The sequence below is a fragment of the Glycine soja genome, chromosome 12 (assembly GCF_004193775.1).
Source record: "Glycine soja cultivar W05 chromosome 12, ASM419377v2, whole genome shotgun sequence".
NCBI lineage: Eukaryota > Viridiplantae > Streptophyta > Magnoliopsida > Fabales > Fabaceae > Glycine > Glycine soja.
Genome location: NC_041013.1, coordinates 4731372 through 4872298, shown reverse-complemented (window position 1 = coordinate 4872298; position 140927 = coordinate 4731372). Strand labels below are relative to the sequence as shown.

Genomic DNA, 140927 nt, shown 5'->3' with positions numbered 1-140927 from the left:
AATAAACGTAGACTTTTGCGAGTGCTTTCATAAAACCGCGGGACCACAAAAGTAAAATAAAAATGAATTTTGAAGCGTGTAACACTAATACTTGTACTAGTATTATTCAACGGAAGCATTAAATGCAAACAGTTGAAGTGGGAATTTTGAATTTTCCAGATAAAAATGGAATCGTCCGAATTTTCGTATCTTATGGCTTCTATTCACTTGCTGTCAAATAGATATTCCGTATATTTACTTGGTCAGAGTTTGGTAAGACGACAAGCAAGATGGAACAAGAGTCTAGATTGTAAATTTTGAAATTTGGCTGAGCAATTTTATTTTTATTTATAGCCAGAGGAAAATCAGGAGCATGAGTTACTTGCTTCATAATGTTGAAAGGCAAAATTAATTAATTTGGAGTTTGGTGACAGTAAAAAGAAGGAACTCAGGAATGCATTAAACTAAAGAGAATTCTACTGTCACAGTCACAAACAGCCATTCCTTGTTTGGTAGCTGTTGTCTTTGGCATCCCCATTTTGAATTCTCTCTCTTAAAAACACAATTCCCTCGCTCTTCAAAATCCATCTCAACAAAACCTCTTTATTTTTTCTCATTCTCATTACTCTCTCTTTGCAGAGAAGAGAGAAATGTCGGTGAGTTCCAGCTCCAGGGGAAGAATAACGACGGAGCTTCAAGTCCCCAAGAAATGGACAGAGAGAGAAACAAGTCCTGAGAGAACCAAGGTTTGGGCCGAGCCCAAGCCCAAGCCCAAAACGCCCAGAAAAGTTTCCGTCGTTTACTACCTCTCCCGAAACGGCCAACTCGAGCACCCTCACTTCATGGAGGTTCCTCTCTCTTCGCCTCACGGACTCTACCTCAAAGACGTTATCAACCGCTTGAACGCTCTCCGAGGGAAGGGCATGGCCACCTTGTACTCCTGGTCCGCTAAACGGTACCGTTTTCTGTTCTCTTTTTATTTTCCACTAGTTCAAATTCTTTCTCTCTTTTTTTTTCTTGTTTCATTGATATTTGTGGCGATACAGGAGCTACAAAAACGGCTTCGTTTGGCATGACTTGTCGGAGAACGATTTCATCTACCCGACGACGCAAGGGCAAGACTACATTCTCAAAGGATCGGAAATTGTGGAGCACAATGTTACCGGCGCCGGCGCGAGGGTTAACAAATCGGAGGAAGAATCCGATTCGCCGGTGGTGATCACGAGGCGGCGGAACCAGTCGTGGAGCTCAATCGATATGAACGAGTACCGAGTTTACAAGTCCGAATCGTTCGGTGACTCGGCTGGGAGAATCGGCGCCGACGCGGCGACTCAGACGGAGGAGAAGCGGAAGCGGAGGAGGGCGGGGAGGGAGGGAGAAGCGGTGGAGATTCAAGAGAAGAACGATGGAATTGAAGCGGGAATGGAGGGAGAGAGGGTCGCGCACGTGACTTGTGATGATGATAATAATAACCACACTACGGAGCTGAGTAGGGAGGAGATCTCGCCTCCACCGTCGGATTCGAGCCCCGAGACGCTGGAGACGCTGATGAGGGCGGATGGACGGCTCGGATTACGGTCTTCGGAATCCGAGAAGGAGAATCTGACGGTGGAGAGCTGTCCTAGTGGGAGGACGAGAGCTTCGTCTGTTTTGTTGCAATTGTTATCGTGCGGTGCGGTGTCGTTTAAGGAGTGTGGGGCCAACGCGGTGAAGGATCAAGGGTTCTCGTTGGTTGGGCACTACAAGTCCAGGATGCCCCGCGGAGCAGGGAATCATTCGGGAAACGAAACGGGGACATCGATGGAAATTCCAGATTTGAGCAGGGTGAGGTTGGAAGACAAAGAATATTTTAGTGGGAGCTTGATAGAAACCAAGAAAGTGGAAACCCCTGCTTTGAAGAGGTCATCTTCTTACAATGCAGATAGGTATGTTACGCATGTGCTTTCAAATTTAGTGAATTAGACAGACATTTTTTCATGCTGCTACAAGATTATTGGTAATGGATAATCCTGGTTAATGAATATTTAACAGCTGATATTAAAAGAATTGAGTTAAAATTATTTATTTGATCTAATAACATAGTATTTGACAATTTCTGCATCTATTCATAGATTTTTTTTATATAGCCATTGTTTTGGGGTGACTTTTATAAATTCCATGCTCCTGCGTGTACCTAGTAATTAGCAACGTTGGAGAATGTGGACATTGACATTCGTCCTGTTTCTGCTCCATAGGCTGAATAAAAAATGTGGTTAAGCATGTGTGAATGCTTCTAGGACGTTGAAAGCATCTTGAGATTGAAGACATAAAAAATGTTATTCGAGTTGAACAAGTAGGTCATATTTTGTTATTCGAGTTGAAGACAAAAAGTATTTTGCACACTATTTTGTAGGTTATTATATTCTGTACCTAATTTCTTTCCCATTTCATTTTTTTTTTATCATATCATTTATTTATATTTATTAGTTTTTTTTCTGTTTCCCTCATTCTTCTGCCCATACACTTAAAATTTGGGGGATACATTTAACATTTTTTCATATTATACTACTACAGTTTCCGTATAAAGTGTTATGCATGTCATTAGTCTTTTTTAGTTGTATTAAGTAGGTATTCAGAGATGGATCTAATGGACCTAATAGAGAACATTAGAAGTTATTTCAAAAATTCTGAACTAAACTACATATCTTACGGTTTCAAATTTTTGTATATCTTATGCATTATTGTCAGATCAGGGTAGGGTTCCCACTTCCTCGGTCTCCGGATGTTGTCCATTCTGCTAGTTCATCATGTAGTCTCCTATTTATTTCTAGGTGAAAATGAAAGCCTAAGTAGTCATGCTTAAACTTTTGCAAGATATTGCTCCAACTCCAATTTTCATTTGATTTTTTTTTTTGTTTATGATCTGCTCGTTAATTGGATGTGAAAATTGTACAATTTATAAAAATGGGTAGCTAGCAGCTTGTTACAATTGGTTTTGCACCGTCACATAAGATGCTGATACTTGACAGTGGCGTGTCTGTCCAGTTCCATCTTGTTGTACTCAGTATGTATTGCGAATTAATTATACTTCTTAAATTTTAGTAAATGATGCATGTATTCATACCCGTCATTTTGTTTTGGCCCCATTTAGAATTTGTCAGCTTCTGTATGTGGGGTCTAATTTAAAGCATCCAAAGAGTTAATCATTCGTTTTTCATAAATTAACTTGCCAGTTTGCCACCTATAATTATACTGGTAGTACGAAATTAGCGACAACTGGGGTGCATCGGGGTAAAAAAAAAAAAAAAGAGGAGGAATTTCTGTTGGGCGCTTGGGGTAATGAGTACATCAAATATTATATGCTCTGTTTTGATTGCAGGCTACTGTTTATTATTATCGTTTTAGGTATGTACTGGAAATTAGGTATGTTATTAAATAGCATAATAATAATTGTTATTAATTGTATAACAATTTTTTTAATGATCGGACAAAATGTCATTAGATGGCATGATTAAAGATTGCCTTTATGATTATGACAGTGACTTTATCAATTATGTGGTTTGGTCTAAAGTTTGGGTTTGTCTATTGTCTCTTCTCCTTGCAGTGGTTCCCGGTTGCAAATAGTGGAGCATGAAGGAGAAGCTGTGCGGGCAAAGTGCATACCTCGGAAGTCTAAGACACTACCAACAAAAAAAGAAGAGGGTGCTTCCATGCATATTGTTGTCAGTAGCCAACATGGGAGCAAAAGATTCGACACACAACAATAAACTGATGATACTTTGAATGAATATAAAGCGAAAGGAAACCTTGTGAATGGAGGTTTGTAGGCTGATAGTGGAGAAGAGGGCAAAAGCTTAGAGATGTGAGGTTAGAACGAGAAGTGTGGAAGAATGTATAAATATAGGGAAGCAGATAGGATCTGTACTAATCAAGTAAGTACAGTATAGTGATCTAGAGCTTTGCAATTTGCATGTCACGGCATAGTGGGCAGATACGTCGAGGGAACGTTACCTATGGAAAGAAAGTAACTACTAGTTTGTAGCCCTTGTCCATTTTGATGTTTAGGTTTTGGCCTAAAGTCAGTACATGTAAGGGTGATCTGATATCTGTTTCCATTACTTGCTCTTGTTAAAAATCTCATCACGTGAGTAGTATTTAAAAAATCTATAAAATTCAGGAAAGAATATTTAAACCAAGAAAAGACGAGGGAAAGCGAGTCAAATTAAGATCTTGGTTTAGTTTGATTGAAAAACTTTTATTTTCCCTTCCTTTATTTGGTTTCTAAGGAGAATTTTTTACACAAAAACTGTACACAACATAGCTTTTGATGAGTCGTGTAAGAAGAGGAATTTTTTCTTCCCTTGTCCCACTGCTCTTTTACTCCCTGAAAGCATCCATGATTCGTCCATATAATGATTAGTCACTATGTCTTTGTTATAAGAACAGCATGAAAAGCAACGATCTCCACAAAATCACGTCTTGAAATTGTTCCTATATCTGTTTAAAATCCTTAATTACTAATCTAAATCAACTAATTTAAACTACATGACCATTGCTAATAGGCTCAAAATTTGATGTTCACAACAATACATGTTAAAGTTTAGTTTAACTTATGATGCCATCCGAAAACAATGCTCCTCAATCCAAAAAGAGCACAAAATTAGGTATATAAGCCAATGTCATGTCATTTTTGATATGGTTCTTTTCACAGAAAAAACAGATAGACATAGAGAAGAAAAGCAGTAGAAAAGTGAAGATTGAAGAAGATGACGAACCTGGACAAAATAGCTGCAAAGAAGTGAGACTAGAAGGGTGTGATAGTGTAACAAAAGAGATGTGTACTCGGTACACGTGAAGAAACTCTGAAGGCAAAGGTTAGTTTCAAATTCAAAATAAGGAAAAAAGGTCTCTTTTCTTTCTTTCAATTTTTGAAGTAATTTAAATTAAAATGGAAAATAAGAAATCTTAATCCATCTTATTTTTTCTTTCTTTATTTTAAAACTAAATAAGGTAAAATTTTAAAAGAAATCTAAAAATCTTTTCTTTTCATTTTTTTCAACCAAATACACTAAAAAAAAGAAAAAAAGAGAAAAATGTTTAAGTAATAATACACGAACATTTTTTTTTAATTTTAATATTATATCAATCCCTCTTATTTATCTTTATCTCTTTTCCTATTATATAAGAAATTCTAACAATCTATATTTTTTTTCTTATTTTTATATTTGTTTCTAGATGTTAGATAGGATAATGAAATTTCCCTCAAACATTTTTCAAAATGTTTTATTAGAAAGGTTAAGCACTGTCTCTTTGCACATAAAAAATAAAGTTCAATTTGTCGCAGCCTTTTCCCGTGTTAATCCTTTGACTTTGAAAGAACGATGGGATACGTGAGCACTGGACAGACTCTACCGCGGCTTTGCCCGTTTAAACTTAAAAGCACGTCTGTGACTTGGATCGAAATTTTCAGTGGGTCCTTGAGAGCATCATTTGATTATGGAATATGGAGTACACTCATTCCTGGGTGGATGTAGAGAAGAGAGGTGAAAAGAAAAGGAAAAAAAAATACTAAATATGGTAAAAAGAAAGAAAAATAAGAAAAAAGAGATGTAAAAAAAAAGTAAATATTTGAAAAATAATAATCTTGATTATTTGATAAAAATATGTAACAAAATTAGGATTTCTTTTGGTCCTTTTTTTGAATATAAGATTATTGGACAATGAAAAGTTGCTAGACTAGTTTTTATCTCCAAGGTACCAAAATCTGCCGACTTAACCCGGCCATTACAAGAAATGCAATTCAAGTGATATATCAGAAGTATAGATATAATCGATCATTATGTGACAAATAAAATTTAAAGTTTTAAAATTGGCAAGTGATTTGGATCACCATGTGGACAGTGTTTTTAGAAAGTAAATAAGCTAGTCCTAACAAAATTTGTCGAGTAAAACTATGAATAGCTAGTTCATCAAATTGTCCAAATTGTTAAATAAACCATGATCGTTATCGAAACGAAAGGATTATTGAGTTGAGTCCCACAAAAATTTCGCTCGGTCAAAAAGGAAAGAAAACAATTTACCCGCCGCATCTATTGCTTAGCAATTTCTCTAGATTTGGCATCATATTAAAAGAGAGTTACCTCTTTAATAGCACACACATCTCACGACTTTCTTTAAACGTGACATAACATTTTAACCAAACAAATTATAAGATGCATACAAAATGGATTTAAAAATAGAAGATAGATATCTTCATAACAGAATAAAGAACTTTTGGTGTAAAGAACTTACTTATTAAAGACGCATAAACATCTCCACTGGGCCTCTGCCAAACAAATTTCCTTTTTAACAACGTGATCGATGGCTTATTGGATTATGTGGTGTTGGTGGACTTGTTGAGTTTGAATGAGATAAAGCCACCATTCGAATCCGTTGTAATCCCTAACACACATCGAGCTTAGAAAACCATGACGAATGTCCTAATTCATCCAACAACTTGTCCATCGTGGGCATCGGAAAGCGGTCTTTGACTGCGATGGCATTTAGGGTTCTATAATCAACACAACAATGCTAGTTTCCATTCCTTTCTTTTATAAGGAGTACCGGAGATGAGAAAGGATTGTGGCTTAGTTGGATACGATCGGCGTCGAGCATCGTCGCCACCTATTTCTCTAGCTCTACCTTCTGGTAATAAGGGTATTTGTATGGTTTGACGTTCACCGGAGGTGAGTTGGGTAGTAGGTGAACATGATGGGTGATAGCATGAATGGGTAGGAGCTGGTGCGGTTTTGCGAAGGTGTCGAGAATAGAGAGGATGACTGGTGGTGTATTCAAAAGTGTTGTGGGTGGTGGGGTGGAAGAAGGTTTGGTTGGGTCAGGAATGGGTGTTAAGTGGTACAAAGCGGATATGCTTTGTGTTTGCGCGAAATGTTTAAGTTGTTGGGCTGAGACATGTGTTGGAGAAATAGGCACATCGGCATAGAGCACAACGAGCTAGCCAAAATAAGAAAATGTCATCTATAACATAGAGTAATATGTGGTAATTGGGCCTAACAATTTCAGCTATTGCACTCCCAGGACAATATCAGCACCACTGAGAGGCAGACGATAAAGGTCAAGGACGAAGGTGTGGCCCTACAACTTAAGAGGTACGCTGAGGGAGGTGGTATCGCACCCCAGGGTGCTACCATTACCCACAATGACTTGAAGGGCTTGTGTTGGTGTTGAACAAAGATTGAGGAAACGAGTGACGCGTGATTGGATGAAGTTGTGGGTGCTCCCACTGTCAATCAAGATAACCATTCGATGATGGGCGATGGAGTCGTAGAGACGAAATGTATTTAGAGTCGAGGTCCCTGGGAGGGCGTGGAGACTTATATGTGGAGGGGAGTCTGGGTCTAGGTCAATAAGGGGGAGAGGCTCGAGAGGAGGACTGGCTAGTAACGGGTCTAGGGTTGAAGGATCCGCGTTCGGCTTGACAATAATGAGGTAGAGGCGTGGTTAGCAACGGTGGCCGATGATCCACTTCTCATCGCAGTGGTAGCATAGCCCTTTATCTATGCATAGGGCCATGTCTTTAGAAGATAATCTCTTAAAGGGTAGTTTGGGTGTCGAAGGACCCGCTGGTAATGGCGGCGGAACCGGAGAGTTTCAAGGTGGTGTCTGAGGTCGAAAACCACGACAGTGGTCATTTAATTTGTCTTCTTAGAGTTTGGCTAACGTGGCAGCTTAAGGATGCAAAAAAGGCTACAAAGCCTGGACCTTGCGATGCAATTTTGAGAGGAGACTGAACACGAAGCAGGTTAGTAGGAATGGGGTAGCGAGGCCTACGACCCGATTTGCGAGGCATTCAATTTCAGTGAGATGGTAATTCACCATGCCTCTCTATTGCAACTTAAACAAGGCGCCCTGTGGACCATCGTAGAAAGACGGGGCAAAACGAGACTCCAATGCCTAGAGCATCGCCGACCACGAGGTAAGAAACCCATTCCGAGGCATCCACTAATACTATATTAACGTTGGGCCCTCCATGTAGAAGGACGCCATCATAAGCCATTTGTGGTATGGGATCGCCTGGTAATCAAAAACTTAGGATATCTTAAATATCCACCCCATGGGGTCTTGTCCATCGAATCTCGGTACCTCTAATTTCATGTGAGGACGAGAATGTGGTGGTTGGATGGGTGTGTTGGGTGATTTCAACGAGGAAGGTGTGGTGGTGAAGGTTGCAAAGTGTACAAGGATGGAATCAATTTTAGAGTTGAGGGTGGATTGGGCTTGGGAAAGGGTGGCTTGTGTCTGGGCAAGGTTGGTGTGGCTCTGGGTAAGGCTGGTGACCGCCTCCTCTAGGCGGTCAATGGTGGTTTGACGCGTGCTATGCTCAGGCATGGTTGACAACAGGTCGGACTAGTTGTTAGGACTATCGACTAAGTTGCAGAAAGATAAAGAATTAATAAAGAGTTTGATAAAGGTAATCACTAGCCTTTTCTCTTATTTCATTCACTATTGATAGAAGGATTATGCTTACTACATCAATAACATAATTACTATAATCTGTTGTAACAAAAATGGAATTTGGAAATAACATAATTGGTGGGGGAAGTGCTCTGCATCATGGTTGTTCCCTCAAGTGCCTACATGAAGTCGTTATAACAGGTGGGCATCTTAACGGTCCTCGTTGGTCTGCTACTAGTGGCTAAGTTAGTGTTGTTATCACACTGCGAGGGAGAGAAAGAGAGAGAGAGAGAGGAATGGGAATCACAAGGGTGGAGTTTGTTTTTTTGAACAAAGGTGAGTGAATGGAAACGTTGGGTAAAATTTATGCCAAAATGATGCTTAATGCTTTCATGCTACAACGAAATTTTTCTTTGAACTTTCCATGTAAGTAAAATTGTAATAGTGTGTCTGTGTACTTGGAATTATAATGTCCTCCATTTAACTGAGCTCTCCTCATTTAGTATATTGTAATTCGTACAAGACTTATGAATTCATAATCCATAAGATGATCCATACAGGGTTTAAATTTGTGACTTTTATGTTATTAGCACGACGCTCTAACCAACTGAGCTAATAGGCCAATTATGTTATAAAACAATTAATGTCGCTATATTTAATACTAAAATTTCTAATGTATATTTAATGCACAAGTAAATTTACATAATAAATTTTGTGACAGTTAATTTTGATCTAATAATTAATTTTTTTACATATATAAATTTTTATGAAACCTATGATTTTTATTTAAGTTTTATGTTTTTGGCCTTATTACAATTAATTTTAATCTAATAATGTATTTTTTACATATATAAATTTTAAATAAAAATCATAAGTTTCATAAAAATTTATATATGTAAAAAAATTAATTTTTAGATTAAAATTAATTGTCATAAAATTTATTATATAAATTTATATGTGTATTAAATATACATTAGAAATTTTAGTGTTGAATATAACAATATTAATTATTTTATAACATAATTGACTTATTAGCTTAATTAGTTAAAGTGTCTTGCTAACAATTTGAAAGTTAGAGGTTTGAATCTTCCATGGGCCTTTAATTTTAAATTAATTTATACAACATTTTTTAAAAAAATTTTAAAAAAACTGTAATCCAAACATATGGCCAATCCGTATGAATATATGAATTAATGGATTACAAGTAAGCCTCTCACGGATTATGTATCTGTAAACTAATTATGAATCCATAACTACAGATTATGAATCCATTTATTAGTAGGGGTAATTTTAAAAAAAGCAAAAAAATGTTGGGTGTGTAAGAAAAATGACAGGTGCACAAAGAAATTCCTGTGAATGGATTGAAGCACATCGAATTATGTGTTATTGGCCTGCATCCAAGAGGTTAAGTACCTGCTAGGATATACTCTTACCTGTATATAAAGGCATTGCAGGAAGTCTCCTAAGTCCTAACAACGGCATGAAGCTACTTAAAGATTCAGTTCCTTAAAATGGTGTTTAACGGCAAATATAAATATGATTTAATTTTAATTGTACTTTTAGTCTTTTTATTATCTCCAATTCACATATTTGGTCCTTTTACTTTCTCATTTTATGAATTTGATTGCCATAATTTTGGTTCATATCTTCATTTAATATCTAATATTTGAACTTAATAATATTCAAACTTAACGTCCAAAATTATTAAATGTATAATTTATTAAGTTTACACAAATTTTATATTAATAAGATAATATATATGAAAAGTCACTTTTGTCAAAGAGTAAAATCAAATGATATCAAATTTTAATAAAATAATACATTTAATTTGATTTTTGTTATATCTTTTTTTATAAAAAATTTCACGTGACTTATAATATTGAATATTTATACTAAAATTTAATAATAGATACATTTCCACACTCAATGAAATATATATAAATACTCATGTGTGCTATGTGACACCTTAAAAGAGAAAGAGAGAGAAGTATAAATATGATGGAAAGAAAGAAATAAAGAGCAAACAAAAGTATCAACCCCATTTTAGAACTTGTGGGTCTCTAAATATAAATACTTTATTAATTATTTAAAGGAAGTTAAATAATATAAAAAAATGAGTGTAAGTGTGATTATACTTTATACGTATGGTAGAGAATTGATTTGTGCATAATTAGAGGCACAAATTGATGTAATTAAAATCTTGTATTTCTAGGAAACAATGTACTAATATAAAAACTGTGTGAATATCAATAGTTATTTAATTAATTTGGGACGTAATTTCCTTTCCCCTGACGGTGGCTTGTAGTTTCAGTTGGAACTTGGAGTCTTCAACAGAGAGACAGAGTCCATGCATACGCGGCCACGCAATCTATTCTTTCTTAGCTATTGATACTGCACGAAAACTCATGAAGAGAGGCAGAGATAAGGAGAGTGAGGTGGGCATGGCTAATTGTTTGATGTTACTGACCAAAGTTGGTGAAACTGAAACCCCATCAAGAGAGAGGGTTCTAAGTTGTGGTGATTTTAGGTGCAAGACATGTAACAGGAAATTCCATTCGTTTCAAGCACTTGGGGGCCACCGAGCCAGCCACAAGAAGCTAAAACTCATGGCTTCAAACCTTTCGTGTTCGATGGCACAAAAAAAGCACCAGTGCCCCATTTGTGGGCTTGAGTTTGGGATTGGACAAGCCCTCGGAGGGCACATGAGAAAACATAGATCAGCTTCCTTAAATGAAGGTTTGATAACTCACGATCATGCTGTGCCAACATCTAATGGTGCTGAAAGGCTTCGTTTGTGCTTGGACTCGAACTTGGGACCGTACGAGAATGATCTCAACCTCATTTTAAGGACACCTGTTTTAAATTTGTTCATTTGATCGATTGGAGTGTTTTTAGGGCGAACTGTTGTTGGAAATATTTTAACTATTTTTTTGGTTACTTAATTACTTTGCCGTGATTTTAGTTTACTGACTTACGCGTGACTCTATACTCTATAGGGTTCTATGTATATTCATGGTGCTATTGGAAAATTTTGCTGACTACCGTTAAGCAAAGCATATTAAGCATACTGTCATGGTTCTTTTCAGGAACATGTTCTGAAAAGCAACTTTCAATATGAATGAAGGATTCAGTTACTGTTAGTTGAGGGTAGTTGTAGTTGATTGCATTTGTCATGGTAGAGATACCATTAACTGTATCAGAAGCTATTGTTGTATATATATAGCACAATCCTCCACTGTATTAGTTAATCCAATCAAATAGATCTCAGCATCCAATCTCTGATAGTCTCATTCGATCCGTTCCACTCACATTTGTGTAATTATCATCCTAATAAACACAATTTTAGATCAAAACAAACAATAATTTTAAATTTTGTTCGATAATTTTAAAATCACGCATTTTTTATAATTGGAGGATCAATTTTATTCATTAGAAAATATAAAAACCAAAATCAAATTTAATAAAAAATACAAAGAATAAAAATATTTTCTTTAAATTTTGGAATTCATAAAGTATTATCAATTTGGAAAATAAAATTCTGTAGATTTACATATTGTGAAATATATGTTTCGGAAATTAAATTTTTAAGCGAGGTATTTTTGAAGAAAAATAAATAAATGATTGCGGAAATAAATAAATAAAAACAAATGCAATTGCCCACACTTATCTTTGTCTATCCATCTTTTCTTCGTTTTTTTTTTTTCCTACTCGAATACTTATCTTTGTGCACACGCATGGAAACGTCGGAGTCTGTGCACATCGGAGTGCTTGTTCGCATTAGTACGTCGGAGTCGAAGTCAGATTTGACGAAGCCTCCGTTCGACGAAGAACTTTGATGCTCCCTCTTCCTCTCTCACTACCGTCACCGTCGTTCCTAGATATCTCGTTTTCTATTTCCAATGTCGAAGTTGTTTTGTCACTGTCGATTTGTGCCGTTGTCGCAACCAGTCATCTTCCCAAACAAAGGTTCTTCTTCTTCTTACGAACGTGCTTCTATTCCAACTTCGAAGTTCAAATGTGCGTTTTATGTTGTGTGTTGTTTTTTTTTGCGTTTGTGAATGATTTCTCTTTCTCTTATTCAACTTTGTGTGTGTAGGATGGTCATCTACTTTCCTCGGAGGAACGAAAAGAAGAATTGTTTGGATTGCTAGAGACTAGAAAACAAGAAAGTAAAACAAACGTATTTTTTGAATCTTCAAAATTTGAAATTGAAAATTGTTTTCAGAAAATAAAAATAGACTCCCTTGTTTATTCAAAATTTTCACTTTTTTAATTTTAATATCATTTCTCTTCTCTTTCCATGATAAACTAAACATTGTGAGAATAAATTTTAACATTTTTCTTCTTAGATTTATATCTATTTTTCTCAAATCAAATACTCCAAAAATTCATTTTATTTTTCCCCTTAATTCTCTCGTCTTTATTTTCAATTACTTTCCTCCTTTCCCATTTCCCCAATACATCTTAAACTTTCTCCCCGTGCTGTCTCTCTTGCACCTCACCAATTACATGTCGTGGAAGTTAGTCCACCTGAGCAACGGTCCAGATTTATTTTCTACGACACACGTGTGCGCCATCGAATAACCCAACCACGAGTTATGCTCAAATATAGGTTCATTCTATCTTATATCCCTCGGATTAGAAAAGATCCAGTGCTCCTCACACACCCTACCATATCATATGAATCGGCACTCTCTTTGAAAACTGTTATGCGTTCACCGGCGTCGGAAAGGTCGTCCGGTTCGGGTTCCGGCCATCGCTAAGGGCACGGATCGTAAAATCTTCTCGAAGCTTCTATGCTATTACTCAGTAGGTGTTCAATCGCTTGTTCACAATTCCCGAGCTCGATTAGTGGCACTTGCTGAATTTTATTCTATTTCAGTTTCTGTGATTTTTTTTTTAAATTCCTTTGATTGATACGTATTGTCGTAATTATCATTATTTGAAAGTATAATATCAATGAACTGTGAACATTCACTCATTCTTATATATTTATTTATTTTATTCTCTTTGGTCACTTGCTGTGTTTGCATTTTCCTTCGTTGTTGAGGTTGAATTATGTTTGTGAACAGTGTTGAGAGGGTTATTCTCTCGTTGCAGGAGTTATTAGGCACCATTTTTACCACTTGAAGTCAGTCAGCAACAATTTTTCTGTGGATTTTTCAGGAATATTTTCACCTGCAAAAGTTGAAGCAAATGGTATTTATAATCGTTAACTTTCACTGGATTAATTAGATTGTGCCTTGACTGCTCTCTTGCTTTTCACTTAAGTTTTGTGTTGTACGTTTTGTTCTTTTGTAAGGGCTGAATCCCTCTCCCAAGTAGTCAAGTTCACGTTGGATTGTAATGTAGCACAGTGCTGAGTTTGTTTGTTTCTTATTGGAAATTGGAATTAAGGAGCTAATCATGCTTTTAATTTTTTTCTTTGGGAATTGGGGGTAGTGTTGACACTCGAGGGTCTGTAAAGTTTACACAAATGACATTGGGCACATCAGACGAAAAAGTGAGGATTCTATTTGTCGACAAGAAAATACTATGATATATGTACATGTATAACAAACTATGGATTTAGAATCAAATCCCTTGATTTTCTCATCAATAGTTGAGATCCTTCACCTTTTCTTTTAAAGTGGACCCTCACGTTAGGAAAGTCAAATTCATATTGTGAAGTATATGACAGCCTTCATGTAAGTAGATGTAAACATAAATGATGAACCACTGGCACTGGTATATTAGGGCCATATTGGCAACTAACTTGCATAAGGACTTATAGGAAAATAGCCTATGACAAACGTTCTTATGCCAAAAGCTTCTTCTAAATGAGCTAGTTGGAAAGCATGAATTTCTTAATTAGTTAGGAAGCTCAAACTTGTAGGATAAATCATAGTAGGTTTTCTTTTTATTTGCTTTATTATAGACTTGGTGTCAGTCCATGAGATGTCCAGCAAATTGCAATATACCTGGTTGTGTAACACAATCTCTTGAATTTGAGTTGGACTTAACTCAATTCCAAAAGTTAGCTCATGAGATGAGAATTGTCCAAGCCTTTGTAAGCTCTACTTTAGCCATATCTATAGTCAATGTGGGATCTCAACATAATCAATCTTTAGGTGCATCCATGGTTTATCTTTTCAAAAAATTTTAACCTTCTATGCCTTCCGTAAGCCTATTTCCTTTGGCAGACATCATTGAATTTTCATCTTGTTCTCCAGCATGAACCATCATGCAAAATAGCAGTTCATCCACACTCGGGTGAACAAATGAAGCTCTATAAAAAACAATACAACAACAACAACAACAACGCCTTATCCCACTAGGTGGGGTCGGCTTCTATAAAAAACAATCACATTGAAAATCACTAAATTGATTAAATATAATTAATACCTCCCCTCTTGTTTATATAGAATATTAGAATGTGACTATCCTCCTCTATCCTGTATCATTTTGAGTGAGTGAAATAAAAAAAGAGAATTCTTTTAAAGATGTACAGTTATATGTGAACCATAGTTGAAGTTTTTATTTACTTTTTTCTGCAGTCTTTGCAAAACAAGGGATTTTGGATGGTAAAGGGTTCTGGACAAATTAATGACAGAGAGACAATATTTGATAATCCTACCAAAGTTGAACCAAAACGACCTCATCAATGGTTTGTTGACGCTGCTGAAGTAGATTTTTTTCCAAACAAGAAACAAGCTGTAGAAGATGCAGATGAAAAATCTAGTCCTGGATTTTCAAATGTAAATATTCCTCCCTGGGAGAACAATCCCAATTTTCATTCGGTCCCAAACCAATTTATTGGCCGATTATTTGGGTCTGAAACCAGGCCTGTCAATTTCACTGAGAAGAATACTTCATATGTTTTGGCTGATGATTCTAATGTGAGATCAAAGATGATCACCAATCAATATGGAGATGATGCATCTTTTGGTTTGTCTATATCTCATTCTATTGAAGATTCTGAAGCATGTGTAAATTTTGGTGGAATAAAAAAAGTCAAAGTAAATCAGGTAAAGGAAGATGATATACAGGCTCTGGAGGGACATAATTTTGGTAGGCCAAATAATGGTAATCTACATCAGGCCTATAACAGGGAAGTTGAGACAAGGTCTGCATCAATAGGGCAAGCCTTTGACAGGGATGGTGATGCTTCTTTAATGGGACTTACCTACAGCAAAGGGGATGCACATGTCAGATCATTTAGTGCCCCCTTTGTCAAAGGTGATGACTCAATTGTATCAATTAGTGAGTCCTATAATAAAGAGGACACAAATATAATTTCTTTTGGTGGGTTCCCAGATGAAAGGGATATTATCTCTGTGGGTAGGCCTGCTGCAGAGTATGATCAATTATATAATCAATCTTCAGTTCATGGGTCAACAACAGCCCACGAGAAAGAGTTGGATGTGTCAAGTTCTGATGCAGTTGCAAGTACACTTCAGGTAGCAAAAGTTAAGTCTGAAACTGTATCCAAGAATAAACAAGAGCTCAAAACAGCAAAGAATGAAGCTCCAAACAGCTTCCCTTCTAATGTCAGAAGCTTGATATCTACTGGTATTCTTGATGGAGTTCCTGTAAAGTATATCTCAGTGTCACGAGAGGTAAATTTTGGTCTTTGTTGTCTGTTACTTTTGTTTGAAACGTTGTTTAATAAGCTATACTCATATTCCTGCATGGATGAAGGAACTTCGTGGAATTATAAAAGGCTCTGGCTATCTTTGTGGGTGCCAATCATGCAACTATACAAAGGTAATCCACTGGTGTACACCCTGACCAAACCTTAATTTAGGTTTTTCTGTTTCTTAAAATCTGTGATAGGTTACTCATTGACTGATTGATAGTTTACATTATCAGGTTCTGAATGCTTACGAGTTTGAGAGACATGCTGGCTGCAAAACAAAACATCCAAACAATCATATTTATTTTGAGAATGGGAAGACTATTTATCAAATAGTACAGGAATTGAGGAGTACCCCCGAAAGTTTGTTGTTTGATACAATTCAAACAGTTTTTGGTGCACCAATTCATCAAAAAGCATTTCGCAACTGGAAAGGTAATGGAAACCTTCTGTCCACTGTACACGCAAACACATTTACGTTTGTTTGGTATGTCACTTATCCAAATTTTTTTATCTCCTGTCAACTTTATCCAGAATCATTTCAAGCAGCAACACGGGAGCTTCAACGCATTTATGGAAAGGAAGAACTTAACCTATAAGTCCCAACCCTTTGTGAAAACGTAACTTAGGATAGATTCTAGTGTGCATAGTAAGATATGTCAGTTTTTACCATTTTTCCTGTGTCTTTATACGGCTCCGCAACCTTTAGTAATGTGCACCTTTGGATGCCTTGCTTAAAATATTCGAAGCTTTATAAGTTAGCTTATGTACAAATCAGTACAAGGTGCTTTGGTGGACAGAATTATCTATTACATTATCGATAAAGCTTATGTTCTTGTGTAATCAAACGAGCAAGACTTCTAGACTTGTTAATTTGTGGGCACTCTACTAAACTCGTGAGTCGTCAAGTGTCATGTAATGTTTTTTATTTATCTCCAAATATACAAGATAAATCCAAGTAAATCTAATAGTTCCTCTTAGGTTGGCGGTGGATTCTAGAAAGGAAGGTGGGCAAATAATGGTGGATATTGCTATTGGCACTCCCACTTGGTGCCTTTTAGTTGTATTCCCAAATTGTTCCTTGGATGGAAACACAACAAAAATGTGTTTTTGTTACGTAAATGGAGGTTAAAAAATAAAACAAAGCAAAATTATAATTTTGTTGTACATGTGTGTAACAGAATTATGTTTCTGTTGTGTTTTGTTTTTTCACTCACATTTATGCAATGGAAAAACAAAATACAACAAAAATACGTTTTTGTTACACACTTGGAAATTTACCAAATAGAATTGTGTTTTCATTTTATTTTTTTTATACAAAACGGAAATGTAATTCCATTTTGGCCAAAGTTTCCCACTCCCTTCCCCTTCTCCTTCCTCTTTCCCTTCCCCTACACATAAAAACAACACAAACACTAAGATCTTTACGAGGTGGCATGAGGTGGTGTAGATCTCAATGGGGAGGATGATGCTGCGCGTGGCAGTTCTAGATCTGGGATGGTGGTGCGGTGCAACTTAGATATGTTTTTTATTTGGATTGGTGGTGTTGTGCAACTTAGATTTGGGCTAGGTGGGGGTCTCCACGAGGTGGAAGTAGTAGGGGAAGGTGGCACGATGGTTTTGGCTAATGCCGGAGGGGGTCATGCGGCGGTGCTGGAGGATGGGGATGGGGTGGTGAAGGATTTTGGTGAAGGGAAGCCTGAGGGGTGTAGGAATTTGACGAGTGGGCAAAATGGGAGTTTCACACAAGTTAGTAGTGCCATTAGCAAAGTTGGTAGTGACAATAGTAGTTACCATAATGTCTGTTTGGTTTGCGTTTCTATTTTTGGGTCCATTCCTTGAAGGCATTGAGGCCCAACGAAACAACAAAAGAAAAGGCTCAGTAAGTCTAAACCCAACAAATAGCACTAGGACAATAATTGAATGTCAAAAGTACAAGCAGCAATACTAAGGCAAAAGCTAATAGAAAAACCCTCCCTCTTCAAAACCAAATGCAAGTAAAACCCTTTCAATAAAAGGTCATTTCATTCTGTCATAAGCTTTGTTCATATCCAATTTGTTGTTGTTCCTCTTTCCCTTACCAAGTGCTTCCCTAAAGCATGAAAAAATTTATGAGCAATAATTATATCATTTCATATGAGCTTTCCACCCACAAAGGCACTCTAAAAAGGGGGGATAAGTTGCCCCATGTATGGTTTTAACTTTCAAGTTTTAACCTTGAAACAGTAGTTTATAGGTTTAATTTTATTAATATTCTCAAGGTCCAATGCAACTAAATTCTCATCAACCTCTGGAGGCAATTTAACAGCTCCACAAATCTCCCTTTTGGTAGCATTTCAGTTGTTATGATAGAAAACTTCTTTTAATCAATTACGTCCTGAAGCTTTCAACTAGACTAAATTATCTAGTGCCTTCTTTATCTTTAATTTTTACACTGGCATAGTTATGTTTGTGTTTTTTCATGAGTAAACTTTCTTGGGACAACTTGAAGACAGATCAATGTGATGGGCGCCCTCCAAGGAATACACTGTCTGAAAATTATCAAGAGTACAGCTTACTAGATTATGTTGACCTTCTTTCCAATAATTCCGAAGGTTGCTTTTGAATGTTGTGTGAACTGTGAACTGTGAAGGGTGGTGGTTGGGTTGCTGCAGCACAAATTTCTTCCAAGGAAGAAAACCAATACGTAATGATGAATATTCATGAAACCGTTTGTTGCGTGAAATAACGAGTTGTAGACGGACAATGTTGCAGACAATAACATGTAAGATTCTCTTAGCATTGCTACACACTCTAGCGCAAAGCAAGTCTCAAACACACAAAGTACTAGTAACACCTGATTTAATTTTGTCAAACTTTATGACATTTGATTCCTAAAATTACAAAAACTTCCCTCTTTAGTCCTATATTTAAAAACATTCCTTTCTAGTCTCTACACATTTTTTAATCTTTTAGTTTATAGACATATCATTTTAATCTCTCAATCCCTACGACGTGTATTAAAAAGATTAAAAATATATGTATAAAGGCTAAAAGAAAATATTTTTTAAGTACAAGCACTAAAAAGAAAAGCTTTTTATAACTATTGAGACCAAATGGATAATTAAAACCTATATTTTTATATCAGCTTTATGCAAAGTAATTAAATATGCAGGTTGTATTTATATTTCATCATATTGCCCATTCAGAACAAAATTTCAAAATGTGTACCGATCCAGCACAGGCCATCGCATTTATACAGTCAAAGGAAGAAAAGAAAGTCAACATTCAATGGATCTCACGTCTCCCAACCAAAGAAAGCGAGGGGCAGTTAGACATGCAATCACCACAATCACATTTAGTTTTGGATTTAATGTAACTTGTTAAAAAAGTCAGAGACACTACTTATCACACAAATTTATAAAGAATGACAAGGTTAAGCACAAAGTCAGCATCATGATCATTATACACGTAATTTCTTCTTTCTTCTTGTTCTTGTACAAGAATGTTGCCTCCAATTTGTAACATTTGTCCTCAACCACAACAAGCCGATTTTTGTGCAGCCTGTCCAGCCCCTCCTGACTGGTCTTGGTTGATTTTGATTGTTGATGGCTGCAACGAAAATATCACTGATATTCAACTTGAGGGAGAGATAAGAGAGCTTAGGGGAGAGGAAACTACTAACGCATTAAAGTATTGAAATTGGAACCATTTTTGTGGTGTGTGGTTGTAAGGAAGAGAAGGACAGAGAAATTAATAGATATGATAAATGACTGTGATGAAAAAATAAAGAGACAAATAGGAAGAAAAATAAGGTGGAAATGAGATAGAAGAGAAGTTGGGTATATGATAATAGTAATGCTTAAAATAAAAAGAGAGGAAGTTCAAATACCTCTGCCTTGGTGTCAGTGTCAGCCAGCCTTTGTTTTATATCTCTTGCTATTGAGAAGAAAACTTCCTCCACGTTTAGATTTGTCTTTGCACTCTGCAATAGTGTTTTTCATGAGCATAATAACATAAAAGTTCAGGGATTTCGATATTTTCCAAGTATATGCCACTTACAGTTTCAAAGAATTTGATCCCATACTCATCAGCCAGTGCTTGGCCCTTGGACGTAGGCACGGCCTTAAAAGAAAGCCAAAGGTATATTATAATCAGAAACATTTCAAACCTGACATGCATGTATGCATGCACACATAAGAGAGAGGAGGCTCCCGGATGTTACCACTTCAATTAATGGCATCAAATCAAAACTCAACCCCCTTTCAAACCTCCCCATCCCAGCAACAAAAACACGTTTCATTCACAGGCACTAATATAATTTCTCTAACATCCTCAATGATGAAAATCAACTATCAGTAAAACTTGCATAACAATGATGGAAGAACATTTGATGACAGTAATGGTTGGTTTTTTAAGCCCCTTTGATCTTATCTCTGCAACTCTGTTGTTCAAGTCAAATTTGTGTTTGAAAGATGTGAGGAAAAATATAAAAGTGAGTTTTCATGAAACGCAAACAAAGTTTGCTTACCCTTTTGCTTTCATCCATATCAGCTTTGTTCCCCACCAGTATTTTGTTAACATTGTCTGAAGCATGTTGCTCAATATTGCGAATCCAATTCCTGATATCTGAAATTAGTAGAAGCAGGATGAATATTCAAGATGGAAAAGCCTTCAAAGTTTGAAGAGTTGTGAAATGTGAACAGATTTGCAAATTTCAAAATTAAGCAATAGCTGGGAACTTCACTGTTAAATGATGCTTCATCTGTAACATCATAGACTAGCAATATGCCCATAGCACCACGGTAGTAAGCTGCCAAATAAGAAATTTTAGGAAAAGACATGTAGCACAAAAAACTTAAAATGACATACTCTCACTTGTGCATTTTTCTAAAAAACAATGAAAGATACAAGAATTCTAGGGTAACATGAATGAAACAATGGTAAAGTACAGATACGCCTGAAGTTTAACTCTTGACACATTAATACTACGGGTATGTTTAGGATAAACATTATATTACTCTACAACAGCAAAACAAAGCCTTATCCCACTGGGTAAGGTCGACCACATAGATCACACGATGTCATTCGACACAATTCAAAACTAGGAATATTATTTAGCCTAAGATCTCCCTTGAGGATTTCCTCCAATGTCTTCTTTGGTCTCCCTCACCTTTCACAGGATCAACATTTTATAACTCTCTTAATTTAAAAAAAAAAAAAAAAAAATTGCCCTCCCTTCCCTTCACCTCCAAAACCCAACTCTCCTAAAGGAATCTCCATAATATTCATCTAACATAAATTAAATATAGGCTCACTAGTTCTAGTATCTTTACATAAATAACAGTCAACAATTAACTTGAGTAAAAAATCTACATGGAAGTTGCTCCATGCCTCCCAAAAACTTTTTCAACTATAAGTTCTACAGGGTTTCAGTAGTATAATGGAAATAAAAAGCAAGGAGCAGGAGACTATTTTAGGCTTCAGCTGGGACATAACTTAGGGGATTCAAATTTTGCCATATCCTAAGTAGTTAGAATTATCTTCAAACTTGAACTGCATATTACCTATACATTACAGTCTAACATATCAGTCATCAGATCTGATACTGAATAACAATTATGATGTTTCTCACTGGTTACTTCCCATTTCTATCCTGCCACTCTTTTCTCTAGTTTTCTTTATGTTTATATTTTTCTCAGTACTATTTCTCCCTTGTTTTTTTACTATCTTTTAATCCTACATCAGGAAGTGCCACAAACCAGATGCCAACTGGTTAGCAACGAGTGCCCATGTGTCACATACAATGATACTAAAATCAATATAACAATACCTTTAAGAATCATAAATCTTACCAGTTGTAATTGTCCGAAACCGCTCCTGCCCTGCAGTATCCCAAATTTGGAGCTTGATCCGTTTGCCATCAAGCTCAATGGTTCTTATCTTAAAATCAATGCTACATCAGGAAGGTAGGCCTTGTGAAGTTAGAGAGAGAAACTGATGCAAACAAAATTCTGCAGAATTACTCCTAAATTGTAAAAACGTACCCTATAGTTGTGATGAAACTAGTGGTGAAAGAACCATCGGAGAAACGCAGAAGGAGGCAACTTTTCCCAACACCTGCAAAAAGACAAAACTTAAGAGGTTAACTTACAGCTATGTTTCAGACAAAAGCAACACAACTATTCCACTGTGATTACTATGTTGTCTATTAAATACTTCTAATCCATCCTGAGGCATCAACCAATGCCATAACTTTGAGATTAATTTAGATGAACTATTAGTGTAAAACCTTTTACACAATCAACTAATCAGAAATCATCGTTAATAATTTGATATAACTTTTAAGATGGTTATTCTTATCATACATAGTCATTTGTAATTGGATGGTAAAAATCCTTTACACCGTCAGTGCATACACTGTTTACTCTATTTTTTAAAGGGAAAAAGGAAATGAAGGTATCAACAACACAAGAACATCTGGTAGATGAAACTAGACGGCCTAAGTCGTATTTTGGCAAGCAAATACTTTGAATTAAACAAATGATAAATAGATCAAAGAGAAGGTTAATTTTAAACGATAACCATCTAGATCAGCTCGAATTTGCAATTCGACCTCTTGACACCAGAATTTGCGACACAACAACAGAAACAATGATTCAAACGCTGACTCGAACCAGATCATGAAAAGATCAAACCTTTCACGATTTTAAAAAAAAAAAACTAGATGTGCATTTGCCACGAACTCCAAACTCAACGATTCAAGATTAAAATAAAATAAAAATGACGAAATTACAAGAAGGGAACCCCCAGCGAAATCCATCATTTACCATTATATAGAAAAATAGCCCCAATCTTAAATCACATTTTCCCCTTGTTTTTACTTTTTTTAAAAAAAACATATTTTTTGCCAACAAAATAATTATTTAAACAAAAAAGAAAACTTTACCGCTGTCACCGATCAAGAGAAGCTTTATGAGATAATCGTAATCGGCACGAGCCCTTGCCGGTGGAGCAGCCATTAACCTTCAAGTTATGAGTTTGCGTTAAACGAAAGGGTGAATCTGATGGAAGAGTGCGTGAAAGATGGTGAGATCTGGGATCTGGTCCAGAGCTCAGAAGTGAAGGGAGATGGGAATTTCGGAGAGAAAAGAGCGGTGCTTATGTTTTGTTTGGTTTGATTGGAAAAAATAAAAATGATGAGAAGAGAAGAGAACAGTAAGAGTAGGAGACAATGTGGAGGTACTTTGAAGCTGCCCCCGACTATTGTGGGTGTGAGTCAGTGCCCCTCTCTCCACCAATGCTACAAAGGGATAGAAAATTATATTTATTACTACCTAAGCTTTAAAAGATTTCATTTAACCTAAATTTTTAAAAAAATCCATTTTAATTCTTTAAGTCCAATTAGATTGATGTTATTAGAATTGTAAATTTCTAACGATTTTTCTTTTTTACAAATAATAGCAATTTTAGCCGTGATTATATTTGTTGTTATTTTGATTTTATATATAAGAAACAAAAAGAAAAATTTTATTAGTCCTAATTATGAGAAGGATCTTATTAATTAATATTTTTAGGATATTGGTTAAAAAAAATTTAAAAAAATATTTATTGTGAAAATCATACGAAAGTGTGAAAATGATTATTGGCAACATAATTTTTCCCTTTTCATCAAAAACATTTTTAAGTTTTTTAAACATTTTTATACCAACATTTCCAATAGGAATTTCTTAACTGATTTTTTAAGTTTCTTGCTTTTTTTTTCTCATTAGATCAAATCTATGACAAGGAGAATTTCTTAAAATTAAAATATATATCTTCCACAATAAACTATTTATTGACAATAAAAAATAATATTTATTTGTCACATAATAACACCATAATTAAATTAAAGAGAAAAAAAATATACAAAGTTTGTTAAAATTTCTTAGAATTTCTTATTATTAAAGCAAAATGATGTATAGATCATGAGAAATAATATAATAATCACAAAAAATAACTTAAAAAATTCACTTAAAAATTTTCAAAAATACTCTAAGACACTAATTATTATTTATCTTTTAAAAAATATATAACTACTTTATTATTAAATTTTATTTTTATCTCTAATTAATTGTGAGGTCTAATTATATCAACAAAAATAAAATAGTTAAAAATTATCTTTTAATAAATAATCATCTCTTGAATCATTAATGAAATGAATATTTTAGGAATAAAACTAAAATGTATGACAGATTAACTCATCTAATTAGTTTTATTTGTCTATAATTAATTGTTTCCCTGTATTCTTCTTCGCTTTACACAAAAATCTGAACGCACTCCGGATTTGAGATTCCTTCCAGAGACTCGAAAAATCATAGCAACAAGATCATTATCAAACGATCGAGGATGAAAATCCGACAATTCCGAATCAAGCGTAACAAAGCCCTCTCAAACTAGAAATCCGAAAAAGCCACAATAACAATTGGGGCAAAATAGTGCAATCAAACTGACAAAGAACGATGGGATTTGTTGTTTTCATGAATAATCCAAGCAGACGAGCCAGGAAGCAAGAGCGCGTTCGGAATCGAAGCAAATCTCTTCGATCGGAGGCAACAGAAGCTTTGAGCGCGAATAACGAAGAGCCCATCCTACTTCAGTTCAGGGTGATGGCGAGGTTGGCTGGGGGTGGGGTGGGGTTTGTGACGGTGCTGGATGAAGTTATTTTTTTTTGTACAGGGTGGAGGAAGGTACGAAAAAGAAAGGATAATCGTTTTATTTTTTTTTATAATGATGATAAATACACTGATTATTAAAAAGTAAACAAATCTTTATTAATTTAATTTTATAAATTTGAATTAATAATTAATTTTTCTGTTAATTTAAATTGGTACTGTTTATTAAGGGTGTGAAAAAATCTAGTTTGTAAGTCAAACTGTTTCCGAAAAAAAGTTTAGTTAACTGAACTTCTTTTTCTTTCTTTCTTTTAATAAAAAAAAAAAAGCAATTTAAAAATCAATTTAGAACCGATTCGAAAAAATGATTTAAAACTCGTTGACAATAAATTCAGTTCAGAATTTTTCTAAAATCATATCAATTTTGAACCAATTAAACTAATTTAATTTGATCGCCCCTAAATAGCATGATGACCTAATATAAATGTGATTCCTATGCATTATGTGCCACTATAGTATAGCTTATGATGTGACACATAAAATAGTTAATTACATTTTCATCATCTTATTATTGTCATCTCTCAATTTTTTTAAATTGTGCAAATGTAGATTGATTATTACTTGCTTAGCAAATAAGTCATGGAGAGATATTATGTTACATTATGATGTGTTTTATTATGGGAAAACCTGAAACTTAGTTCTTACTTTTTTTAAATGGGAGAAAATTCAAATTCAACTTCACTCAAAATAAGTTTTTTACCATTAAATTCGAGATGGATCGGACACATACCCACATATTCAATTTTTTATTATCATGCCTAATGTGCATTGATAATAAGGTTTTCATCAATAAAACTTTCACATTGATGATAAAAACAAAATCACTCGCCTATGCAATACCAGTATGTTCTTTAGCAACTTGAAAACAAATGTACTATAAAATAGATATTCCAACATGCAGTTATACGAATTTTAATCTGTTATTCAGACAAACTTTTTAATGTACATGCTATATTACATGGTGGTAATCTAGATGAAAATCAAAATTATCACCTTGTTGTTTTCATATGTTCCCTTCTGCCCCTTACGGGCGTATTTAAATATTATAGTTTTGTCTTAATAAATAAATCCTTATAGTAATATTCGTTATATTATATATTAGTGTTTATACTTCTAACATATTTATAACTTCGAGCTTATGGTTAGAGACAAAGAGTGCCACCTCTACATAAAGAGTCAAATAAGTTAGTATGAAAATGAAGTTTAACTTTAATACAAGTTTCGAACCACAACGTGCTTTTAAAATAAGTGATTTTACGAAAGCAAATGTGCATTTATGTTAGGTTACAATTGTAAAAAAAAATTAATTAAAAGTGATTATTAACTTGTTTGTGTATGTCAAGTGGAGAAATGTTTTTTTATTCCAAAATCACCTAAAAAAACCTTATAAGCACTTATAAAGTAAACATGTTTGTTTAGTAAAAGTCACTTTTTTTTTTACATGCATCATATGCCCATTTTTTTAATTAAAAAAGACATTTAAATATGAATAATAGATAAATGAAAACTCCAAATATTATTTTTTTAGCCTAACAGCCATGTTATTACAATATTTTATTAATAAAATGTTTTCAAATTTTGGTGATTAGTAGTGGTTCTTCACATGAAGTTACACTAAAGTTTATTAATAACATTGCTATTATATTTTTATTTTAAAAATTACCTCATAGAAAAAAAACTCAATAAAATAAATAAATAAGACTAAAAAACATAAATGTTCATATTTACTAAAACTTACATATTCACTTATATGTTAGATAAGTACTCCAATAACTTGTAGAAACAACCAATAAAAATTAAAATGTCAAACTTATTTTAAAAAGTAAAGTCCTAAGAGAAACTAATGTTGCACTCGTCTTAACAATTGATCTTTGATAACATTTCTTTCATGTATTTAACATCTACTTGAGATAATTCTTGTCATTTTTCATGACAAGGTATATCATTGTGATCTCTACCATTAAAATTTTGTTATGTAGCTCATAACTTGAAATACATTTTCCTCATTCGAAGTTGCTCAAAAAACCTATTCTTATTTCTTTGTATTAATTCTTCATACCACTTGTGACCAGCGAGAATTGAAGTGGTTTTAGCTTATTTCATAAACATGTTTCAATGCATGATTTGTAACTAAGAATGCAGCTAAAATAGTAATGACATGCAGTGGAAACATATTAATATTATTATTTGACACTTCATTTTCCATGTCAGAGCTATACTCACTTTCATCTGAATTATCTTTCATCCTATAAATCAAAATATAAATCTAATCACTACTTAAAATAGGACTTTTAAAATATTTTCATTATGCAACAGATCTTAAAGTGACACCAATTTCATACATTAAAAGATCAAGTCTAAATATTCAACATGTCAAACATCAAATTACGACAAAGATAACAATTAAAACAACATAACATATATCAAAGTCACAATCTTAAGAGCCTCAACCATTAGGCCTAAGCATTAAACATCCTAACGACAAGCTCGAGGGATGTCTGTCTCAATAGAAGTGCTTAGTCAATCAAAGGTCATCTCACGATCATTGTCCATGAAGTATAAAATGCTACTTGGTTATCTTTGACCGTTAAGATTCTCATAGCCAAAAAATATAAATATGACCCCTTCATCAAGTTTGGAACATCATTCAATAATGACAAACACTTGTCATAACTATAAAGGTCTTCTAGTTTTAGTTTGGTAACAGTAGTATTAGAGACTCGATTCAACACATCGACAATATAATCAAAAGATCATTGAAGTTTATCTACTATCCCATATTTTTTTGTCTCTTTTTCCCACCCTTTTTCTCTTTGCATTCACATTTGAGGGACTGAGCATTACATTTGGTGGTTCTTCATTCACATGTTCATTATCACCTTGATGATTACCGGTCCCACCTTCATGAAATTAAGTTCCTCCATGCGTTGCATTATTCTCACCATCAACATTAGGTGTTTCATATGTCAATGGATCTTGATATGAAATTAAAATAGAAAATCCATTAGTTAATGTGCCCTTGAAACATTTTTCCAACAAATATAAGCATTCAGGTCCCTCGTGCTTCCATTTCAGGATATCTGGATCTTCCTATAGTCAAATATAAATAAATTAAAAAATAGAGAATCAAAACATAAATAAAAAAATTATTTGCATAGTATAATAAAAACATGAATATACCTTGCTTTTTGAAATCCACTATTCTTCATATGCTACGATGATATTTTTCTCATAATTCCAATCAAGACTACTGTCTTTTACAACCAACTTGGCAAAAGATTGAATTTTTTTTTTAGTAAATCTTATTTATTTTTTAATTGAATATTGTCATAAGCATATCTTATTCTTTTTTGGAATTGTTTCTCTATATTTTTCCATCCTTATTTACTAACATGAGTTCCTGGATTGTTTAGAGCATCTATCTCTTTGATACATATTCTCATGATTTCCTATCATCCTACTTATTAGAGTCATCTTTGGGTGTCATTCTAATATTTTAGATTATAAAAATATAATCACATGGGAATACCAAAACGTTAAATAATGTAGTATGTAAAAGGTAAAAAATATTAGGAAATGTTTAAATTTTATTGTCGAAAAAGTTATTTTTTCAAAGGAAAATTTAAAAGTCAGGTTACATCAATTGAGAATAAGAATACTTTTCTAATGAACTTCACCACATATAAAACGATTTTGCGGGTTTAAAATTATGTATAGCTTCATCGGCCTCTTCAAGATTAAGTTCCCCACCACCAACTGGAGTTAAACTTTTTTTAAATTAAAATTTCCCAACAAACAAGTGATTGCATGCTGCAAATATATCATCTCTATATTACTGAAAATTTACTACAACAGAAATTATTTCTCCTGGACTTTTGCAAATTTTGGATAATGTCTGTGTTAATAGTTAAATCTGCACTTATTCTTCTAAAAGAATAGATCATTATAATAATTGAATAATTTTCACTAAATAATTTAATTAATAAATAAATATTTTAAAATGAGATATATAATTCATTCTCGATCGTAGGCTCATGTTAATCAAACAAGCATGTTCATAATATTTAACTTATAAGATAATTGTCTAATATTTAATTAATGCATATAATAATAATAATTTCGATAAAAATATTCATTTTTAATTATAATAGTATCGTATAATGGTCTACAAGATATTTGGTAAGTAGATTTTATAATATTGTTTTTTATTTAAAGGTTTTTTTTATAATCAATTTGATTTCGATAGTAATTTTCTAAGTATTCAAAAGTAGAGCTTGAAATAGTAAAAATTTTAAAAAGAAAAAGGAGATTGGAAAAGTAAATGATGTAAAAAGACGTATAAAATGAAGAAACAAAAATTTGTGGAGTTAAATAATAATGATTCAATCAATCGAAAATTGATAATGAGAGATCTTATTTATAAACTTAACGGTCGAATTTTATGGTTTCCACACATATACAATAATATTCTAAATACCCAAATATAATGTTATTTGATATATTTGTGTAACTTTTTATATATGTTTCAATTGATATTTTGAATTTCGAAATAATTTTGCTTTTAGTCGTCTTTAAACTTCACACGTGCTTTGATAAAATTGTCAAAAACATCAATCTCTATCAAAATAAATTCATTTGATGACACATTCAACTTTTTTTATAATTGGTTCAACTGAAATTTGAGATGCACAATTTTATTTCTCTTCCAAATAAGTTTATCAAAATAAAACTATATATAAATTACATAATTTAGACAACTTTTATATAACAAAGATAACAGTCAGCAATAATTCAATCACGCTTATTCTAAATGGCATCAATTGCTTACGAGCTATGGACAATCCTTTATTAATTGACGGACTCGTGTTCATTTTATTTAAATTTGAGTCACAATTCGCTACTCAGTACCAGCAAAAACTACCAAAGTGCAGTTGGTGAATTCATAATGTTTATTAATTGGTAAACTCTCTCCTAAAAAAAATGGGGAACTCAAATCAAAATCCTAAGCAGGAATGTGTGGCCAATTACTTAAACTTCATCTGTGCATTCAATATGCAAATCAACAGATTCTTCAAAATTGACTTAAAAGTGAGTTTCACGATGCTTTATTAAACTAGCTTTTGGTATATTTAACCAACTTAAAAACTTATTTGATTAAACTAGACTTGTTTAATAAAGAAATTTATTTTTATAGATTATAATATTTTTGTATTTGAACTTAAAAATTCTTTTTTTCATTTTTATCTTAACTATATCATCGTTATTTTTTTTTTTGGAAAGGTAATGTTATTTTATATTCATCATAATTTAATCAAACAATCAACTAAGTTGTCTGTTAATTTTGCCAAACACTAATTTCAATTAATGCAACTAGCTAGTGTGTACCATGTGCCATTGGACACCAATCAATTGCTACCCATGAGTTCATGACCCCAGACATAACCTTTCCTATTTAACAAGGAAAACGAGAGGACCCATTTTTTGCCTTTTTCATTTTGTCATCTTTCTGTTTTTGAAGTTACGATTTAAGTAGCAAATTCAGTAACGAACGAATGACATCTCAAATCGCATAAAAATAATCATTTCACAGAGCGAAATCCAAGACAAAGACCATTATATTATACATATTTTTTTTCAAAGGAGAAAAAAACAGCAAACTAAAATCTTTAGGTACATCCACGTTCAAGAAAATAATTCTATTAATTATTCATAAAAAAGATGCCAAAAGCATATGTGAAAAAGAATGGGCCAGCAAGTTAATGCTCTAAGCATATGCTTGGAAGATCCTCTGTCTATGTCCCCACCCACATCCCCCATACCCAAAAGGAAAATACCTTCCCTTCCCCTTTATAATTTAGAAAACGTTCATTCTCTTGTTCTCTCTTTGAGCAATCATCTATTCATACTCTATAATTACCTAGCTAGGTGTGTTGTATTAATTGCAATTCAAGATGCTAATTCGGATGGCAATTGAGGCATTCAGCAACGAGGTTAGCGAGGGTGCAGACGAGGATGGTGACAACATACAAGTCGTGATCAACCAATGACAATTGCAAGTCTTTGGATATATGACTTGTTTGATCATTTGGGCAACTGAAGATCCTTTGGCAGTGACACCCTTTAGGAACGGGATGACATAGATATTGATCCTTGCTCCTTATACCTTTTATTTTCCGAAGAAAAAACGAGGTTGTTGTGATTTTGAAAATGTTAATTTCATCTTTGTATGCAGCTCCGTACGTGAAACGATACTACTAAGTTGTGGACTTATATGGTTTCTTACTAGAAATTTTAATTAAGCTTTTTTGTGTCCTATTCTGCAGCTTTCTGCAATGTTATCCTCATTTTTGCTGATTTGTTCTTTCTAAACTTTTCTTGTTATGACTTATGAGTTTTGATCTGTTCTGGCATTTAGAGAGCTACCCAGAATAAAGGTGATTAATTTGCGATATATGATCACATGTTCTATCTTATGTCCTCTTCGGTAATAACGTGTTGCGATGATACGTACGTGCCATTTGATTTTGTTATCGTATGTTCATCTTCGTATATACTTCGTACACTGTATAATCCCGTACTATATTCAGTAATTTAATGCGGAAATATGATGAAATATGGTCTATTGTATTGTATCTGCTATTGGTGGGTATGAAAAGGCAATGAACACTTGCATAAGAAAAGGGCAATCGTAACGTGCCAGCTTTTTTATATGTTATGTGTGTGAGCAGATAATTCTACCAAAACACTCCAATTCAAAAGATGGGAATTTTCGTTTTGATTTGGATTATAATTTATCTACTAAAAATTCAACCTGAGCTAACATTTTCCTAGGTTGAGTCTTTTTTTTTTTTTTCCTGGGCTTGAGAACTATAAAACACATTTGCAAAATCTAACTAAAGTTTTTCAATATAAACGATCATGATGAAAGTGAAATATCAGATCGGAAGCACAACTTCTTTAACTCTAGGGTCTGGTGCAGCTTTGTCATTTGTAGAACTCACGGATCAAATGCGGCTTAAAGACATCAATTTTCACGGTTTGTTTTGCTTTTATCGTGGCCTAGACCTCAAATGGCCCAAATATATTTGTATGCCAATTGTTATTTACACCATCTAACTTTTCTAATATACCTTTTTTGTATATATATATTTTCAAAAATATCATTTTTCTCTAAAGTACTTTCTAAAAATGTAAAAATTTTAACATTTTGGAAAACACTTTTCAGAAGTCAATTTTTAGAGAAAAAAAAAAATAGGACACCAAGTTACATTCAGTGGCAACATTTTCATTGTTTAGGATAGTCCATCACAAAGACGTAGTCGCAGAGAACTTGTGTGCTTGACTATGCTTCTTGATGTTGTAAATATTTTACTTATTAGATTTAATGTAAAATTTGTTCTCTTATTTTGTATAATTTATCAAATCGATTTTCTTATTTTTTAATTTATTATTTGAGTCTTCTTATATTTTAAAATCGACCATAAAATTGATTAATATTTTCTTAAAAAATGCTTAAAGAAAAATTAGAACCATAGTCTTTGAAATAAAAAACACACTCTTTTACCCCCCCCCCCCCCTCGTTACACTATAACCTTCTTGCTATGCTCACCCAATTCCCATTCAAACTACATCATCTTTAGATTGGTTTCTTCAAAAAGCCACTACATCCCATCATATAACACCATTCCTTAATGTTGTTGCTAGAAACTTATGTGACACCATTGAAACCTTAGCAAATAGCAACCAACTATGGTTGTCCCAAGGGGTTGTTCCTCTCACGCCACATTGGTCACCAATGTAGATGTGTTTCGTCGATTTATTCATCTTGTTGTTCTTCTTCCTCGAGCAACTAGACTTGCAACTTGTTAGTCTGAGAACTACCTGAATTGAAACCCTAGACAATCACAATTGATGGAGAAATAACTAGATGAATTGCATTTGCATCGATCGAGTTATTTTTCACCCGAAGCCACCTTAACCCGCCCATTGAGACCCCTAACTTTAGTTGTAATTCTAAGAACCGACCCTTAATCCTTGAGGGGATAGAATTGACATCTGTCAGTTTGGTATGATAGATGAACGAGAGAGTTAAGTTTGAAAATGATGAGTCCCACAAAAACAAATCTTGTCTCCCAATATTAAATGTACTTGTTTTATCCTTCTATTTTGCCATGTGTTGTTTTTTTTAAGTTTTAAATATCATACAACTTTTGAGGGTATTATGGTATTTTAATTGGTTTATTCAATTGTACTTCATCTATTCCTTTTAAACCAAACAAATAAACATCATACTTTGTTTATACTCTATTTCTCTTATTATCTTTCATCTATTTCTATCTACTATATTTCTCTCTTTAAAACTAAACACAACTTTATAAAATTAACAATTGCATATAATATGTATATATAATTATATAATTACATTATTAATAATTATAAAAATATACATAGCGGGACAGATACGAGGTCGAGTGGGGAGTGACATACTAACCCGTCTCCACTTTTCAAAGTAAAAAAAAAAAATATAAATCCAACCTGGGTCAAAGTGATTTTTTCCTGTCAAATTTGGAGAGTATCCACGAATTTAGTTTGGTTTAATTAATTTTAAGACAAAAAATCATTTAAACCAAACATAAAATAAAAATGCGGTTAGGTTTGATTCGATTTAAATATAACATTAAATCTGAACTAAGTCAATCTTTTGCGACTTGATTTGGTTCAATTTTGTATTTTTTTAATTCTATTATCATAATTTTAATCTATCAACTAAACTTATATAATAATTATATAGGCTATATAATTTTAAAAATAAATTTTATTTTAAATTTTATTTTAACATATTTTAGTTATAAACTATTATCTTTCCAGCTATTTAGTATTAATATAAAATAATATTACTAACTTATTTTAATATAATAATAATTTATACATCATTTAATATTTAATATTATTTTTTAACATATAAAAAAGTAAAATAAACACGTTGAATATAAAGTAAATGAAAAGTATTAAATTATTTAGTATTTATGATTAATTATCACTTAATATAATTATAATATGTGATTTGTTTCGTTTAGTTCTATTTTTTTTCATAAAAGTAAAAAATACACATTGATTTTTGGATTTGTGACTTTTGCAGTTTTTTATTTAAACAATTGAATTTGACGACTTATAAACCATTTGATTTGATTTTAAAAATCCTTAATTTTTATTGCCATGCCAAATGCCTAGAGAGCCTCTTGCACCATAAAGGTGTAATTTTTTTTAAAAAAAAATTCATAATGAGTATATTTTAAAAAAGTTATAAAAATAGATAAATTATACTTTGAAGTATAATTTTACTATGAAGAAATTATCCTTTAAAACACGATTTTGTTTTGAGAAAATTGTTACAATAAAATTGTTTATGCACATATAATTTTATTTATTTTTATTATTAAAATTTGAAATCACATGCTAAAATATGATTTGAACATGATTTATTTATTTATTTTAAATATCGTATTTTAACATACAATTTCATTAAAAAAAAAATAAAAAAATTGTATTTTAATAGGCAATTTCAATTCTCAGTGAAAAAAAGATTTTAAACAAATGAAAAGTATAGTAGTGTTTTGATATATGATAATTTCATTGTGAAATAACATATCAAAGTATGATTTATTTATTTTCGTAATTTAAAAAAAAATTCCCATTTTCATAATTAACCGTCTAGAGAGGATGGAGGGAGATGATGTCTATTTGGGCGCGCAAAGAAATCAGTGAAGAGAGGGATTTCAATTTTATGGAAAAAGAGAAAAAGCATCTTAACCGTCCATCTACAGGGTCGTCAATCGCCAGCTCATCAATCCGCACCTCATTCAACTTAATCTTAATCGGTCGTGACCGGCTATTTTCATTTACTTCGAAAATTGTAATTTGACAGATAAAGAAGACCCACGTCATCGATCCGCGCCAACCCCCCCCAGCCAATAAGAAACGAAAACGTTTCTCTATATTAATCATCGCTGCAATCCATTCTCATTCACAACTCCAATCCCTCTTCGCTTTAGCAAATTCCAATTCCCAATCCAAAACCCTAATTTCGTTCAAAGAACCAATTGTGATGGCACCAAAGGCAGAGAAGAAGCCAGCGGAGAAGAAGCCCGCGGAGGAGAAGAAGTCGACGGTGGGAGACAAGGCTCCGGCGGAGAAGAAGCCGAAGGCCGGAAAGAAGCTTCCTAAGGAGGGAGGAGCCGGCGGGGAAGGGGGGAAGAAGAAGAAGAGGAACAAGAAGAGCGTGGAGACATACAAGATATACATATTCAAGGTGCTGAAGCAGGTCCACCCTGACATTGGTATCTCAAGCAAGGCCATGGGAATCATGAACAGCTTCATCAACGACATCTTCGAGAAGCTTGCTCAGGAATCTTCCAGACTTGCCCGCTACAACAAGAAGCCCACCATCACTTCAAGGGAAATCCAGACCGCGGTCAGGCTTGTGCTGCCCGGTGAATTGGCCAAGCACGCCGTTTCTGAGGGTACCAAGGCCGTCACCAAGTTCACCAGCTCTTGAACTAACTATATCTTATCGATTTTCTCAGGCTCTTGTTTCTGTATCTATGGCTGTTAGGCCTATGCTTAGATTTGAATCAGTAGGTTTTTTGGGGGGTTTGGGGGTTAGCATTTGTAATTGAAGGAATGTTAGTGGTTGAGTTGTTTATGGAAGTGGTAGGATTCATTGATGATATAGGAATGCAGTAATTTTAGTATGGTTTGTGTGTTATACTTTCAACAATCTCTAATTTGGTGATCCGTTAATGCAATATTTGTTTTTGAATTGTTTCCTTGAATTTTCAATCAGGTTCGAGTAGCGCGTAATATGTTTTGAATTATCTGTTACTTTTATCATAGAGGAATATCACTCTAATGTATTAACTATACACCTTGAAATTGAAAGAAGTAAAAATGAGTCACTGACTTGTTAAATTTTGAGTTGTACTTTAAACATTGAGGGCGAGTAATGTTTGATATTTTTAATATTTACCGATGGTAGAGACCTACTGATGATTTTGAAAATGGAAATGGATTATAAATAGGAGATTCGCTTGTTATAAATTTTACGTTTTATTGGTTGGTTTGTCGAGACTTGATTTCTTTAAATGTATGATCTTTAGACACTTTTGATATTGGAATTTTTTTTAATCGTGAGTTTTATATTAAAAAAAATCCAATTAGGATGACATATTGCATTATCGTGGAATTGATTACTTTTTCTATGAATAGTTGAATTGAAAAAAGTGGAAGCAATTATTTGTTACTTTTTAATTTGGCAAAATTCATCCTCCACTTTATCTTTAATTATGAATTTGATTTCCTTATAATGTAATTCACAAATTTGATTCCACATTATATGAAGGCTTTCTTTATGCTGAATGTTGGGGAGTGTTAGTTTCGTTATTATGCCATCGTGAAGTTTCAAGTAATTTCTGATTTTTATTCGGTCTTTAGCGGGTCATGTTTAGTGCAGGGGGGTTCAATGTGCGCAATGTGCAGGCGGGTCATGTTTAGTGCAGGGGGGTGCTGTTTTTTATAGCAGTAATGATTCGTGTAAATTTTGAGGTATGGCGGTTACTGCTTGTGGCTGTCTATTTCTATTAATTATTGAAATGTTTTGCCTTCAAAAAAAATATGGAATTGGAAAATTTGAATATAATTCAAACACTATCCAAATACTTTATCACAAAATTTATAAGAAAATGTATAGGAAAATAAATCAAAAAAGCATGTACAAGCAATATTGATGTATTGTTTGGATCCCTTCAGCATTTTTTAGTAGAAATATTTGGTTGCTTTGTAATGATTAATCAGGCTTGAAATATTGTAGGATGATAGCGATAAGAAAGAACAACGGCCTCACACGATGCATGTTCGAAAAAAATCCTACTAGACACTGCACGTTATATCTTGATTTTGTTGATGGTAACATCTAAGAATTTTGAGCATATTGTGCTCTTTGAAGTTAATTGACAGGTTCAGATTTCAAAATATATTTGAAATATTTCAAAGACAAGTTCCGATTCTTAACTTGACAAAACAATTTCTTTTGGATGCAAAATGACCGTGAAAAATGTAAAAGGATTAAAATGAATGACTTTTGTAAAACAGAGATTAACCAAAAGATTTTCATTTTACAGGAGACTAGAGTTTATACAATTAGATAAGCTAAATTAAATGTAAAAAAATTAGTCTAAAACAGTGTACAGTACACGCAGTCTACCCCTTTTTTACAGTTAAATGCCTGCAAATAGGTTGCAAATCAGTTATGAATGTGCATTGCCAAGAAATCTCTGGCATTAAAGGTTGTGCGAAGAGATCTGGCCGATTAGTTCTGCGTTCCACTCACCTATCAATGAGAACGCTAAACAGATAAATAATCATTCTATTTTGCAATATCTGCAGATTCATTTTACAAGTTATCTACACTACTGCTATGATTATTACTTGAATAGCTAAATCCATTACTAAAAGTACATAATCCAGTCTAACATCTCTTTCTCACCCAAACATATTAGGCACCTCCATAAGGCTCCAGGACTCTTGTTAAATAGCTCTTATTAAGCTCAGTGCACTAGAGCACCTCAGATGGAGTTACTGTAAGACTATGTTTGCATCGATGAAAAAAGATTAATAGAATAGAATGGATTAAAATTAAATGGACCTTAATGGAATAAAACTTTCATTCCATTGTTTAGAGCAAAATTTCCATTTCATTGTCTAGGTAAGGAAAAGAATGGGAATAAATTGTTTTATAGCTATATTAGCCTTATTTTTAAAAATATGAACTGCAATATATAATTATGATGAAAAAGGATGTATGACTTATCAAAAAACATTCATTTTCGTTGTTAGAAAGACAAACGACACAATTGCATTAAAACATACACAAACGCCAATCCATTGTTAGAAGAACAGCAGAGTCACTTAAACATCTAACAGTACCAATCAAATTAACAAAAGGTAAAAGCATTTAACAGCACACTTCACTTTCCCCATTCATACCACAAATCGGATTTAATCATTGTATGAATTTCCTTTTAGCCCCTTTGTTCAGAACTATACAGAGGCACAAGGTATAGCCCCCTAAGATGTTAAAAACTAGATCTCCTGATGTATATACAAACAATCCAAATCAGCATTGTTAGTTGCAGAAAACCAGAAAAAGCTTTTAACATAAACATAATGTGTCTCGAAAAAAATCTCATTAAAAAAGGATCGTTGTCTGAGCTAAATATCCAGCTCCATTGATGTACATGACTTGTATAAGTCCAAAGATCGGTTAACTACACCGAAAACTTTCAAGGTGTGAATTCGTGAAACATAAATAAATGTTGTCCAATTACATTTTCCTTAATTCAAAGAATGCCCACATTGTGGCACATATAAGGTACATCAAATGAAGAATTGTCAAACCCTGTGATATCCTAAAGTCTGGATCTTTCATTCATTCCCATTAGAAGATAAAGAAAATACAGCAGGCAATAATGCTCATGAATTACATAGAATACGAGGAAGGGGGAAAATTACCTTGAGCGGTGCAGTGGATCGTCAACATTGAAATAGTGATGGAGCTCTCAGCTCTCAAAGTCATCCGACTGCTGCATTTTGTTTTGAGAGGGGTATTGAATGAGAGTAATTAGGGAGTAAGGATAGACAAGTAATTTTATAAAAAGTTACTCTTTGTTCCATATCACTCCTCCCAATTTGGAAGGGAAGAAAAATGAGATCCAGTATCTGAAACAATAAGGAACAAGATGCACTTATAACAACGTTAGATGAAATAGAGCAAACGTTGATGCCAAAAAAAAACCCACATAATTTTAAGACAATCATATATACAAGTGAATTCATATTAAACAAATTGGGAAAATAAAAAATAAATACTTGGCCATTCATTTCTTTGCGAGATGTGGTGGCAGTAGTTTCAGAAATGAACCGAACAAATCGATACCCCCTTGATTTCCCGGTCACGTGATCACATAGTACTTTAGCTGCAAACGGAAAAATAAAGAATTGGTTGCAACATAATTATATATATAACCAATTTGGGAAGCCAAAGTACGAGAAAAAGATCTTTGATTTTACCTTCAATGATTTCACCGTGTTGCCCAAAAGTATCTCTGAGAACCAGTTGATTGGCATTGTAGGAAAGCCCTTTGTTCCAAAACAAAACAGTTAAAATTTAAAATAGTAGACCAAATAACAAAACTCAAACTACAATTATTGTTAGTAATAAATATAATTAAAGGATAAATTTAAGAAGTTGGAGAAGACCTACGACAAATAACTTAGTTGTTGAATGGTGGCGCGTGCATAGAAATCGAGGTAAAGGGAAAATAAGAGCGCTGTGACTCACTAGTGCACTGATTACACGCATAACTGTGAACTTTCAATTGATACCCGAAACACAATAAAGCACTTTCAAATAAAATTGTTCTGAGCCATCCCATTCCCCACCGGTGACAACTTAAGAGTGAAACAGAGTACATTTAAATTTCCTTCTTGGACTTGGAGTAATTTACTGGTCGTACCATGTGTTAAGTTACTTCTAATCGGATCTGCAAGTGTATTCCAGCAGCTAAAATAGTTTCATCGGTTAAAAATTAAATTTCACAGTTTGTAAGTATGGTTAATTCATCAAGTTTTTCGTGTCCGAGTTCAAATGATTGTTAGTTCATCTTAAGGACTACAGTATTTTCCGCTTGAGGTTGAGACTCTAGTAAACTTTCTATTTTTTTTAGCACAAAGGAGTTGAGCCAGAAGGTTGAAGGGGTTGACACCCCAACTGTGTGCACACCAACCCCTACAACCCCAAAAGAAAAGTCATCCCAAAATGTCCTGTTCGTACCAGATAGCGGAATTAAAGTAATCAACATAAAAAAAAAATTATTCCATAAACGAACATGTTAGAGAATCTTAAATGCATTAATACTGAAACAGCCCACTCCATGTACCATACCAAGAATATACTAACTATATCAGCACCCCTACAACGTTCATGCACAATTACTGATCAAAATCCAAACATAAGTCTCCAGATACATAGAACAGATTTGTGTGTGCAACCAGAAACAAAATCCAAATAATAGTCGGTTCATGAGCTGGTGAACTTGGTGACGGCCTTGGTACCCTCAGAAACGGCGTGCTTGGCCAATTCACCGGGAAGCACAAGCCTGACCGCGGTCTGGATTTCCCTTGAAGTGATGGTGGGCTTCTTGTTGTAGCGGGCAAGTCTGGAAGATTCCTGAGCAAGCTTCTCGAAGATGTCGTTGATGAAGCTGTTCATGATTCCCATGGCCTTGCTTGAGATACCAATGTCAGGGTGGACCTGCTTCAGTACCTTGAATATGTATATCTTGTACGTCTCCACGCTCTTCTTGTTCCTCTTTTTCTTCTTCCCCCCTTCTCCGCCGGCTCCTCCCTCCTTCGGAAGCTTCTTTCCGGCCTTCGGCCTCTTCTCCGCCGGAGCCTTGTCTCCCACCGTCGACTTCTTCTCCTCCGCGGGCTTCTTCTCCGCTGGCTTCTTCTCTGCCTTAGGTGCCATCACTGATTCACTACTTGGTTCTTTGAAGGTATTAGGGTTTTAGATTGGGAATTCGAATGGCTAGAATGAAGAATGGGTGAAGTTGTTAATGAGAAATGTCTGTAGCCATGATTAATTAATATATAAAAGGGTTTTCGCGTTCTTATTGGTTCGGAGAGTTTCGCGCGGATCGATGACGTGGACCTTCCATTTTTTGTAGACTGAGATGCGGATTGATGACGTGACGTTTGAAGGACGGCTGAGATGTTTTTTCTCTTTTTCATCAAGATTGGAATTTTGAGTCTCTCGTCTTTTCACTTTTCAATGCGCGCCCAAATGGACATCTCCCTCCGCTTCATCAAGCGTGGTTCACTTCATCATTAGTTAGCGCTTGTTGTCCCAAATCCTGAGCTCCAAATCCATTAGTGGCACTTGGTAAAAAAATTATTTTTGTTTAGTTTCTTTGATTTTTTTTTTTTTTGTGAATAAGTTTGTTTGATACGTATCTTATGTGTGATAAAGGGGAAAGGAAACGATGCAGGAACAAAATTTTGAAATATAAATTGAGGGAAAAGTGAAAGGAAAAGAAATTTAAATTTATCTTTCTAGAAGTCAATTTTTTCTTTTTTCTTCTCACTTTCTCTTCAATTAAATAAAAGAAAAAACATCATTACATACTTATTCGTGTTTTCATTCCTTCCATTTTCATCTCCTCTCCAATCTTCTTTATTTGAATATATAATATTAATGAAATGCAATAATTCATTCATTTTTATTAATTTATTGGCTAAACTATCATTTTGATCTCCAAAAGTGTAATATATTGTCACTTAGATATAAGTATCAAAATGTCATTTAGATTTGTGAAAATCCAATTTGTTTGTCATTTTAATTCCTTCAATAAAAATCTTTTGCTAAAGTTGATATATATTCGTACATGACACATTATCTGTCTATGTCACAATTGACATTTTGATGCATATGGGGTAATTGACCATATGCACATGATATTTCAATCGGAAATCATGATAATTGTAAAATATGAGTTAATTTAATAGTAAATTTTAACTAGTAAATGAGTGTAATTTTTTTACTTTATTATTATTTTTAATAAAATAATAAATAAATTAACATTTTTGTTATTTTTTATCAACAAAAGTCAAGAGAAAGAAGAATTCAAGTACTTTGAAGGAAAATTGAGGCAAAAAGTGGAAAAAAAAACCTTGAAGAAAAATTGAAAAAGTGGACAGCTCGTTTAGCGCATCACTGAAGCTTATCGTGTGCCCGCGCTTAGTGCACAGAAAAGTCCACAATGAAATCTAAAGGTGCGCTTAACACGAATGTCCGCACTAAGCACGAAATCAGCGTGAAAATTAAGTTACTTGTGCCTATATAAGGAGGAGGAAGCAAAAGAGAAAAACACACCGAGTCTAAAAGCTATTCAAAACAGTTTCTATTGTCTCTTTTCTACTCTTCATCTCTATTATGTGGTTTGGTCATTCATGCATCTATTTTTAGGGATTATACATTGGGAAATGGTAATGTCTAAATAATTGGGAAATGACATCTCAACATTGCATTACTAGGGATAAAACGACTTTGTTGTACCTTTGCATACATATTTACACTTAATGTTGTTTATGATTCAATCTTATATCTTTACACTTAATGTTGTTTGTGATTCAATCTTTACAAAGGGATTTGGGAGAGAGAATACATAAATTAGGCTCTTCATCATGAGGGATCAAGGTTGAGCATGTTAGTAGATGTGTATGAAAATTGGAAAAACAGTTAATAGAGAAAAACATTAATATTGCATCAAGAGTAGTTAGACATGCTAGACCCTAATATTATCACATTCTAACTTCATCTTTTGCATTTACATTATTATTTATTTTTCTTGTTATCCTTTTCTTTTCCCTTTTACCCTCAAATTTTACACTTATAATTCCCTTTCTCTTCTACTTCTTCTCTTGCTTACAAATTGGGTATTTATCTACACAAGTACAAACAAAGTCTCTGTGAACTTGACACTCAATTTTTCATTTTAATATTTATTGCTTGTGATAAAAATTGGTAAACTTATCAATCTCTTAATAGACCAAAATGATAATAATTGAACTGTTATTTATCCTATACGTGTACATTGTCACTTGTTATTGTGTACTGAACTATCACGTGTCATCCACATGTGTACCTTCAACTAGCACATAGGCAAGTAGTGTGTCAGAGATAGTTACGAATATTAACTTTAACAATAAGACTAAAGTGATAGTCAAATTACACTTTCAAGGACCTAAAAGATAGTTTCATACTTTTATGGACTTAAGTAACCATGAATTACAATTTTGAGGACCAAAGCAACAGTATATCCTTAATTCATTTTATTTTTTTGGGCGCATGTTGTGTTTTTGGTATATGTATATGTTAATTGCTATTCATGAGTATTAAATGCATTAAAAGTAGGATAAAAAGTAACAATGTACCACTAATTTTATGGTTTCTTTTGTGAGATTTGTAAATAATTTTATTTTTGTGTGAATTTATACAATGAAAACTCCATTTGGATGACTAAAGTTGAACTTATTTGGATTTTTAGGCTAAGGAAGAGAAGATTTTGAAATGCTACTGAAGGACTCGCTCAGCGAGCCAGATTGGCTAAGCGAGATTCATCCACTTAACGAGAAGGCCAGTTCACTCAACGAGAGTGAAACCCAAGAGAATGTTGGGTCAGAGAGCAGCGTGCTTAGCGTGCAGCCAGCCCTCCTTGTGAGGGTTTTGTCTCTTCTCGCGCTTAGCGCGTTCAAGCCCGCTTAGCGCCCAGTCACTAATTGTCGCTCGGCGAGACATGCTCGTTGAGCGCGCTCTCGTAAGCTGAAAAACCCAAAAGTCTTTAAAAACTAAAAGAGGAGGGAAAATGGAGCGTCAAACAACATGGAAAGGAAGGAATATGGCACCAAGGTTGAAATTAGACATTTTTCTTCACATTTTCACTTCACCAGTCCATTCCCATCTTATTTTCATCCTTGTATCAAGCCCTCCTTGTTAATGGAGGGCTAAGCACTTCATTGTTGGGGAGTTTTTCCATTTAACACTCTTGATGTAAAAACTCTAACTATCTATTTAATATTATTACTAGTGTTCTCTGTTTCTATTTGTGTTTATTTTTCATATTTGTGGCTTGATCACCCATTTATATGTTTTATAAGGTTTTAAGTATTGAAAAATGCTTTTAGTCCTTAGAACTTGGTAGAGCAGCTAGAGGCCTGCATTTCTAAGAATAATGTGTAGTAATCTAGTAAATATTGCATCTTTTGCATGATGCAACTCGCTTAGAATGAATTTGTTGAGAAATCAAGAACAAAACTAGGAGGGCTAGGCTCTTTCATGTGAGGAATTACAGTTAGAGTAATTTAATGGTGCAAAGAAAATTAGAACAATATTAAATAGAGAAAATTTTCTTTAGTCACATCAAGAGAAAGTTCAGTAGAATATTCTCCAACACATTCATCTTGGTATTTGTTTTATTATACAATTTTGCGTCTGTCTTTGTCATGTGTTTTTAAGCTTAGAAAAAGTATTCCAGGAATTTGAAATATGAACGAGTTATTTCATTTTATTTCACTACAATTAAAATTGTTTACAAACTGAATATGCGTCATCAAAGTATAATAAATTTTTTGTGGACACGATACTCAGTCTTACTGTTTTAATTAATACTTGAATGAATTGGTGCACTTACCAATCGTACTAATAATATATCTATAATTTTCTTGTTTAACTTGAATTAGTTGAGTATATTATTATTGTCACTTTTTTTCTAACACTTTAACATAAATACCTTAACAAATTAAACATATTTACCATTAAAATTAAGGCTAGACATAGAATGGTTTTTTTTATATAAATCTAATTCATATTCAAGTCATATCCATTTAAATAGTATGGGTTTGAAATTTATATCCACTTAAATGGATATGAATCTTAATATATGATTTGGATTTTTATAATTGATTTGAAACTGATTTCAAACCACAAAAACCAACTTAGTTTAAAAACTGATTTTATGGTTTAGAACTACACTTGAGTTCAAAACACAATTTTAAGATCAATTTATGGTTTGAATTTATAATAGATCGTGTCCAAAACAGATCTTAGGTTAATTTTAGTAAGGGCATCATCGACCTGGTCTAAGTTAAAGCATATTCGATTTATGCTCAACTTGTTTGAGGTATTTTTCCATGTCAATTCCTATTGGGTGAGAATAAATTGGATATTTAAAAGTGTAATATAGATATCCAATTCATATCCCATTAAATGATTTGAATTTAAATTCCCAAAAAATGAATTTGGACATGAAACCAATCCAATCAAATGGATTTAAAGTGATTTTGATTGGTGTGGTTTGTCAACCAAGCATAGAGAAAGGAGTTCTGAATTGATTATTTTAAAAATTCTTTCTCAATTAAAAATCTTTTATAAAATTATATTAGGATTTAATGAGAATATTCATTAATCAATTCAAAAGATAGATGGTTGTTCTATTCAATCTATGATTGGTCCAAGTTACAAATATTAAATGGAAAACATGGTTAATCAACCGATATAACAAAATTATAGGTCTAATACTTTACAAAAAATCAAGCCATAAAAAGTTAAAGAGATAAAGGCACAAAGGTTTTATACTAGTTCAATCTTTAATATCTACATCCAGTTGCTCAAATAATCTTAGGGTGCATTTGATACATGTTATGATATAGGAAAACAAGAACATGTTAAATATATTAAACTTACATGACAACTTTTTATTGTGTGCATGGTTTGATGGACAATACAAATACTATAAATTTTAATAAAATATAATTTTTAATTTTAATTATTTTAAATATGCATTATTATTATATTAAAGCATCAAAAAACTCACATCATTTTCATAATCCTTCACCCATTTACTTTAATGTATTTTGAAATGGATGAATTCTAAAATATCACAAGTGTGATTCCCTATGCATCGTTGGGAGTGATTATTTAAAGGATGAGAACATTTTTTTATGGAAGTGTGAAGACCTTTCTTACACTATAAATCGGTATGGTTAACTCCACATTGAACATCTCATGCACAACAATGAACATCGCAAGTGACTATTCCATGCGTACAAGATGTTTTGTTTCCTTATTATTCATTATCGAATGTAAATCTTTATTGTATGGAGGATTCAAAAGTAAACTATGAAAATGAAGAAATTATCGCATAAGTGGAAGAAGGAAGACAATTACAAATATGCTATATAGATAAACAATACAAAGAGGTAAAGGTTAGAAGACTATATATTACAATGATTTTTAAATTGGTTCGATCACCCCAACGTAAATCCAATAGTCAAGTTTCAACTTGAGATTTTCCATTGAGTAAAGGACGTACATAGATAAGATTGATTATGTATATACCTTCGATAACTTGACTAGAACTCCCCTCTTTGAACTTTACACCTAACCATCGAGACAATAAATACAGAAATTGAATTGACTATGTTTGTAGTTTCGATAACCTCACAAAAATACCCTTCTTTAGACCCTAAACTTGTCCCATAGGGATCACACACCCAAATGAGTATGATAATGAAGATATAGGCTAATTATACTTGCTAGTCTCGTAATCAAACAAGGATCCCCTACTTTTTCTTAGATAGCCTTGAGTGGCAACTTGCTAACTATGGCTCTCTATAGCTAGCATAACAACTTAGCATTATCTTTTTCTTACTTTAGATACATATCCAGGATTCATGTTATTTGGCATTTGCATTCTCTATTATTCCAGACTTTGACACTATAACTTTTGTTGAGCTTTTATACTCTACGTCCAATGTAGGAGCATTGAGCTTTATGATGGAGGCACTTATTTATAGTGTGTGGGGAGTGAATTTGGACTTTTCAAATCAAAAGATATGTTAAGATTAAATTTATATAAGATATATTTCAAAATGGGAGACAAAAAAAGTAAGAAAGGACATAAACCCAAAACCCTCACTCCTTAAACCCTAGATCACCCATCTGTGTCCCCACCCAATGGCCCCAAACTCCACCACCACCATTGCAATAGATAGTGTATTATTTGTCGACAACGTTGAGCTCGTCAAAACCACTACCTCTCGATTGGAGTTAGTCCTAGTGGCCAATCCATCTGTGATTATTTTTTTATAATGATTTTAGTTAATATATTATTTAATATTTTTTCTCCTAATTTTACAATTTTAAATAGATTTTGACCTATTAGAGATAATGTGTTTAAAAAAATGTGTTAGAAAATATATTTTAAAGACTCCCATTTTTTTAATGTGCACAAATATTCATGAGCATCGGTAGATAATTACTAAAATAATATTAAAATATACTAAAAATACTTTAATTAGTATTTTATTTATTCATATAGTTTGTTTGTTTTAAAATAACATAGTTTAATATCCCATGATACCAATGAAAATAATTTAATTTAAAAACTAAATTTAATGAATCAATTAAATAGTTTTTTATTTAAAAAACCCACCAAAATAATATATTGCTAACATTTTTCATTAAAGGAACTTATTAATATTATCTTAATTTAAATATAAATTACTAAACATATTTAATAAAATCAAATTCGTTTGATTTCAAAGGTAAGCAGCGCAAGTAAATCCTAATGAATGGGAAGGACCCATATGGGCGCGCAACCAAAACTGAGAAGTGAAAAGGGGAAATTCTAGTTTTCAGGAAAAAAAAAGAAAATAATCTCAGCCGTTGATCAACATGGTTCTTAAATCGCCAGCTCATCAATCCGCTTCTCAGTCTAAAAAAATGGAAGGTCCACGTCATCGATCCGCGCGTAACTCCCCTCGCCAATAAAAACGCGAAAACCCTTACATATATTAATTAACCATCGCTTCAAACATTTCTCATTCACAACTTTACCCACTCTTCATTCTAGCAATTCGAATTCCCAATCCAAAACCCTAATACCTTCAAAGAACCTAGTAGTGAATCAGTGATGGCACCTAAGGCAGAGAAGAAGCCAGCGGAGAAGAAGCCGGTGGAGGAGAAGAAGTCGACGGTGGGAGACAAGGCTCCGGCGGAGAAGAAGCCGAAGGCCGGAAAGAAGCTTCCGAAGGAGGGAGGAGCCGGCGGAGAAGGGGGGAAGAAGAAAAAGAGGAACAAGAAGAGCGTGGAGACATACAAGATATACATATTCAAGGTTCTGAAGCAGGTCCACCCTGACATTGGTATCTCAAGCAAGGCCATGGGAATCATGAACAGCTTCATCAACGACATCTTCGAGAAGCTTGCTCAGGAATCTTCCAGACTTGCCCGCTACAACAAGAAGCCCACCATCACTTCAAGGGAGATCCAGACCGCGGTCAGGCTTGTGCTGCCCGGTGAACTGGCCAAGCACGCCGTTTCTGAGGGTACCAAGGCCGTCACCAAGTTCACCAGCTCTTGAACAAAATATCTTAACTTTGTTTACCTCGCTCTTGTTTTGCTTCATGTGTATCTGTTAGATCTAGCGACCCTATGTTTAGGTTTGAACTGGTAGCTTTTTGGTTTTTAATTTGTAAGTGAAGAATTAGGATTGGGTTGATCCTCTGTGTATGGAATTGGTAGAATTGATCATATAGGAGCAATTTGATAAATGGAATGGTTGTTTATGAACTCATGATTCTCTATCTTCGCTCTACTGTATATTTTTGTATGCCTTTCTTTCTCGATCATTATATGACGATGACCTTAGAAAAATTGTTCCCGGGTTTTTAATATGGGGTGTAATTTATTCTATAAATTGGCTGAATATAAAGAAAACAATTATAAAAACTGTAGCTGACGTGATATGATAATAATTATGAAGAAAATTGTTGAAGAGTTAATATGGTTATGAGGGTTTTTAGTGGTATTATTTGCTCGGTCCGTTTAATGATTCTTGATGAATTTGGTCTTTAGCTTAGGTCAAGTACTCTGGTTCTCACAGACCACATTTTGCAGAAGTGTAGAATTTGAAATGTAAGTGTAAAATGTGTGATTGAATTGTATGTCTATTTTTATAGAACGTCACATTAGAAAATGACTGAAAAGTGATCGCTGTTCATGACGATGCCCAATTGAAGGTTTTTATCCTGTTAACTTCATTTAAGATTTCACAGTATATTTGTTGATGCCTCAAGCTCTTTGGTATGATAATGCATCTTATTCATACTTCAATGGGCAACTGTAGAGTAATAACCTTCATTCGTTCTTGACGTTGTGTGAATTAAGAATATATTTGTGTTACGGTTCTCAGGCTATGAATGTGTATTTGCAAAAGGATATATATCCTTACCTGTACGTCAAAATTGCTTCAGAACGAGTGAATGACTGCTACGACAATTCAGATCTCAACCCAAACATTTGCCAAGTCATTGAGATTTCAAAAATCTTTTAATTGGTTCTTAATTTTGTAAAACACCAGTGAAAAAATATATAAAAAAATTTAAAGTGAATTACTAAAAATCAGATTGAGTGTTTAGATTTTTACTAAAATAAATATCTTATTTATACTTTTTTGTAAAAATAATTTAAGAACTTAATCTAAAGAATTCGGTCTAACTTATTACAGATCGAAGTCAGGATGTAAATTAGTTTGAATGTACTAGGAAATCTTTGAATGTAATTTAAAGAGAATTGATCTAATTAGTTTCACATTTTAGTCAATTATTAGTGAAAACAGAAAAATAATCATTCCATTTTCCAATATGTGCATATTCATGTAATGGTCAAATATAATAGAACTTTTAAGTTATCTGTTATAAAGAATATTTGTTGAATAACTAGTAATCCCATTATAAGTGTCAAGAAAATAAAATGGGAAACTAAAGATGAACTTTTGTTGCCAATATGTCACACTCATCTTTCTATTTCAAGTAACAATTTACGGAAAAAAAAAGAAAAGAAGAAACAAACAGAAAAACAGCTTGGTCCCAAATTATATATTGTCAATGATCTTATGATATGATATTAGTATTTCAAGGGCAAGGGATATGAGAACATCAATTCAAGCCATCCATCAAAACAAAATGAACCCTAAATTATATTTTGTTATTCATCGGATATTAGCATTTCAAGGTCAAGGAACATGAGAACAACAATTCAAGCCATCGAAACAAACTGAGACTATCTAGATCGCCATCAAATGAAAAAAGGTGCGTTGAATGGCTAAAATTAAAAGCCAAAACTATAGACTTCGAGTATCACAGTTAGAAAGTGAATATGTTGCAACCATGAACTGTTTTATGAATTGTTTGGCAGACTTAGTCGCTCGCCTTTGTGTGCATAACTCACCCGAATGCGTCTTCCATCCAGTATCTGTGAGATGATAAGGAACAAGGTCCACATATAATAATGTTGGGTGAAATAGAAGCTAAGTTTTTAGCCAGTAAATCTGCATATTTTTTAAAGACAGTGATATATAAAAGTAAATTCATATTAAATAAAAATGGGAACTAAAAAAATTAAAAACCTGGCCATTCATTTCTTTGCGAGCTGCAGCAGCTGTAGTTTCAGAAACGAACCGCACAAATCCATAACCTCTTGATTTCCCAGTCACATGATCACATATTACTTTAACTGCAAAAGAAAAAAAAAAATGAAATGGTTGCAACTGCAACATAGTTACATGACCAAATTGGGACTCAAAATAAGAGAAAAGGATCTTTGATTTTACCTTCAATGATTTCACCATGTTGCCCAAAGGCATCTCTCAGAATCGGTTCATTGGTATCATAGGAAAGCCCTGTATTGCAAAACAAAATGAAAAAACTAACAGTTAAAATTGAACATTCAAGATGAATTATCAAAACTCAAAAGGTGCAAAGTGCAATTATTATTAGTATTTTTTTAAAAAATAAAGGAGAAAAGAAAGAAGCTGGAGAAGACCTGTGACAAACAACTTGGTTGATGAATGATGACGCACACATAGAAATCTAGGTAAGTGGAAACGAAGAGCGCTGCCATTCACTAATGCACTGGTTATTTGCATAACTGTGAACTTTAAATTGATATCCGAAACACAATAAAGCATTTTCCGCAGGCTATGGGTGAAACCACAAGCCGTTTTCACATACATTTCTTCTAAGCCATTCCATTCCTGGTTCCCTACAATGACAGGCAAAACGACACACTCTCCAGCTAAAGAGTGAAAAGGAGGAACTACAAATCAATTCTCAGTTACTTCCAATCTGATCTGCAAGTATAATCCCAAAGCTAAACAAAATCTCCATTAAGAATCAATGTCTACAGTGAGTATGCTTAATTTGTCAATAGGATATACTACACCAACAAGGTTAGCAATTACACAGGGTTCCTCTACTTACTAGATTTGAGTAATTATACTTTCGACTGATTCACAATATTATGTTGTGTTCTGTATTGCATGAACCAACTTGATGGCAACAAAACGTTGATATAAAGTGCCAATTGCATACCATAATGCAAGTAGGCAATCAAGATCACACAACAGAGTAAAATATAACATTCACTTTATAAGCAATAATTCTCTTAACTGGTGAATAATAAATTGAGTGTAATAAGGGAAAGGTGTCACATGCTTGCAGCATGAAACAATCATAACATATCAATTAATTTGATAGAGAAAAAGAGATTATAGAGCAAGGTTTATGATCATTCTAACTGAAATAATTAGACTCAAGTATAATCCTTATAGCTGGTATTTGTTTACTCCATCTTAAATCACGTTAAAGCTACTAAGCTACCTTAGTGGCCTAGACATGTGTTTCCAGTAGCAAAGACCAGCACCTGAGACTAGCAATTCTAGTCAATACTAAAACACAAATGTTTGATGTAAAAACAATCAGACTTTAGACACTTATTTAGCTCCTTTCTATACTAATATTGTTATCAAGAAGAGTTTTATGTGTACTGGGCTATTAGATTACGTTCATGAGATCATTCCAGACATTAAGTACTAATCTAATCTCAAAGATTTCTCAAGAGTTTTACTGATACACCATATTTTAGGATTTAGGATTATTCTCCTAGCAAGTAACTGTTCCCCTGTTTAAGTATAAACTATAAAGGCTTACAATGAGGAATAATTGCTTTTAAAGAGTTCAACTCAGTTCTAGTTACTCATTCACCTCATTATGGTTCAGAGTCATACACAAATAAACTAAATGTAACTAAATTTTCAAACAGCAAAGCTCTTGAGAAGGTTTAATTCATGTGTGAGGGAAACTTGAATAGAACCCAGCATAACCCCACAGAAAAGTGAAATCAATCTCCATGCAAAAAATTTCGGAATAAAACAATTATGGGTTAAAGATTACCAATGAAGACTCAAATCCACTTCCTCCCCCAGTTGTAAGAAAAAAATCTAGAGCGATTCCTACTCCAAGCAATGCAACTCCAAGGTAAGAAATAGAACTGTTAAAATGGTTTTCTGCATTGAGAGAACATGGGTGGGAATTGGATGATTCACAGCATGCATGGAGATTGGGTAGATGAACAAAGCCCTCTTTTCCTCCGTGCAACAAAGGTGCTCGCAGTGAGCGGAGAAAAACTATTTGCTCCATGTTAATCGTACATGGGCCGCAGAATCCACAAACCCTTTATTTTCACAAATCACGTTTTTTTCTTTTCTCTCTTCACACCTTCGCTTTTTTTTTTTTTTGTCATTCTAAAATACTTAAAACTATAGATACCGTCAACGAAAGAAAAGAAAAAGAAATTCAGATAAATTTTTTAAATTAAAACAGTTTAAAAGCGTGTGATTCACACCAAATTTTAAAACTTTCCTTTAGGAAAAAAATGTTTGTATTAATCCTTTTACACAAACTTGATTCTCGTCCTTATACTTTTAAATTGATTAATTTAGTTCTTCAACTTTAAAAAACTATGAATTTAAATTGTCTTTCAACTTTGTGACAATTAAAAACTTCCATGTTAAGTTTAAACATGAAGAAATATTAAATTAAGATACTTTCAAAAGTTGAAGTACTAAATTCATCAATTTAAAAGTGCAGACCAAAACCAAGTTTCACCAAAAGTTTAAGAATTAAAGACTCATTTGTTTTTTTGTTTTGAATAAAACCCTTCCCTTTCCTTCCCCACTATGTGTGTGTTTGAAACCAATAAAAATGTCTAGAGTTAGTCAATTTTTTTTTATCAATAAATGTTAATGGTTCATTTTTTTTACTCAAACTTGATTAAAGCTTTAACCAACATGCTTGACACTTCTCCCATTATACGATTTAGAGGAACAAATGTGAGTCACTTTTGAAGCTACTTTTAGTAGTTTTTAGATTCAAAATTTAACAGGTCATAGACATCAAAACTTTTTTCTTTCATATTTATACTATCACACATATAATTTTTATCTTAGCCTTTTACATAGTACGTTTTTATCTTAGTCCAAATGTATGTTTTGATTAAAATTTGCAAACTTAAATTTACATATAGGTTATCTTTGAGAAAACTAGTTGGAAGCTAAAACTTAACTTATTAAGTTACAAATATTCAATAAAATTAATTATTGACGTGATTGAAAAGTGTAAAATGACAAAAAATAATATAATCATGATTTTTTTATAAAAGGATAACTAGGAAGTTGAATAAATATATTAAGGATAAAAATAGAAGAAAATATCAAAAACTAGAAGTTAACATTTTTTGAAATGCTATAAAATGTTACTTCAAGTAACATTAAAAAAAAAATAACGCTAGAAGCTCTATTGAAAAACTACTAAGAAAAACTTATTTATTGAACAATCAAACAAGTTTTTAAGTTAATAAAAAAAGTTATAAAATAACTAAAATATTTTACCAAACATAACTATTGAATTTGCAAAAATATCCCAATAGTTGCTTCTTTGAATTTGAGTTTTTGGACTAAATTTTAAATATTTGTTATCATTATAAAAGATTTTATCCTCAAACACACCCACATTTAATAAACATGTGTTATCATTCTCTTCTAAACAGATATTTTTGAACTCTTCTATTAAAAATCCAAATGCACCCGCATTTAATCAATATATATTAATATAAAAAGGCTTAAATATATTTAAAAATTTGAAAATAATTGCAAGATAATATATAATATGAAAATAAATCTTAATACATTCAATACTCTTTAGGACACACACATAGTTGTGAGATAATATATAGTATGAAAAGACTTAAATATATTATTCATCATTACAATTTAGCATTATTTTTGTTTTCATCCTTATAATTTTTTTTTGTTTAAGTTTTTGTAAAATATATTTTTTTTGTTTTTCGTCCTTAAAGCCCTTTGAATAATAAAAAATAAAAAAAAAATATTGTGAACAATGAAAAAAATATTATCTAAAGCATTTTAAGGACGAAAAATAAAAATATACATATTACAAGAACTAAAATGAATATCTATGACAGCATACTAAACTATGAAAAACTTATCAAAATTAAAAAATGACATCCTTAAGAATGATAATATGATAATATAGGAATGCAAATATTGCATGTGCAGGTTGATTCTCTTGCTATTGTCAATAGCATCAAGGGGGACTCAATGGGGTGTGTGATTGGACCAACTTGGTTCGTGCAGGGCAATTCTTTATTTTCAATTATTCACATCTTACAAGGAGACAAATCATTGTGTTGATGCTTTAGCTAATATGGCTTGTGAGATAGAGTTATATCTCATGAGGTTTGGTCATCCTCCAACCTAATTAGTTCCTCTGGTTAGCATGGATGTTAGGAGAATTGCTACCGCTGGTATAATTCCTTTGTAATCTTCTCTCTTTGGACTTTATAGTCCCTTTCAATACCAAAAAAACAGAATGATAATATTAAAAAATATATACCTATTTAGTATTTCTTGAGTGCTTACTTAAAGCTAGCCTAAACATTGATGTCTAAACTCGGTCCATGGTCAAGTACTCTTACATATGATATGTGCTTTATGACAATTAGAGGCTAAGACAAAAAATTACATCCCACAAAAGGATTTCTCTTCTGCGATAGGAGAAAACCAACCAACAATACTAGTTTAAACCTTTTGACATTTTGAAGGGTTACACATAAAAACACTCAGATGGACTAACTGTAGGACATCTTTTGCTGTAAAAAAAAAATAATAGCAGATCTTTTTGACGACTTTTGAGAATTTTCTCTAACCAGAATAATATCATATTTTAGTTTTGACAATTAGTGTTCAGTAATTTTTATTTCCTATAAGATAATTTTTTTTAAAAAAAAATAATTAAATTTTCTTTTCTTTCTATTTTATTTTTGAAAATAATTATTTTCTTTCTATTAACTACGATAATTATTCACTATCCATTATCCAATTTGTAAGATTTATACTTATCCCTTAAAAAAAAGTTATACTTACCGACCCCTCTCCATAAGAATGAATTCACGTCAACACTCAACAATACTCACAATATATATACTTATCCCTTAAAAATTATATAATATTTTTGAAAAAAATAATATATAATAAATTATATATTAATATAATTAGTTCGAAAACAATATTTAGTTAAAAATTATCTTATCTGGTGGTTACTTTGATATGTTATCTTATCTGGCTTAGATAGAAAAAAGATTTAAAAACTTTAAAGATCCAATCAGAGAGACCATTCTTCTCAATATCTTAGTATCTATAAGTTGTATATCAGTTTACAACTTAATCATTTATTTTAGAAAATTAAGATATTTAGTGCTTATATTTTAAAAACATGCAATTTTATTTTAAAATACAATCATTTAATTTTTATATTTTAAAAATTCATAATTTTAATTTAATATTTAATTTTTCTTATATTTTATGATTAAATAAATTATTTTTGATGATATGTTAAATAAATAGGTTAGATTTATGATTTAACTGAATAAAAGAAAGAAAAAAAAACAAGACGTAAATAAAATAATTAAATATCTCTATTTTAAAATAAAAATATCAAAATTATTGATTTTTTAAAATAAAAAAACTAAATATTTTAATTTTAAAATAGAAGAACAAATAGATAAAAAAAAAAAAACAGGTAAACAGGGAAAGCCTTAAATCTATCATATCACCAGCCACCCTTCTCCCGTATCTCACTTCCTCGACGAAACCCTAAGCTTCCCCTTTCTTTCACTCTCATCAGATCCTTTCGTCGTTGCGCGAAACCCTATCTCTGAACCAGCAAACATGTCTGCAGCCATGGATATGTCGCTCGACGACATAATCAAGAACAACAAAAAGTCTGGATCCGGAAGTTCACGTGGCCGGACCCGACCCTCCGGATCCGGACCTACTCGCCGGCTCCCCAACCGTGCCGCCAACCGCGCCGCACCTTATGCCACCGCTAAGGTACCTTTTACTTTCATCTATTTTTTAGTTTTTAATTTCGATGCGTTCGGTTTTCGATTTCTAACCCTAATTTTGCGTTGGATTTGGTTAATGATCTGTTTTAGGCGCCGGAGGCAACGTGGCAGCACGATTTATATGCAGATCAGCATGTGGCTGCGGCGGGGTACCCTGCTCAAGGTGGTCGTGCGGCTTCCATAGAAACTGGGACCAAGCTTTACATTTCAAACTTGGATTATGGTGTTTCCAATGATGATATTAAGGTAATAATCATCTCTTTGTTTTTCTTGTACTTTGCGTTTTGTTTTTTTATTTGGCATGACCTTGAATTTTCGCGCTGAATTTTAGTATGAGAGATGGCGGTGATATTTGAGAGTTTGTAAGAATTCCTTGTTCTGTATTGTTTGTTGCTAGTGTTTGCATAGTTTGGGAGAGGCCCCTTATTTTATTTTATTTACAAAGGAAGAAGGTACTTGAACAAATTATGTGAGGGATGCAACAGGTTACTGTTATGTGAACTGTGAAGTGTATGTTTGTGCAAGTATCTTTGTGATTTCGTGTATGTTGGGTTCTGCGGATTTTCACTTTGTATCTTTCAGAAGCTACTCCTTGTGAAAACAAACACACAATTAGTGTTGTCACCATATCAATTCAAGCTGGGATGCAGGCTACAGTGGGAGAGGGGATTAGGTCTCCCACCATGGGAAAGTTATTTAACACCTCTAGATGTATTGATTTTTAAATCAATGACCAAGATTTTTTCCTTTTTCTGTTCTACCTCTCTCTTTCCCTTTTTTTTTTTCTGGCTTCTTCATCGTCGTGCTGCCGCGACACTCCCCCTTCAACTCCTTCTTCCTCCATCTAGTTCCCCCTATTCTCGCACACACACAACACAGGATAGAGGATCTCAAACCAGCAACACCTTTTTCATTTGTACATCACCTTAACAAATAGAGATGAAATTAAAAAACAGAACAATATATGTGCTTGAGTGAGCCACAGTCTGGTCAGGTGTGCCCCCTTCACACCAAGCCCCTCTCAAGCACCACGCTTCCATAACTAGAGAATATCAGGACCAACGTAAGGAGAATCAATCATGAAAAGATAGAATATAACAGAGACCAGTAAAATTCTCAAGAATATAAGGATCAACTGTCTCCTCTTTCACCGCAGCGCTCTGCCGTCCGCTGCTAGGAGCGATTTTTGGCGGCGGTGCAACTCTTTGTTTTCTCTTATTTCCTTCTTCTCTCCTTCCTTTTGTACTAAACTCCTCTCCGGCCAGAGATTGTTGCGGCAGTGCCTCCACAAACATCCCCCCTATCACATGCATTGCAAGCACCACAAGAGATCACCCTCTGGCAGCATCTCTTCCGCTCCTGTTACGAGTAATGTCGCAGTTACCGCTGCAAGTTGCAGCGCCGCACTCCAACCCCACACCCTTTCTCTTTACCACAGCAGCCTCTGAAATTAGGGCTGGAAAGAGAATCAGGAAAAGGGGTAGAAAGGGAAAAAGCTAAAAAAATAAAAAGAAAATCCTGATCATAGATTTAATTATCAATATATCTAACAATGTTAAATAACTTTCTCATGGTGGGAGACCTATTCCACTCTCCTACCTTAGCCTGTATCTTCAAACTGGTTGCTCTTTATGCTTCTTATTACTTTTCCTCTGCTTGGGGCCTCATGCAGACACAATAATTGTTACTCATTTTGGAAAAAAAAGTCAAAAATATGTTCTTTGATGTGTTTGAGTAAACAATTTAATTAAGCACATATTTTTACCAATTTCCTAAGAGAGCTTCAGTTTATTTTTCCAAAACAAATATTTGTTTCCAAACATCTCAATTAGGACAAACTTTATTTTGAATAATATTTTCTTGTTTGATAATTTTTTAAAATGATAGATTAATATAAATTCGAAGTCCTAATCTTTTATAAACCTTATATAACTCTCTTAAGTTTAAAAATAATAAAACAATGTCCTCCCTTCCCTGTCCTTGCAATACCAACTCTCTAACAGTCCCTTAGGTATGCCTTTTGGTGCCTTTGACTACCTTGGTCTGCCTACATTCTACCCCAAAATCTAATATGCCTAGTTCTTTATTTTATTGAGAAAGAAAGCAAATATTTAATTGCAATAATATATTCTTCCAAAATAATAAAAAATGTGTTACACTCTTTTAGTTTTATGATCAAAGTTTGAAATTCAATTTTCTTACTATGCAGGAATTGTTTGCTGAAGTGGGTGACTTGAAACGGCATGCGGTTCATTATGACAGGAGTGGCAGATCAAAGGTATCTTATCTTATTGACATAATGTGGTCCTTCTGGTCAATTTGTTCTGTCTTGCAGTAGTTTAGAAAAACTCTTTTTAATAGGGTACAGCAGAAGTAGTATTTTCACGACGAGCTGATGCTGTATCTGCTGTAAAGAGATACAACAACGTTCAATTAGATGGGAAACCAATGAAGATTGAAATTGTGGGAACAAACATTTCCACACCTGGTGTAGCTCCTGCTCCTAACGGAGCTATTGGAAATTTTAATGGAGTTCCTCGAAGGTATGCACTTGCTTAATGACTCTGTTCTTTAATCATATGTTCTTATTTAATTTGATTTTTGGAGTCAGGAACCTCTCTTACATTCTATGGTTTAGATTTTTTCCCCTAGATTTGACTGGTGATTATGAATGTGTATATATCGCTCTATGGTTTGAAATTGAATTCATTTCAAATTTCACTAGAAAACTTAACGATTCTTGCTTTATGGTGTTTGCAATTAGTTTATGACTGTTACTAGTGTCCCTGTTGCTAGCAGTTTTCATTCTTTAAAATGGCTGAAAGCTTTTGGATATTTTTAATTGAGTTAATTACTTATTGTTCCTTTTACATATTGGAAGTATCTTAACTGTTTGATGCCCTACCATATGCTCGCTGTTGAGATAACTGTCTGTCCTTTCATTTTACTTTTGTAAAAGTGACCCTGAATAAGTGAATTGCCATTCTAGAGTTAATTTAAATCACTATCATTCTCTACGGATGCATGAAGGCTGCGTTTCTTTGTTTCCCATACAAGATTCCATATTTTGTTCTATCTTCTCTTCTGGATTTTGTGTTTAGCATTTTAATTTGAATCAATAACTATGTCATGAGATGGCATTTAATGTTTTATCAGAAATATTTTTTTGGTTGTGATGGTTTAGTTGGCTGTCTTTTTTTGCATTAAAGATGACCGTGTGTTGTTGAACTGGCTCAGTGGACAAGGAAGAGGTGGGGCATTAAGAAGGCCAGGAGGAAGAGGGCAAGGCATTCGAAGGGATCGGGGACGGGGAAGAGGTCGTGGTGGAGGAGGCCGTGGCGAAAAGGTATCTGCTGATGATCTTGATGCTGATTTGGAGAAGTATCATGCAGAGGCAATGCAATTGAACTGAAGGAATTGGCCATATTTTATTTTCTAGCTATTACATCTATGATTATTAGGAACTTGGTGATGGAACACCATGTGTTTATGTATCTTTTGCACTGGCCTACTTTTTAGGGAAAGGGAATGGATTTCCCAAGTTAAAACGTTTAGACTTGCCATATGGAGTTTGGGCTTATGTTGTCTATTATTGATTTTCCTTGGGTATGATATATGGATTACGAATCAGAAATCACCATGTAACATGAAGTCAAGCTTGCCTTCACTGGCATTAATTTGTTTTAACAAGTGGATTATGGAAGTGGGAACCATGATCACGTCTATCAATGTACAAAGAAATGTTTGGCTGCAAAATGTGGCAGGCTACAGAATTCACCCACAGCTGCTTTGTTGTTTTGGTTAAACCATACCAACACACTGGAATCTTCAAATAAGGTAGATTCCCTACCTCTTCTTTTAACACCCTCATCCCCGGAAAAGAGTCATGTGATCTCTGTTATTTTTATGACATTGTCATGTGCTAAACTAGTTTGATATAGTTTATTAAGGTTTGTTATCATGAGATGTTCGTACTTGTTTTAGGTGTGAACTTCTTTCCTGACTTTCTGGTAATTTTGGCTTATTATCTAGTGAGATGGAATCTATCATCTGTTCTATTTGACTTCATCGGCCGATTGCCCTGGTCAAGATACATGCCTACAGATGAAGATTGCACTCCTGGCTAAGGATGCTATAGGAGTTAGTATTTATTTTACATTTGCTGGTCATGCTCATTCATGTCCGGTTGTCTGTGCTTTGTGTATTTTACACCCGCTGTAACCCTGCTTTCCTTGTACTGAATCTGTGAGAAGTGTGTGTTCTTGCGGGTTAGCAGGTCCATTCTTTGAGGCCATCTTAGTTATTGGTTGGAACTGGCTGAGAGGACAGCTGATAGAAGTGCTTGCTTTAAGTCAGTGGCTTTTTAAGTTAACAGGCGTTGGTGAAACATGATACACATGCCCTCCCTAGCTATGGGAAAGAAAGGGTATTGTTAACTTCCTTTAAACCTAGCAACGTTTATCCTTTAGTAAGAGTTTGTTATTAACTGGGTAGCAGCAGTCCGAGAGCCAAAGAATATTTATGTCATTGGGGTTGGGGCAGCCGGGCGTTAATCCATCACGTAGTATAATATGCTCAGCTTGTTCTGTTTAACGTAGGTTGAAGTATAGCTGGACAAGTGAATTTTTGTGATGTCATCCCTTGCCGTGTTTTAAACTTGCTGAAACTGTGTTGTGGTAAATTAATGATTCTATAAATCCAAGTACTGCTGCAGTCAATACATTGATAATTAGAAGTTTTCTATTTTTGGATAAAGAAAAGAGATGCAAAATTAGAGATACCGGGAATAAAGGACGGGTTAATTGTGTCTAGTTAGTTTTTACTTTTAAGGTTTTAAAACATCGTTCCCCCGAATCTCATTTTTGATAATTGAGAAGAAAATATTTTTGCTTTAATGAAAAAATATATAAGTCAACATTTTTCCCCCTCCAGTTCATCTGAAAAACTAATCTAGAAATTGATCAAGTAAAAATATGATTAAAAATTATTTCTGTTAAGGATTCAATTTGAATTTATCCTAATGCTTTAATGTTAACTAAACACATAACCACTCTTCTGTCACAGTCAACACATTTGGATTTTTTTTCTTTTAAATTGTCAAAAAGGAATTATAAGAAAATATTAACAAATATTTGCATTTCATCCATCTTACTCTTCTCGATAAATTGCTGCAGTGCGCTACAGCTATGAAGTCTTTTGACCATAACTTGAACAGAATTATTACACTCCTAAATAAACTTACTGTTGCCATAGTCAACAAATATACATAGCCTTAGCAAGCAAGCTTGCTTGTACACAAATTTTCACTAAAGAAAAAGTAAAAAGGTCAAGGCTCTAAGAATTCACGACGGCTGGGAAGATATGATGCAGGTTCTGTACAGATATTAGGATCTATTGTGATTTTGGCTTGGCAATCTTATTCCGCGTAGAAAATATAAACCCCAGCACGGAGTAAAAAATAGCCTGAATGCAAGAAACCACGAAGTTCCAACAAGAGGAAGGCCAATACCACGGATAAAGCAACCTGAAGAACAAACTAATAAGATGCCGCGGGTAACGTCCCACCTGTATCATTGTATAACAATAACATCACTATCATTATTTATATAATAGTGGAACATTGCTTGTGTATGCATGTAGCTCACTCCCAAGAACTAAGGTCTTATTGTTCCATATGCTATATGCCTCGAAATAAAACATGAATTGTGAGGAATATACATGAACAGTTTGCCCTTTGAGAAATCAGTTGAATAACCAAAAGAAAAAATAATAGCAACATCTGTGTGCCAATTCCGCTATAAATCCCTTCATTAAAGAACTTTATTTTTCTCGGTCTATTGGTCGCCTAAACAATTTTGCACCATACTTTAATCATATAATATTGCTACCTATTCAACAAAACTTATAAGCTTTTAATTGAAGTGAAACACTTTAGTTAACGAGGTTCACTTTCTTGTTTATAGCTACCGTGAATTTATTCTGACAACAACAACTAAAACTAATCGGCCATGCATGGGGTAGAAAGAACGAAGCTCTTGAAATTTATGCTAATTTGGCCCAAGTACGAAATAATAATAAGAAGATAAAAACACTTACCGGAAAAAGTAAATCTAATGATTCCCTGGCTGCATGTCGAACGGCTCTAGTGGGATACATTGGACCACCAGGAGAAGTAAAGCTATACAAACAAGTTTTCAATCTCGTACTAGTAGTCATTCTCAATTCCATGCCTGTGCCGTTAACATAAACACAAGAATGGCATAGTTAAGTCATGAGATATTAATAGTCCCTGTCCAAATATTGCACCTGTATGGTTGATACAGTACCCTGAAGGATCTTAATTTCGGAAAGGTAATGAAGCAGCACTGGTTCCACCTTTAGCTTTTGAAGCTGATATGTGACAACAAAAAATTCAACACCATACGTTAAGGGTGGCATATTCAACTCTTCATACCAAACAGAGGATAAGACACTTAATTATGAAGAGGTAATTCAAATGTACCTGATCAGTGAGTTCAGTAACAAGTATATCTGCTGGACCGCCAACTAAGAAAGCAGTTGGGAAAGCAGGACATTGCTTCAAGAAGCCATCTATTTTGTCAGCTGCAAAGAAAATGTAATATTTTAAAAGCCTAGTACACCATCATTCATAGGTTAGTGCACTCCCCCAACAGTCTGTCTACCTTTGTTGTAAAATAGAATGAACCTTGAGAGCATAAGATATGTATCCCGCTGAGCCTGATAATACAATGAAAAGTAGACAATTTTAGAATGACATTACCAGAAAAAATAATGCCAAAAACTATATAGGGTTAATCTGACCTGGAAAGGAATTTTGTTCAATCGAGTGTGGTCTAATGCAACATCTTCCAAAAGGTACTGAACTCGAGGGAAACACAACGAATATGCAAAAGAATTGGGAAAAGGAAGCAATAATCACAACATTAGTTAGATTATCCATATCAGTGCAAATAAACATTAGATTCCTTCAAGGGACTTACCCGGAATAAAGACTGGAATCGCCTTGTATTTGTTTGAATGTCAATCCTGTACATGGTATCAAAAAAATATTATTGCAATATCATCCCAGATTGAATGAGTATGGTACCATGTCCACTGTAACACAGCAGATGTTCTAGCCCATGCAGACAAATGTTAATAACATTTGCCATTACTTTCTGTTATACTTTTTTATGAAGGGGATAGGTTTGAATGGATTGCTATGGAGTTGGCATAGCAAAAATCAGGTAAAGCAACAAATATTAATAAAATAATTTTTTAAAAGAAAAATAATGAAGAGCACCCATAAATATTCTTCTTCCCAATTAGAAGCCGAATAGAGCATGATAGGGAAGTTCATATGTTTTGTCCAGGCATGGTAATGAGTGTCAATATAATTGTAACAAGCTATGAAGCACAGACTCCAACACGGACACCGGGATACAACTAAGTAAAACACATAGGACACAGGGACACGTCATATATATTTTCAACATGACAAAAGTTTAAATTGATAATTAGGATTTATATATTCATCTTAAAATAAGTTGTTAAGCTTTATAATTTTCATATGATAATAAGCCTCACAAAAAAGGTAATGAGAGTCATCATATTCCACAATTCAAGAACTTTATCTCTTTACAAAAAGAATCTAAGAAAACAGAAGGCAGAAAGTTTTTAAGTGAAAGTTTTACCAAAATAGGTTAACTTTAACTTTTACAAAGGAAATTTGATTATTGTTACAATTTAATCTTTATGTTATTTTTAAAATTTTTTATGCAAAAAAGATGTGTCCGGGCCGTGTCGCTACCGTGTCCTAGCCTAAAAAAATAAAAAATAAAAAGTTGGACACTGCAAAAATGTTTCCGTCCTGTGCTGGTGTTGGAACTGTGTCGGACACCCTGACTCCTCCTTCAATCGCCATGTCCCAGCTTCATAGGTAACTAGTAAACACCAGACAATCCAAATCCAAGCTTGGCTTTTACTAATATAGACAATTAAGTAAAGTTTTCTTTTATAACAGCCTGTACTCATACCAGAAAACATTTGTGGCACCTTGAACCAGAGCAGATGAATACCGGAGAAGCACTTCTGGATTATCAAGATGAACTTCAAATAACTGCAAAAAGTTATGAAGTTATTGTGCAACACAGCAGGAAGTGTACATGGAAAATGTTTTATTGGCAAACTATATACTACAACTAGGATGCATGGAAGATATATGCATGTAATTCATCAAACTTATTAGAAATTTACAGGAACTTAAGTTTGCTTAGGAAATATGGACATTGACTCCTTACAGCAGAAGAATCCATCTGTAATCCTTATAAGGCAGAAGTGAAATAACAGAAAATGAAATTAAATAGCCTTAAATATGTTTTTGGTTCCTCAAATTTGGGCCACTTTTTGTTTTTGATCTCCAAAATTTAAATTTGCTTTTATTAGTCCCTTAATTTCAAAAAATATTCTTTTTAGTTCCTCTCAATAAATAAAAAAATCACAGATTGATTTTGGGCTGACTGGGATGTTTCTTTTTTTATGGAAATTTGTAAGCAGCCCACAAACAACACGGAATGAAAATTGGTGAAAGGAAAGAACCTCGGGGGTTGTGGAACTGTTGACGTTAGGAGCGAAGAACCTAGGGCTACTGCAGAGGTGTTCTTGAACTGGAACACCTTTTGCAATTTTCTGGAACCTTGGACTGTCAACACAGTAAGCATTATCGGTTTTGGAACCAAAAGATGAATAGCAAGGAGCGAAAAACAAAAAGTGTCTAGGAGAAGAGAATCGACAAACAGGAAAGACAAAGGAGGAAAAGGGAGGAACAAGGAATGGAGATGAATAATGAAGAACATGAGTGAACAGAGAAAGCAATGCTCCCAAAGGATGTGTGATGGATAAATTTCTTAACATTTTTCATGTTTTAAAGATTTTTTTATACAAGACATATGCTTAAAGTGCTAAAGTGCCAAGTCATATTGGAGGGTTGGTTGAGCGTGCAAATCATGTTTGGCATGTGTCTAAGCCAATAAAAAATAATTTTTAATTGGACACCTGGTGAACAATGTCTCTGTGCTTTATGTATGGACAAACCTTTACTTTGGATGACCATGTTAACCATAAATCACAGTGACAACAGTTTAAAAGAATGTCTGACTTGGCATTGATTTGCATTAATTATTAAGGGCATGGTGATCGTGAAAGAAACAATGATATCTGTGCACTTCAAATACTTACCTTTTTAATTGAATCTAAACTGGTAAAGCTACTTGAGTAACTCATTCTTTTTAAATTGCAAATGTTAAAATTCAAAACCAGTGACGAAAGACCATACAATCACACACATGAAAAACGTCATCAAGAAAGCAACAAGACAAAAGTACACACAAGCTCACATACCCATTTGTGAAACAGTAGGGCAAAGATATGTGAAGCAAATGATTGGCTCCAAAGTTGAACAATCCAGTCAAGGATAGGTTTTCTACTCTCAGACACTCGCACAAAATAATCAGCAAGCACATCATAGAAGCATAACGGACCATCATTAATATCCTCTGCGGGAGAAATGCCATCTTCTTCCTTGTTGACAATCACATCTGTTATTTGTAAAAAATAGAAAATGTGCACTTTGTAACTCTTGTTTGACAAATAAAGGATAATACACATACATCCTCCCCCTTCTAGGAAAGAAAAAAGAAGTTCCTGCACGTTATTAGATTCAATTCAAATATCCACATTTTAGTTGTGATTCTTGTGAACTCCATCCTCCTGTATTATACTCATTTGTTCAATAAAGTTCCCAATCACACGTGATGAAGAATATCCAGCATTCATAGAGCACCATAACATAACAGAGCAGCTAACTATGTTAGCAAGACATAATAATACTATTTTCTTAGCCACAGATATGCTAGTTTAACCTTGGATTAAAGCTTCATTTCATTCCAAAAGAATTATATATAAAGACAAAATTTAGATACAGTTCCATTGGAGCTTTTGGTGCTATTCTTCTATCAGAATTAGAGTTTTACTTCAGTAATCCATATTGACCTTTAATGCAAACAATTATTACGCAAATTACCGAGATGAAACTCCAATTCCAGCTGAAGAACGGTACCAAAAACATACAAAACTGCATCTAAGTTTTTTTTTTTTTTTTTTCTCTATATATAAACCGTGAGAAATGTAAGCAAGCAGGGCATACCACAAACATTTTAACTCCAATAGCATGCTCAAAGCACATGTTGCCACGTGAATCTCCGTACTCTATAATCAATCACAAGACTCACAGTAGCAACAGGACGAAACTCTTCAGATTGAATAACGCATTGATTTTAATTGCAAACTTACCTTTGGCTCGGTCATCGACTTCTAAAGCTATGTCCGCAAACAGCTCCTGCAACAAATTGCGCCTCTGCGAGGAATTAGCCAACGCCTGCACCGCATTCATCAAACGCAAGAACTAAATCAATTGCCCGTTCCACTTTTTGCTAAGAAAGGAGCGAGAAAATGGAAGAAGAAAACAAACCCGCTGAAGCTTCTTGTGGATCGCCTGAGAGAGCGCGTCGAGATACGCGGAGGTTCGGGGCGATGAATGAGGTTCGGACATTTCCGATCGGAATCCGAAGCAGAATGGGATGAAGCGAACAAAACCCTAGCGCCCTAATTTTTCCGATCCAGACGTGGCTTGGGCATTTTTCTAGCGACGGAAGGAATTAAATGTTGACGGAGAAAGGTTGGTTTGGTTTTGGTGTGTTAATTAACCGAACCGGAACGCAACCGCTTTTCTACGATCTTTGTTTTGAAAATGAAGTGTGTAGAAAGAAACGTGGAAAACAAGAAGGTTAGATAGAGTGTGGCAGGGGTTTGTTTTTTATGCAGAAACTAAAAAACTAAAATGCGTTTGTGTTTTACTGGAAAAGGAATCGTGGATGCGGCGGTGCGGTGTGTTTTTGGATAATGAAAACAATCTGAGGTGGTGGCGTGGAAATGTGGAATTCGTCTCATTTTTACTGACTCTATTATTATTGTTGAATTGTCGATTCAGCACTGACATGGTGAATCGTTACTAGTTACTACTTTTGTTTCTGGTGGAGCTGCGTTGATTCACGAGCACGGATCTTCTCTTTTCTTTTTCCTTAACTTTGATTGTATCCATTAAATCACTGGATTGAAATAAATCTCAATTGGCAAAATGCTAAACAAGTTTCGTTAGGCCAATAAAAAGATTTTAAAAAATATTGTTAAAACATTTTTTGTATATACTCATTGATTACCCAAACCTTGTGGAAGTTAAAGAATGATTGAAGAAAATAAATAAAATGCAGTAAAAAAGTTCTGATTTTAAACAAAAATAAATAAATTTGATTGAAAAGAATCTTTTTTATTATTGAAGAATGGGACAAAAGGATTGATCACTAAATTTTTTTTTTATTCTTTTTAGAAGATTGTGATTGGATCCATGTATGTTTGGTAAAAAGAAAGAAAAATATTCTTCTAACAAATATAAATTAAAAATATTGACAATGTTTAATTAAAAAGATGAAGTACTCATAATAAAAAATAAATTAAAAAGATAAAGTATTAGATAGATATAAAATGAGAATAATTTAATATGAGTGAGAAAATATTGATAATGTTTATTTGGAAGAGTATAGAAATTGAATTCTAATTAATATGTTTTTTTTTCCTGACAATAAGATATCTCCAAAAATGAAAGTCATGAGACTCTAAATAATTTTATTCTTTTTATAATATAAAAAAATCAAAATTTTTTTGAAATTTATAATGCCATAACAAATACAGAAGTAATTATTTTTCGTAAATATGAAAATATTTGTCAGAAAGGTTTTGCACTTTTAAATTCTTTAATAAGTGTCGGTATTCATTAATGAAATGAAACTTCAAATTAGAAGCCCCTATCCCACTTTCTCTTTTCATTGTGGTCCATTTATAAAACGCAGGTCAAACGCTAATAGTTGTATGAATAGTCTTTTATATTTTCCGTCCATAATCACCGCCCACAAATAACATGTTTAATACTACTGAAATAGTAAGCATGGCCATTAATAACATCAAAAGTCAGAACTTAATACCGCTGACATATAACAACCCAGTTTGATTTTAAATTTGTAATCAATCACGACTTTACAAGTGCACTTGAAGAAAAAAAAAAGAGTAATGATTTAGTATAACAAAAAACTTGAATATCAAATCACGACGTTTGATGAAAATCACATCACGAATATTAAAGAATGCAACCACTTAATTTTCTCTCGCAAGTTTGAAAAGAGAACCACGAAGCACGGAGTTTTATTTTTTCTATAGGAAAATTTTAACTCAGTAGTAATTTTACCGGCAAAATTTGCAAAGGCATGATTGCTGCAGTGCTTTGTGAAACAAGAGTACGATCTTGATTGAGGAAGCCAAAATACAGGTACCCCTACTTCCTAAGTATCATAATTATGAAAAGGAAAAATAGGAAAACTTAATAGAATAATCCATCCCACTTATTATCTGAATATTTTGACTAGATATAAAAGGAGCGAAAATAAGTTAATTTTTTTTGTCAAATCCAAGCCTCAAACGAAAATCCTCTTCCATAAGAGGAAGGCCATCTCGCAGCTTAACCTTTGGTTCCCAGCCAAGCAATTCCATTGCTTTTGTTATGATTGGTTTTCTCTGTCGCGGATCATCAGGAGTGTTCTCCACTACCTTTATCTCCACATCTGGATTAATAAGCTGCAAAACAAGAGTATGAATTAAACTATTTTCCGAGAAATCCATTAATATAGATGGTTTAATTATTCATTTGGTCTCTATACCTGCACAATCTTTATGTTTTAGTTTCTGTTTAGACTTAAAAATTACTCATTTTAGTCTCTACACATACAATTCTTAATACCTTTTAGTCTCTGTTGTCCAAAATTGTAGGAACTAAAACAGATTAAAAAGTGTAGGAGTAGGGATTAAAATCAGTTAAAATGTGTAGTAATTAAATCATATAGACGCCACGCAATAATTTCGTACTGTGCACACATTCAGTCTTCCCCATAAAAATAGCTCCCTCCCGGAGCGGTAGCAAAGTTTCAAATCACTGTTTACTACTCACAAGCTTAATTGAGTGAACGGTATTGAAAAGGATAAAAGCTTTGAACTAACCTCCTTCACTGTCTCAGCAAGTTCTAGCATTGTAAATTCACCTGAAAAAAGCAGGAGAGACTTCAGCAATTAAATGAAGGCAAAGAAATTAAAGATGTTTTCACAATTCAAAAAAGTTACGATACTCAAAAACGGGCCTTGCAATATAAATCTAACCTGGATTTCCAAGGTTGATTGGTCCAGTGTCGGATCCTTCCATGAGACGGATAAGTCCATCAACCTATCACAATCAAACATAATCAGCTTACCAAATACTAATAGTAACTCAATGAAACAAAGATGCAAATGAGAAATATACCAGATCAGAGACATAGCAGAAACTGCGAGTTTGTGTTCCTGGAGACTGGACTGTCAAGGGTTCACCACTGAAACACACCAAAGACTGTGAGAGAAATGATGGACAACTGATAAAGCATTCAAGCATCAATTTAGAAATGGGTAGACAGACAAAGAAGTCAGTTAGTGAACAAAATCAATGTACTGAAATAATTAAACCAATAGTTGATGCAAGTGAAGAGCATGCCCCATTGCATGCATCACGCATTCAACTAAATACCTGAATGTGGCAATCAAAAACCATCATTAACAGATCAAACAAGGCACGTAGAAATAACACTACAGTACAGCATATAAACTACAAACTGAAAAATGCTTTAATTACCGAATTGCTTGAGCAATGAAGTTGCTGACAACACGTCCATCATCAATATTCATGCGCGGCCCATATGTGTTAAAGATTCTTGCAACACGTATTTCTATGTTGAAAGAAATATAGAAAACTCAGTTAAATTACAGAGAAAAATTTCTACCAGCTATAACAAGGAGCAACAGACAACTATGAAGAAAAAAGAAGAGAAGAAATTACCTATTCCATGCTGCCTATGATAATCAAACATCAAAGTTTCAGCCACACGTTTCCCCTCATCATAGCAACTACGAACTCCTGTTAAAGATATATATAATCAAGTGTTTAGACCATAATACATTGTATTAAAAAAATTCTTTGCTTAAAAAAAAGTCAACCTTGCATTAAGGAGCTAATACTTATGAGACAAAAGAAAGGTCTCACACGCGCATGCATACTTCAATGCTTTTAGCCACCTTATAATACAAAAATTAAATAATAGTAGCTCTCTATGGTTTATACTGCACAGATATCTTTCACAATCATAACAGAAGATATAATTTCATTTAAGAAGCCCAAGAAACAGATTGAGACAAAGAGAAAAGCATATACCAATAGGGTTCACATTGCCCCAATAGCTTTCAGGTTGGGGATGCACAAGAGGATCCCCATATAACTCAGATGTTGATGTCAGTAAAATCCTGCCAATAAAATAAGAACTAAGACTAACAAGAAGAAAAAGAATAAAGACCAACTGATGATAGAAGCTGAAATTATCATTTTCCAAAGACAATTTACCAACCTTGCCCCAACTCGCTTGGCAAGCCCAAGCATGTTCAGTGTACCAATCACATTTGTCTTTATTGTCTGTAAAAATTATTTCCCAACATATTAGATAGTGTCTCAAGGATAAGCTGAAAAACAGAACTTTCAAGATATGACACATGACAGAAGTAGAATAAATATACTGCAGATTGCAGAAAGCCACAGAATGCATGGATTCTATATACTGCAATATAAAGTGGCCAATGACTATGCAATGAATGTTAAAAGAAAAACCTTTATCAGTTGAGAAAAATATGTTTGCATGCCAAGCAAAAGATAATGAAATATACACAAAACAAGACTCAAAACTATACCTTCACGGGATTATATTTGTAGAAAATAGGAGATGCAGGGCACGCAAGATGGTAGATCTGATCAACCTCAATCGTCAAAGGTTCAGTGACATCTACAAAGGGATCATGATGATAATGTGTATCAGTATCATCAATTTTCAGATATTTAAAAACCTTCTGAACACGATATACTATATACGCTAAGGTATAACTGTTAATGTTTCCAGAGAATCATACAGCCAGTTGATCAACATTGCAGTTGATTAAGAAACGGTTGAAACCTGAAATATCAAATACTTAAATTTGTGGTGTAACAACTGTAAAGCTTCTGCTGATAGAATGATCTTTCGCAGCCTATTAACTATAAATCAGTTTCCAACCTTAGACACTAGTGTTCACACATGCTACCAATTCCAAATGAGACAAAATATAATCTAACCTTCACTCTATCATATGCCCAACAATTTAATTTATAGATAGTTGACACGTTGAATAGTACGAAAAAATGGAGTATACCATGACGAATAAGCTCGAATCTTGGATGACCAATCCATTTTTTGAGGTTGTCCTTTGATCCAGTGAAGTAGTTATCAGCAACAATGACCTGATTAGAAGTTATGTTTTGTAAGCATAATAGAATCGTTGAAAAGAAAAACAAAACTACTCAAAAACACAATAAACTAATCAGCTGACCTCATTTTTTTCATTTTCCATCAATCTATCGACTAGGTGAGAACCAATGAATCCAGCTCCTCCCGTAATCAAAATTCTCATGTTAGACTATGGTCAAGAATGAAAGAAATGTTGGTTAAACAAGGCATCCAGAAAAAGTTATGTTATGCAGACTACGGGATTCTTTCAGACAAAATCCCTGTTTATAATCACACGACAAATTTCAATCAACAGTTGTAGGATGCATGTTTTCATACACAAAATTCTGAACCATAGGTACACAATAAAATAGAATAATAGATAAATGAAAGAAGAAAAAACTCAGTTTCACTCATCAGTAATAGTAAGAGGGATAACTTTGAACCCTTTTTTCTGTTATCACTCTCCTCCCTCCCTGGATATAACTCTGGCCTGTTAGTCATATTTTGCAGAGTAAGCTCTTAAGGTTTGATTTGTGATTGCATTCTATGTAAATAGTAAACTGTACTGATTTGCAGAGCTTAAGAACAAACTTAAACACAACAACAAAGTTCATCCATTATATTTATTTTGATCATATTATTTAATAAATAGTGTAAACAATATATAAACCATATTCTTATCCTATGCACCTGGTACATAGGATAGAAAAATCGAAAAGAACACCGTTGTATAAAGAAAATAAATTCTATCAAGCCAATTAACAATAAATTTTAATTGTGCGATCCAGATAACAGACGAGAACAACAATGTGGCAAGAAAATTGTTAATAATAATAAATAAATAAAAGACAATACACCTGAAAGAATTTGGAGAAACGCAAGGGAGATGGCAAGGGAGGTTGCTTCGGCGACAGTACATCAGAAGAATTCCCTGCCATTGCAAGGACCTCTGACGTTCAATTCCTGCACCAATTTCAAAGAGGTTAACCATTTTGCTCTCACAACGGATTGGATAATATTAACAGAATAACAAAATTTTCATAAACCAAACCAAGTGCCATCAAATCTATCAAATAAAAGGGCCAACTGGGGAGAAACAGAGTAAGAGAACAGGACCAACCCAATCCAAACCAAAAAAAAAAACCTACCCACTCTTCTAATCCAAATACACCAAATTACATAGATCCAAAACACAGAAGATTCTTCCATCAAATGCCAAATTTAGAAAAATGAAAATAAATGAAAACATTTACAGATTTAATTATCAGAAAAACAAAAAAAGAAGCCTTAAAACTCACGGAATGTTGAAGAACGTAAAATGAAAGCACCTAAGCAACGACGAGACTGATCGAAATCAAAATCACAACAAACAGAACATGCAAAGAAAAATAAAACCGTATATCTACGGAAGCAAATACGTACGATTGGAATTGAAGGTTAAGCAAAATCGGGAACTGGGGATGAGTAATGAAATAAGCAAGCAAGGGGATGTGATGTGAGTGCAATGCACTATTATGTATTTATAGCATAATGTTTTGGAGTTATAATAACCAGGGGAAGAGAGAGGCTGCCTCTCTGAATTTTTTAAATAATAATAAAAAATTGAAGTTAAAGTAAGTTATGTGATAAAAAAAAGAAAAATAGATAAATATATAAAGTAAATATAAAAAAATGTGTAGAAAATAAAGATTATGCAAACATTTTTCTAATTGTAATTCTCAAGTCATGTTCCCTTTGATAGTTATTTTGAGTTTGTTATCCTTTTTTAAACATTTATATCCAAAATTCACAAATTATAGAATTATACAATGGTGTTACTTTATTATAGAATTATATAATGGTGTTACTTTTTTTAGCGTTTGATAAATAAGAAATTTTTAGGACAATAAAAATAATTAATTAATCTTTTTATTTACTTTTTTTAGAAGAAAAAAAATTAAGGATGACATTATATTGAAGTCATTATAGGAACACATTAGCTTAAAGATATTAAAATTCATGTTTTTTTTTGTAATGGAATATTCATGTCTCAATGGCTTACCTAAATTCATTTTATAAACTTCCTTTAAGATGAAAAGTCATTTTAAACACCTTACAAAAATTTAATAAAACTATTTTCTAACATTATCAACTATTGATTAAATCATTTTTTCATAATTTGATGTTCCTGATGGGAATATAAAATTTAACCAAATACAAATCTAAAATTCAATTTCAATACTAATTTGTACAATTAAATACTATAAGCATCACATGATCAAATAAAAAAATAGAACAATATATATCACCATGTTCCTCACAATTATTTTCCTAACCTTTCCCATGGACTCATGATAATGCAAATTTCAAATCCCCCAACTACACATAAAAATGAGAGAAAGAAAATCAAATCAATAAAAAACAAAAGAAAATAATTTGTCAACGCAGCCCCACACATTGAAAATTATATACTCCCATGGTTTCTTTCCCTAAAGGCACAAAGATAAAACAAAATTAAAAAAAACAAAACTTAACATAAAATGATTAACATAAAATGTTCATAAAAACAAGCCTTTAAATCTTAACTAACATATTGGGTAGGTTTTTAAAATTTAAAAATGGATAGTTTTAATTAAAATATTGGTTTGCTAAATAATTAACAACAAAAAAATAGCAGTTTTCATTTGGCAGATTTTTAAAATTTTAAAAATAAGCAGTTTTAATTAATAAGTTGGTAGGTTTTAAAACTAACAAAATGAGCAGTTTTAATTAACAAATTTGTAGGTTTTTATAATTAGTTATCTTTGTTACTCTTTTTTATTTTTTTTCAAATGGGAAAAAAAAAAGTTCACCAAAAAAATAAAGAAAAGAAAGGGGAGAAAAATAATTAAAAGTAGTTATTGAAAAAAAAAACTAGTAAGCTGAAAGAAAATAACTTAAGGAGTTTAATAAAAACAAAAGTTTAAAAAATAATTAAGAATCCTTTCAATTTTAAAATATGTGCATTCCAAAATATTATCTACTGTAATGTCTTAAAAAAATAAGAATAAGGAGAGAGGTATACTAGTTAGCATAAACAATTCTGATGAATCTTGCAAAACACTTTATAAAATTTCAAGAAAATTTTCTCATCTTCACATATAAAAGGAAAAAAATGATGTATTGAAAAAAACTTTCAAAAAGCATGAATATTTTCATTCTAAAACCCAAAAGAAATATGTTTTGTATCCAAACTTATAAGCAACAAACTGTAATACCCAGGAAATAAAATAAATTTTTCTAAAAGCAAAAGATGATAAATAAACAAAAATATTTGCAACATCATGCATATATGAAAAAAAAAAATCAAACTGCAGATGCCAAGTAAAAAAAAAAAAACTAAGAAAGGGTGCAAATTATGGAATCATCATTTCTACACAATATAATTGAGAACCATCATGAAAGAGAATGATGGAATGTTGAAAACGAAGAAATAATGACAGAATGAATGAGAGATAAAAGTATAACATAATTAAAAAGAAAAAAATGATCAAGAGACAAAAACATTTTGGGAATTGAATAAAAAAATGTTTGGGAAATAATAAAAAAAAAGAATAAACATTACATCTGTAGTTTTGTAGTATCAATGTAAAAAAAGTGGACAAAATTTAAAATTTAGAAATAACCGTATAATTTCCTTGAATCTGTCTAATTTTTTTAATAATTAAAGACATAATTATCTGAAAAATATAGTAACAAAAAAACGGTTAATAAAAAAATATTTCCTTTATCTATTATTATAAATAAAGATAAAATAATCTAAAAGATCGAAAACCAAAATGTGATTCACACAAACACGCATACCATAGTGGAGAATTAATAAGAAGATGGATTTCCTCTGCTTGTTTGAGACGAAGCCGAGTATTTCCGATCTGGGAGAGCCACGTGTCCTCAGTAGAGTTGCATGGGCTCACGTGGAATTTTTGTTGGACAAGACAAAACCATCTAAATGAATCAAGTCAACTTTTGTTTCTCGTACCAGGTTGTTTGTTTCTGGATGGGTTTGGATTAATTTTTTTATTTAAAAATTATCTAATTCTATCCTTAAAAATATTGCTTTAATCTCGATTACTTTATTTATTTTTTGGTACATCTCCACTACTTTATTTATTTTAAGAAAATAATATGCAATTATAATGAAAAGATATATAATAAAAGTTGTACCGCCTTTAATGACTTTTATTGATTAAAGATTATAATATAAGATTATTTTTAATTACTAACATTTTTATAAAAAAATATTAAAATTGAATTTAGAGATAAAAATAAGAGAGAGTGAATGAAAAGAGATAAATGATTAAAGAAAATATAGTATACATAAATTTTTCGGCTATAATTGCAAGGATAAGTGTTAATATACATAAAATTATTTATGAGAATAAGTGTTTTTTTATGAAAGTATTTTATGGAAATAAGTAGATAGGATTTACTTTTTAAAATAAGTAGAAAATTACTTTTTTTTAAGGAAAAACAGTTTAAACAAACACATTAAGAAAATACAAAATTGTTTGTTTTAATAAAATAAATATTTTTTCAACAAATAAGTTTAAATAAATTGGCTAAATAAGTTGTTACATTTTAATAAAAATTGAAAATTATATAAAAAAATCTGATGATTATTTTGTAGGAATTTTTAAAAAAATCTGAAATATATATTCAAATTGAATTATTAACTAGCTCGGACATGATTGCTTCTACAGGACGATATCATGGTCTATACAAAATAAACTATTACAATTAAATTAAGAGATGAAAATAAAACTGCTAAAAAAATAGAAAGATAAAATTATTAATATTTAAAAATAGTTTTATCGTGTCATTTAAATTATTCGTTATAAAACTAGAATATAATTTATATACTCAAAAGAATAAAATATGTTTGAGTTCCATTAAAATTTCAAAATTTTATTTCCATTCATTTTTAGTATCTTTCGTTTTAAAATGTTTATTTTTTTAAGTTTACATATATTTTTTTCCCGAAATTTAGAATTTTTTTGCTTTACATTCTTAGCGAAATTATTTTCTTTGTTTTTAATTTTTATAAATTATGTTTATTTTTTTAATTCTCAAAAGTATTTTAAATAACGCTTTAATCAGGAAAAAAAAACATTACTTAGAATGTCATAAGAATAATGAGAAATAAAACAAATAAAATTTGTAAAGATTAAAAATAAAAATAAAAAATTTTCCTAGCACTAAAAGCAAAAAAAAAATACTGAAGACTAAAAAAAATATTTAAATCTTTTTTATGTGAATTAATGCACATCATCTCTATTAACATGGTGCGTTAAAATTAAAATTTTAAAAATTAAATTTAAATTAGAATCAATTAAGATTATAATAATCTTTAATTTCAATTTATCTAAAAAAGAAAGATATCTTTAATTTGATTCATCGCTATGTAAATTATGTACGCAAACAAAACATAGAGCCCCAGTCAAGCAAGATGAATGGTTGAATGTAGAGAAATGATACACATATAAGAAATCATAAAAAAAAAAAAAGGAGAAAGGGAAAAAAGTGAGAGGAGAGAGAAAATTTTGAAATATATAATATTTGATATAATAAAAAAAAGATAGACATAAAACAAAGATTGGAAGAATAGATCTCAATAAACAAGAAACACATTTTAAGTAGAACCTATTTGACATTCATATCAAAACATCATAACTTTGGGAAAAAAAATCATAACTTTATTTCTATAGGAGATCCAGACCTCCTCAAATCCAAAGATGAACCCACCCAACAATCTGCATTTGTATTCGGTACAGAGAAACACATTACGACACACCTACCCTGACATACAATGCGTAAACAAAGTTGAAAGAGAACTTTGTAACACCTTAGAGTTTTCAATAAAAATAACTTCAACTCATCTCAACAACAGCATTTCCCATAGAAGTTGGGTGGAGAAGCAATCCTCTACATAATTTTCAATATAAATCATCTTAACACTTAACAGATTCATCCCAGTTACTATCAAAATATTCATTATGATTATATGATATGAAGTGAAGGAGTAAAACAAGCTTAGTTGCTCTTGGGAACCCCAAGCCTCTGACGGAAATCCTCTTCCATAAGAGGAAGGCCATCACGCAACTTGACCTTTGGTTCCCATCCCAGCAATTCCTTTGCTTTTGTAATGTCTGGTTTTCTCTGACGAGGATCGTCAGGAGTGTTCTCAACCATATTTATCTCCACTTTTGGATTAATAAGCTGCAAAACCATACATAAAGCATTAGCTAACTTCAAAGTTTTTCACCAAAAGTTCCATTATTAATCCACAAGGTAAAAACACAGAATCCCTCATTACATCGTTAATTGCATATTGCAAAGCACATACAAAATCCCTCTCATGGAAACGTGTCCACAATTCATTATCAAAGAGTTCCTTTGTTCAAACTTTTGTTCAAAGCTTACAGTTAAAATATAACCAGACTAACACAGAAGGGAGATGTGGGGATTCTCCAAGAATTGAAATGGTTAGCAAGTTACAACTAACCTCTTTCACATTCTCAGCAAGTTCAATCATTGTAAATTCGCCTGAAATAATAAAGTATCAACACATATTAGTATTTGGCAGAAAAATCAGAGCTCAAATGATTCAGTTGTAATATAACCTGGGTTCCCAATGTTGATTGGACCAGTGTTTTCCCCTTCCATTAGACGTATAAGTCCATCAACCTAATAGATTTCAAGCATATATATGATCATAGTCAATCACACCTAGTACTTGAATCAAGATAACAACACTCAAAAGAGAAACAAGTATCGTATATACCATGTCAGAGACATAGCAAAAACTGCGAGTTTGAGTTCCTGGAACTTGGACAGTTAAGGGTTCACCACTGTAACACAAGATTTCATGTGAGAAGCAACAAATAAAGAGTCCAACATGAAATGGTAAAAAAGAAATTATGATTAACTAAATCAAGGTATTTAAATCAACCTAGCAAATAAACAGCAGGCTCAAAAAAAAAAAAAAAACAAGCACATAATTCATACAGGTATAAAGCTTGAGTTTCTTATTACTGCAGCAGTACTGCAATCAAAATAGTTATTTACTTGCTTACTGTACATCAATGTTTCTTGAGAGTTGAGATATATAAAGTCTTAAAAAATTATTTATCAGCATATCCATCTTGCCTATAACATTATAAAGTTAAAGGAATTACCGAATTGCTTGAGCGATGAAGTTACTGACAACACGCCCATCATCAATATTCATGCGTGGTCCATATGTGTTAAAGATTCTCGCAATGCGTATTTCTGAGAGAAAAAAAATGAAAATAAGCATCACATTGAGTTATTGCTTATTAGTTAACGGCAGTGCAAAACTTCTACTGTTTGTGCCCTCAACAATGAGATGTTGCCAAGGAGAAAAGATAAGGAATTACCGATTCCGTGCTGCCTATGATAATCAAACATCAAAGTTTCTGCAACACGCTTGCCCTCATCATAACAACTCCGAACTCCTGTGCACACATTTTTATGTTTAGGCTATTGATAAAAGCAACATATCAAGAGATCATGATAAAAGGACAGATAAGGTATATATTAAAGTCGATGATCATTGCAAATTCCTATAGGTTTGGAAATATATGATCGCCATGGATCTTATCAAAACATAATTCAAAGAGATCATATCTTGGCTGCTTTCAGATCATGCTCTTTAGCAAATGCATGTTCAAAATGACAAACCACTTTGCAGTGTGAAAATAAAACATTGAGGTTAACATTATGATGAGCTCAGCTAAATTAGCATTGTCCCCATTATGATGCCGTTGATACACAAGTTTGGATTGAGAATGAGATGTGTATGTACCAATAGGATTAACATTGCCCCAATAGCTTTCTGGTTGTGGATGCTCAAGAGGGTCCCCATATACTTCTGAAGTAGATGTAAGCAAAATCCTGTCAATCAAAATTACAACTTGTAAAATCAACAGATGGTAATGGTATAGGCTATCAACTTTTGTATTTCGAAAAAGAGAGATAACCTTGCTCCCACACGCTTAGCAAGACCAAGCATGTTCAGTGTTCCAATCACATTTGTCTTTATTGTCTGTAAAGGTTTTACTTTAACTGTTAGATAATTTCTCGAAATTCACTAGAGAGAATCAACTAATGAGTAGGTCATAAATACAATCTGAATTACTAGGCATACTAACAATTGGAAACACCATAACAATATATATGAAATTTTCATGTTAAATCTGCAATAGAAGGGGGAGGGGGGCAGTGGGAAGACCTAAAGCCACTTCTGTGCAAGAAATAAATCATGTAGACAGCTGACAGGATCATGGTAAATGACAGAAATATAAAGGTAGACTCTACGAACCCCCACCTTTACAGGGTTGTATTTGTAGAAAATTGGAGAAGCTGGGCATGCAAGATGATAGATTTGATCAACCTCAATCAACAATTGCTCTGTGACATCTGTTCAGGGAAAATAAAAGTATATGCATTTTAATTAAATTACAACGCATCTAAAAACACAGAAAAACTCTGCACATGATAGCATCATTCATGTCATGTTGAACAGCATGATGCAGCTGGCTGCTCTACATTGGTGATTGATTTAGAACAATTGAGAATAAACCATCAAATTAATCCCAGTCTGTGAATGATTGCAATGAAGAGATCAGTAAAATTATACCATGACGAATTAGCTCGAATCTTGGATGGCCAATCCATTTTTTAAGGTTGTCTTTAGATCCAGTGAAGAAGTTGTCAGCAACAATGACCTGATTAGACAAGCGTACTATCACATATTGTTCCAAAGTTTTATTGTACTTGTTGAATAACTAAAAAATTTAAAAACTAAGAACAGAAAGATATCAACCAAGCCAACCTCATTTTTTTCATTTTCCATCAATTTGTCAACTAGGTGAGAGCCAATAAATCCAGCTCCTCCAGTAACCAGAATTCTCATATTGGACTGTTGTCAGAGATGAAAGGAACATAGTAAAACCGAGAATTCACACAAGGAAAGGGAAAAAATGACCATGTAAAGGAAGACATCCTGACAAGAGCATTGTTCAGGTAAACAGTGTTCTCTCGATAATGACATGTAATATGACTTTCATGAACTTTTTTTTTGGTCAGCATGTTTTATGCACATAATCCCATATGACTTGAACTATGTTGTGCAAGAGAATATATAAAGTGAAATTAAGCAGTGAAAGGGGCAAATTATTTTAATTAACCAACTGGCAAAAAGAGCTGAAAAATAAAACATAAGAATGCAACCATAACATATATTTTGACAAGAGTGAGCATTGAAATAAAAACTAAAATGCTAACAGCTACAAGATCTAACCAGCACACAAGTTGAAATTAAGAGAGATCTGAATTTAAATACTACTCATGTTCCCTGCAAACATTAAATTTACTGAATTCCTATAACATTTTACACCTACAAAAAAAGTATATTGATTTCATAAATTGTTTCTACACCACAATTGGCCATACAAATAAAATATCACCATCAGTTCAGGCACATTAGAAATTAAAATAAGGATCCATTCATAAAAGCAAAAAGAGGAATCTGACAACTCATCTGCAAATAAACACAGTTTTATACTTTAACATGTCACAATCAACTTGTAACAAAAGTGAACTGGAGATATAAGGTGGATTAGATGGTTAAGAGAAAAGGAGAGTGGGAAAAAGTCGCCGGTTCAATCCCCTGTTAACAAAAACTAAACATTCCAACAACTAACATTTCCCCATAAAAATAAAAGTGAACTAACAAGAAATCCGCATAACAGGATCCAAGCAACAATTAGAATGAAAGAAAAGCATGAGAATGCTACGCGAGAGTTCACCTGAAAGAACTTGGAAAACCGCAAGGGAGATGGCATGGGAGGTTGCTTTGTTGCTCCATTAGAAGAATTCGTTGCCATAGTAAAAAAAACCACTGAAGCTCAAATCCTGAACCAATTCTCAAAGGGTCAAAATTTCTTACACACACATTAGTTACAAAATTCATAAAATCAAATCTAGTAATTAGTATCAGACACTTGAATAACATGCAGAAGAGAAAGAGAGTGAGAGAGCTAACAATGGACCTTATCGCAAACTTAAGCAAAGACACACAAATCTAAAACCCCAAATCACAGATCTGATCCAAAGGACCTACGATCAGAAAACAATTTATAGAAGAAAGAGGATCCAGTACTTAGAAACTCCCCACCAAACGCAAAATTAATTTTTATTTTTTTTAAATTACGACTTAATTCCTAACCAAAAAGAATCAATAATTTAATAATAAAAAAATGAATTTTGGGATCCTTCAAACTCACGGAAAGTTGAAGAGCATAATGAAAGGTCTTAAGCAATGGCGACGACACCAAAACAAAAGGGTGGCATCATACCAAACTTTGAAAAAGCAAACACCAAAAAAAAATCAAAATTTCTACTGAATAGTTAAATATCTGTTAGTTAGATAGAGAGAGAGAAAAAAATTGCATAGTGAAAGGATTAAGAAAACGTACATGCAGATGCAGTGGCTGAGGTTGATTTGATTAATTGTGTTTTTAAGATGAGTTGTGTGTGTCTGTCTCTGTCTCTGTAGTGTACTCTGTACAGCTACAAGGTGGTTGTGTTACTGTTTCTGTAGTTGCCAGAACTATGGGATAAGTCACAAGTCACAAGTGTTTTGCACACGGTCAGAAATTACCTGGCGTAACGCATTAAAAAAATTAATTAATGAATATATTTACAACTTTTTCTCCGTTTCGTTATAATTTTTATTTTAATGTTTTTTATACAAACGAGAAAAATTAAAATAAATAAGAGAAAATAATAATTTTTTAAATTAACCTTTTTATCTTTATAGTTGATATTATTAATATCATAAAAGATATATGTAAAAAATAATTAATATTATATTAAAAAATAAAAATAATAATTATTTTAAAATACATATTTTTTATCTGACAATTATAATAGAATGGAGTATTTATTTTTAAATTGTCTTTAATTTTCGTTATGACATTCATTATTATTTTCTCTCAGCGATGATGTAAAAATTAAATAGTATTAAAGATGTAATTAAAAGTGATACTACTAGATAATGTTATTTTGATTTTTTTAAGTGAACAAATGATGTTTTTTTTTTAAATATACTATAATATACTATTTTTAAAAAAAAAAGTGTTTTAGTAATTTTAATCCATGTTTTAGAATGCGAAAAAGGACAATTGTGGAGCCGAAACTTCACGCTGTACTTGAGCTAGAAGGCTACATAAATAAATGGTACGTAGAATTGAATAAAGTATCAATTGTTTTTTCTAAATTATTACTCTCTAATATAAGTAAAGTGCATATATAACCTCTTAAGTATTAAAAATCATATTAAACAGTCTCTCAAAAGTTTAAAAAGATTCTTCAAATTGATCTTTTACATTGATAAAATATATGATTTTTATTAAATTAATGGATATTTAATATTTCATGAACTATTTATATAATTTTATTACATTAAATACTACTATTTTAAAGAGAGCATAATATTTAAGAGACCAAATTAATGGTTCAATCTTATAGAATTCAAATCGCATTTTTTCCTTGGAAGTTGGAAGAGATTATCTTTCAAGAATATCAGCCTTTTTTTAATGTAAAGAAGAACATTTTAGGTTTCATAAATTCCATATATTATGTCCGACCGTAGGTAGTAGGGGTAGAAGTGGACAACGATCTCGCGACATTATGAGGGGATATTAATTTAATAGTCGAAATCATTAAAATTCTAAAATATTTTTTAAAATTAAAAAGTTTGAATTAACTGTTTTCTTTCCAACACTCTTATATAATTAGGGTATTTTTTTTGTTACATATAATTAGAGTATACCTCTCTTATTTAAACTTAGATGAGTAATTTTTGGAAAATTTATTTCATGGGTCATCTGCCGGGCTTAAGAAAAATTAGGAGTTTCATAGAATTTGACAATTATAAAGAGGTTAATTGAATTTACAGATTTTACCACTTATTTAATTTTGATTTTTGGATTTAAAGGAACTCTTTTTTTTTCTTCTCCATTTGTGTTCTACGTATTCTGTAATTAATTTGAATTTTGAAGTTTCTCCCGTGGTGTTGGTTTTAGGAAAACTAAAAGAGTTGTTAATCCAAGGGATTCAAACAGTGTGATTTAAACTTTTGAGTTTTTTTTTTTTTGACAGAGTGATTTAAACTTTGAGTTCTTATGTGCTTAATTGGTGTTTTGTATGCATTATCTTTCTCTTCAATTATAGAGTTTTTTTTTTATGCAACTCGGGATTGTGATTGACTTCATTTTAATTAGATTAAACTTCACCTTTTTAATTAAAATGATTGAAAATAAGATTAATTACTCTGAAATTGGTTGAAACTAAATTAATGTTAATTTTTTTATTAAAGGAAAATATCTCATAATCGAAAATCATGAGATTAATTCTAAAAAATGAAAATTATCAAAAGTAAATTTTATTTCTTCTAATAAAATCTTTTTTATACTACAACCAATTGATTTTCTATAAGTATGTTTAAAAAACTAATTCATATTTGATAATTTGACAGCACACACACAAAACGTTTAAATTAATTCATATTGATAATAGTATCATATATTACTTTAAATACAAAATATTTAATAGTTATTTCATATAGGATTAATACATTAATGCTTTCAGTATAATTAAAAAGGATATTAAGTAAAAATGTTTAAATTAACATATATGTTCGATTAAAATAAATTAAATTTAAGCGTTGATTATTATACTGTGTGGATTTTAAGAAATGATATACTTAGATCGAATTAATTGGAATAAAGTATATTATAAATTAATGTGTTTTTGTAGCTAGACTGTACTTGAAAGAACGGAAATTTAACCTAAGAGCAATGAAGTGTAAAATATAGCTAGCCTACACATCTGGGAGTTATATGGATGCACATCGTATCCAAATGACCCTCATGTTTCCATGACAATTCATCAAATCTCATTATTCTTGGGAGATTATGGAATGATGGTGATCAAGACTTGTGGCTGAATCGGTACAATATGTATTGTATAATAAAAAATAGTGTGATAAGAATTCATATAACAAATGTCTATTCTAAAATTTTATTTTAAATATAAGTATATAAAAATATTTTAAATCTCACAATAACTTAAAATAATAATTAAATATAATTGGGTATCAGATGAGCTGTCATCTGTGAAATAACCTAAAACTATTCTAAATATCTAAAGCCTATCACTTACATTTTAGTTACTTACTAAGTGAAAGTTCAAATTCAAAATATTACCATGCAATGAGTAATTTTACTATCTTTTTTTTTTTCAAAGTTAAAAACAATAAAAAGATTATTCTTTCTGCTTGTTTTATATTTTTGTAAAAAAATTAATGAAACCAATTCTATATTACTAAATGTGATTAAAATGTGCATTTAAATAATTTTAATTATAAAATTTATACTAAAACAGTTATTTTTATGTGTCTCATTAATTTTGATGTGAAATTAAATAAACTCTATATATTTGTTAACCAATACAAAAAAAATTAAGTTATTCAATTACAAAACACTTCATTAACAAACTTGACAAGTCATCAAATTCATACCAATTTAACTAACTAATTGTATCATGATATCATCAATTCAACTAGAAAATTAGTTGAGTCACATTAGATTCATATAACATTTATGATCTAAGAAATCACTAGTGTTGGTTATAGGGAATTGCTATTAGTCCCAACACCATTGTTTGTTTCTCTTGGCGTGGATGAAATTTATTTATTTTTCTCAAAAATATTATTTTCTCGGAATTATAGTATATTTGCATTTAAAATTTATAATAAAAACATAATTTCATTTTGCAGTGCAGGGGTGTGAAAAAATATAAAACAAAAACATGTTTTAATTTTAGATTTTGTATCTGAAAATATGTTTTCATTTTTTTTTGTACATACCCCATATATTACAATGAAAATACATTTACATTGTAGATTTTATATAAAACTCTCATATTACAATAAAAATGTATTTTTATTTTTGTATATCAACTGCATACAAAATATTTAATGAAAACATAATTTCATGTACAAAATCTAAAATGGATTCATATTTAAAAAAACACGACGGAATTGTGATAAACAATTCCATTGTAATAACATCTATACGGAATCAGGATTCCGTTGAACTAAAAAGACATGGGAGTGGTACCAATTATGAGAGAAAAGGAAAAAGAGTATTTTAGTCTTTTTGTGCATGTAGTATGGGACAATAGCAATGAGGACTGGACCAATATCAATTCCCTGGTTATATCACCAATTCTTTCATATCTGTTCATTTTTTATAGGAATGTTACTGGGTTTTTATTAAGAAAAAAAAAAACGTATTAATGTCCACCAAAAAATGCTAAGCTATATGAATAAGTTTGTTAGAATTACTGACTGAATTCTTAGTCTGATCTGAAAAATTTGTGGAATGACTAATTTAATAATAAAAAAATACTCAAGAGTTTATAACAATGGTAGAGCTATGCAATTTCTTTATTAAGAATTTTTTGAGGATTTATGGTGATAGCGAGGTCTCATGTGTCAATAAGCCAACCACCGATCTTTTATGCTCAATCAGGCTAAGAAATTATATACATAAATATAATAATATTAGAAAATAGCTTTTTTAATTTTTGTAATTCTCCAGTACCAAATTTTAATATAATGAATTTTCTTCGGTCTACGGTTTTTTCTGTTAAGGATTTTTTACATTAAAATTTTCATCCTTCTATTCCTTTTCTTTTAATGTTTGCATCATCATATAGTACATTGCTTATCAAGCATTCATTGTCCAATCTTTTGCTTAAAATAGCATTAGATCCTACCCGCAAGAGTATTTATAGTGTTTTCCTTTCATGTGTGTTTGTGTTTGATTTAGAAGAGAGTAACAAAGTAGATAAAAATAAAAGAGATAATTTTTTTTAAAAAATGATATATTCTGTTGTTTGATTTAAGAGAAAAAATAAGTGAAAAATAATATACTTTTTGTGTTAAAGAAAATCAACTTTTTTTTTCTTTCTAGAAAATGGATTTTTTTTGTCTAAAAATTGATTTTTTTTTTTTGGCAAAGAGATCGATTTTGCTGTAATTGAAAAAAAAATTAATAACTTTATTCTCTTTAAAATCGCACGGAATCAAGGTACTCACCCGATTTCGTCTTCGGTAACTTATTTCTCTTTTTTAAAACCAAACACAGCCTTGTAGAGGGTTAAAAAAGCAGAGAAATAACAAGCTACAACGTACGTGCATGAACTCCACGTGCAGGGTTGATGTGAATTGCCACGTACATGAAATTTGACAAACTCCACTCCAACCTACGAGGCTCAGAGAATAAAGCTAAGAGTGAGAGGGTGCGAAAGTGAAGAAAGATAGATCCAGATATCAATGGCGACGAATCACGAACCGGTTTTAGGGTACGTTGTGCTTTACGTCAAAGACGTAGCCGAGTCGGTGGCTTTCTATGCCAAAGCCTTCGGCTATCCTGTTCGTCGCTTAGACGAGTCTCACAGGTTAATTATAAATACAACTTTGCATTTAATTTACTACATATGATATCATATTCGTTTTTATCTTCATTCATATTAAAGTGAATCATTAGATGGGGAGAGTTGGAAACGGGGAACACAACTATTGCTTTCACTCCGATTCACCAGCACGAGACCGATGATCTGACCGGTGCGGTTCATAACCCTGGATCTTGTCGAGAAAGACCACCCATGGAGGTTTGTTTTGTTTACTCTGACGTTGATGCTGCTTACAAGGTAATATTATGTTGTTTATTTAATTGGTTCATCGATATATATATATATATATATATATATATATATATATATATATATATATATATATATATATATATATATATAGATAGATAGATATATGTCATTTTGATTGTGTTGATGATGGATTTTGGGATTGAATGGATCAGCATGCGGTGGAGAATGGAGCGGTGGCGGTGAGCGAGCCTGAGCTGAAGGAGTGGGGACAGAAGGTTGGGTACGTCAGAGATATTGACGGCAACGTTGTGAGAATGGGAAGTCACGTGAACCCACCCAAATAGGTGGACATAGCATAACAGCAACTGGGAAATCATGCTTTCACGTATGTTTGTGATTAGGAATAAACAAGAACCACTGTCTGAGATGTGTGTTATTTACGCTACAATAAAACAAATTTTCCCTCTGCCAGGCACTTCCTTGTAACTAGTTTAACTCTGAGATGGAGATGCTATGGAATCATGATTATTAATAGCATTTTATCTTCTTACGTGATCGTGTCACATATTATTCATTGATTTTCATCCTTCAGATCAATAGTCTGACATTTAATGTCAATGAGTAGCATTGGTAAAAATATTGCAAATGCTTATTAATACATCTATGTTCAGCGGATTGGTTACATGTCACTTACACCCGAAAGCTACTTCATTTACTAATCATATATTGCTAATGGCATTTTGACCCTTTCGATTTAATATTATAGCTAACTGTGTAGTGATTAGTTATTCCTGCTGCGATGTTGCTATTTGACTACTTCGTCGCTTGTGTCTAGATGAAATAAAACTATGAATTCCTAGTACGAGATTACGGTAACCCTATGAAAAAGGAAAAAAACTTTTCAAGAGTTGGGAGAATTTTCAAACAAATTAAACGTTCAGAACTCATCCAAGATTACGGTAACCCTAGTAGTAGAACTGGTCGGTGCAAAATCAGCAATCACAATAAGAGGAAACAAGTACCAAAACTCAAATAATAAACCTTTTTTTAGATAAGAAATCCAATATAAACTTTTATGCGAATGAACAAAGTAAATTTTTCAATAAAGTAGTCAAAAAGACCGGCCAAAAACACTTAGAATACAGTTTGTTTTCCAAGTTATGATAAATGGCCATGCAGAGAACATGATGGAACTGAAGAAAGGAGGAATGTGGACTTCCAATGCGATTCTTATACGGATCAACAGTAACAGGAGAACCAATCCATTACACATTTATATGTCCTCCAGTTCAGAAAAAAGCAGCAGCAGTATGAGGCGTAGGCGACAAATCACAACATTTCTTGTGACTTCCTTACACATCGGCTAACCTTTTTCTTGAAATCATCTCTCCTATCTCTCCACTCTTTCTGCAATACCAGATCATACGGGTCAGGTCTCAGAACAAACTCGAGAACTTTCAGACTGGATGGCATACAAAAATGAAGCACTTTGTATTCCCACGCAAAGCATTTCAACCAGTAAAGATATTAACAATGGCAAAATGAAATTCCCAGAACAAAAAAAAGGTTTACAGAATGACAGACAAATACATGCTAGCTTTTATAGTCAAAAAGGATATCAACTATCATCAGGATAAATACAAAACCAACTTTGGAAATTGCTTGAAGTTGATGTCCCTTAAAAAAAATGCTTCCTGCAGGTACTAATTACCAATGTGGAAAACATAGCAATTACATACTAAACTACGAGAAACATTCTCAGATTTTCTTAGCTTCTGGGCTTCACAAGTCTAAACATCAAGATTCAGGATTTTGCTTAGACCAGTACAATTAGAGGCATGGCCACCCTATTAAATCTTAATATGCCACTGTAATTAATAACTTGTGGAATTTGGAGACTATATTTAGCCACTGTAATTAATAACTTGTGGAATTTGGAGACCATGCCATGTCGTCACAATTTACATAGTTTAAATATCTTGGGTTGGGTCCATCATACAAAACAATGGAGCAAGTGCAAACATCAAGAATCAGGATGTTGCTCAGACAAGGGCCATCAGAGAGATGACTACCCTATTAAATCTTAATCTTTAGCCACTGTACTTTGTAACTTGTGAAAATTGGAGACCATGCCTTGTCACATGTTACATAGTTTAAATATCTTGGGATTCTTGGATCCATCACACAAAAGAATGGAAAAATAAAAAGGGATGCAAACTACAGATTTCAAGCAGGGTGGATGAAATGAAGAAACAACATAGGTGTTATATTTGACAAAAAAAGCACCACTTCAGTTTAAGGTAAGCCTTTCAATGTTGTAAGAAATTAAGTGTTGGGTGGTAAAAAGTCAACAAGAGCATAACTCGATGTAACAAAGATGTGAATGTTGCTTTGGAAAAATGGACATACTACAAAAATTAGGAATGAATGCATTAGGTAAAAAAATTGGAATAGCATCTATTGTAGAAAATATGGAAGAATTTCGCCTTAGGAAGTTTGAACATGTGTGTTGAAGACAGATAGAAGCCCCAATAAGGAGAGTTGATCATATGGAAGTTAACCTTACTGCTAGAGGTAGGCAGAGATAGTTACAAAAGGCTTGGTTGTGTTGTTGTCATTATCTATTTAGTAACTCATGGAACTTGGAAGTCATTCATACTTGGAGAAGGAAACTCTATCTTTTGTTCTGTTCTGTTAATAATTGGAGAAGTACTATACAAGACCATAATCTATTCAGCATTCAGTATCTCACGACTTACGCCAACTAGCAATCAAGCTCAGGTATCTAGGAGAGCATAAGATAAAAATGACTATAATAGACAATCCATTGAACTATTAAGTTAATGACAGTTCTGCAGCATCTAGTAACAGTCATGCTTGCATTGTCTTCTCTAGGATACAAATAAGTAGAAAAGACAAGTAAGTTGCAGTATAACAAATTATGAAACTTACTGCAGCTTCAACATTTGCAGGAGATTCATCATTAGGGCTGGAAAGCATCGATATGATACTCAATACTATACTCTCTACCTGCAAGATAACATATTTTAATATATCATGACTTAGAAAACTTATAACAAGTGAAAAGTATATAAATTTGCTAGTGGTGGACAAAATGCAATACCATTTCCAAAGGACATCCAACAAAGTTCTTAATGGAAAATGAACCTTCAAATTTTTAACAGTCCAAACTAGTCACGAGACATTAAACATCGAAGTCTTCACAAACATTTTAAGTCATTTCAGTTTGATATGTCAAGCTGAAAAGCTCATCACTCAACCTTAGTCTTTCACTTTATAGTTCTTCAAGCCATCCCAAACTTGAGAAACTCAAACAACTAAGGAGCCTTTTACTCTACTTGTAATATCTAGTAGCTTAGTAATATTTTGTTTTCTATGGAAGTTTATGGGATCAATATGATAGAACTGAATTGGAAATAACACCTAAAAGGAAAAATTAATTTAAGGCCCCCATCCTTCATTTTAACTAGAATTATGGGGTCGAAACTTGGCATAATATTCCAGCTTGTAACAGCCCCCCCATATTTCAACAAATATGCCCACGCCCATATTTTTCATCACATAAAAAAACACCCTTTCTCACATTCTCTTGTAATTCAGCTTCTGACAACCTTCTAAAATCTAAACCCACCACCCCTATTTTGAAAGATCCATTAGGGCCAACTGCTTTTGTCAATTGTAGGTCTTGTGACTGAAACTCCTTCTGAACTCACCTTAGATCCCATTTCCACCAATACTGTCCTAGAAGATGGAATATTTCTGTAGGATTCGGTCCTTCTCTTGTAAGTTTCTTGTCAATCATTTAGGCATTGTTCCTAATGTCCTTACAGGATGCAACTTTACTGCCTTCAGTTCCTCCCTTAACCCATTTAAGAAAATGCCCTTGAGGTACTCTGGATCAGTACCCCTCAATGGTCCCGCATACAACTCAAATTTCACCCTTAAATCTTCCACTATAGTAATTTGCTTCAAACCCAAAAGCAATGCAAAGGGATATTGCATCATTTAAAGTTGGAACCTTCTAGTGACAGCAGTTTTGAACCTCTCCCAAGATGGCTTTGGCATGTAATACTCCCACCATTGAAATCAACTCAAGTATTTCCCTTCCATGGCAACCATTGTTGCATGTAAGTTCTTCTCCTTTGTTACCCCTTTAATTAGAAAATATCCTTCCCACCTATTCACCCACCCATAGGCATCATTCTCATAGAATAAAGGAATCTCCAATGCTCCCTCCTGATGTTCATTTGACGATCTCCCCATTGACCTTCTCCCATGGTCCTCATTTTCTAATGCCTTGAGGATGCTCCATCCATAGTATCCTATTCATTAGAGTGATTGAGGATCTCTAACAACTCCTTGATCTTCTTGAGCGAGGCTTCTTGAAGCTCTCTACACCTCCATGACTTGACACTTATCACTAAAGATTCCAATCGTCCCTCAATTCATGTGCGCATCACGAACCAGAAAGGCTCCCTGGATTTTCCTATTTATTCCAGCCTTCTCCTTATTAGAAATTATTGTCTACTGGACAGTTACAACTCTCACTCTTCCCCCATTTATTCCCACACTCTTTATTACAATTAGTTACCCACTAATAGTCACTGCTATTAATATATCCTTATGACTCTAATATTCTGTTACCCCTCTTCCTCTTCCTGCTATGAACATTCTTAATGGGTGGCTTACTAACACAATACTCCTAGCGTCTCCATTATTCTTATACTACACTAATCTCCAACATTAAGAGTATTATATTGGAATTTTTAACATTAGATTCTCCATTTATGGAATGAAATCTTAGAAAAATGATGCTTACTGTACTTTCTTACAGTATCTTCAAGTTTCACTTTATTTGACAATTGATTTTAATTTTGTCTCCCTCTATTCTTCAAAATGGGGAAGGAGTTATGCAGAGCTCCATTTACTACAACTACTTAAACAGTCTCTAAATGCAATACCAATGATGCTGTAGAACACTGATATGTAAACTCTCCAGGAATAGGCATGCACAAGGCCAAACCACAAGGAGGAAAAACAGTACAGCGCTTGCATCATACCAGCATCTGGAAAGTATTTAGGCACTTCAATTGTGAAGTTTTAAATGTTAACTTGATTATTAAACAAGAGCATGCTGGATTTGGATGTATTGAAGATAATCTCATCTCAAATTTCCACCACTAAGTTGATTCTTAGTCACCAATAGCCAAGCCATAGGTGTAATAATGAAGAGTAATTTATATGTTCACATACCGTATGAACAGGTGTCCAGCGCTCACTCGCAAGCTCGTAACCATTTGGATCCTCACCAGGAGGATGAAGAATTGATATGCAAACCCGGCCATCGGGATATACTGCAAAAATTGAACAGAAAACATCACTTTCATGTAGTTCAAATCAAAGCAAAATCACAAATTCAAAAAAAACACTAACCATTGGGATGCCATATCTCTGAAGTGAACTTAACTGAAGGTGGACTATTTGGGTAATTGGATGGGAAACTCATAATAGCATTGAAAAATCCCCCCTCGCTATGAGAAATCCAACCAATTGACGAACAAACCAGCAGAGACATGTCAGTAAAATTCCAACACCAACCAAAGTAAAGCAATAACAACTTAGAACATTTTCTGGTGTAATCAAGCGAACCCAACCTAGATCAATCCCAATAGTAAACAGTAATTTGGAAAAGCATCAGCTTTGAGAGGAATCGCTACAATTAAATATTAAAAGTCCCAACAACAACTACAACAACCGCAATGAATTCTCGTGATTAGGGTAGGCAAGGAACAAACTCATTAAATCAATAAAACTGTTCAAGTACCCAAAAAAAGCAATTAAAAACGCGATCTTCGGGAAGTGAGGATAAATCCCTGCCCATAACCCAACCCCAAAAGAAAGACATAATCAATCAAAACCCAAAACCCAAAAATCCAAACTTTGAATCGAGAATCACAGAAAAAAAATTCCGTCAGAGTGGCAAAAGCAAAAGCATGATATATTAATCAAAAGGGGCTTACTAAAGAGTATCGGGCGGTCCAATTATGGTGACACTCCATTCGAAAATGTTGGTTTCATCGACCAAACCGGCAGAGAAGCCGTCGACGGGGTTTTTGCAAAGATCTGCGAGGAAAGGGCAATCAGAACATCGCGGAGAATCCACGCGAAACAGGGACTTATTTTTTGCGGGAAAAGCAAACCAGAAGAATAAAGAGAGAGAGAGAGAGAGAGAGAGGCGGCGTGCGTGCGTACGTACCTTTGAGCTGCTTTTGAAGGAGAAGGCTTGCCTGAGATGCCGCCATGAAGGGCAAACAAGTGGAGGAGCGAAGAGAAGAGAAGAGACTGTTAACTCTTTTCAAAACCGACACCTCGATTCGGGATTATTTATAACTATGAGAGAATGAATATATGCTACGGAGGATTGCACTGAGATGAGATCACCATTCACCACTCACCAGTGAGCAACACCCTTCTTTCTATGTCCTTTGTTTAACCCAATCCGGCCCAAATACTTTCAACAGTTACAATAGATAAAAAGGGTGAGGGTAAGGTTAAGAAATTTCTTTCTTTTAAGCTCGGGGAGAAGTGAGGAGGGAAAGATGATATATATATCTTGTTTCGTTATTAAGCAAGATCAGAAATTTATATATAGATAATATTTATTATATTTTGTAGATAATTATCAAGTAAATAAATTTGAGATACCATTGAGTTTAGATAATTATTTTAGAAATTAATATTTTTATTATATATGATGAATTGTGATTGGATAAGTAAAATAATGTATCTCTTTTTCTTATATATTTTAATTTTTTTTTTACTTTCTTTAAATCCTCTTGATATTAAATGAGAGATAAAAATAAGAGAATTTTTTTTCTCATAAAATAAAGTTTATGTGAGTTAGATTTCAATGATTCATTAAATCAAAATATGTCTTAAAGTTTAAAAGACACTAATGAAAATACTTATATATTATTCACCAATAAAAATTTTATAATGACTAAAAATCAAAACTACACTATTTCAGAATATAAGTTCATTTCTTACTAATTGGACCAACCTTTGTTGGTTAATTTTTTTAAAAAAATTGTTAATTAGTGTTTACCTTTTCGTTATTACCAATCACATGGATACTAAATACTATGAATAAAATCTTTATCGTTGATAGTAATCTTATCTAATTCATAGAAGACTTCATGCGTACTGCTCATACCTCATATAGTTGTAATTTGTCATCGTATAAAAAAAAAAAAGATAATTCACCACTAACAACCTACAATTAGATTGACCCGAATCATTTAATAAAAAGTCGAGTCTAAGCATGGTCAACTCTAGATAGGGATGGCAATCTGTAATGTACTCATTGACTACCTACAAAAATTACGCATACATGAATAGGACAAATGCCCAATTTATGGGGATTGGCTCTGGTACATATAATTACTCACAAATTTTAATGGGTAGGGTGCAGGTATGGATACCTTAATTTCCAATCTTACACATACCATGGATATAGTAATAATAATAATAATACCTAAGATAAATTAGGTTCCTTAATCCATCAAACATAAATGATATCATTTTGTTTATTTACTAAGATATATATCGTGTTTTTTAATTAAAAAAAAAAGAAAAGAAAAAAATATTACATTTCGTATAAACATAGATCAATATTTATTTGCCTGGTGACAGAGCAAGTATTGATGTTTTATGATTATCATTGTTATGTTTTGTAAAAGACCTTAGACCATTAGCCAGTAAATCAAGTAAGGTGAGTTTATTTTAATTTAATCAAAGTTCTTGAGTTTGAATTCTGAATTCTGAATATGTAATTATATTAAATATTTGATTAAAAAACATTATCGTTCATAATATTTTTATTTAAGTAGAATTGTTTTTAGTGAAGAATAACTATGATTTATAAAAAAAATGGAAACAATTGTAATGTTTGTTATGTTTTCTGATTATGTTTCATGAAAGATTTTTAATTTGATGATAATTTAATTATTATTGTATTTTTAATTAATATTTTTTATGTATCAAATTCTCATCAATGACTAGGGGTGTATATAGATTTGATTTTATCTAAGGAAAAAATCATCTAATACAATCACTTCAATTTTCTCAATTTATCATCCAATAAGTTTGACTCAATATTTTAATCTTATGTGATTCAATTTAAGTTAAAGTCGTTTGAATTAGATAAATTTTTGGTTTTAATCTTACTTTTATTTTTTTTAGAAAATATTAAATAAATGATAATATAAAATAATAACTTGTGATTAAATGACAATATAAAACTATTTTATATTATCCGTGTATAGGCATTAAACTCTCTCTATGTAATAAAAAAATAATTTAAAATATCAATAATTTCATTTATATAACAAATAATAGTATAATTTTTAAAATATATACTATATCAAAATAAATTTATACAACTTGATAATTATATCTATGTATCAAATAGATACTAAGCAATTATATTTAGTTAAATATGTTTTTATTAATATATATAAGCTATAGGATAATTTTACAATATATAAGAACATGACTGTGACTAGTAATAACAATTTATAAATAAAAGTGTATACATATGTAAAAGTTAGATTTGAATTGGATAGATTTTGAAAATTAAATTTGAAATCCGACTTAATCTAATAAAAAAAATTTAATTTTTCAAAATTTAATTTTGTCTGTTCAATTTTTTTATTTTCATTAGATTAGATGGGAACACTCTTATTAGTGGTAAATCCATACTATAGCCTCATGTGCATTCCTAGCTTTTAAAAGACTACATATAATATCAGAATATGTATATTTTATTCCCCTGATTTTTCATTTTGAAATGTACAAAAATACTTTTTTTTAGGTTTAATTATTTTATAGGTTATGAACTTTTACCAAATCAGTAATTAGGTCCTTATAACTTTTTTTTGTTTTGTTTCAATTGAATCCCTGAAGATGGTAGTATCATAATCGTCTTTTAGTATTTATATACCTGTATGGTAAGTCATGCTTTATAAGATCTTTAGGACTCACCAAACCTGTTATAGGTTTGTGGTGATCAAAAGATTGAATCAAAGTAAAAGTTAAAGTGAAGTTATCTGTAGAGACGCGAATTTGATTTCTTCAACTAATAATAAATTGATAAACTAATAATAAATATTTATTGAAAAAAATGAAATTATATACGGAGACATGTGAACAGCAAAGTCTTAACGAACAGAGTAAAAAAAACGTAACTTTGTACCAAACGTAACTTAACTTTGCTAATTGCTATTTACTAATTGAAAAATGTATAACAAAACTATAACTGAACTTCTTTTAGTCAATAGAGTAAAAATGTAAAACTAAATTGAAATTATAACCAATCAGTTTTTTTTTTTACTGCATAGCCAATCAATTAAAAATAAAATATACACAATAAGTGACGATTATTTGGTAGTTCATTTGATAATTTATTTAAGAGATGATTAAATGAAATCTCTTAATTAAAGGTTACGTTTATTTTGTAGGAAATTAAATGTTAAGTTTAAATTATTGTACAAAGAAAATCTAACTCAATTCAATGTAATTGACTGTGTGAATATTCTTTCATATTTTTTATAGTTAAAACATGTTAGCAATTTACATCAAAAGTTTAAGATAAAAAATTACAATATATTTTTTATTTTAATTTATTTGTTTTAGAGATAAAAAAATAATTAAATTAGTATTAGTTTTAAAAAAATTGATTTCACTCCTCTCTCCTATCTCCACTCATGAATATGATGCCATCAGCTGCTGAAACACCCCAAGCACGTCTCGGATTGTGGTCTGTTAATGTAGAGAATGAAATTGAAATTTAAGTCTTTAAGTAATGGCTATGTTTGATAACTTATTTAAGGTATATGAGTTTATTTTAGTAGTTGATAAGTTATTTGAATTAGTTTATGACTTAAAAATTATTAGTTTTTTTTATTAAGTTTATTTGAAATTGTTTTGTTTTTTTATTAAATTTAAAAACTAATTTTTTTTATTGTTTGGAAAATTTCTCTTATCTAATTTATCATTCTTATAAACATCTGCTGAACTGGTCAATTGTCATCTCACCTTATTTCTTAAGGTTATAAATTATTTAAACTATACCAACTTATAATTATTTGCTAAATGATTTATATTTTTTAAATTACATGACCTAATTTAAATGAAATTTTAAATATATATAATTAGTTTTAGATAGAAGATTTAAATTGTATCATCTTTCATAATTATGTAAGTAATAGTCGTATGCATCCAAGTTATATTTATATAAATAGAAAATTTGATGTTTAACAAAATTATAAAGAAAAAACACTTTTATTTTTTTGTTTTAAATAAATAATATTATTAAACTATTTAAATATGTCAATAAAAATTATTTTAAACAATATAATTCTAATAAAGGTTATTTAATTTTATTTTTCTTTTTGAAAAAATGAAACATTTGAGTTTAAACAACAAGTAAAATCACCAAATCTTTACCATTTTTTTATAATACAAAATTTTAAAATTAATATCCTACTTTTTTAAGAATATAAATTATTAAAAATAAATTAAAATATAAAAATATTAAATATGTCATTTTACATTTATCAATTAGTCTTATAAAAAAAACTTTCAATTAAATCATTCGACTTATAAACTTTAAGTTAGTTTTTAACTTCTCAACTCTTAGCTTATAGATTATAAGTTCACCTAACTTATTAGTTGGTCTTATCAAATATAACCAATATATTTGGATAAAAGTATTGTTAACCAATATTTGTAGGGTATTAGTTAAGAAACTAATTTTTTTTATTATTGAAAATCATAAGAAAACACATTTAAAAAATTTTAGAAGAGCATATTTTTATACATCTCAATAAAAACCTTATCTTTTAATATTTGTCTTTGTATAATACATTGGAATGGAGTTGGTAAATGCTAACCATTACACTTGGAGCATTTGTTAAGAAATTAAAAAGAAAAAAAAAATATTGCAAAAATCATATTAGATCATAAAAAAAAGTCATGGGTAATACAATTTTATGCATCTAAATAAATAAAAATTTATTTTAGTTCCTTAACCAATATTTTAAGGATACTGATTAATAATATCATTAATTTTATTTCATAAAATAATGGTGATATCTTAAAAGGCAAAAACAAATACTTCATTCGTCCCCATATAAATGTAATATTTGAAAAATAAAAAATTATTCCAAAATAAATTACATTATAGTTTTTCAATATAATATCAATACTAACACATTAATAGTCAATTATTTAACTCGAAAAACAATCTAAAAAATGTTTTTCTCTTTCCTACTTACTCATTTCTCATAAATCAAACACCTATATTTTCATTATGTTTCTCACAAATTTTCATTTTTTTTTTTTTACTTTTCTCACTTATATCTTTTCTTTTTACTAAAAGAAATCGATAAAGTTCTATAACACTACTACTTTTTGCCAATCTTAATAAGATAAACAAATACGTGGGCGATGAATTCAATTTTTGCTTTCGGTAAAGTTGCAACGCTGCATTCAAAAAGTTCCTAAATGCATCATTATTTATTCTGTCCAGTGTCCACATGTACATCTTTATTTGGATAAGTTTAAGTAGCCGTTTAGCCGAACTACAAGTTTCCCCAAATACAAACATTCCCAATTAAAATTAACTATACTTAATATGTATATAATCTGAAACTTACAGTCCAATTAAATCCAGCACTTCATAATTAACTCTACTTTGATACAAATTGTGACTAAAATCAATTCAAAATTAAATTTATCAGTTCAAAATTAGCCCCGTACGTCAAGATTAATTTTATTCAAAAAACACGTAAGCAAGCACCAACAACATGCCCTAGACTCATAGTTGCTAGTTAGCTCATGACACGACCATGGAAAAACATTGACCAGATTGCTGACTGCTAACGATGCCCCTTACCTCTCTAGTCTCTCCAAAGAACAAAAATGCTAGCCAGCTTTCTTTATCATCCAAATCAAACGTTCGACCCTCTTCATCTCATTAATTAGCAAAGCAAGAATGCAATAACGTTTCTTTCCAATTTGAACACAACCAAAGGATCACACTCTTTTGAAAGGAAACTTGGTAAATATGTCCTGGCATTTGCTTTTCCTATTTTTATCATTTTTACGCAAACAATAATAGTTTTACAGTAAAGAATAATTCTAGATATTCCTCTTTAAACCTTTTCAAGTTTTTTTTTTATTTTTTTATTTTCAACACGTTAAACCTCGGTAAAAAGTAGTTGGATATATCGGAAGTAAAAGAAAAAAGAAAAGTGAAATCACGTGTCAGGCGCGGTACTGCACTCGATAATGAAAAAGAATCAAATTCTCGAGATAGGAGCCAATATTGAGGTGTATTGGTCCCTTTCTTTTCACAGTGGATAATCATCATAGTCTTCCCCTACCAGCTACTACACTAGCAGCAAGAAGGTTAACAATTAACATTGAACACAACAGAACTAGGAAAATAAACATTATTTATTTTTTACCAAAAGAGAAGGTGAAGCTCTATTATGAAACACAACTAAAAATTACATTTTTTTGTTATTTTTTCAAGCTAACAATCACAAAACACACCCAACTAAGCCAAAGAAATTACAAAGACACACGACTACTACATTTCTGTTTTGTTCGAATCTTATTAGAAAAGACAAGAGTCGAGTCACTTAACAATGACCCAAACGGCTTCTTAACACAAGAAAGCTTAGTAGTTGGTCCCTAATATTAATGACAAAAGATAACCTTAAGCTCACGCGGGGAGGAACACTGGTGCATGAGGGAGGGGGTGTCATGAGCAAATGTAAAGGTGGCAGGGCACGCGTGCTTGAAGAAGGAGGAGTAGATAGATCCCTTGCACGTGTTAGGGTTGTTGAAGTGGTTCCTGCAACAGAGTTCGTCCGTGTGAAAAGCCTCGCACCCGCTCTTGCAAGCCACCACGGGTCCGTGACCCGCGGGCACACGGTGCTGCAGCACGCGCGGACACGTGGCGAGAAGGTCGTTGCGGCAACCCACGACAGGGCACACGCCTTTGCCCTCGTGCGGGGTGAAGGTCATGGGGACGTTAAAACCGTCGACGAGGCTGACGCCGTAGGAGGCGTAGTCGTTGCTGCCGTGGTGGACCTCGAGCTGGGCGAGGGTGGCGGGTGCGGCGCCCCCGGCGCCGTTGCACTGGAGGCGGCCGCCGCAGTCGCCGCTGGCGCAGGAGAAGGCGGTGCCGGAGTAGGAGCAGCCGGTGCGGGCCCAGACGCGGCCGGACCAGTGGGCGTCGGGGACGGGGATGGATTGGTGGGTGAGGGAGCGGAGGGTGAGGCCGCCGCCGGCGAGGACGGGGTGGCCGGCGTTGGGCTGGATGCCGGGCCACACGGTGTAGTTGCAGTTGTTGACTAGGGTCAGGATAAGAGCACCCGTGGGTGAGGAAAAGGTGGTGACAGCGAGGATGAGGAGTGAGCATAGGAACAATGAGCGAGCCATGGCTGGGGGGAAAGAAATAATCAAAGTATGTTGTTTCAGAGAGGGTTTTATTTTGGGTTTATTTATAGGCAGTGTTTTTTTTTTAAAAAAAATATCTTATTAATTAGGAGTTTTATTTATGTAAGAAAAACGTGTTTGATTCTACGTGCGGACTGTTTTAGACCTGGTTTGAATGGAGAGAAATAAAATGGAATTGAAGAAAAATATTAAGAAAATCAATGTGAGTCTAATATATTTTTTTCATTCTTTTCTATTGAAAACATCTAAATCACTCTTAAATTTTTTAAGGGAGGCTAGCAACACTTCTTGTAATATTTTTTATGTTAGTTAAATTTATTAAAAATTATAAATTTTGAAGACTTTTATTTTTTTAATTAGGAAAGAGTTAGAAGGTGAAATTTACTAAAATGTATTATTTTGAATTAAGCCAATAGGACAAAAATGTTAGAGAAAATGTGGTATAATTTCTGTTTATTATTTTTACCATGTAGCTTTGTGTAGGATGGGATTGTCCTTTCTCTATGTGTATTTAAGCGGCGTTTTGAAATTTGAATTTTGTTATGGTTGTGGAAAGGGGAAAAGTGGGGAAAGGTTTGCTTTTTCTGTGAGTTTTTGTCGTTTGAACAAATTCTGAAAAGATGGTCTGAAGCCACGGACATGACTTGTCAGGGGGGTGTGGGGATTCTGGTGAAACCAGAAACCTCCGCTTGTTAAACAAAGGGCTCGAAACTCCCCTTGAAAAAAATAAAATAAAGAGATAAAATAGAAGAATCTAATATTGTATTTGACAGAGCCATGAAAATGAAAGAAATTATCATAAATGAAAAGAGAAGAAAAACAATAGAAAATCAGAGTATTTGATGAAGATGAAACAAAAGTGTAAATGAATAAATAAATTAATTAAATTAGTAGGTAAATAAATAAATAACTCAATTGATTATCAATTCAAAATTGATTTTAGATTAAACTAACTTTGAACAATTTTTACGTTGAATTTTGTACTAAATTTTATTTTTAACTTGATTTTATAATAAAATATTCAAATAAAGATCACATTATTTCAATATCAATTTTAATCAAAATTAATCTTACAAAATCAATTTTATCAACTTGCATTCAAAAGCACACTTATTCCACCAACATAAGAAAACTCAACCAAATTTAAAAATTACAATATTTACATAACTGATTATACTAACAGTATACGAAACCCCAGTATGTATTCTTAGATAAAAGTTTTAAGTCATGAGTTTCATATTTTTTCCACTCATTCATTTACCTTTAACCTTTATCAAACATTTTTTCTCGTAATTTTCACTTCGAATCAGCTCCAAATACTTTTGGCTATGATTGATCCCCTTAAGTCAAACATGCATGTAGTATCCTTGTAGTTAAAAAAAAAATACTTTATTTCTTAAATAAGGAGAACATTTTTTTTTGCACCATGATAGTAAACAAACTCTTGGTATATTGGCCATTGGTTATCTTCAATCACAACAACAATGGCTTCCATGCATGAACCAGAGATTAAGGAAAACAAATTGAAAGATGAGATTTTCAATTTGAACAAGGATCCAAAGAAATCTTTTTAAATGATTCCCTGAAAAAAGCTATCAAGATTGAAGAGGATGAAGATTCCTTTGATAAGATTGTTGAAGACTCGTCGGTGGCTAGCGGGGATGAAAATGAGGTTGGAGAAACCTTTTTTAGGCGTAAGCACAAAACATGGCTTGAGGAAGATTTAACAGAAAACAAAGAGGTTTGTTCAAATGGTTGTGCTCCCTTGTCTTCTAGTGGCTTCGTCAACAACAATCTTTTTTATCTTAACAAATATCCGGATGACGTGCATGATTTTGGTTTTGAAAGTAAAGATATGAACAAAAAAGTTTTGTCAATGCTGAAGATTTATTTTGATATATTCTACTAAGTTGCTTAAATATAAGTGTGTGCAACGAGGATCTGACTTCAATTTGCTTTTTTTGGGATAAATATTTATGTTTGCTTATTTGAAGTTATTTCTTTTATTTTTTCTTTGTAATGAGAAGTTGGAGTAGATCTTGTTGTGTTAATGTTTGTTTTTTTAACATAATATTTATGTCTACTTATTTGAAGTAGTTTTTTTTTTATGGAAATTTGGAGTAGATCTCTTTAAGAAAAGTAAGAAATTAAATTAATTGAAATGATTTATTATAAAAACAAATGAATATTCTACTCAATTAAAAGGACTTATTTTTTTAGTTAATTTAAAAATACTTATCTGAATTCATACATATTCATGATTCTTTTTTTCAATTCATAAAGTTTTTTAATGTAGGCAAAGGCCAATGCATTACATGATGCTAATAGCCTTATCAAAATAGAGTTTCAATGACTTTTGCCTTTAATTTTTTACAAATATATAGTTGTCAAAATTTTTTTATCATAAATTAAGCTAGCTTCATGTAGAGTATTTTATTCACTTTCAATTTGAAGTCTTTCAAAAAAGAGTTTTTTAAATGCAAAGAATTTTATCAAAAGGTGAACACAAGAATTTTGTCACTCACTTTCTTAACGCCACTACCAATAACTTTCCCAACTTGATTTAGCGTAAGTTTAATTTTTTGATTCTCGTTCATATTCATTCATACTCATTAAAATGCATGGTATGAGTATCAAATTAATTGACACGTGTTCACTATGTGGAGCTTCAATCTATACATGCTTTGAAAAACATCATCTGTAATGTGTCACAAATTCTCTATCATTTTTGCCACAAGACAAAATGGAAATCTTTTTTATCATCAATAATGTGCCACAATTCAAACCTCATCCTGTAGCTCATTCCAATACTAATTGCACTTACATATAACAAACCAAAATCATAAAAGGATAAAACAACTTTTGCTCATTAAAGGATAAAACAACTAAATTAAGTAAATCATAACACAATTTAAGCAATGTCATCACTAAAACAAGTTACAATGATAAAGCAAATGATAAAGATAATTGTATTTTCATCACTAACACAGGTCAACAATGTTATCACTAATATATTGAGTGACTTCTTGAATCAATAGAGGATCACAACTCAACTAACTGTGTATTCTACCTTGGTCACATAATATATCTTTCTTCATATGAGTTATCTTGTACTTGTTTGATCCCTTGATCTTCATTATTTCAACCATAAATGATTGAAGAGTGAGAAAAATCTTATTTGATTATGTGGCAGAAAACACATGAAATGATTTTTCTACTGCCACAATAAGTTCGTCAATTGTCTTTGTTGCTTCTTTATGTTGTAAAGACTATATGACATTGAAAAATCCCAAATCCAACACATTTAAATCATTAGAGTTTAAATTGAATGTTAAACCTACATTCTTTTGATGCTCGACAAAAGTCCACATCATTTGGATCAACATGACACCTTGCATTATCTTGTTGTATAAAAATTGGCTTCCCTACATCTTCCCTTGGCCATAGATTCTTGATAGCCAACAAAACTCTATCAATTAAGAATATTTTATTCACCTTTATCACATAAGTCATGGTTTCATTTCGATTGTGTTTGCCACTCGATTCACACTGGTTCTCTTTGTTGGTTGATCAATTACAAAAGGAAAAACACCAATCTTTCCCGCAAATGTCTCATTTCCTTCATGGCTAAACCTGGGTCTAGCCACTACAACTAAAAACATAAGTTTGGCTATAAAAAAATTTCTTTTACATGTCTTATGTGGCTCGTCCTCCTCCGCAAACAAGTAAAGATTTGTGAAAAAATTTGTAATGTAGAAACATTTCTCATCAATGAACAAAATATTTTCCATGGACTTAAACTTTGGATCATGAGGCATGTTGCCACAATTAAGCATTGACAAGCAAAACTTTAAACAAACAATCATGGCTTAAGTGCATTTGAATGGCAATGTATAACTCCTGTTTTTTGCAATCTAAACAATGATGTCATGTTAATGTTCAAAGCACAACATAAAGACAAAAGGTAGTCTGCTTTGATAATGGAACTTCATGTAGACTTTAACCGTCTAGTTGAACTATTTTCCTTCCATAGTTCTTTGTTTTGTTATGAGAAGCATCACCCACAACCTTCAATTGATTCCAAATACGATAAACGACGCTTCTATTCACGTTGTACAATTTTGCAACTTGCACTATTGTTCTAGATTTTAGTTTGCCATTTTCAATTGACTGCAACAATAAATGAGATATAGCCTTCCTTTGTTCATTTGTTAGGAAATGAACATTTTCTGCAACTTGGCTCACCCGTCACAATGTCAACACAAAAAAACAATCATAAAGAAAAATAAGAATTTGTGGTTGCATATATACAAGCTTTCTCCACTTCCTTGTGGCTATTCATATAAATGAAAGCTAAATTTGAAATGCTGTAAAAAAATATGCAAGTTACTACACATCCCTACAATTAATATGATGAAACAAAATATCACAAATTAAGATAAAAGTTGAATCATCAAAGATTATTAATAATATTTTTTAATACTTTTTATTAAGATTAACTACTGCGAAGATTATGTTCGTCTCATATTGATCCATTCATCCTTCATTTCACATGTTAGTTATTGCAAATGAACATAGGAAACCAAAAAAAGGCCTCAACAAATTCAAAAGTAGATTTAGCTTGTTGTATTAAAAAAAGGAAACACATAAAACATGAGTAAATTAATTTGTAGTGGCGCCTATATGTAAATGTGACCACCCCAACATCAAATGCAAGGTGTACACACTTATAAAAAGTTTAAGTTCATGGTGCGTTAAAAGTTCAAGCCTTTAAGGTGCTTGTACTATAGTGCCTTTTTTTTTCTCAAACATGACAATATATTCCAAATGAAGCGTGTGTTATGTTTTGGGACAATTATCCATGAAGGGTGACAATGATGAGATTTGAAATGTCAAATAACATATGAGTATACTATTTGAATTGGACATAATACAAACAAGTAGACAAAAGTCAATATTTATCATAGATTGAGCTTCACTTGGTGTCAAAGTCGGTGTTAGTTCCTCCTCAACTTCCTCAGGGGTGAATGTTTCTTCAACTTTCCCATGTTCCCTCTGTCCCTATTGTTTCCTCAACTTCCTGAAGTGTAGACAATAGTGTTAATGGTTCCTTATTTTCCCCAAGTGCAATGTTCAAGTCCATTTGCATTGACATTTTTTGTGAAATGTGCTTTTTTTTTCCGGTGAGGTTTACTCTATTTATTTTGTGCAGCTACTAAAAGAATTGGAGAGTCACACTTCAATTTTCATACTAATGAATTTTTAATTTTTGGTGGGACATCATGATTTGTAAAAGATTTGTCAGTTTGTTTAATTTTAATTTAAGAGAGAAATCTTATTTTAAGTAATTTTGATAGTATTGACATTTAAAAAATAGAATATTTATTATTGAAAAGTTTTGTTCATAAAATTAAGAGTAGCCTCATTAAATATAACCACCACTTAATATATTTAATGCTAAGGGTACTTTTGGAATGAAATTTTAATTTGTACTATCATTAATTGAAAGCATGGTTATCAAACTCTAAAGTCAACTCATGAACTTTTATAAGTTTAAGAGTCTACTTGACTAACACGAGTCAAAATGCAAGCAAACTGATTTTTTGGCAGGGACTTGATGGACTCGGACCAAACTCGTGCAAACTCACGAGTCTAGGCCTAGTCACAGAGTTTACTCGAAAAAACTAAAACTACTAAAAATGACTTCGTTTTGAGCAACCTGGAAAAAAAAGTATTGTGAAACAAAACTTAGGGACACACAAGTTAGGGTAGCTTGTGTTGCTATCTTGATCCCTTCTCTTCTTCCAAAATCCAAACTCGTTCTATTCTATCTTGTTCTTCTTCGAAACACCTAGAGTCACAACGAAGTTGTTGGTTCAGTGGTACCGATTTGGGCGTTTGGTTGTGAAGGTTGAGCGCGAGACACCGTGACGTGAGACCCTTGGTTGAAGGCTTGAGCCTGAGAGTCATGTAAGTCTTCTTCTAAACTCGTTCCACTTTGTCTTTAGTTGTCTACAAATCTCTCTCTATTTTTCTTTCTTTCTTCCTTTCTCTTACACTAACAAACATTTACGCCTACTATCGAGTGCCACTGTGCCAGTAGTTAGTTTCATATAGTTCTTGAATGCACACAAAAGATTATGTGATGTGTGCTGCATATTTATAACTAGAGAACATGAACCACACCTACCGAGCTCTAAACACTGCTTCGATTGCTAATTTAAGCGTTATGTTAGGAACATCAGCTTGGTCTAGAAAAAAGAGTGACCAAATTTTAGATATGAATTATAATTTCAGGAATCATGATGCATTAATATAAGTTGTAATTTGTAAATATTTTTGTTACATATCCTATGCTTACGGGAGGGCGTTCTTTGTACAAAAAACCATGCCCCAATAACAATGTAGCAAAATAGGAGAACAAGGCTGTAATGTCACTAATGTGAAGGCTGTGATTGTTATTGCCACAACAAGAGAACCTGTCTCTAGGACGTTGAAGTTGAGGTCCCTTTTGATTCCCATAATCCAAGCAACAATCACACGTAAGGGAACCGGAAATTGATCCAATTCTAACTTAAGAGTAGTATTTTATATCTCACAATGTTTAATTTTGATCCAATTCTGACTTTCGAATTATGATTTAGCTAATCATGGTTTCATGCTTTTTGAATTAGGAGTAGTATTTTATATCTCACCATGTTTACTTTTTATTTCTTGTTTTAAGTTTGACTACTTATGTTTTTAATAAACTAATAGTATGAATTATAAATTTATTGTCATTTTGCTTGCAAAATAATATATTTTGAATATATTAACTTATTATTTATGTATATTTTTTATGAAATAGACTCCCATGGAGTTTTAACAAAACTATCAAACTCAATTTTGATAACCTTAATTAAAAATAACTAATTTAATTATTTTTTATTGTTCTTGAGAATTTAGTTATTTGTTCCTTATATATAAAAATGGAGGAAATAGTATTTAACATGAATGTCGTAGTTTTTTTAAAAAAATTATGATTACTTTCAGAAAAAAGTTGACCGACAAGGACATCGTAAACAGAGCTTCTTATCCTCTTGCAATCTTACACAAACGTTATTGTCGTGACCAACTCACCAAATTACGACCAGCTCCATGTGCATTCGTTTTCTTATCTCAACAAATTTAACCCAATTTGATTGCAAAATAAATAACAACGGTGCTAAAATTTGTGGGGAAGAAACGTTGCACGAACATGTGACGAATTGGTTTGGCTTGGTCACATTTTATTGGATAAATTAGTATAAAATACTACTAAGAAATAAATGGAAGTAGCAAAGTTCGAAAACCATATTCGTCATGCTTTTTGGAACATATTATCCATTCAGATCATAGTTTGAGATTTTGATGGTACATTTTAATATTTTTTGGGTACATAGATCATAATTTGAGATTAATGAAACATTTGAACAGATTTCTAGGAAAAATTTTATAAATTTTATAAGTTGTTGGGATTTATTTTAATTGAATTTTAATAAAAATATTTAAACAATTTCTTGAGTAATTTTAATATATTTCATAACAAAATTTCTAATATAAATTCTCATATAAGCTTTCAAAAAAATAAATTTTCATACAAAATGAATTTATCGTAACATCCAACCATCATAGTTAATTATAAATTTATAACTTCCAATTTAAATTTGGCAAAAACAAATAGGTTTTAAAACAAAATTTTATTTACCGTAAGAGTGCAATCAAATATCCTATGTAGGGCATATAAATATATTCTTCATTTTTACTTTTTGTTCCACTAATATGTAAACACTTATCCTTTTATTAATTGAATTTTATTCATTAAATGTATTATCACCCTTATATTTAAAAGGAATTGGGGCTGCGAAATCAACCTCTCTATAATGATATAGTTTTTTTTTAAAAAAAAACAAATTTCTTTTACTACTAACTATTTTCTTTTTGTAGAACGTCTGATCCTTCCGGTCAAGAACCATTTAATATTTATTACAGTACTTTTGTTAGTTTTTTTTTTTTCATTTTTTCCCCTTTTGGTCAGTTATCACATTGTGGTTTGTTAAAAATGTTGTACTTGTTGTTTTGGGCCGAATTACTGCCACAATACAATATGATGTTTGATGTGGCGCAGAGAAAATGACAAGGAAGAGACAAGTTTGAAATCTGAATAAAATAAAATAAAAATTGAATTTTAATTTTTAGAAACTATTTACTTCTCTATTTTTTATTATTTAAAAAATCATTATTAATTTTCTTTTCCGTTTCATTTAATCCGAATATACCATTAAATTAATTCTAAAGATAATAACCTTGAATAAGAAAATCATATTCACTTTTGATTTAAATGAATGGAAGATGTTGTGTTTGTTTTAGGGAAAGGGGAGAGAAATAACGTTGATTTTATTATTTATGTTGGTTTCGTATCTTTTAGACTATATTTTAATTTTTTTTTTCATTTTCATCCTTATTATTTCTATTATTTAAACCAAACAAAACATTAAGTATTATTGTTGTTGTTTGTTTTAGGAATGTAAGTATTACCATTGAATTTGAATGAAATGAACAAATGTTATTTATTTTAAGATTAAATATGTTTTTTTCCTTAAATTTATATTACTTTAGTTTTTGGTTTCTTAAATTTAAATGTACTTTTTTTAATTTCTCAGTTTAAAAAATATACTTTTTTTAGTTACTCCTAACATGTTTTTGACTTATTAGACTCATAATTTATGACGGTTTTTTTTTATTGTACAAGAGACTTAAAAGAATATTTTTCTTTTTTTTAATTTGTGGACTAATAAAAAACAAATTTATTTCAATAAGTCACATATTTTATGCTAAAAGTTAATATAAATTACCAAAAGTAAAATTCTAATTTTTTTAGGAAGAAAAATTCTAATTCTAAAATAACATTAAAAATACCTTAAAAATTATATATAAGTTTTGTTCAATATAAAATCTCTCATGCAATAAACGGTTCGGTACGGGTATAATATAAATTTACTAAGAGACCGAAAAAATCATTCCACTTTGGGCCTTGAGATTAGGGCACTTGTTATGTACACCTCCCTTTCTTCTCTTTGTTTTGTTTTGTTTTATTACTGATAAAAGTCTTTTTAACGTTATTTTGCATCCCAGGATTTTCACTTTTTTAAAAAAAAATTGTTACACGCCTCTTCCTTAACCCCACCTCCAGGTTTTTCTCCCGCATCAATTGGTATACTCATCTCTTTACAAATCTTAATAACACGATATTTCACGTTTACATATAAATAAAAAAATTAGAAAAAACATAAATTTGTGACAAGATAAAACAAAACAAAACAAAAAATTATCAAAAATGATTTTTAGGAATAACAAAAAACAATTCTGAAGTCATTCTCCGGAACTACGTCATAGTTGTGAAAAATGGAGGTATAAATAGAAACATTATACAGCTTAGAGCTAGGCTTGTTCGCGATTCCCACGACCCGTTTAACTTTGCAGACCAGCTTATAATTATTATTTTTGTTTTTGCATTGGCATGGACTCTAATAATTAAGTGCCTGTTTGATTTGGTTTGCTCCTTGGGATTCATTTTAAATATATTTTTACATGTTTGATTTTAAGTTGAAGAAAAATTTAAAATTGATTTTGAATTATAATAATTTTGAATAGTTTATGTGTTGGATTTAAAATTCCGTAAATTTTACTTTTAACTTAATTTTATAATAAAATCTAAATATAAATCATATCCCTTCAAAATCAATTTTAACCAAAATTAATTTCATTCAAAATCAATTTTGTCAATGTCTATCCAACACATACTAAATGTGTGCTTGATTTCACGTGAATAATGAATTGATTTTAGATAAAATTTTATATGATTTATTTCACATTACAAAATATTTCAATATTAATTCTGGGTCCAAAATTGATTTTGAGTTGAAGAATAACTTTTACTTTGGATTAGAAAATTTATATTAAATTTTATTTCTAACTTTATTTTATAATAAAAACATTCAATCATAAATTACATCACTTCAAATCAATTTTAATTAAAATCAATTTTATAAAACTAATTCCATTCAAAATTAATTTTACCAATACTTTTGTGTTTGGATGATTTGTAAAATTATTTTTGAATTAATTGATTTTAATGAAATTTAATTTTTAAGTTGTGTGATTTGTGATTAAATATTTTTATTATAAAATTAAATTAAGAATAAAATTTAATATATTATTTTTTATTTAACACAAAAATTACTCAACATTGTTTCAATTCCAAATAAATTTTCTCAAACATAAAACTAAATATATAATAATTTATCTAAGATAAATTATATTAATATTTTAACGTCAAACCAAACTTACACTCATTTTAACGAAAGGAAACAGAGTAACAACAACCTCCATCCCCACCGTTTCAGCGTTATCAATTCCCGATCACTCAGCTTAGTCAAAACAAGTCATAATTATCAATCAGCCCCACCTCTGTCTGCAGGCATAAACTGGTTTATGGATAACAAAATGATTAGGAAAATTCTTACATAATTTATTAAACAACAAATTATTGAGACATAGATTATTTTAGATAAAATTAGTTGAAAAAATTTGTTAAAAACTAAAATGTTAATTAATAACTGAAAGTTAAAAAATTAATTTATTAAATTATAAGTGTTTGATAAAATTAATTATTGAAGTAACTAAAAAATAATAAAATTATAATTTATTTAAGATTTAAATATCTTTTCGGTTTGTAATTTATTAATTTTTTTTATTTTCATCCTTACAATTTTTTTTTAGTCTTTGTTTGTTTTGTTTTTGTTATTATAATATTTTAGAAAACATTTTTTTCATTATTCAAACTATTATGTAAAGTACTTTAAGGACTACAAATAAAGATAATTTTAGAAGGATGAAAAATAAAAAAAAAATGTTAAATGATAGCAACTAACAAGATATTTAAAATAGATAACTAAAAAATTAGATAAATATATTAAGAATAAAAATGTAATATTATAAAAGCTGGAAGTTAATGTTTAAAAAATATTACTTTTAAGTAACGTTTTAATAACATTAAAAACTACTAAAAAATTATTTATTAAACCATCAAACAAAATTTAATAAAAAAATAAAAACTAATTAAAATATCTTAAAAAATAACCTAATTGACTGTTGTAGTTAATTGTTCATCATATTTTATTATTGGTATAACACTACTTAAGTCCTTAAGTTGGTGCAAAAACTTCTATTTTCTACAATAAATCAGATCAATATATCTGACAAACCAAATCAGTGGGTTAGTATTTACCAAAAAAAAAGAAACAACCAAAAGATCAGTGGGTTAGATTAACTTAAACATATCATCGTCCTAATTTTACGGGTACACATTTGTTCGTTTAGGTCGCTGCCACAACATTTTAGGCACATTTATTTTGGTAGCATTAGTGTGGTTCGGTGATTGATTTGATTCAAATTCTAATTGAAGCAATCATAACAACACTTGACTTTGTAACTAAAGATGTTCATCATGTCTCACATAAGCCAGGCTATGTATCACGCTAGCTATAGAGAAAGCCAATTTCTTTAAATAAACGTACAAATGGAATAAGAAAGTAGTCTTTCCGCAAAAGCCAGTCTAATTTAGGCCAGGTTCAGTAAACAACAAAGGTACATTTGCTGCGGGGTGCGGGTGTTCATGTGAGTGAATGAGGTACTCTTGAATTCAAATTGATTTAAATTAATTAAATCGATGATGAGTTTAGATTTATAAACCTATTAATCCAACCCGTGTGAGTTATTTCCTTTAGTGCTTTTAATAAAATATAAACAATTTAATATGTTAGGGTTACAAACACCAGAACACATTACATTGATATAATTAATTGTTGTGCTAATGGAGTTGTATTTAAATTTTTAGAATTGTTTGGTTTGACTTTAAATACTGCTAAAGTTTAAATATTGGAACTTCCTATGGTATTTAGGTAAATTGTTATTTGTTTCATTTTTTATATTTTTTATTGTCAGGTTTATAATATTAATGAGTCATATTTTATTCATTTGTTCAAGTAAATATAATTATAACAAATCTGGTTATAACAAACTTGGTTACAACAAAACTATTTATTGCAAGAAATTCATTTGTAGGAAATAGTTGTAATTCACACTATTATGATAAATCTAGTTGAATAATATTTTGTTTTAATTTGTATTAATCTATTTTAGAATATTATGTTAATTGTATTAAATGAATCAATTATATTACTTTTAGACATTTGATAATATTAGGTTAATTGTATTGAATTTTTGGATGAATCATGATATAAAATAGTAATTATAAGAAGAAGAAAAAATCAAAGTTAAATGGTTAATATGCTAGCTCCAACTAAATCAAGTCGTTCATAAATAAATTGAGTTGGATCTAAAAGAAAATTATAAAAATCAAATTAAATCAGACCGATCAAATTTGATTAAGTTGGATCTTGAATTTGACCAAAACTCACAAACACCCCTAATATTTGCAAACTGAACACACACATACAGTTGGAAATAAGAATGGGAAAACATACATGCAGAAATCATATCACTTGTTGGAAATACAAAGAGAGTAAAACACCATAGAAAACTTCATTAATGAGCCACAACCAAACAACACACAAGAATTTAAAATCACATCTGTTCAAAAACATTAAAATTACGACCGATCCAACAAAAAGTAAGATCTAAAATAAAATTGAAACTTTTTAATCTTAAAGAAAAAAGTAATATGTGAGGCCTTTTAGTTAATATGTGAACCTTCTTTTATTTAAAAAAACTAATAACAAATAATTTTTTATTAATAGACCTAAAACTTAAATTTTAGTTATTTTATCTTAGATTGATCCTGATGTCCTGCTTAAAATTCGAAGTTTGTAAGTCGTTATTTTTAATATGCTGGTCACATACTTATCTCTTTCTAATGGGAGACTCCTTATTTATACTTGTAGACCAACTCATACATGGTCTAGATGAAATAATCCGAACCATCAAGGATTTGTATTATCGAACAAAGATGTCTAACTCACGTGTTCAATCAACTAACACTCCTTAGATTTGTAGATCTGATACGCTACAATATTGCTCAAATTTTATTAAACTGATATAGAAAGGATGCCAACATATCGGCGAAGCACTCAAAAAGAAAAATAAGAACAAGTACTTGTAAAATTATCATGGAAGCAATGATAACAGAGAAATGATAACGGGTAAGAAGTCAATCCATAATGAGGATAAAAACAGATTCTCGATCTTTTAGAGACAGAGTGTAATGGCATAGGATTCCCGGGCATCTTTTTACAAACATTCTCACATAAAATTTCAAGTTTCGTCATGATTATATAATACCAAAAGATATAGCATATAAAAACTGCAAAAATGCTCGTGACATACCCCATTAAGAGCGCAACACTCTTATTCACTGAGAAGTATGCTACAAATGAGAAGACAAATTCTGGTCCATCTTCTCTTTGCATGGCTTCTGCTTGCAGCTTCTGCACTCAATCATGTCACTGCTAGTGTTCAGGCTACTCAGTCAGGTGCTTCACATTCTCCTGCAAATAGCTCTGAAACTATTTTCTTCTGTCTGTTCGTCTAAGGCTAGGTTTCGATTTTCATTTGGAAACTAAACTTATTTTGATGACATGTTTCATTACTTCAAAAAAATACGTTTATGCATGAAAATTTTGTCTGAAAACTCAATTTTGTAAAGGTAAGACTTGGATTGTTTTTGCAAACTCCGATAAATTTAAGTTTATAAATTTTAATGTAAAAATGCACTAATTTGTAAAGCCCAAGCTGGCTCTGCAATGTTCATTGCAACTAATTGCATGTCACCTCACTCTATATTTCTGCACTCAGTTCATTTCTAGCTCGGAGCCTTAGACGCTAGCCCAAAGCAGCGAAGTGGACATGTCATACCTTATTGGGTTAGTAAATACATTAATCGTTTTTCTTATTTGTATTTTCAATCATTTTACTTAATTTACATGAATAAATTCTGATTCGAGCAACAAAATCGCAGGTTGAAGAAAAGAAGCGTAAAAGCCCATCAGGGCCTAACCCAACAGAGAATCAACACCCACCATCTAAACCATAGAGATGGAAACGCTCATTAGGCATCAGTGTTCAGTAGAGACATCAATAGCTGTTGGATATCAATGGATTGGTGTAGATTAGCAATTCTGCTTTTAGGAGCATTGTGTTTGTACAAAAAAATGGCATTTAATTGAATATGCGTACTTTACATGTTGACGCATTGACTATGTCTAAAGTCAAGCATGTTTGAATATCCGTTCAAAATGTGGTGTAAGAATTCCAAGATAAATCTAACAACCAACAAACTCCGTTTTACAAAAAAAAAGAATTAAATGCTTTTGAAAATCTTATTTTATCTCAAAAGTCCGTTTGCAACAATAACAAACATGCACAAACTAATCAGCTTGTTAAGTTTGCAGAATACTTCCTCAATCAACTAGGCAGTACATGTTGACAGACTGGCCGTGTGAAGAACACCTTAGGCCATAAGGCTTTAACTAAAATATTTCTCCTAATTTTACAGCTAAGCTCTGATTTTGGAGCACTCTTTCATCTACCGGCTCTAAATTTATATAATCAGTTTGATATTAATTTAGTCTATTTTATAATAATGAAACACCATCGCCCCTCAACTGGGTTTTAACTAGGAATAACCACATGTCTAGATTAATTCAATAACCCAATGAATCTAAACCCATTTAAATAAAAAATTTCATATTCGTTCATGTCTAATTGAAAAAATGCAAATTCGATCAATTTCGATCGGGTCTCGAATTTTATTTTGGGGACCTGATCAATCTGACCCATCCAATTACATAATTTTCTCTTTTATTTTTATATTTGATTAATCTTTAGCATTTATGACTTTAGCTCTGTCCATTTAATTTTTTTCATGCTTCACAATGACATATTCAATTCATACTTCACATTCAATTTCCTAATTTATTTAATTTCTTTTAAATTTTTTATTTTATTTTATTTTAATATTAAACTCGATCAGCTGATCAAAATGAATCGGATAATAGTTGGACTGGATTGGTTTAGTTTAGAGACCCAAGCTTAGAAAAAGTGCCATGAATCAAATGTGAATCAACCCAACCCAAATAATCGGATGGGTTTGGTTAGAGACCAAGTTAGGGAAAAAATACCATGAACCTAATGTGGTCAACCCAACCCAAATTTTAACATTAATGACAACAACTACTATCAGCCAATTCAAATTCCATTCAAAATCATTTTCATAGAGAACATTATTGTGCTGTTAGGAACCTGCTGTGTCTCTCTAATATTCCATCCATTCCAAAATAATAATCCTTTAAGGTTAAGACACACTGATTAAAAAATAATCATTGATGTAAATTTAGAAGAAAAAAAATATTCTTAATTTTTCAACTAATTTTATCTTAAATTACCCTACTATCCACCAACTTATTTTTATGGTTGATGTTTCTTTTCAATGTATATATTAATTTATCTTCTTAATCGTGTCTTGGGATATTGTTAGAAAAATAACTTAAAAAAAAAAGACTATTTATAGAAAGAAAAAAAAAGCTAAAACTAATTATTATTTTGGAAAGGAGGGAGTAGAAGTTTTTATACTCCTAGTTTTAAGGGGGGGTACATCTTAATGAAATTAAAAGTCACAAGACAAATTGCTTTAGCTAACATGTGGAACTTAACAAAGATATTTTGCCGAGTATAGATACATATATTTAATTAATAGCCAACCCAAAAATGCTATAATCTGAGATATACAAAACTCACTATAAACTAATCGTATGCGGTCCTTTATACAGCACGCTTCCGCTTCGAACGCTTGCTTCTTCTTTCCCTAGAATAATTTTGAACCTCTTCGCCAACTTTAGAAGCGTATGCTTCTTCTGCATCTTCCTGTCCCTGTAACAAGGTAACTTAGCATCGGGAATTTTATCTAAAAGAATGAAAATCCCAAACAATCTTAAAACAATAAAATATAACAAAGTCACAGCAATTTTCTTTTAAAAAATAAAATAAAAAACAAAAATAAGGACAGTATGGGACGACAGGTGGTTAGAAGAGAAGGGGAGAAATAACAAAGAGAACATTCCTTCAGAAAGTTCTGCTCTAGTTACCTTCCACTTTGTTAGCAGTAAAACAAGACAAAAAGACACCTCCTTTCAATTTGTGAGCTATAGGAAATATAATTTGAAGGTCGGGCTTCTCTTTAAAAGGCAGACATATCTATCCACGGTATCGGTTTTCAGCAGTTAAAATATTTGGTTCAAAGAGAAATGCTAACAACACCCTCTAACACACTATGTCTAACACATAATTTTTCTATTGGTTAAAATTTATTCAAAACTACAAAATTAGGATAATAATTAAATAAGAAGCAAGATTCACCAAAATTTGTGATTTTCAATAAATTGTAACTAATATTAGATAGTGAGATCAAAATAGTGTGTTGCTAACATTTCTCTTGGTTTGAAATCATTTATGATTTAATCTCCACTCATTATGTCATGGTAGCAAGGCTTTAAATACCGAGCAAGGGATATGGTATTGTTAGTGAGGGGAGCTGAAAACCCTGAGAAGATATTTGACAATGGGCTAAGAATCATATAAGCAGACTAAAAATCATGTAAAACCCAAAAGCTCAAGGGCATTAGGTATATGAGTGTTTGCCACTTATATGTTGCTCAACTTCCACTTTCTCATCCTCCAACTGTGTCTCCATTTGTTTTGATCCTTGCCCATTTCAAATTAGCCCAACACCCTTAACTACCCTATACCTGCTAGAAAGTTGGGTAGAATGCCCATTAAATGACTAACTTTACTTTCTGAAGTTAACGTCATTGGTTGTCACTTTATTATTATATATACATTCCCAACAATGAGCATGTGAAACACAAAATTGCAATAGGGAAAGAAAATTTAGAACATTCAATCTATGGCTGGACACAATTATTTTTTCATGCATGCTGATGCAGGCAAATTTACTAGATGTTTCATCTTAGAAGTGATTGGAAATTAAGGCTAGTCAGACATTGTTCTTTGTAATGTATACATTGAATTTATAAAAAAGATTTCTGTGCAATATCAAATAATGTTAATGTGGAGATTTTTCTTTTTCCTTAATTCTTCTTTCCTCTCAAACAGACAGCTATATCACATAAATTTTCTAAGCAAGAAATTCCACAAGTTAATACTTACCTTATTGTCACTTTCTGTATCTGAGCCATCATCAGAAGCAGAAACAGAAGCCAGTGACTGAACTTCTTCCACTGGCAGTGCCTTGCTTACCTTTTTCTTCTTTTCCTCTTCCTTTAACTGCTTAAACCTGTAGATCACCAATTTGTTATCCAAGAGGAGTTGAAACTCTGCAACTTGTACTAGAAAAAACTGACCTTTCACCATTCCTTGCTAGCTGCGAATCTGATCTTTTAGCACGTCCTGCAGTAATAATCCCACCAGCATTTTCATTCACAACAGGCTTTGCACCTCCCAATTTTCGCAACCATACTTGTTGAGCTGTGCTCAGGACATTGTTTATAAACCTAGTAAAAGAAATAGAAAATCAGGCAGCAATGAAATTGTTTCTTTTATTTCCCCTAGGCTCTAGCACACAATCAATGTTGTCAAAAATCAAAACCATCTCTTAATAAAAAAATTTAATCATGAGAAAGCATTCACTTGATGAACATGCTATTGTTTCAATAAGAAAGAAGAATTTTAGCTCTCGTGCATTTGTTCTTTGTATGTTTTTGTTGCCCACATTAGGCAGGCATATCAAGGAAATGGTTTCTGAAATAAAGAAGAGTTGTATAGATACCATTACGGGAGTTTTCTGACCAAATTGGACTTGCCTAGATAGTGTAGAAGATAAATACATTTTATATTAGTAACCAATAATAAAGCAAAGAATGTTTGAAGTTATAGCAAAATCATAAAAAATAAGAATTTATTGGCTAGAAAGGATGGTATTAATATAGTTTCTGAAAAACTAACCAGTAAATTGTTAGTCCAGATGGGACAGATAATGAGAAGTAGCCAATCATGAGTGGAAGAAACTTTAAAATAAGAAGTTGATTCTTTTGAGAAGGATCTGTCTGTCAAAAGAAGTCATTTAGTTTGTTAACACCAAAAAAAGAAAAAGAAACAGAGGAGAACTGATGTGTTTACCTGAGGTGGTTTCATGATTTCCATTGAAACGTATTGAGAAACGACAAGAAGAATAGGTAAAACAAGATATGCTGCAGTATCTTGCCAACCCAAAGGTGGATGTCCGTCCTGCATAACAGATGTTTGTTATGATACTGTATAATGATTTAAAGTACAAAATCAATTTACGAAGTTTTCCATTTATTTCCTCTTGGAACATGACTGCAGCAAGTAAACTGTGAACATTCCATCCATAACTTCATTCCAACAATACAGAGTAAACAGTCTACTTCTAAAGATCATAATGCCAGACTCACAGGATTAGGGGCGAAAAGTCCAACTACAACTTATTATTTCACCTATGTAGCAAAAGATATCTTTCTTACCACAAATGGAAAAAGCCAAGAGATTCCAGCTCCACTTTGTCTAGCAGCAATGGTAGTAGGACCACCCAAAGAGGGGATCCAAAGAAAACCTTCGGTTAGCAGTCCCTTCAAATTAAAGATTTTCCATAATTAACAAAAAATCATATTTTCTGTGTGTAATTTGTCCATCAAAATCTCCGCTCAAATGATAAAAGTTTATATAATTAATTATTACCTCATTTGCCACATTTGATAAAGCTTGGTAGAGACCAATCCAGACTGGAATTGTAGCCAAAGTTGGTAAACAACCTATAAAAATTGATGACAGTACAGTAGAAGTCGAGACTATATGTCAGTAGATGAATAGAATATGTACAAAATCAAACTAACATAATATTGCTAATAATTAAAAGAAAGGTCGGGGAAATATGGATGAACAAAATAAAATTAAATAAATACAATTGATATAAGAACCATTACTTCGAAACTGTATTTTTTTGGGTCATTGTACACAAGCACAGTTGAGTTACTGTAACATCCCAATTTTCCATGTGTGTGATAGATAGTGTTGTTGCTTTGTTGTATGATAGGGTAATGTTTTTAGACTATTGAAATGGTAAAAAAAATGAGATATTACCATAGGATATCTAGGCATCATTAAACTCTTAAACTTTTAAGCTAAAGTCTAGAAGGAATAAGGATAACTTAGAGAAAATTCTCTGATCAAATAATGGTCAACTCATTAATGACCTAGATGTTAATAATTGGATTTTGGTCTAGAAATAGAATTAAAAGCTTGAAAGAAAATTAGTAATTAATGTAAGTAAATTTAAAAATTAAGTGGGGATAACTACGGTTGATTAATGGTGATCTAGATTCAATAAAATTAGAAAAGGGGTAATTAAGTCATAAGAGTTTAAAGTGGAGGATATTTTCGTAAATGACTATATAACTAGTTTAAAAATAGAATTTTAGTTTAATTAGTTGGTGACTAATTAAAGTGTCTAATTATATGATGTAAAATAATTAAAATAAGTTAAAGTTGTAATACTCTAAAAAACTACAACTCAAACTGACAGAGAAAACTCTGTGTTGTGTCATCTGTGCATGTATGAATTTAATTTCAGTAGTTATATGTTTTTAATCATAGAATTTCGTGCTATATATGTGTATATGTATGTGTGTGTGTGTGTGTGTATTTTTGATTGATTTAGTAAAGCTAGACAGAGAAATAGAAACTCACTAAACTAGATTTTCATCTGGGAAAGAATTACACTGTGCATTGAGTCGTAGTGTAATTTGTCGCTTTGTGAGTGGACTCTATGCAAGATTCACTCTAAGTACACGTATCCCAAGGGAGATTAGCACATTATCTAGAAGATTAAGATAAGATTTATTAGTTTTAGCAAAAACAATTTTTACCATTTTTGGCAAAACTCTACTTTATCCTTTTATAGTTAGTTTTGGAAAAGTGCAAAAAGTTATACAAGGCATGACTGAGCTCGTGGAGAGTACATCAAGGACTGTCCAAGTTGCCAATTAGTTATATTAACGATCATTCAAAGTACTTAGATTAAGAAGATAAGGATAAGGTCTTGCAATCCTATTGGTCCAAGCATTTCACCTACAATAAGTGTTATTTTTAAAAGCCAAAGTCTATGTCAGTTCTCCCATTTTGTTGAAGCTTTTAGAGAAAGCGGAGACCATATTTTTCTTCTTCTTCCAAGTTTTACCAAGTGTTCTTGAGCCCCTTCTTCCATCGAGCTTAGGTAAGTGACTTTCATTTTGAACTCTAAGCTTGATTTTCACTTCATTTTCTTGCTCTATTATCATTTGTAGTTTCAAAACCTTATTTTGCACTCTTGAAGGTTGAAAACTTAAATCTAAACTCCTTTATTCTTCCTTCTAAATTTCGTGAAAACTACAAGAGGTAAGGGGATCTCTCCAAATCTTGAACCATATGCTTGTTGTTGAACTTCCTTGAACATGTTGCTTTGAAATTTTTGAGCTTGCTGTCATGTCTTGAACCTATGTGTTGAACTATTTTCCTTGAGTTTTGATGCCAAAAATAAGTTATTTGTATGTTAAAACATAGAGTTAGCCTTAAATTTCACTTAAATTGGAGTTTCCTATCAAAAGTTATAAATAAAATAAGTTTAATGACCTTTAGTAAAATGAAAAAATTTGTTACGAATTTGGACTGAGAATTATAGCAATATGGGCTGTTTTCATTAAAGTTTTGACCTCAAAAATGAGTTTTTTAGGTTTGAAAATGTAAGGTAACATATAAAATTTGTGAAAATCCAACTCCTGGAGCATTGAGAGTGCTAAAGATAAGTTAGGAGCAAAACTTTGAAAAATCGAGTGACGAAGGGATTTTAGATAGTAGATAGTCTAACTTTGGAATCCATGCCTCCGTATAAATTATCTTAGAATTATTTATTTTCTGGAACTGTTGATTTATTTACTATTGTATTGTTGAGATACATGCAAGATTTGATGACTAATACATGTTTTGAAATTGTGATAATTCTCTACTGATAAAATTATTGAAATGTATGTCTATATTTTATTATGATTATTGAATGATAAGACTGGCAGAGTGTGAACTCTGACATTTATATCTGCGAGATGCAAATTTATTTTCTAGTATATATATGTTTGCATATTGTCATTTTTTATCTGTACGCTATAGTTTGGGTCCGGGGGTGTTTGACCCTTGACAAATTGTTTATGTTTGGTTAGATAGCTATACTTATAGCCGTTGTGTTGTCCATTTGTTCGTATGACAAGTGATTTATATCACTTAACAAATCATGATCAGTAGTATGTAGTTCCCTGAGAGTAGTATGTAGGTCTAAGCCTCGTCTCTCTTTCTTGTTTGTTTGTTTGTATGCATTCATTGATATAAGTGGTTCAAGGACTGCGCATGCGATGCAGTGGCAAGATTCAAGAGGACTGGACAAAGAGTAAGGAACCAATGGTTCTATTTCCTTCTGTGAGAAGGTGAGGTTACGTTACATTGAGGAGGTGGATGATGGACAGAGATACACTGGAGTGTAGTGGGTGACGAGGTTCAAAGAAGCTAGGGGAATTAGCGAGTAATGAGTACCCGACATTTGGTGAACTTATTTGGCACGGGTAACTCACAGACCTCACTTTATTACTCCTGACGGACTCCGAGACTATGCTTTTTGAGTTGGGAAATGAAGGATTGGTGTACGATGTATCCATATGTAACGATCACTCCCAACTGTCATCCACATGATTTTTGTAAGACCATCATCAAGACCTAGTAGGATTGATGGCAATGATTGGGTCCTATTGTGAATTAAGTGTGATAGTTATAGACTTAGGACGCGAGAGTGTTGTTTGTTTAGATAATCACACACAGTGGTTAGATAGATTGTATGTTTTAAATTTTGTTTTGTTATTACATGTTTGTGGCATTTGAGGAGCGGAGGACTCACCTTTGCAACCATCAATTTTAGAAGAGGCCATGGAGCATCAGCGGAGGATGCTCATATGGATCAGTAGCTACCGCTACAATTACACAATGGAGGAAGAGACGTGCTTTCACGCATATTTTGGATACATCCAGTGCCACGTTTTGCTGCTAGATGAGTCCCATGTGCCACTGATCACTATAGAGACAAATGCTACATACCACTTCCCGTTTGAGCGTACCCCTCAAAATGATATCAACCATATTATTTCCTACTATGCTTACTTAGGATTTGTGTGGCCGGACAACTCACTGTGATTTTCGCAACAATTCATCGGGGATGATGCCAATGGGGACCTACTAGATTGTTGGGATATAACCTTGAAGTCCACGAGGATGTGGGAGATTTTAGCAACGATGAGGATCTCATGCCGTCCAAGATCGCTTTCTACCGGGATGTTTGCAATGAGAAGATATTCGAGAGAAATATGATTTCATATGATGAGGAATGAGATTCCCCGGGAGACGAAAGCAATCCTTCTGAAGATATGACTTCGCCCTAGGTAGCTCGTGGGTCTTGGGTAGTGACTGCTCTAAGTGTATGATTATTTTCCCTTTTGATGTATATTTAGGGGTGAGAAGATTTGTATACACAATGTCGTGATACTTATTAAACCTTATGGTGACACTATGTAATATTTTGAGGGGTGATGAATATTTTATTTTCTTGTTAATAGTTGTAATGACTTCAATACATCTATGGTTATATCTTAAGGGCCACATAGGATCATTATGTACAATTACATATTTCTTTCAGTTATCAATATTTAGTTTTGTGCAAGATAATTCTTTATAAACTGTATTTTTTTATAGCATTGTGTAAAGGTAGAAGAAAAATGACAATAACTTTCGAAATAGTTTTTTTAAATAGAAAATATGTTTTTACAATATCCTTTATTCATGAGCATTTTAATTATAATATATGTGCAACATATATATGTATACATGTTCATTCTTTTCTCAAATAGAAACTAGATTTAATAACGTGTATTCCATAATATTTATTATTCATACGATTTTAAAGCAATATTTCAGAAAAAGGATTTTAAGGTGTTGCAGTTGTTATGATGGATGATTGTACAAGTTCTATTAACTTCATAATTATTCCATAGGACCGGTGTTTATTAGCTTCATGTGTCAAGGGATTATTATACAGAACTGTTGTTTAAGACGAAGAAAACAACAAAATAAAGACAAGTACCTGCCAGTGGGTTAACCCCAGCCTGCCGATATAGCCTTGACGTCTCAAGTTGTATTCTTTCCTTAAAAAGAGGGCAACAAAATGAATAGTTTAGAAAGAACAATGCTTTTGTTTTAACGTACAACAAAATCAATATTTACTCGACATCAAACTGAATGCTTAATAACCAACAACATCCCTCACTTGATTGCCAGCATATCTATCTTGAATGGCCTTAATTTTTGGTTGAAGATTTTGCATAGCCAATGTAGATTCAACCTGTATACATACATTATATTACAATCAGCACTTCGTGTAGTCAAGTGAAGCACATGTGCTAATTGAGAGTTCAAATTCATATATAAAATAATTGCAAGTTCAAAGTTCAAAATGTTTTGATGGTGTATGTAATGTCAGGCTTTGAAGAACAAAATATTCCAATTACTCCAGTGTGACGTAAAAAAACTGTTTCAAACAAAGTGAATTACATAATTTAAAGGTTTCAGTAAATTTGCAAATTTGTCATGCTTTCTTTGGCTCTAGAAATTGACATAATTTGTACCAACCTGTTGCTTTGTCAGGGGAAGCGTCGCTGCCTTAACTATAACAGTGAGCAATATGATAGCAAATCCATATGCATAAGGGACATGCACGGCAGAAAGACCATCCTTCAACACCTGAAAACAAACAATAACAATAACATAACATAAAAAACACATGTACCTGAATAAAATCAAGCAAACATTTCGTATTAGAAAATGATAAATTCTCCAAAATTGATTATAAAAAAAAGGAATAAGTGTGCTCATATTAGTTAGGTAGCTTTTTTTTAATTTTTATAAATTACATATTAAGTGTAAAACAAAGGACCAGGCCAAGTGCATTGGGTAATTCGTGAACTGTTTTGTCGAAATTAGAAAAGTGAAAAACATTGTAAACAAATAGCACTGCTTTTTCTGATTCCAAGTATAGCTTTCCATATGACAAAGAATAGATAACAGCACGAAATCTTTTATCAATTGAATTCACAGCTGAAAAGCGAACACTGAACACTTCCCCCGCAAACAGAAGTTGCCAAGAATTAAACAATAAGAATTTATAGCAGAATAATATAAAAAGGTAAAACAATTGAATTTCTCACATAAACTAAATCAACTAATGCATTTAACTATTATAAAAGTTCTTTTATATAACTTCTCTAAAAATTGAACTGAAGTGTATAAGTTGATTTTAACTTGAGAAGTTAATTCTTATTTCCTTCCCTAGAAGTTTATCCAAACATCGCTCTAGAAACTTCAGTCCTATTTAAATAAACACTTACACGAGAATAATAAAGTAAAATGAATTAAGCAACTTCAATTAAAATCAAGCTTATGCATAAGTTAAATTATAGAAACTCACTCGTTTAGCTTCTCCAAAAGCTGATTTTAGCTTATGTATAAATTAAATTGAACTTCTGGAAGAAGCTTAATTCATGTTAGTACATTACCTTCTATTTTCTTCTTATTTAAAAGTTTATCCAGACATGACCTTACTTCAAAATCAACGACGAAGAGTATCTTAATTCTTAAGAACATCTAAAGCAAGCTACACGATCTCGAGAAAACAAGTTCGATGAATTTCGAAGCTCGTGCTCCGCACGTGACGCGTCACAAAACTCGCTCAGTCTTAGCAAATGCAAAAGAATCCTTATATATATGAAGTTAACAACTACGAAGCAGGAGTATGAAAAGTTTACCTTGAGAACGAACTCCATAGCTTCGGAGATGAAGCCGAACCAACCTCCGCTCTTCTGTACGGCAGCATCGGTGGTGGAAGCCGCAGTGTCCGCTGCAACCGCAGGGTCCGCCGCAACTGCGGCATCGGCGAGCGTGTAGAGAAGGCCTTCGGCTCTGGTAACGATTCCGGCGAAGTCAATGGAGTGGCTTAAGGATTGAATAGGGGGAATTTCATGGAGGCTGACGTGGACTTTGGTAGTGACAAACCTGGTGCGGTGGGGGAGGTGGTGGCGAGGGAGCGAGGGGAGCGGCGTGCCGATGAACGATGGAGACGAAATGAGCGTTTTCGCCATGGATGAGAAGCTTTTTGAAGGAGATTGTGCAGAGGAAGGTTCAGCTTCTCATAACGGATTAGAGATGAGGGAATGAATATTTTACGAATTATCCCCATTTTTTTGCGAGGCAAGGACAAGGTGCAAGATGGCTAGAGCCAGATTTTCCTCTCGGTGTTCAGCCATCAACAGAGTGACACGTCACAAGATTAGGGGTTCTATGGTCATTGCATATTTATTAATTTCAGCAAATGGGTGGCAATTTTTCCCCACTGTAGCGCACAGCATGAATATGAATATAGTGTCACAATAATAGTTTTCATACTAGTTATCAGTTTCATTTTCAGGGTAAGTCAATAGTAAGGAAGGTATAAAGTAAACTTTAAAGAAAATATATTATTATTACTTTTAATAAAGGTTATATGTTGAACAATTTTTGTCAATGTGATATTTTATTAATATATGAAATATTTCTTGTTTTATGAAAATTATTTTTATTTTAAATCAGCCCTAATCACTTACCAAATTCATCAAAGAATTCATCTAAAATATGATAAAAATATATTACATAATATTTATTATCATATTAAAACACTCTATATTAATGTACAAAATCATCAAAAGATCAAAATGGACGAAAAATATATAAATATATTAATCTCTTTTGTCCATAAGATTAGATTGATACATAAGTATTTGGATTTGCTCATACTAAAAAAAAAACAAATATGACTTTTACTTCGTCATTGGAAAAATCCAAACCCTAAGTCTCATGTAAACATCAATTCATTGTTATATAATTATATCTAACACTAGTATGATGTTTCACAAATGCACCATGTAACATCTTGGACATTGATGAAGAAGAAGAGTTGTTGTCGATGCACAAGAAATGCGGCATGAATAAGAAGCGGCTCTTGGTATGCTTATAGTGAAAGGGATACACAAATGAATTGAATACACACCCGAATGAGAGGGATCCAGAGATTGTGTGGGTATGAGACTGTGTAGTTGATGTTGCTTTAAAAGAATTAATTTGTACTACTTATATCAACAAAATGTATATACTTTTTGGTAATCCATTACTTAAGAACTTTATAGTCAAGCATATTTGACTTTGAGTAATTTTGGGATGGGTGTCATTCTAGAAATTTTTTCTAAAAAACACAAGTAAGGACAAAACATACTAAAAAGTCTTATGTTAGATTGTAGGGACAGTTAGTAATTCTAAAACTAGCTGGGACATTACAAGTGGCATTAGAGCCGACCTCTCTCCTAATACGATGTGGTTTAAGGACTAACTAAGCAAAAGTTGGTGGACATGTAACATCTTGAACATTGACGAAGGCGAGGAATGGTCGTCGATGCACAAAAGATGTGGTATGAACAAGGAGCGACTCCTGACAAGCTTCTAACGGGCGAGTCACGTGAATGGATCGAATACACACTCAAATGAGAGGGATGTAGAGGTTGTATAAGCATGAAACTGTAAAGTTGATGATAATGACTCAAAAGAATTAATTGATACTACCAATATTAACAAGATGCATATATTTTTGATAACTCATCATTTAAGAATTCCATAATTAAACATGCTTAGCTCAGAGTAACTTTAAGATGGGTGACCTTTTGAGAAATTTTTCCATAAAACATATAATTGAGAAAAAAACACACTAAAAATATTGTGTTAGTTTGTAGGAATAATTAGTAATCCTAAAAGTAGTTGGCGTTACATACCACCCATTACATGATTCACACTAGAATTTTGCTTATTTTAAAATTAAAAAAAAAAACATTTTAAAATCACTTTTATCATATGTTAGACAAGGCCAAAATGGAACCATAATTTGATTAGTCTCAGAGTTAGCTTGAAGTTGGTAGGTGTTCAACATAAATTTTTCTTATAGGACCTTAATATAGATTATGGTCCTTAATTATACCCATTTAATCTAAACTAAACTTTATTCATTAAAATATTGATAAACTTTAGTATACTTTTTAAATTTGTTGTCCTTTACTATATTAGATTTAAATATATTTGTAGTTTATTAAATGTGAAGTTTTTGTTTTTTAATCTTTCAAATTGAAATATTTTTTTAGTTCATTAAATTCAAAAAATATTTTTTTAGTCCCTTAGTCAAGATGACATTAACTAAATGTCTAATTTTCAAAATATGATTTTTTTTCTTCACCTATATGGTCGTTCCTTCGCACTGGGCCATCACATTGTGTCCCTCACCTCCCCCACCTACGACTTCCTCACTCTTGACCCCCCTCCCCCACACCCACACTCAACCTATGATTGACCAATTTCAAAACAATCAAAGGCTCACTGTGACTTGCTAGTTTCGAAGCAAACACACATTGTAAAGCCAAAACGTATTGTTGACTCTATGATCAAGTCTTGGTGAAATCACTTTTAGATCAGCCACTCTATAAGCACCACACATAATATAAGAAACAATTGAATAATCCTTAAACACACTACACTACACACATTTAATTTCTCATCCCAAACCATAATCTTCATATTTTATTCCAATTCCAATGAGATTCTAAGGAGCATAGAAGAGCCCTAAAATTAAAGTTTTGTTTCTAAGAGATCCAAGTTTTTTCATGGCACATCAAAGAACCAAGTTGTTGTTCCTTTTATGTGTTCTCTGTCATTCTCTTAACACCATTGTTGGGTACTATCTCGCTCTCTCATTTCATTAAACCACACAGCACACCAGATATGTTATGCAATGCACTTTGTAATTCCGTTTAATCGTGTTAGAAAAAGAGGTATTATGATATACTTCAAGTATTGAAAGGTGCATCAGATTTATAATTTCGTTAAATCGTGTAGAAATTAAAGAAAATCTTTGTGAAATTGGAGATGAGAGAAACACATTAGTTTAAATAACAAAAAAAAAGAGAGGAAAGAATAAGGAAAATATTTAAAATAAGAATTAAATTAGAGAAATATTAGGAGGTAAGTTTTTTAGAACGAATAAGGAATATATATATATATATATATATATATATATATATATATATATATTTGTGAGAATAAGGGACCGTAGTTTACATTTATTTGTGAGAATTTTTTTAAAACAAAATTGAAAATCAAATGCGAGAAAATGAAGAGAATAAGGTATATAAGTATCTTAGTTTATAGTCATTCAAAAAAATATTCTAATTTATATAAGTGTTTTTTATTTAGTAATTTATTTCTAAATATTTAATTAGACTATTCTGTGTGTTAAATATATTTTAAAGAAAAAGATCATATCGGAGGAGGATAAAAAATTGTAAAAAAGACAATTTGATTTGTAACGAGTGAATTTTGAAAAGATAAATCGTTGATTTTTTTAGTTGTGTATTCTATAGTGTTTTTCTTTCTCTTTTAAAAGATTAAATTAAAATATTTTATAAAAAATATCTTGAACATAAGATATCTTTTAATTTCATATTTTATATGAAAAGATAAGAGTAGATATATTTTTATTTAGTATTTTCTTTTTTCACTTTTAAAAGATTAAATTGTTTTTATTTATAAAATATTAAATTAAAAGAGATATCTTATATGTTCAAGATATAATTTAAAGGAAAAACATAACTAGAGAAGGATTGAAAAGAAAAAAAATCGTAAAAACCAGGGTGATTACTGATTAGTAATGAGTGAATTTTGAAAAAGATAAAACAGGCTTTTTGAGCGGGCAAGAAACAAACCCAAATATAAAACCACTAACGCGCTTTACACGGAGTTAGTGAAATCCAATTGGTCAGTTATCTAAAGCGCACGGACGACGTCATTAATCCAGCCAATAGCGCGGGAGAATCACTATTACAATCTATCCAATACCAAAAAGATAAACTAAAAAAAGCAACTTCCCCTCGTCAGCGGTTAAAAATCCTAGTCTACGCGCGTGGAGCTCCAACGCGTGCCACGCCACCGCGGATTCGTAATCGGAAAATTCTCGAATCACCTAGAGAACGTTGGAGAAACCCCACACCCCCCACGCAACACTTCGCTTTTTCCATTAAGAAACAAATATATCTACCGTCCAAATTTACTGATCCAACGGTTCACAGCCCATGCTCCGAACCTTCCAGAATTCAAACACGTTCTTTAAAACACACCGCTTCCCTTTCCTCTCTTCAATTCAGTTCAAGAAATTGCTTTGCTGTAAGTTTCTGATTCCTTTCTTCAGAATTCCAAGTTTTCATTTCGTTAGGGACAAAAGATTGTGAGATAGAGTATGGCTGGAAAAGGCGAGGGTCCTGCTATCGGAATCGATTTGGGAACGACGTACTCTTGCGTCGGCGTGTGGCAACACGATCGTGTTGAAATCATAGCCAACGACCAGGGTAACAGAACTACCCCATCCTACGTGGCTTTCACCGACACAGAACGGTTGATCGGCGATGCGGCGAAGAACCAGGTCGCTATGAACCCAATCAACACTGTTTTTGGTAAGTACTCTCAAATCGTCCACTATCACCTTGATTCTCTGCTTTTTTTCTCTGTTTCACTGATTTTGGATGTCTACACATCGTGATTTATAATCATAAATTTCAATTATCTGTAATCTAACCCTGGTCAGTATTAATCTTTCACGATTCTTTCTTTTTAATTAAAAAATATTGTAGCGAACTTAAACAGTTGTTTCATGTGTTAGTAAGCGTTTGTGAGACGTTTATTAACTTCTTACTTTGTGATATTTTTTCAATTGTTCTTGATTTGAGTTTATTAATAAACAAGTTAGTATTTATTTGAATTAGTTGAGTCGTTTTTGGCGTGGTTTATTAAATAAGTACTTGCTTAATTGAATTGTTTTATATGTTTTGCATGATAAATTTATTAAATGGACACTTGCTTAAATAATCTGCGCGAAAGCTTTCTTGATTATGAGATTATATTGTGAATCGATTGGTGATTGTGTTGGTTTGGTTTGGCGCGTGCAGATGCTAAGCGTTTGATTGGAAGACGTTTTTCTGATGCATCGGTACAAAGTGACATGAAACTGTGGCCGTTTAAGGTTATTCCTGGCCCTGCTGACAAGCCTATGATTGTGGTGAATTACAAGGGGGATGAGAAGCAGTTTTCGGCGGAAGAGATATCTTCCATGGTTCTTATAAAGATGAAGGAGATCGCGGAGGCGTATCTAGGATCGACGATAAAGAATGCAGTTGTCACCGTCCCTGCTTACTTCAACGACTCACAGCGTCAAGCTACAAAGGACGCTGGTGTCATTTCCGGGCTCAACGTGATGCGAATTATCAACGAGCCTACAGCGGCCGCCATTGCTTATGGACTCGACAAGAAGGCCACTAGCTCTGGGGAGAAGAATGTTCTCATCTTCGACCTCGGTGGTGGGACTTTTGATGTCTCCCTTCTCACCATTGAGGAGGGTATTTTCGAAGTGAAAGCCACTGCTGGTGATACTCACTTGGGAGGTGAAGATTTTGATAACAGAATGGTGAACCATTTTGTTCAGGAATTCAAGAGGAAGAACAAGAAGGATATTAGTGGAAATGCCAGAGCATTGAGGAGGTTGAGAACAGCATGTGAGAGGGCCAAGAGAACTCTCTCTTCCACTGCTCAAACCACCATTGAGATTGATTCCTTGTATGAGGGTATTGACTTCTACACAACCATCACCCGTGCCCGTTTCGAAGAGCTTAACATGGACCTATTCAGGAAGTGCATGGAGCCCGTGGAGAAGTGTTTGCGGGATGCTAAGATGGACAAGAGCACCGTCCATGATGTTGTTCTTGTCGGTGGTTCTACTAGGATTCCCAAGGTTCAACAGTTGTTGCAGGACTTCTTCAACGGAAAGGAGCTTTGCAAGAGCATTAACCCAGATGAAGCTGTTGCCTATGGTGCAGCAGTGCAGGCTGCCATTCTCAGTGGCGAGGGTAATGAGAAAGTGCAGGATCTTCTGTTGTTGGATGTTACTCCTCTCTCCCTTGGGTTGGAGACCGCAGGAGGAGTCATGACTGTGTTGATTCCCAGAAACACAACCATTCCCACCAAGAAGGAGCAGGTATTTTCGACCTATTCCGACAACCAGCCTGGTGTGTTGATTCAGGTCTATGAAGGTGAACGTACGAGGACTCGTGATAACAATTTGCTTGGCAAATTTGAGTTATCTGGAATTCCTCCTGCTCCGAGAGGTGTTCCTCAGATCACCGTTTGCTTTGACATTGACGCCAACGGTATATTGAACGTGTCTGCGGAGGACAAAACCACTGGACAGAAGAACAAGATTACAATTACCAACGACAAAGGAAGGCTTTCTAAGGAGGAGATTGAGAAGATGGTGCAGGAAGCTGAGAAGTACAAGGCTGAGGATGAGGAGCATAAGAAGAAAGTGGAGGCCAAAAATACATTGGAGAATTACGCCTATAACATGAGGAACACAATTAAAGATGATAAGATTGCTTCCAAGCTGTCTGCTGATGATAAGAAGAAAATTGAGGATGCAATTGAGCAGGCTATCCAATGGCTCGATGGAAACCAACTTGCTGAAGCTGACGAATTCGAGGACAAGATGAAGGAGTTGGAGAGCATTTGTAACCCCATCATAGCAAAGATGTACCAAGGAGCTGGTGGTGATGCGGGTGGAGCCATGGATGAGGATGGTCCTGCTGCTGGCAGTGGAAGCGGTGCTGGACCCAAAATTGAGGAAGTCGATTAAGCAGAGCAATTGTCATGGGTTGTTCTTGATTTTGCGAAGACCCTTTTGAAGTTTAGATAATAACCTGTCTTTGTCATTATGTTTTGGATTTGGATTTTACTTTTCTCGTTTTTTTAATGTACTTTTCCCCGTTTCAACTTGAACAATGATATAAGTTGCTCATATGGTCTATTGATTGTTTCGTCTCCATATTTGCTTAATTGCTTATGAAGTGGGTTGCTCTCCCATTTTGGAGAGTTGAACATCTCTTGCTAGATTGTGTCACAATTATAACTTAAAAACGTCAAAAAATGATGAAAATCTATTTTTTGGGGGAGAACCAGAAAATAGTCCTTTTCCCCAGGCCCCAAAATAGACTCAGATTTTTATTTTTTATTTTTTTTTTAACTGAATAAACTCATAGATAGAAGACTACGCAAGGAACTTATAAGAACATGGCTTAAGTGGGCCAGTGTCAAATAGTTCGTAAAATTAACAATTCATGTGTATAAGTTTCTGTTGTGAAAATTATAAAATACTACATTTAAAACAGTGCGTGTTGGCATCATAAAATGTGAATATTAATAAAGGAGATTTTTCCAACGTATGTTCGGAGTGAAAAGAGAGTTGAATATAATGTTGACTTTAATTTTGAAATTTATTATTTATAAAGAGGGTTTGGGATTTAACACCGGGAGAGATAATCTCAAAAGGTTTTACTAAAGGAGAATATAGAGGCTGAAAATCAAAAGGACATTATTCTTTTTAGGGTCAAGAAAGGAGAATCAATTCAAAGTGGAAACTGGGCTAAAGATCCTTTGTGGGGCAAACTAATTTGGAATGGGCCATATCTTGGCATTAGGCAAATGTTAAATATACCTTCCCTATTTAATAAATATACCTTCCTTTTCCTTTTATTTCCATAAAATATCCTTGTAGTTTATTTCCAATTTCAGCCACTTAACCCCCTTCTCCTAACACCCATAGTCAAAATACAAGCATAAATGAGGTACTCAACTTAGACAAGCGCACAAACACCATCACCATCAATAAAGCCACCAGGGCTAATGAAATTGAGTATGCACAGTAGTAACATTGCTTTTGTGATTTTTAATTTATTTGATTTTTTGGGATTGGAGGTGGAGCAAATCAAAGGTAACCAATTCAGATTGTGATTTCCTCTTTTGACCAACCTGTGGGGATTGACTCTGCCAGTACGTACACTATGCTTGCACTGCAAACAATCTCTAAGCAATTTGAGTGTTTGAAGGATAACGGGGAAACTAGACTTTCCAATTGGGAGATGAGGATTGTTTTGGAGGTAAGATTGAATGTTGTAGGCTTAAATATATGGATCATCATTTGCAGCAACGATAATATAACCGAGGATGATGAATTCAATGCATCCCATATTTTTTAAATCACTTGTGCAAGGGGGTGAGCTGTGAAGGTGGAGTGAGTTATTGAGCCGCAAAAGAGGGGATGAGTGGTAGAGGAAAGGGGGTGAGCACAATTTTGTTTTAGAAAATCAACGAGAATAATTTAAAATTGAAAATAAATTAGAAGGATATTTAAGAAATATTTAAAAAAAAAGAAGAAAAAGGAGGTATATTTATTAAATCGGTAGGTACAATTAACATTTTCCTTGCATTATTGTCCACGGTCAAATTATTGGCCCAATTCAACTTTCCGCGTATCATGAGTTCTGTCATGTGTGAATCAACTGGCTTTTCAAAAATTTATTTTTAGGATAAAATTTAATTTTTTATATCTTATCACCAAGTTCATAAATTAAACAGTCTAAATAATTTGTTTAAAACAGTAAATATTTTTTTAATAAAAATATTTTGAAATTTTTTTGAAAACTATCTACATATCATTATCTAATTTAGCAAACCAACAATTAGGGTATAAAGAACACATTTTGTCCTTACCAGCCAAACAAAAATTATGCTACCATGCACACACTAACTAGACAGATAGAGTGTGTAAACAGATTGTTGAAACAAAATGTCATTAAATAATTATCCAAATCATTTTAAAGGATAAATTTATGAAAATAAAAAAATTAGACATAGTAAGTGTCATTTTCACATGTCATCTAACGGTTGGACCCAATCATTCTTAGGACCGAGCAATGCATGGTATCTTGAATTCTACATCATTGTTTGTGTCGTGTACCTTGAATTGCCGTTTACATAATCACAGGGGAGCATGCATGCATGGTTTCACCAAACTGCATCGAATTCCGTGTCCAAAAGCAGCAGAACACGGCGAAGGGATTGGTGCTTCAATTCTCTTCACTACCCCGCTAGCTTCTGCCTTCTGCATTTCACGAGGCCAGGCTGCATGCCACTCAGACGTGGCGGCTTTTCTGTACTCATCTTCCTTTCTTTCTCTGCAGATCACGACGTGCCGGAACAAACAAAATAATACCACTACTTAACCATAACCCTTTTTCTTTTATATTCATAAAATAAAACTAAAATAAAATCAATAATTTTCTCTCTATTTCCGATTATGTTGTAGTAGAAGTATGAGTGAAATCTCATATCAAATAAAAATAAAAAAATTGAACAAAGAAAAATCTATAAATTACGTACTTTAAAATTTTGAGTTAAAATGGTGAGAGGTTCACTTATATAGTTATTTTTATGATAATATTTGTTATCACTCTTATTGAAATATTCAAGCCACGTTCTTGCTTCTGTTTGGTCCAGGATTGCTCCGCATTTTTGAAAAAAAAATATTTTCTTCCCACCAAACTAATTAATAAGCACAAGTGTTCAAATTCAAGTACTTGCTTGAAAATACTCAATGGTTTTTTTTCTCCAAATATGTTAAAGATCACGAATAGTTGCTTTGTGAGGTGTATATAGGCAATCCTAAATGCATTAGGAAGAAAAAATTTACAAGGGTCGTTATCACATTAAACACTTGTAAATTTGTATAATGGCAAACCCACAAGTCCAAGCTCATGCACAGAGAATCCCATATCTTACTAATCACTTTAATTAAAAGCCTTAAAAACAATATAGTATATAAACACTTGAAATTAACAAATTATTCTACACCATGTGAGACTTTGCCTTTTGAAATATCCTTAAAAAAATACAACATTGTTTTTTTTTAAAAAGAGAGATGATAATAGTCACTCTTTAATTTTATTTAGTTGAATGTATTCAATATCTTTGTTAGCATACATACAATGGTTAGAGCACAAGTGAATATATTCAGAGGTAGCAGTGATCACATACTACTACAACAATATAGTCAGCGTAAAAGGCAGTGAATTGAATTAGCATGAGCACTCACTCACCTCACCCCTGCTATCAGGTCTATATATTTTAGTTGACCGTATATGGTAGTAGGAGGCAGCAGGGACATTTATGGCGCATACGTCCAATATCATCAACTTGGTGTTTGCGTTATCTGCATGCGCCAAACCCAGTGCCAGCTTAATTCGAGTAACCTATCTGAGCACGCATCTTCCTCGCGTCACATGCACCACCACCACCACCACCACCCTTTTCGACCCGTTGCATTCTTCCAAGCTTTGAACTCTTTATCTGGTTACATCTAGGTTTCTTCTCCTGCTTTTTCTGCTTTGGATAATGGATATGTGTCTGCAGCCTTGCCTTGTTCTTCTTTTTTGTTTTCCTTCTTTTAAGGATTTGGTTTTCAACTTTTTAGCTTACTTACTAGTATATCTTGCAACAAGAACATTCCGCCAAATATATAAAATCAAATCTTACGCAAATTTTACCTTTTCCAAGGCAGACCGATATTTTCCCCCCCTCGCTCTTGCCTTTTGATCGAGATTATAGAACGATTCCTGGTCGTAAGTGACTGTGCATGGTATTATCCTCCCTCCGTCCTCAATTATAACATTTTTTTAAAACTAATTTATATATTTTAAGAAAATTATTTAATTTAGTTTATCACTTTAAATTTAAATCTGTCAATTAATTATATTATCATTTTAAATTTATCCTTATTTGATTTCTTTATACATTTAATTGCTTCTCATTAATATTTAGAAAAAGAATAATTAATTAAAGATATATAAAAAATAATTAATCTATCTAAAAATTAAAAAAATTTTATAAAAGAAACCAACAATTTTTTTAAAAAAATTTATAATTAGAGAGGATGAAGTATATAATATAGTTAAATGTATAATAATAAGAGACTCTAGTTATTATAAGGAAGGAAATTAGGAATAGCATGCATTAGCTAAAAATGAGATAGAGTAGTAGCACTGTAGACCGTAGAGTGTTGCATGTTAAAATATTCCAAATCTTACTTTTCGTCATCAACTTCAATAAAAAAAGATACTGATCCCAGTTCTCTCTTCTGTGTTGATTTTGACATACGGGTAATATATCGATTCTTAAACGTAAATTGATATTTCTTTGACACCGTAAGACTCGTAAAAGAAAGAAAAATTAATATAACATAATCACATAACGTAATCCACTTTCTGACGCTCCGTTTCTCCTTTGTACTGTACTTAAATATTGACTGAAGTTCACGTGGATTTCACTGAATTACATTCTCAATTTAATGGGTTTCATCATTTTCAAATTACTCCAGCGAAAATCACATAAATTTCAACTAGGAAGAGAAAATATATGCTAAAAACAAGAGTAGTACTCCTACTATTATAGACTATGCATTAAATATTTTGGATAAGCAAACAAAATTGCCTGACTAACTACTAATTTAAAAATAATCCTTTTTAAAAAAGTTATAGTGTACGTACTAGTAGTACTGTCTCATTGATATATATTCGTTTCTTCAATAATTTGAATTCGCCAGTAGTTTCACTTTCTTTTCTAAAGGTTGAGAAAGGCTATGTATATACATGTTGACATATTAGAAGGTTCACCCACTTGATGTTTCTTTTGCTCTAGTTTCTGTTATTTTCCACGCTGTACGAGTACTTTTTAGTTTTACTGCTCTAGTTCTATATATTTGATATATTTTTGCTTCTTTTTTTTATGGGAAAAAGAACAGTGATGCTGGAAAGCAATACGGTGCTCACTGTAATCACGTTGAATATGCGTTGTTACAGAGAAATAAAACACATAAACAGCTAATCAACCACTATTACTCCTAGCTGGTAACATGCAACATGACAAAAAAAACTAGTCACGCCAGAACTGTTATCCTCGACTACCCAATGTAAACTAATATTTTAACTGATATACGTTAGTCATATGCATGACACTTTTTCCCCTCTTGGGGGGTCATAATCAAAGTCATGCCGATTGTAGGGGAGAAAAATAATAATAATATATATATATATATACTAGATGAAATTGGACCACAAGCTACTGGGGCATGTTACAAATTGAAGCGTGAAGAAGGGTGGTCCAATTGGGCCACTACTGTAGCAGACAAATAAAGGCATGAGAACACACAGTGGCATGAGAAATGAGAATACACATGTTTTTAGAATAATTAAGATAATGTAATATTGTGACCACTGAAAACATTGGAAGTTCACACAGTCACCTTCATACTACTCGTTCTGAGTGACGCTTGGCTAGCTAGGTAAGGTAGCTAAGCAAGCTAGACGTTTCAACCTCATTCATTCATTTCCATTGATTCAATTCTCTCTCTCCTCTGAGCCTATCTGCTCTCACTTCAATTCCCAAAGCCTAGCCTTAACCTACACCTTACAACCCAACCGGCTGTCTTTTTCCCCAATGACATTTATGCCCTTCTACGTTACTACGCTCTCTTTCTGTCATTCCCGAGATAACAAGACTATTATGGGCTTAGGAAAGAGTAGAAAAATCAACGTTAATCTTAAATCTACTAGTATGTGTGCACCAAAATCAATGGCACGAAGTGGGGGTGGGGGGCCATTTGGGCAATATTTATTATTGTCTTTCTCGTAAGAAATTCTACACGTCTTGGAACGAAGACGACGAAACCTAATTAGCCTCTCTCTGTGCCGCTAACCGCCATGTTTTCAGAGATGTTCTGCACCAAAAACAATACGCATGTTAATCCTCTCTATCAACTCTCAACCATTTTGTTTCTCCCTACCTATCTACTACTCTATAAAAAGAGTGAGTGCTTCACAAGCCATGGGAATAATAGTAAGAGCATAGTAGTAATTACTAGTAATAATAAAATCAAATACTCCAGTGGCATTGGCATTGATAATAGGATTGTGATGGAGAGTGGGAATAATAATGATGAGGAGTTGGATATGGAGATGGAGATGGGAGGGAGTAATGTAAATGGAAATGGGGGGGTTGCAGGGAGTAGTTCGCGGTGGAACCCTACAAAAGAGCAAATAAGCATGCTAGAGAATTTGTATAAGCAGGGAATAAAGACTCCCAGTGCTGAGGAGATACAGCAGATAACTGCTAGGCTTAGGGCGTATGGTCACATCGAAGGAAAGAATGTCTTCTACTGGTTTCAGAACCACAAAGCTAGGCAGAGACAGAAGCAGAAGCAAGAAACCTTCGCTTACTTCAATCGCTTTCTTCATACGCCTCAACCATTCTTTTCTCCGCCAATTTGCCCAAATGGTTCGTTCATTCCTTTATCAACACTCATTCATTATATATAACCTTACTCGCTGTCTATTTGATGAATTAATTAGAGTGTATATATGCAAATTATATGCCTTCATTTTTTTTAATGTTTATGCCTTCATCGATCTCTTCTTAATTTCTTTCTTTTGGGTACTGTTTGATTATTGAATTACCTATTAGTCTCTTCATGCAAATGTGCTTGGTATGTGTGTGCTAGTCAGGTAATAAAACTAAAACATGCAAGGTGAATGTTGATTTGAGTGTTGATTTTCTATTTTTTTTCTGAAAATAATTTTTATTTTTAAGATTTAAAATTGAAAAAGAATTACATTAAAGTGTCAAATAAATATATTTTCATCCTAATTTTTTTAAAAAAATAAAAGACATTCAAACCAACCGTTACTTTAGAAAAGTAAAAAAATTTCATTTTTTTATGAGATCACATATATTCTTTTTATGAGAAATATTATTATTCAAAATGAATGATAAAATTTTCTTTTCAAATATTTAATACTCATATTATACTTTTAAACTCAACTCAAAACTTTGGTAAGTCATACCAATTGTGTAACAATTGATCTAAGTATTTCGTGGTCCTTTTAATTTCTTAAGAAACAACTCAAATCATCTTAAAAGTCACTGTCTCCTCTTTTGCGTAGCCCAATCATGTTAGACGGACAGCAGTTTATTTTTTCATCAGTATACTTAGACATATAATTCTTCTTTTATTTCAAACACTTTCTTTAGTTATTTGTTATTTTTAAACCTTATCATTATACAATCTTGGTAATTGAAGGTATTTGTGGTTTTGGTTTTCAGCCATGTGTGCCCCATATTACATACCTCAGGCACAGGGTGAAATTGGGTTTTATCACCCACATCCAAAGGTGCTTGTACCCGTAGGTTTTAGGAGGAGCCCCTCTGAGAAAGTTGTGCCCACAGGCATGCATCAAATGCAACAGAGAATCTCGGATTGCTGTAACTCTCACTACAGTAACCAAGAAACGTTGGATCTTTTCCCTCTGCACCCAACTGGCATTTTGGAAGGGAAAACGACAACAACAACAGACCAGGTGCCTTCTCTGGCTTCAGTTTCTGCTGATAGTTCCACTGATACACCTTCTGCTGCGGCTTCTCCTGATCATATCAATGAAGATCATGATCATGCTTCCCCACTCAACCAACCCTTCTTTGATTTTTTTACTACTTCTGGACAAGGTTCTTATTAAGATATAGAGACTTATTTAAGTAATGTTATTCGCTAAAACTTCCAACATGCAACTTTGAAATGGGTTTATGTCTTTCGGTTTATTGTAATGAGATTGGTGTCTTTTTCTTTTTTTCTTCTTCTTTAAAATTAATTATTAGTATATAGTATAATTAACTTGACATATCCTTGTCAACCTGGCGTACGTTAATGGCTTACTGTCACCCTTTTTTATGCATGGCGCCCACTCATACAATAATTCTTTTTGATGACTATAAAAACAAATGAAATTCATCTTTGCATTTTTGTTTTTTGGGAAGGGAAATTTGAAAGCAAAATGTCATTTTCCATCTATGTAATATTATACTCCAGTTCTATATAATTATTTATTTTCCACATATATAAAAAAAAAGATGACATGGACGGATGGACCAACGAGTGTTATTTATTTATTTTTTACTTTTTTAAGATTTCTGTTTTCGGAGCTATCTTATGTTTCTTGGCCAAAATATTTGTTTCTGACTTTTTGGTCTATTAACCATACAAAGTTTTACAGACACGTATTCTCTGTTGTTTATTACTTCTTTGAATTCCCCCCGCGTTCAATTTAGTTTTTATTGAGGTCAATTTTTCAAAGACAAGTGAAAATTTATTTTATTTTGGTAAAATTAAATAACATGTTTGGAATTTAATTTTAATATACCCT

General features: G+C 32.5%; 17 protein-coding genes and 1 long non-coding RNA gene across 28 annotated transcripts; 9 read left to right on the top strand and 9 right to left on the bottom strand.

The window, feature by feature from the left end:
* Positions 1–517: 517 nt before the first annotated feature.
* Positions 518–4316, top strand: LOC114380146 (protein UPSTREAM OF FLC-like). Its single transcript, XM_028339086.1, has 3 exons — positions 518–934; positions 1026–1904; positions 3563–4316. The coding sequence occupies exons 1-3, from the start codon at positions 630–632 to the stop codon at positions 3723–3725; spliced, it is 1347 nt and encodes a 448-aa protein (XP_028194887.1). The 5' UTR covers positions 518–629; the 3' UTR covers positions 3726–4316.
* A 6490-nt stretch (positions 4317–10806) lies between these two features.
* LOC114378220 (zinc finger protein ZAT12-like) lies at positions 10807–11687 on the top strand. Its single transcript, XM_028336776.1, has one exon. The coding sequence runs from the start codon at positions 10818–10820 to the stop codon at positions 11286–11288; it is 471 nt and encodes a 156-aa protein (XP_028192577.1). The 5' UTR covers positions 10807–10817; the 3' UTR covers positions 11289–11687.
* Positions 11688–12901: 1214 nt separating this feature from the next.
* Positions 12902–16900, top strand: LOC114380533. Of its 3 annotated transcripts, none has more exons than XM_028339633.1 (6): positions 12904–13221; positions 13513–13611; positions 14949–16010; positions 16093–16158; positions 16264–16462; positions 16562–16900. In XM_028339633.1, the coding sequence occupies exons 2-6, from the start codon at positions 13609–13611 to the stop codon at positions 16624–16626; spliced, it is 1395 nt and encodes a 464-aa protein (XP_028195434.1). In that variant the 5' UTR covers positions 12904–13221; positions 13513–13608; the 3' UTR covers positions 16627–16900. The 3 variants fall into 3 exon arrangements, with proteins under 3 accessions (XP_028195436.1, XP_028195434.1, XP_028195435.1); XM_028339634.1 differs by having other exon boundaries at positions 13485–13611; XM_028339635.1 differs by lacking the exon at positions 13513–13611 and having other exon boundaries at positions 12902–13221.
* A 2322-nt stretch (positions 16901–19222) lies between these two features.
* Positions 19223–23320, bottom strand: LOC114380134 (ras-related protein RABE1c-like). Of its 2 annotated transcripts, XM_028339071.1 has the most exons (8): positions 22956–23320; positions 22054–22126; positions 21862–21962; positions 20754–20819; positions 20538–20635; positions 20069–20131; positions 19899–19991; positions 19223–19618 (listed from the first exon to the last, which is right to left on the bottom strand). In XM_028339071.1, exons 1-8 carry the CDS (start codon positions 23026–23028, stop codon positions 19541–19543), a joined length of 645 nt encoding a protein of 214 aa, XP_028194872.1. In that variant the 5' UTR covers positions 23029–23320; the 3' UTR covers positions 19223–19540. The 2 variants fall into 2 exon arrangements, with proteins under 2 accessions (XP_028194872.1, XP_028194873.1); XM_028339072.1 differs by lacking the exon at positions 20754–20819.
* An 11409-nt stretch (positions 23321–34729) lies between these two features.
* On the top strand, positions 34730–47979 carry LOC114380476 (probable histone H2B.1). The gene is made up of 2 exons (XM_028339553.1): positions 34730–35268; positions 47321–47979. The coding sequence occupies exons 1-2, from the start codon at positions 34826–34828 to the stop codon at positions 47754–47756; spliced, it is 879 nt and encodes a 292-aa protein (XP_028195354.1). The 5' UTR covers positions 34730–34825; the 3' UTR covers positions 47757–47979.
* LOC114380475 (probable histone H2B.1) lies at positions 39664–40399 on the bottom strand. The gene has a single exon (XM_028339552.1). It carries the CDS (start codon positions 40301–40303, stop codon positions 39854–39856), a length of 450 nt encoding a protein of 149 aa, XP_028195353.1. The 5' UTR covers positions 40304–40399; the 3' UTR covers positions 39664–39853.
* A 1370-nt stretch (positions 47980–49349) lies between the features above and the next one.
* LOC114379220 (glycine-rich RNA-binding protein 4, mitochondrial-like) lies at positions 49350–51900 on the bottom strand. Of its 3 annotated transcripts, none has more exons than XM_028337836.1 (5): positions 51628–51889; positions 50219–50470; positions 50007–50075; positions 49803–49909; positions 49350–49648 (listed from the first exon to the last, which is right to left on the bottom strand). In XM_028337836.1, exons 2-5 carry the CDS (start codon positions 50406–50408, stop codon positions 49574–49576), a joined length of 441 nt encoding a protein of 146 aa, XP_028193637.1. In that variant the 5' UTR covers positions 50409–50470; positions 51628–51889; the 3' UTR covers positions 49350–49573. The 3 variants fall into 3 exon arrangements, with proteins under 3 accessions (XP_028193637.1, XP_028193638.1, XP_028193639.1); XM_028337838.1 differs by having other exon boundaries at positions 49597–49724; positions 51628–51900; XM_028337837.1 differs by lacking the exon at positions 51628–51889 and having other exon boundaries at positions 50219–50489.
* Positions 51901–55347: 3447 nt separating this feature from the next.
* Positions 55348–60012, top strand: LOC114380373 (THO complex subunit 4A-like). Of its 3 annotated transcripts, none has more exons than XR_003659701.1 (6): positions 55348–55643; positions 55748–55903; positions 57867–57935; positions 58019–58200; positions 58895–59494; positions 59690–60012. XR_003659701.1 is itself a non-coding variant. In XM_028339387.1 (5 exons), exons 1-5 carry the CDS (start codon positions 55482–55484, stop codon positions 59067–59069), a joined length of 744 nt encoding a protein of 247 aa, XP_028195188.1. In that variant the 5' UTR covers positions 55348–55481; the 3' UTR covers positions 59070–59618. The 3 variants fall into 3 exon arrangements, 1 of the variants encoding a protein (XP_028195188.1); XR_003659700.1 differs by having other exon boundaries at positions 59642–60012; XM_028339387.1 differs by lacking the exon at positions 59690–60012 and having other exon boundaries at positions 58895–59618.
* Positions 60013–60776: 764 nt separating this feature from the next.
* LOC114380372 lies at positions 60777–66703 on the bottom strand. 2 transcript variants are annotated; one of them, XM_028339386.1, is made up of 12 exons: positions 66186–66239; positions 66008–66092; positions 65057–65253; positions 64256–64358; positions 63694–63776; positions 62659–62704; positions 62480–62536; positions 62341–62395; positions 62160–62260; positions 61984–62047; positions 61754–61887; positions 60777–61222 (listed from the first exon to the last, which is right to left on the bottom strand). In XM_028339386.1, the coding sequence occupies exons 3-12, from the start codon at positions 65227–65229 to the stop codon at positions 61049–61051; spliced, it is 990 nt and encodes a 329-aa protein (XP_028195187.1). In that variant the 5' UTR covers positions 65230–65253; positions 66008–66092; positions 66186–66239; the 3' UTR covers positions 60777–61048. The 2 variants fall into 2 exon arrangements, with proteins under 2 accessions (XP_028195187.1, XP_028195185.1); XM_028339384.1 differs by lacking the exon at positions 64256–64358 and having other exon boundaries at positions 66186–66703.
* Positions 66704–68003: 1300 nt separating this feature from the next.
* Positions 68004–72679, bottom strand: LOC114379527 (UDP-glucuronic acid decarboxylase 5-like). Its single transcript, XM_028338206.1, has 13 exons — positions 72577–72679; positions 72012–72117; positions 71255–71341; positions 71078–71165; positions 70583–70674; positions 70246–70310; positions 70056–70144; positions 69684–69761; positions 69480–69573; positions 69117–69183; positions 68975–69038; positions 68819–68859; positions 68004–68398 (listed from the first exon to the last, which is right to left on the bottom strand). Exons 2-13 carry the CDS (start codon positions 72090–72092, stop codon positions 68213–68215), a joined length of 1032 nt encoding a protein of 343 aa, XP_028194007.1. The 5' UTR covers positions 72093–72117; positions 72577–72679; the 3' UTR covers positions 68004–68212.
* A 4163-nt stretch (positions 72680–76842) lies between these two features.
* LOC114379528 (UDP-glucuronic acid decarboxylase 6-like) lies at positions 76843–81827 on the bottom strand. 3 transcript variants are annotated; one of them, XM_028338207.1, is made up of 13 exons: positions 81672–81827; positions 81003–81108; positions 80027–80113; positions 79832–79919; positions 79520–79611; positions 79173–79237; positions 78998–79086; positions 78570–78647; positions 78348–78441; positions 77954–78020; positions 77793–77856; positions 77675–77715; positions 76843–77388 (listed from the first exon to the last, which is right to left on the bottom strand). In XM_028338207.1, the coding sequence occupies exons 2-13, from the start codon at positions 81078–81080 to the stop codon at positions 77203–77205; spliced, it is 1029 nt and encodes a 342-aa protein (XP_028194008.1). In that variant the 5' UTR covers positions 81081–81108; positions 81672–81827; the 3' UTR covers positions 76843–77202. The 3 variants fall into 3 exon arrangements, with proteins under 3 accessions (XP_028194008.1, XP_028194010.1, XP_028194009.1); XM_028338209.1 differs by lacking the exon at positions 81672–81827 and adding an exon at positions 81480–81614; XM_028338208.1 differs by lacking the exon at positions 81672–81827 and adding an exon at positions 81246–81388.
* A 4711-nt stretch (positions 81828–86538) lies between these two features.
* LOC114380512 (uncharacterized protein Mb0911c) lies at positions 86539–87501 on the top strand. Its single transcript, XM_028339607.1, has 3 exons — positions 86539–86724; positions 86814–86976; positions 87144–87501. The coding sequence occupies exons 1-3, from the start codon at positions 86600–86602 to the stop codon at positions 87273–87275; spliced, it is 420 nt and encodes a 139-aa protein (XP_028195408.1). The 5' UTR covers positions 86539–86599; the 3' UTR covers positions 87276–87501.
* Positions 87502–87950: 449 nt separating this feature from the next.
* On the bottom strand, positions 87951–93461 carry LOC114380511 (ubiquitin-conjugating enzyme E2 7-like). Its single transcript, XM_028339606.1, has 6 exons — positions 93209–93461; positions 92973–93075; positions 92386–92483; positions 92206–92306; positions 89884–89961; positions 87951–88338 (listed from the first exon to the last, which is right to left on the bottom strand). The coding sequence occupies exons 1-6, from the start codon at positions 93252–93254 to the stop codon at positions 88261–88263; spliced, it is 504 nt and encodes a 167-aa protein (XP_028195407.1). The 5' UTR covers positions 93255–93461; the 3' UTR covers positions 87951–88260.
* Positions 93462–99453: 5992 nt separating this feature from the next.
* On the bottom strand, positions 99454–100679 carry LOC114377954 (osmotin-like protein). Its single transcript, XM_028336435.1, has one exon. The coding sequence runs from the start codon at positions 100462–100464 to the stop codon at positions 99718–99720; it is 747 nt and encodes a 248-aa protein (XP_028192236.1). The 5' UTR covers positions 100465–100679; the 3' UTR covers positions 99454–99717.
* A 13228-nt stretch (positions 100680–113907) lies between these two features.
* Positions 113908–114868, top strand: LOC114378170. The gene is made up of 3 exons (XR_003659267.1): positions 113908–114053; positions 114376–114443; positions 114539–114868. It is a non-coding gene; the product is annotated as an uncharacterized LOC114378170 (long non-coding RNA).
* A 1231-nt stretch (positions 114869–116099) lies between these two features.
* On the bottom strand, positions 116100–125914 carry LOC114379962 (inner membrane protein PPF-1, chloroplastic-like). The gene is made up of 11 exons (XM_028338820.1): positions 125481–125914; positions 124309–124419; positions 123947–124021; positions 123764–123824; positions 119293–119366; positions 119079–119183; positions 118714–118821; positions 118540–118640; positions 117939–118088; positions 117745–117871; positions 116100–116448 (listed from the first exon to the last, which is right to left on the bottom strand). The coding sequence occupies exons 1-11, from the start codon at positions 125811–125813 to the stop codon at positions 116341–116343; spliced, it is 1353 nt and encodes a 450-aa protein (XP_028194621.1). The 5' UTR covers positions 125814–125914; the 3' UTR covers positions 116100–116340.
* A 4004-nt stretch (positions 125915–129918) lies between these two features.
* On the top strand, positions 129919–132664 carry LOC114380397 (heat shock cognate 70 kDa protein 2). Its single transcript, XM_028339424.1, has 2 exons — positions 129919–130250; positions 130743–132664. The coding sequence occupies exons 1-2, from the start codon at positions 130037–130039 to the stop codon at positions 132476–132478; spliced, it is 1950 nt and encodes a 649-aa protein (XP_028195225.1). The 5' UTR covers positions 129919–130036; the 3' UTR covers positions 132479–132664.
* A 5181-nt stretch (positions 132665–137845) lies between these two features.
* On the top strand, positions 137846–140356 carry LOC114379632 (WUSCHEL-related homeobox 2-like). The gene is made up of 2 exons (XM_028338319.1): positions 137846–139008; positions 139834–140356. Exons 1-2 carry the CDS (start codon positions 138435–138437, stop codon positions 140241–140243), a joined length of 984 nt encoding a protein of 327 aa, XP_028194120.1. The 5' UTR covers positions 137846–138434; the 3' UTR covers positions 140244–140356.
* The last annotated feature ends 571 nt before the right edge of the window (positions 140357–140927 follow it).

Bases quoted from the DNA above. Each gene is read 5' to 3' on its own strand.
- LOC114380146 (XM_028339086.1), top strand. From the start codon at position 630: ATGTCGGTGAGTTCCAGCTCCAGGGGAAGAATAACGACGGAGCTTCAA. The intron at 935-1,025 runs GTACCGTTTTCT...GTGGCGATACAG, and splicing joins TACTCCTGGTCCGCTAAACG to GAGCTACAAAAACGGCTTCG. The intron at 1,905-3,562 runs GTATGTTACGCA...TTCTCCTTGCAG, and splicing joins TCTTCTTACAATGCAGATAG to TGGTTCCCGGTTGCAAATAG.
- LOC114378220 (XM_028336776.1), top strand. From the start codon at position 10,818: ATGAAGAGAGGCAGAGATAAGGAGAGTGAGGTGGGCATGGCTAATTGT.
- LOC114380533 (XM_028339633.1), top strand. The intron at 16,159-16,263 runs GTAATCCACTGG...TTACATTATCAG, and splicing joins AATCATGCAACTATACAAAG to GTTCTGAATGCTTACGAGTT. The intron at 16,463-16,561 runs GTAATGGAAACC...AACTTTATCCAG, and splicing joins AGCATTTCGCAACTGGAAAG to AATCATTTCAAGCAGCAACA.
- LOC114380134 (XM_028339071.1), bottom strand. From the start codon at position 23,028: ATGGCTGCTCCACCGGCAAGGGCTCGTGCCGATTACGATTATCTCATA. The intron at 22,127-22,955 runs GTAAAGTTTTCT...GTCTTTTTGCAG, and splicing joins TCTCTTGATCGGTGACAGCG to GTGTTGGGAAAAGTTGCCTC. The intron at 19,619-19,898 runs GTATTTGAACTT...TTTTCGTTGCAG, and splicing joins ACACTGACACCAAGGCAGAG to CCATCAACAATCAAAATCAA.
- LOC114380476 (XM_028339553.1), top strand. From the start codon at position 34,826: ATGGCACCAAAGGCAGAGAAGAAGCCAGCGGAGAAGAAGCCCGCGGAG. The intron at 35,269-47,320 runs CTCTTGAACTAA...GGCACCTAAGGC, and splicing joins GCCGTCACCAAGTTCACCAG to AGAGAAGAAGCCAGCGGAGA.
- LOC114380475 (XM_028339552.1), bottom strand. From the start codon at position 40,303: ATGGCACCTAAGGCAGAGAAGAAGCCAGCGGAGAAGAAGCCCGCGGAG.
- LOC114379220 (XM_028337836.1), bottom strand. From the start codon at position 50,408: ATGTATGTGAAAACGGCTTGTGGTTTCACCCATAGCCTGCGGAAAATG. The intron at 49,910-50,006 runs GTAAAATCAAAG...TTTCTTTTGCAG, and splicing joins ACATGGTGAAATCATTGAAG to TTAAAGTAATATGTGATCAT. The intron at 49,649-49,802 runs GTTTTTAATTTT...ATCATCTCACAG, and splicing joins GCAAAGAAATGAATGGCCAG to ATACTGGATGGAAGACGCAT.
- LOC114380373 (XM_028339387.1), top strand. From the start codon at position 55,482: ATGTCTGCAGCCATGGATATGTCGCTCGACGACATAATCAAGAACAAC. The intron at 55,644-55,747 runs GTACCTTTTACT...GATCTGTTTTAG, and splicing joins CACCTTATGCCACCGCTAAG to GCGCCGGAGGCAACGTGGCA. The intron at 55,904-57,866 runs GTAATAATCATC...CTTACTATGCAG, and splicing joins TTTCCAATGATGATATTAAG to GAATTGTTTGCTGAAGTGGG.
- LOC114380372 (XM_028339384.1), bottom strand. From the start codon at position 66,266: ATGTCCGAACCTCATTCATCGCCCCGAACCTCCGCGTATCTCGACGCG. The intron at 62,705-63,693 runs GTATGAGTACAG...TACCATGTACAG, and splicing joins GGTGCCACAAATGTTTTCTG to GATTGACATTCAAACAAATA. The intron at 62,396-62,479 runs GTCAGATTAACC...TTGTATTATCAG, and splicing joins TGAACAAAATTCCTTTCCAG to GCTCAGCGGGATACATATCT.
- LOC114379527 (XM_028338206.1), bottom strand. From the start codon at position 72,092: ATGGCAGGGAATTCTTCTGATGTACTGTCGCCGAAGCAACCTCCCTTG. The intron at 71,166-71,254 runs GTCAGCTGATTA...ACTTCTAATCAG, and splicing joins TGGAAAATGAAAAAAATGAG to GTCATTGTTGCTGATAACTA. The intron at 69,184-69,479 runs GTAATTAAAGCA...GGTGTGTTTCAG, and splicing joins TTCATTGCTCAAGCAATTCG to TGGTGAACCCTTGACAGTCC.
- LOC114379528 (XM_028338207.1), bottom strand. From the start codon at position 81,080: ATGGCAACGAATTCTTCTAATGGAGCAACAAAGCAACCTCCCATGCCA. The intron at 79,238-79,519 runs GTGGGGGTTCGT...AAACCTTTACAG, and splicing joins ACAAATACAACCCTGTAAAG to ACAATAAAGACAAATGTGAT. The intron at 78,442-78,569 runs GTAATTCCTTAT...TTTTTCTCTCAG, and splicing joins TCATAGGCAGCACGGAATCG to AAATACGCATTGCGAGAATC.
- LOC114380512 (XM_028339607.1), top strand. From the start codon at position 86,600: ATGGCGACGAATCACGAACCGGTTTTAGGGTACGTTGTGCTTTACGTC. The intron at 86,725-86,813 runs GTTAATTATAAA...GTGAATCATTAG, and splicing joins CGCTTAGACGAGTCTCACAG to ATGGGGAGAGTTGGAAACGG. The intron at 86,977-87,143 runs GTAATATTATGT...TGAATGGATCAG, and splicing joins ACGTTGATGCTGCTTACAAG to CATGCGGTGGAGAATGGAGC.
- LOC114380511 (XM_028339606.1), bottom strand. From the start codon at position 93,254: ATGGCGGCATCTCAGGCAAGCCTTCTCCTTCAAAAGCAGCTCAAAG. The intron at 92,484-92,972 runs GTAAGCCCCTTT...GATTTCTCATAG, and splicing joins GGACCGCCCGATACTCTTTA to CGAGGGGGGATTTTTCAATG. The intron at 89,962-92,205 runs GTATGTGAACAT...GTTATCTTGCAG, and splicing joins GCTGGACACCTGTTCATACG to GTAGAGAGTATAGTATTGAG.
- LOC114377954 (XM_028336435.1), bottom strand. From the start codon at position 100,464: ATGGCTCGCTCATTGTTCCTATGCTCACTCCTCATCCTCGCTGTCACC.
- LOC114379962 (XM_028338820.1), bottom strand. From the start codon at position 125,813: ATGGCGAAAACGCTCATTTCGTCTCCATCGTTCATCGGCACGCCGCTC. The intron at 124,420-125,480 runs GTAAACTTTTCA...GTTTGTTTTCAG, and splicing joins CTATGGAGTTCGTTCTCAAG to GTGTTGAAGGATGGTCTTTC. The intron at 124,022-124,308 runs GTTGGTACAAAT...GTATGTATACAG, and splicing joins TTCCCCTGACAAAGCAACAG to GTTGAATCTACATTGGCTAT.
- LOC114380397 (XM_028339424.1), top strand. From the start codon at position 130,037: ATGGCTGGAAAAGGCGAGGGTCCTGCTATCGGAATCGATTTGGGAACG. The intron at 130,251-130,742 runs GTAAGTACTCTC...TGGCGCGTGCAG, and splicing joins CCCAATCAACACTGTTTTTG to ATGCTAAGCGTTTGATTGGA.
- LOC114379632 (XM_028338319.1), top strand. From the start codon at position 138,435: ATGTTTTCAGAGATGTTCTGCACCAAAAACAATACGCATGTTAATCCT. The intron at 139,009-139,833 runs GTTCGTTCATTC...TTTGGTTTTCAG, and splicing joins TCCGCCAATTTGCCCAAATG to CCATGTGTGCCCCATATTAC.